A 108,911-nucleotide genomic window follows, 5' to 3' on the forward strand; every position below is an offset into this window, starting at 1 on the left:
AAACACAGATACACGGTTTAAAACTGTGAGTGTGGTTCCAAGGGTTCGCAGTGCAGAACGGATGAATGTGTGATTAATCAGTTGCCAATTAACTGGATGTCAGCAGACAGATGGGTTGATCGTTTCAGCCCCATGAATGTTTGGTGCATAATAATATTTCCCCTCTCACCTGCACTTGAAGCAGCTGGATGTGTAAATATTTCTTTGTGTGCTGAAGTTGTAAAAAAAAAAAAAAAAAATCACATCAGGAGCGAAGCTGGTGCCAAATTCATCAAATGAACCTCCTGAAATATTTATTGACGTTGTTAATTTTGTCAACAGATAAATCTTCTCTCGTTTGCGAGATTAGAAATTTTGGTGCCAAATGATATTTAGATGCAGGGACTTTTCCAAATGTGAAGGTGACTGCTCGAGACAAAAGCGTCTGTTCTGTCCTTCCAGAAATCAATTCAGACGCCCCCCCCCCCCACGTCCCCACCCACCCATGCCTCAGAAAGCTATTATGGCCCCCAGAAATAAGGGGGTCCACCCCCCTGGAGATGTCAACATCTCGTTCCTCCCTTTGTTGCAGATTATCGCCGAATGACTCATTCAATTCAGCCGCACAAAGGAGGCAGCCGGGCTCCGCCTGTGGCCAATTTGTTTTCCATCACTTCTGAGGAGCGCCTGGTTAAATTAACCTGTCACACCGAGTCTGCGGGGAGAAGACAAAGTGAGGCCACGAGCAATAATCACTCATGTATGGTTGGTAAATAAAAAGCTGGGTAAACTCTGCCCCGGAGTCGCTGCTCGTTACACTGCAAACAAACGCCCAAATCAAATCTGTTTATCCAGAGAAAATCTAATTACTCTCCACGTAACCACATGATGCGCTGTAAAAAATCACACTGTGGTGATAAATACTGCCACAGACAAGATGAAAACACCGAAGAAACAAAAGAATCCACCATGAATCTTCCACCTTGCAAAGCCCCTTGAACGTCTTCGTCCTGCTGCAGCTCACATCTGTTTAAATCACATTCATCTACAGTTCTGCGGTGCTGGACATTTACTTGGTGACTGTGACAGAATATTATGTTTTCTTTATAAATGGTAAAAAATGTATCTACCAAAAAATGCCCAAAAAAAAAAGTAGCTTCCAGCCTCTGAAATGTGAGGATTTGCAGCTTTCCTCTGGGGATTTTGGATTATTTTTTGGCTCATTTCTCACTAATTTTTTTTGATGTTTTGTAGGTTAAGCAATTAATCCCAACTGTAAGACGTAGTGGCTGCGCTGCTCTGTGCACTACATTTACGTTTTGGTGGCTTTTTCTCCACCGTGTCCCGGATGATTCAGATTTTTTTTTTTTTTTATTTCTTTTCCTCTTCTTCTTCTTCTTTTTTTTTTTTTTTTTTCCTTGGTAATATGGCAATCACAAAAGCTGAAGCCAGCGTTTCTGTGGAGATTTAAAAAGAAGAAAAAAAAAAAGAAAAACTCAGCCAGGCTCCATTTGAATTTCAAAGCCTTGCCAGTGAATTCATAATAGACTTCTGAGTAAGCTCTGTGGCAGCTTATGGCATCCCAGTTATGCCAGTCTCATAAGACCCCCCCCCCCCCCCCTGAACCAACCCAAGTTCCTGCAGCTTGGTGCCGGTTTGGCGCTGAGCCGTGGCAGGAAAACATTATCACATCCAACACACAGCAGAACTCCCCGCGCGCCTTTTTTTTTTTTTTATTTCACATTTATTGCTCCGTCTCTCCACAAATTGTTTCTCTTTCCTCCGTCCTCACTTTTTTTTTTTTCCCCCTGGAGCTTCCCGGTCGGATGCTCCAGCCTGATCACGATTTCCTCTCTTCTCTCTCTCTCCCTCTTCCTCCCCCTGTCTCTCCTCTCATCGTGTCCATGCAGCCTGAGGCTCTTCCCAAGGGAGGAGAGCGCATGTGGACGAGAGAGATAGACAGAAACAAGGAGAGAGAGAGAGAGAGAGAGAGAGATAGACAGAAACAAGGAGAGAGAGAGAGAGAGAGAGAGAGAGAGATAGACAGAAACAAGGAGAGAGAGAGAGAGATAGACAGAAACAAGAGAGAGAGAGAGAGAGAGAGATAGACAGAAACAAGGAGAGAGAGAGAGAGAGAGACAGAAACAAGGAGAGAGAGAGAGAGACAGAAACAAGGAGAGAGAGAGAGAGATAGACAGAAACAAGGAGAGAGAGAGAGAGAGAGATAGACAGAAACAAGAGAGAGAGAGAGAGAGAGAGAGAGAGAGATAGACAGTAACAAGGAGAGAGAGACAGAAACAAGGAGAGAGAGAGAGAGAGAGAGATAGACAGAACAAGGAGAGAGAGAGAGAGAGAGAGAGAGAGAGATAGACAGAAACAAGGAGAGAGAGAGAGAGATAGACAGAAACAAGGAGAGAGAGAGAGAGAGAGAGAGAGAGATAGACAGAAACAAGGAGAGAGAGAGAGAGAGAGAGATAGACAGTAACAAGGAGAGAGAGAGAGAGACAGAAACAAGGAGAGAGAGAGAGAGATAGACAGAAACAAGGAGAGAGAGAGAGAGAGAGAGATAGACAGAAACAAGGAGAGAGAGAGAGAGAGAGAGAGAGAGATAGACAGTAACAAGGAGAGAGAGACAGAAACAAGGAAAGAGAGAGAGAGAGAGAGAGAGAGATAGACAGAAACAAGGAGAGAGGAGAGAGAGAGACAGAAACAAGGAGAGAGAGAGAGAGACAGAAACAAGGAGAGAGAGAGAGAGACAGAAACAAGGAGAGAGAGAGAGAGATAGACAGAAACAAGGAGAGAGAGAGAGAGAGAGATAGACAGAAACAAGGAGGAGAGAGAGAGAGAGAGAGAGAGAGATAGACAGTAACAAGGAGAGAGAGACAGAAACAAGGAGAGAGAGAGAGAGAGAGACAGAAACAAGGAAAGAGAGAGAGAGAGAGATAGACAGTAACGAGAGAGAGAGAGATAGACAGAAACAAGGAGAGAGAGAGAGAGAGAGAGAGAGAGATAGACAGAAACAAGGAGAGAGAGAGAGAGAGAGAGAGAGAGATAGACAGTAACAAGGAGAGAGAGAGAAAAAGGCTGCCGTCACTGTAGGTGCCGGCTCCGCTACTGCTGTCACTGAATAGATGTGAGTTCACTCCGGGTGCTGGTGTGTGTGTGTGTAGTTGTGTATATATATATGTGTGTGTGTGTGTGTGTGTGTGTGTGTGACAGGGTGGGGGGGGGGGGTGGCATGGGAGGAGTCTGAGTGCTGTTATTTGTAAAAGCTTTTGATGGATGATTGCTCTGTGTGTGTGTGAGATAGAGGGAGTGAGGGAGTCCCCCCCTTTCTTTTTTCTTTTTTTTCTAGTGGCTCACTGTTCAGTGCACAATGACTCAATGAAAAGTGGAGGGGAGAGGCAAGCACACTGTACGGCTGCGAGAGAGAGAGAGAGAGAGCAGAGAACACACAGGAGAGTAGAAGAAGAGAAGGCAATTGGAGGAAGCTCTAAAGCTGGGGACAAGAAGAAGAAGAAGAAGAGGAGGAGGAGGATATACTTGTCTTCCCCCCCTCTGGTTCTCTCTCTGAAAGGCCACTCTGGGATCAAGTGGCAGCCGTTCAGTCTCAGCTGAACTTCACCTGGCTGTGCCGCCGTCTGTCTCAGCCTCTTCAAGCTTTTCACTCTTTGCACTTGAGGCATTTTTGTCCACTTTTTTCTTTTTTGTTTTTTTGTTTGTTAGTTTTTTTGTTTTTTAAAGGAAGGTATCGCCGGTGGTGGTGGTCACTCACTCCAAGGTAGAGGAAGGGGGACGGGATCTGTGCTGGTTTTTCTCTGCAGCGCCGCAGGGTAAGCAGGATGCCTGCTGGGAGAAGAGGGGATGGAGCCGGGTCAGGAGGCTGTGGGATGGAGGCGGCGGCGGCGGCGGCGGCCGGGTCCCCGGGCCGGGCTCTTCTGTCTGGGCTGCGGATGATGCTGCTGTGGGGCGTCCTGCTGCTGCTGGCAGGTCGGGGAGGTGCGGAGGCGTGCCCTGCTGCCTGCAGCTGCCTGGGGAACACGGTGGACTGTCACGGCCTGGGGATCCACTCCGTACCCAGGAACATCCCCAGAGGCACCGAGAGGCTGTGAGTAGTCATGCACTCACCACGTGTGTGTTCATATTTAAAAAAAATGTTATGTACTTCTGAGGACCTGATGATGACAGACGGATAGTAAGACGAGGGGAATCCTTCAAAGTGACGGCATGTTGCTGATTCTCACTTAAAGGAGCGAGGCGCAATTCAAATCTGGGTTTCTGGTTAAAAGCAGGTTTCATGTTTAAGCTTGGTTTATAGGTCAGAGTGTGAAGGTCCTCACAAGTATAATCAAACATGCACACGTTTGTATTTGTCTGTACAAGATGGGTGTGTGTGTGTGTGTGTGTGTGTGTGTGTGTGTGTGTGAGACAAAGTAGGGAGTTTCTGTGTGTGTCTGTAGATTTGCAAATTAGTCTGTAGTGAGAATTTAATTATCAGTGTGACTCACCCCGTGTGCTGTTATTTCATAGTATCAGTGTGTGTGTGTGTGTGTGTGTGTGTGTGTGTGTGTGTGTGTGTGCGCACGCTATGTGTCATTTCCCTTCTGCCGCAGTGTCTCTTCTCTCGTGCTCATTCCAGCTCTCTTTACCAGTAGTCTGTTTAACTTCATGCCCCACACACACACATGCACAACACACACACACACACACACACACGCTTTGACTCTTCACTTGACTCCCAGGATTCAGAGTGCTGCTCTGCGGCATCATTCCTGTGGTTGTTCCCTGTTGCAATTACACATTTAATCGTTCTTTAATTTTTCTTCAAAATGTCCATAATTTTCATAATTCACCTTGTTTGAGTTCACACGGTCACACTGCACAAGATTCAGAAAAGTGTCATATCATCTCATTTTAAGTGTGTGTGTCTGTGTGTGTGTGGTTCCTCTTACCTGTGCAGCTACAGTCCCTGGTCACTTTATTAGGTACACCTAATCTCTGACACATATTCTGCCTTTATGAGGCTCATAAAGGCTCAATTCTGTTCATTCAACTCTATGATTATTACTGAGGGTATAACAAGACGACATTATACTGAAATGTGTTTCTGATCTTCTTCCCTTTCATGTTTATAATCATATACATCACACCGCTGCAAAAACTACAACCTCAGTGATACACTCATCGTCAAACGAACACTTTTCTGACACTGTCAATCAAATCTGAGCATTATTATCTTGTTTTTACTGAGATTTTACAGGTGTACCTAATAAAGTTTAACTGAGACTGTTAAATTACAAACAAAGAGACAGACAAAATTAAGCTGCTCTGTCTTCATGATGGCGTCAACTAACATCTTATATCCTGTGGTCTCCGATGCTGCAGATCATGTTCCTGTGATGAAACGTAGATGCACTTCCCTCGCTGCCCCGCTGATCTAATTTTCATGACGTGTCCGGGGGGGGGGTCACACACACACACACACACACACACACACACACACACACACACACACACATCATTCCCACCGACTCACACAAACAAACACCAACGCTAACACACACGTAGCAGCTGTTATTTCCAACCTACCTCCGTGTAAAAGCAGCCAGAGAAGCAGTGCGGGGGGAAACAGATGACGGGTTCTACCTCTTCTCTCGAGATGCTTCACGTAATGTTGCTGCGCTGCATCCTGGTCTCCTGATGACACCGCTGTTGTCTTAATTGGTTTCCCTGCCTGTTCTGCGGAGAGTTTCTGCTTGTGTCAGTGCAAATCTGTGACTCTAGAAACCGGCCCTCACAGGTCGATTCTCATGGACCGCCGTGTGTCCAACGCTGCACTGTGGCCGACGGGAACATCTAGCTGTGACGTCGAGTCTGGTGTCTTAACTATTCGCCAATTATTTACAAAAATAAGGGCCGAGTACCTTTAAATCTTGAATTGGAGATTTGTGTAAACTACTACAAACCGGTGTGTGTGTGTGTGTGTGTGTGTGTGTGTGTGTGTGTGTGTGTGTGTGTGTATAAACAAAGAGGCACTTTATCTTCCGACCCTCTCTTAAGTGTATGTTCTGTATGTTCTGTATGTGGCTCTCAGTGCAGGGCGAACATGTATGTTTTTGTACATTGTGAGCGTGTGTGTGTTTATTTCAGGTGCTAGAGTGACTGTGTGTGAATAATTGATGATTGTCAGGGGTGCTGGCAGAGACACATTATCCTTCCTCCTCTCTGGTTTACTGTAGCGTGGAGGATGTTTTCCCCTCTGAGGCTGATAGCTTTATGATCGGGGACGGTCGGGCTCGGGCTCCTGGTCAAAGAGAAATGGCCTGGAAAAAAAGCTGTGAGCCTGCAGAGCACATCGCTGAGAGGGCAACTGTTTTGTTTTTCCTGCAGTAACTGAAACTGACAGAAGTGTTGCTGGTTGATATAGGGACAGTATCATTTAATGGAAGTGACAGGTGCAACTGAAAAGTTAAAATCTAGTCCTCACCTTTGATATTTAACTCGTCCAGGGAGGAAGTGTTTTCATTCACGCCTGTTTATCTGTCCGCAGGTTTACGCAGAAAGTATTGAACCAATTTGCACCGAACTGATGTGAAAAGATGTGTGGAGGGCCGGGGAAGAACTCACACCGTACACATTTGGATCACTTACTCTCAATTTTTATTTATTTGTCTCTGAGGTCTGGTGTTAGATGTTTGACTCTGGCTCTGGTTGAGGTCTGCGCTCTCTGAGTTTCCTTCTAGTTCACGTTAGGATCCGTCTACATGACGTCAGCCCAATATGATCAGGTGAAAACGAACATCTGCCCAAGTTATGAGGCGTCTTGTCTCACATGTCTGTTGGCCAAACGATGTTAGGAATTTAAGACACCATCATCAGTAAACTGAAGCATTGACCACCTTTGGTCATGTTTGAGACAGTGTTTTACTCCATAAACTCTCTATGAAGACACAGAAAACGATCAAGAATAGGAAATTCTTTCATGGTTGCCTAAACAAAAAGGAAGAATTGCCCAAAGCACAAAGGTCAGCCACTGGTGCATGGGTTTATTTCAAGGAGTAAAGACTTTTGAGATGTGAAAGAGCAACGTAATTTGTTTTGCATTTAAATTCATACACTTTTTAAAATAAATATGACAGCGTTGGAAGTCGTATGTCCTCTTGTGGTCAAGCTAGTCCGACAGTTTCCCTCTCATGTGTTTCTGAAAATGTCCCATAGTGGTAATGGACACGTGGACATGAGATTCACATTCATCTTCTCATTTGATGCTAATTAAGATGCAAATGTTTTGATGATTCAAATACCTTCAAAATAAAAACCTTTGGTACTGAGAGATGCAAGTAGTAAATCTCTAAACACCTTTGTGTCTTTATCTTTTCTGCTCCTGTTACTTTCATTGGTACATCCAATTCAAACTGTTAGAAATGAGGTCTGTGCGTTATCTGCAGTAACCGGGACATTGTGTCTAGAATTAGTTTTTTTTTTAATGGTGTCGGCACCACAGACTGAATTGTGTTCGCATGGGTTGTGTTGGAAATGGATGCCTCAAAACCTCGACAATAAAAGTCCAGCTGCCGGCAGGGAAACCTTCCACTAGTGGGAAAAAAAAAAAATCAATTTGTGATTTGTGTGAACTGACCCTTTAAAAAGAATAAGACCTACACCAGAGATTGACCAATGACCTGCTACTCTGCCCGGGTAAATATAGCCAGTGTGACCTTTTGACCTCTGGATTGTTTCCTACCAGCCCAGCGTCCTGTAGACTCAGACAGTCGCTCCCCGCTCTGCGCCGAAGAGGAGCGACTCATTAAACAGCTATTTGTTAAAGGGCTTGTCGCCCAATTAGCATGTAAAGTGATCCGAGTGTGTGTGTGTGTGTGTGTGTGTGTGTGTGTGTGTCAGCTGGACGGCTAGCAACTGGGGGAGAGAGGGTTAGCGGTGTGTGTGTGTGTGTGAGAGAGATAGAGTGTGTGTACAGTATTCCCTGGGAGACAGCTGGCAATAAGAGGGTCATTTATCAAGGTGACTGCACCAGTCCAACTAAACACCCCCTCCTCATTGGATTGTCATGGCAACGCTGAAAAATGGATGCCCCTTTGGGCCCTGATGAGCATGGTTATTTGAGCAGAGAAAAGAGGAAAGTGTGTGAGAAAGAGAGGGAGGGGAAATCTGCGGAGACGAGTCCATGAGCGTGTGAGTGTACGCACTGGAAGAAGAGAAAGAGAGAAGACGGTTCTTGTGGTTAATGGTTTTTGTCAGCCTTAAACTAAAGAGCAGATCAGTTTAAACCGTTTTTCATCCAGATTTTATTTTCCCACTCATTGAAAAGTTGTATTATTTCCTGCTTCGAGGTGACGCTCCGCACAGAGGTTTACTGTAAACATCCCAAACATTGAGCTGTAAGTCACAACACTCGCTCAAAATCAGCTAAAACTCAGAACCACGACCTCGTCAGTGGTTGCACTGGGAAAACGTACAGTTCAAAAACAGATTATCACTTGGATTTTTGTCTTGACATTTTCATGTATCCAAAAATAGTAAGCATTGTTTTTATTCCAAGAAGACGTTCACTGAGCTTAACATTAAAGAGGGTCGTGTTGACAGATGCTGAGGGCGGCTCAGAATATATTAACAGTGATATAGACTGAAGAGAACCAGGGAGAAACAACACAAACGGTATGACAACTAGCGAAAGATTACTCCTCCTACTGTTAGTATTTATACTTTGTACTTATCAGCTTTGACAGGTGTGTGTGGTGTGTGTGTGTGTGTGTGTGTGTGTGTGTGTGTCGTCACGGCAAAATGTTGTCCCGGTGATACGGACTGTAGCAGAGGCGCTTTGGCAGATGTTTGATGTCTGATAGCGTCACAGCCGTGCAACATACAGTCACGCAGCTTTACAGGTGTGTCGCAGAAACGTCGACGTGTTGATGGGCGTCGCGGCTGCTTCGGTCCCGTCACAACGGTCTCTAGTTTTAACAAGTAATCTACGATTTTATACCGTGCCTCTGCCTCTAGAGTAGTGGTGGCAATAGGAACTGGTTAAATGCATCTTATGGAGGAAGTGCAAAAGTTCATTCGGACTCAAGGATGAACTCATTAGATTTTAGTGGTCAAAGGTCAAAGTTCAAAGTCACGGTGACCTCACGTTGTTGTGAACGCGATAAATCAGGAACGCCCAGAGGGAATTTTCATTACATCTGCTGCAAACATTCATGTTGACTCAAGGACTAACTGGCTACATTTTGGTGGTCAAAGGTCAAAGGTCAACTTCACTCTGCCATCATAATGTTCTCCAAAAAACACGTTTTTGGTCATTATTCAACGCTGTAACTCCTGGACCTTGATGTGTTGGTCGGAGGGATACAACGGTGAGGTGGTGATTCCAGTTTTGTCTCTGAACGTGTGGAAGCGTCTCTGAGTCTCTAAAGATCAACACCATCACGTTAACGCTGCGTCTGGTTAAAACAGTCAACACTCCTGCTCCCTGCTAGGAAAAGAAAAGTAAAGTTTAATTTATTTGTTTCATGTGAAAAGGTTGAGCGTGTCTCCCAGTAAACGATGCAACATTAAATAAACATCTGTCCATTTAGTCATCAGTAAACAAATATAACACGTTAAAGACAGCAGGCTTTTAAAAAACAAGTTGCTTGATTAATCGAGTCGAACAGAAACTTTGCCGCAGGTGTCTGAACCGAACTGTCTGAACTCTAAACGAACCCCAGACACAATCAGGAGCAGGAAAATCTTCAGACAAACCCAAACTCTGTCAGCGTGTGTTTGTACGCGAAGGAAAGGGTGTGAGAAAGTGCAGGTCGCGGTCTGTGTCGGACTCTGATGTTTTATCTCTGTGTGTCTGAAAGAGAGAGAGAGAGTATGTGTGTGTGTGTGTGTGTGTGTGTGTGTGTGTGTGTGTGTGTGTGTGTGAGGGAGGGTGAGTGTATGGTGTGGCATCTGTGCAGAGTTCCTGGATACCCACAGCTCAAACATAAACAACTGACTGAGACTCAGAGCTGCTCACACACTGCTGATTGAAATAACACACTCGGACCGTGTGTCTGTTTATTTCTGTCTCTGAATGCATCATTATATAAATTGGGCATGAATCACTGAGAAAAATACTAATCAATGTGTGTGTGTGAGAGAGTGTGTGTGTGTGTGTGTGTGTGTGTGTGTGTGTCATTATGTGTAGCTGCCAGTGAGACAGCTAATTGAGCGTGAGGAGGATTAGCGTTAGCGCCTGATGCGGTGGGCAGAAAGCGGGAAAACTGAGGTGCCACATGGACACATGGACCCACACACACACACACACACACACACACACACACACACAGCATCTTGGTTTTGTCACTTACCAGGACATAAAGTTCAGCCACAGTGAGAGCTAACAAACCGAACTCTGTCTTAATTATTTGGCACCGTCAGAGCTTCGTTCTCTGAAGAGCTGACGTGCAGAAGTGAAACTCCGAGCTCCAAAATCTCCATTTAATTCTGTCAATAACCGCGAACGCAGAGCACCTCTTGTGTGTGTGTGTTTTTTTTTTTCTAATACCCAAACATTAGAAAAACTCCGCAGTAACTTATTTTCCCGAAACTGTCCAGGTTACTCTGGATAATCCGCAGACCCCACTGTGAACATTTCTCATTGGGGAACTTGGAAACCATCCACAGCGTGGTCTGTGGATTATCCCGAGTAACCTGGATACTGTTTCTGGAAAGACAGGCTGTAGTCAAGTTTAAAAAAAAAAAAAAAAAGTAGTTTTTCACTGCTGTGAGCAACACAAACTAAATTCCACTCACCTCCATGTACTGAGAATCTTCAGTGGAAACTTTTCAGTGGATCTTGATACCAGTAGGTAATAATAATTATTATTAATAAGTAGAATAATCAGTCGTTAAGTGGCTGAATTCTTTTCCTCAGTTTCACTATCACTCTTTCTCTCTCTCTCTCACACACACACACACACACACACACACACCTCGTTTCATTACCAGCGGCTGCCACCTCAGCTTCTTTCACTGTCTCTCTCTCTTTCTCTGTCCATCTCTTATAATCATCTTACCATTTTACCCTGCAGCCCCTCAGTGGGAGAGACACTGCTAATGAAGTGTCATTAGTCCTGAATGTGTGTGTGTGTGTGTGTGTGTGTGTGTGTGTGGCCACTAATATTAGTCACATCCACTGTGCTGCATCTGGGGAGAAAGATGTGATGAGGAGAGTGAAGAGGAGAAGGGAGGAGAGGAGGAACAGCAGGAGGGGAGCGTTGTTTCAGGCCGTCAGGGGAGGAGGAGCTAAAGGGGAGGTGAGGATGAAGGAGGAGAATGATGCTGGGAGGTTGATAGTAGCTTTGGATGCGGTCGTCGAAGGTGTGGTCGTTCGTAGCCGTCAAGGCTGAACCGAAATGAGACGGTCTGGTCTATGGAGGATTTTCGGCGTAGCCTGTCGCCTAGCAACCTTAACAACATGAAACGCCTTTCACAAAAACTTGAGGTTTTAAGACTCTTGGTTTTAACAGTCGTACCTTTAGCTGTACTGTACCAATACTTACATTTAAAAGTAATGTAATCCTCAGGCTCTCGGTCAGCGTTGTTCGCTTTCATCACAGGCATGCAATGAATCTTGGGATACGTCGGGCCGTGAAGGATCCACCCCAGGAAAATAAGGCTGCATTTCTTGGCCGCATTTGAAGGGAGCCTTCGAAATGGGACAGTCTACTCGCAATCAGTCTTCAGATGCAGCCTCTGAAGGATGCAGCCCCTGAATTGGGACACAGCTAATACGACTGAGGTGTTAAGGGGGGGGGGCAGCGAAAACCAAGATTGCTTTTACATCTGCAGTGCAGTCTCGTGTTGACTTGGTCACATTTCACAACGTTGGTTTTTAGATAGATTGAAATTAATCATTAAAAGCTGCCTCTAGTTTTCTTTCCGTGTCAGGAAATGTCTTTGTTCTGAGCTGCAGAAAATTTGCTGCCACTCATGTACCAAGCATCTGGGTGGGATATTGGTCAGACCTCGGCTCAAAACGAAGCACCCCGGGGTTGACTGGAAATGACCCGAGAAACCTCCGGCTCAGTAACATCTTGCACTGATTGCTCTGTTCTCATATGACCAAGCAAAGAATGAAACCACCCTGGGGTTGCATGGAAGACAGACATGTTCTGATGAGGTAGTAAAAAGGGTTGTTGGGACGTGTTTGAAGCATCGGTATAGTTCTGTCCTTGAGGTTTGGACTTGGGTTTCTCTTGGTGAGAATAATGACATTTTAAGTTTAGGTTTACAACAAATATTGAAACCAGGATCCTGATAATGTGAGCGCATCACAATGTCATTGTCGCAACACAAGGCGTTTTGGTGTCTGATAAGCTTTTTAAACACCTTTTTTTTTGTTACTCCAAATGGACTTCCTGTATCGAATTCATTGCCTTAAACGCCAACACAGCCCCGCCTTGTTATCAGTCTGAATCTCCACTTAAAGCTCCATATTTTCTTCTTCTTCTGTGTTTTATTTGAAGTGTTGATCCATAAGAAGATATATTTGTGGTTTTAAGAACCAAAAACTGTCTCAGTGTAGTTTTACATCTCCTCTCTCAGGCTTCTCTCTGCAGCTCTAGTAACAACAGGTCGGTGAGCCAATCAGAACAGAGGAGGCTCTGAGCCTCTCTTCTGATTGGCTGACTGTTTTCTGAGTGATCCAATAAAAATATAGCAGATTTCAGGTAAAAACACTCAGAGAAACCAAATCCTGCAAGGTTTGGATGGTGGGTCCAGGTGGGCGGGGCTTGGTGACTGCTTTGTTGTGACATCACAAAGTTCCAGAAGTCCTGACGGCTGGTTTTAAGGCTCAGTTTCTGAATACAGGCTGTGTGCATTTCTCTGTGGACTGAGGCTTTGATACTTTCACAGTATTAATATAGAAGCTAGAGCTGATCTATAATCACACTACACATGGACACACACCTTTAGACTATATGAGACCTTTAAAGCTGCATTTTCTGTTTCTTTATAACGCCTGTTTGTGTAGTTGTGATGTAAAATTCACGACTCATGTATGTGTTAACTACAATAAAATACAAGTGGGGTTTTAGTGTGACACAGGATGCTCTAGTATACAGTAACAGTAAGAGTGTTAATATATAAAACATCAAATACATACACAGAATAAGAAAACTGCAGCTACAACTGCAGGTGTATTAGAGCTGCAGCAGGTATCGGTGTGTAGGTGGAGCAGACTAAGCTGGTGCCGCAGCTCTGTTTTTAAATGATGCTGACTGAGCTTGGTTTCAGGTGCTTTACTTCAGTGCCTCTGTGTGAGTGCGTTGACGTCTGGTGTCCAGGGGTTAAACCGGTTGAGACTGTACATCATTGCTGCGTCTCTCTCTCTCTCTCTCTCTAATGGCTGCGAGTGTGGTTTTTGTGTGGAGGCGGAGTTTGTTAATGCTTGGTCTTGATACCTCACTGATCCATACCTCCTGAACAGATGCTCAATTGATTAGTAGAATAAAAATGAGCCGGTATTGATTTGCCACTTCCTTGCTCGGATGTATCCTGCCGCGCTGTGAGTTTTTCAGAGGCTTTTTAAAAAGCAGATATGGATGGAAGCTGTTGAGTGCCAAAAATCTTCCTTATATCTGACCACTTCCAATGCTTTTATCACATCCTTCCTCTTCAGTACCATTGATGCTATAATTATATACAAGCCTAGAAAAAAGGCTGATTTCTGGGGAGAAGTTTTGACTCCCTGCTGCACTGGAGGTTCAGGATAACATTTATTCACATGCTCACTCACTGTCCGCCTCTCTCCGGGTCGGGCCACGATGTTGTTTGAAATTTTTTAGGGCTACAACTAATGATTATTTTCATTATCGATTAATCTGCTGATTATTTAAGTAAGTGTTTTTTTTTTTTTTTCTGTATTAAAGAAACAGTGTGACGTCTTCGAATGTCTTTTATTCGACCAACAAAGATATTTAGGTGATGGGGATGACGACAGAGAAAGGTGGTCTTTTGTGACACATTTCTTTTCTTAAAAAGTATTTCTTTCTCTCCATCCACACGACGTATCTAATCATCTTACTGAACCCCCCCCCCCCCCCCCCCCCCCCCCCCCCACCTCCACCTCGCCTCCCTCCATGTCAGATCTAACAGTGGAGAGCAGAGCTGAGCGGATCAACTGCCTCACTGCCCACTGAGGCTGTGATTGTATGAGTGTGTGTGTGTGTGTGTGTGTGTGTGTGTGTGTGTGTGTGTGTGTGAGACGCGTTCTGCTTTAATGAGCTATTGTTTGGCAGAGTCGCCACTCGAGGGGAGTCTGTCGCTCAGCTGACCCCTGACCCCGCCATGCTGCACAAAACTCAATTAACCACGCCTCATCAGGCCTGTGCTTGTGTTCATCTCTTCCCCTCGAGTGTCTTTTTCCTGCTCCTCGTACAACAAAGACAAATGTTTGGAGCGTTTTGCCGTTAGCGGGCGACATATTCTCAGGCTTCTCCGGCTTCCATACATTCTCTTGCAGCGTGTGAAAATGTGGTCGCCCGCTGTACGTCTCTCTTCCTCCTGACGCTTGTCCTGCCCGTGCAGTCTAACTGTCAGGGTAATTTCACACACATCCAGGGAGTGATTTTGGACCCCCCGCCATGACCCGTCTCCAATCCATCCTTCCCTCGCTCGCTCCCTCCCTCCCTCCCAGCCAATCCCCTCCCTTTTGCAGCCACCACCACCACCACCTCCTCCTCCATCTTTAGACTGTAAGACCTCCAAAAATCTTATTTTCTTCCAGCTGGATGAGATTATTTCACCTTCAAACATTTTCCACACACACAAGTGTCAGTTGGCTCGACGCTGGTGCAGCAGTCTGCCTCACCGGCTTGTGTCACGTTATTCTCAGTGTTTGTGGAGCAGGTTTTTTGGCCAACATTCGACCATACTGAACATTTTGCGATTTACTAGATTCCAGGGCTGAACAATGAATCGAAATATTATTGAAACTACATGACGGCCAAGTGCAATATCCAAATCGCAGGAGCGGTAAAATGTGTCACAACAACAGACCATAAATGAAGCGTTGTGCTGCTGCAGAGATGCTCCGGCCTACAAATCATTTTCTCCAGATGTAAAGGGACAAAAATGACAATATTATATTATATATATTATATTATATAGTCCAGCCTTGACAGTTGTGCATCCATTTAAAATCCATCCATTTAACTGTGAAGAAGAAAGGTGAACTTCTTTTTGGGCATCTGTGAAGTCCCACAGTTATACTACTCCACTCTCTGATCTTCACCTGTAGCTCTGTCCATTGTCGTCCGACACTTTAGAAATGAATAGATAATGAAAGTAAGCAGAACTAGAGAAAACAGGAAGTTGTCGAGGAGGACGCTCTGGTGTCCGCAGGGAGGACTGGGCCCCGATTTACCATCTACTGGATATACTTTTTTTTATCCCTGCAGGTACATTCAGAGACACACTTCAAGTCTTTTTAGTGCATAATTCCCTCTTGTGTTACTGTTGCTCCTCAGCAGCTACGCAAGGAAACTGTCTGGGGAAACAAAAAGAGGGAAGAGCATAAATTTGGAAGATTCATTTTCTCCAGTCGGACAGCTAAAGGCTTGAGTTCTCTGCAGCTCAACTTGCAAATGCATTTCTGCTCAGAGAGAAGACTGCGGGTTTGGTCCCTGATCATTTACATGTGAACCGGCCCCTTTCTGCAGAAAATACAAACCGGGAACATGTGAAGAACTAACTCTGGACGAGTCTGAGAGAAAAACATCTTGGAGTTTTTTTGTGCAGTGAAGGCTCATGTTCTATTATGGGCATGTGTGCTTCTGTTTTTCTACTTTACCAGGTGTTTTCTTTGCGTTTCCATGAGTGAGGTGTAGATCCAGTTCGCACACCCAAACCACAACAACCGCTCTCTCTCTCTCCCTCTCTCTCTCTCTCTCTCTCTCTGTCTCTTTCTTTTACACGGGACAGGACAAGGTCACACGCTGCTCCACCCATTACAGTAGTACAGGAACATGACACTCCAGACACACACACACACACACACACACACACACACACACACACACACACACACACACACACACACAGGTGCGTGCGCAGGGCTCAGTTTACCTCTCTCTCCACAAAGCCTCGTGGGAAGAGTGACATCATCCCCTCTCTTTCTTCGCAGCTGTCAATCAAAGTAGACAATGAGGTCATAGGGTTAAACCCCTCCCGCAAGAAGCAACCTCCACGACAGCGTTGAAAAGAGCGCCTATCACATAACACACACACACACACACACACACACACCGTCAGTTTATACCTGAAGTGTGTATACAGAATGCATGGAACATCCACCTTGAGTGCGACAACAGAGTAAAAAGCTTTAGAGGCAGGAACAAACAGCAGCTGTGTCATCTCATGCTGCACGTCTGAGGTCTGAAGGCAGAAACAGCTCACTTGGTTTTCCTGCAGCTCTGAGCTGACGTTTGCTGATTTACAGTAAAAGAAAAACGCAGATCGTCCTCAAAGTGAACCATGAAACACTGAGAGAAACTTTCTTCACTGCACACTGACAGAAAATGACTTCAAAGAGCAGAAACTATGTGCTGTTCTCTACAGATGCTCTTACAGTGTAAAACCTTCCAGGAACCATCAAACTAGAAGAAAGTGAGTTTGAGTGGAGATAATAATAATAAATATAATAATAATAATAAATCATAAATATCTGTCACTTCATCGTCACGTTTGCTTTTGCAGAATAAATTCCAGCTGCTAAAATCCCACTTTTATCTGAACGCGAACATCCTCAAAGGTTTGGCTTGAACACTTCATCGTCGGCCACTAACATGACACACACAGTGAAATACACCCAACAGGTCATAATGTAAAGACGGCAGAAACAAGGTGCAGCAGACGGGACGCTTCAAACAATATTCTTTCTATATTATATTTGAATGTATTGATACTAACTTCTTCCCTCACTTCCTCTTCTCTGACCCGCTTTTGTCTCCTTTTGTCTTTCTCAGCGATCTGAACGGAAACAACCTGACGGTCGTCACCAAGACGGACTTCTCCGGTCTCAAACACCTCAGAGTCCTGTAAGTCTCAGCCACAGTTTCTATATCTTTACAGCTGATTCTCATTCCAGGCGCCGTTTAACAGAAGAGCGCAGGCAAGAAGAAGAAAAAGTTTCTTACTTGATTTGATGCATTTTTAATCTCATTCTATGTGTTTTTCATGTGAAGCACTTGGTGCATGAAAAGATAGATAGATAGATAGATAGATAGATTTTTATTCAGTCATTAATCAGTTTTTTCTTTTCTTTTTCTTATTCGTCAAGTCAAATATATACTGATATTTACCTGGAAAACAAAGAGCTGTAAGCTTCGCTCACAGCTGTCAGGCACATTGTTAACAGGGCAGCAGCTTGTGTTTGTTCTCTCCCGACATTTCTCTGGTAGTTTCAGGTCCCGTAGGAATGTGGGAATCATCGAGAGCCAGAGGGCACCGAATGACGCTTTAGCTCAGCAGTGACACATGAACCACCCAGAGGTGCTTGTTCGGTGTCAGTGTCAGTCACATTTATAACAGGGAGGGGTTTATCTGTGACCTTTTGACCTGGAAACACTGCGCCCTGTGGGAGAGGCTGGACAAGCCGCGGTTTCCTGCGTTAACCCGACGACCCGGTCTGCGCCGAGTGTCACTGATGGACATGAGGTGTTAAAAGGATGACATGCCAGGAGCTAATGACATCTCCGGAGGCCTGCTCAAAACAGATTAGCAGCCCGCCGGGAGCCCGAGGCTCGCTGCTGTCAGGGGGGGATTGATGTGGAAGTGTTACCCCGGTGGTTTATGGCGTATAAGTCTGTGGAGTGTATTTATCAAACACACCGGTTCCAGCAGCGACTGTGGGAGAGCCAATGTGTCTGGAGGCTTTGTGTTTTAATGAGAGGGTGAAAGATGTTACAATTTGTCTTTTTGTTTTGGTTTGAGCAGAGCCTGAGTTTAATCACGTTGCGTCATAATTCATTCAAGCTTCTTATAATGTGTCCAAGAAAACGGTTCAAAAAAGTGCAGCTGCTTGTGTTTTGTTTTCTTGGCCATGAGCAGTTTAAAACGATGGTTTGTGTTATCTGATGTGGGGCTGTTTGAGCTCCATAGCCGGTGTATTACCTGCAGCACATTCAGGTTTGGAGAAGCAGCGGGAGCTCGACACAGACGCTGAGCGATGAGCAGAAAAAAAACACGATTTTAATATATGATTTATTTTATCCCCCAAACCGTATTTTCACTGCTTCATCAAAGAGCCATTTATGACTCAAACAGCTGATAATACAGGTGCGTTTATGTGTAAGAGTATGGAGCAGTTGAGGATGTGTAGTGCCAAAGGACAAGGGCGGTTTGACATGAAGATAAAGTGGTGGAACATTTTCAAAAATAAAGCTGATATTGGTTTTTATGGTCGGAGCTGCAGCAGCTGATCACTCAGCGTCTGTGCTGCTGCTGCTTCTATAAACACTGACTCAAGTCTGCTGCAGGTAATACACTGACTGTAGATACATACTGTACTATACTACTGATGTTTGTTGCTAATGCATCCTGATGTTTCACTAAACAGAATATGCTTTAATCATGTTTATTATGTGGCTTATTAAACAACATTTTAAGATTTATTTGAGGAAAATTAAACTGTAACAGTGTCACTTTTTTATTACTGATGTTGTATTGCAGTCACCTGATGGAGAATCAGATCAGTAACGTTGAGAGGGGAGCGTTTGACGAGCTGAAGGAGCTGGAAAGACTGTGAGAACACACACACACACACACACACACACACACACACACACACACATATATTGTATATAACTATATTTCCAGTGTAATATTTACTCTGCATGTTTCTGTCCCATCCAGTCGTCTGAACAAGAACCGCCTCAGCCAACTGCCGGAGCTGCTGTTCCAGAAGAACGAAGCTTTGTCTCGACTGTGAGTACGAACTCTGAAACCTCTGCGCTCTCTCACAGCCGCTCTCCTGCATCTGACATCTGAACCCTGCAGCCTTTCCTTTACTGCTCCCTCTGCCCTACATCCTGCAGGAGCACCACTCACCAGGTTCTGGTCACAGTTCGTGTTGACGACACATAAAATCACAGAGTGTTTGTGGTGATTACGGATTCTGATTCAATGAGGAGAATAAACAATAATAATTTTAAAGAGGAGAAAATGAGAGAAATATTGCCCTGTGTCACGACCTATCCACAGCTGAGCTCTTGTATCTTTCCATTCACAGTTTTCCCAACAATTTCATAAACTTTTTTTTATTTTTAAACATTTTTTTTCTTGCTTTTCTCTGTGCAAATTGCAGCCTGCAATTTAGGGGTATAGGATTTTAGGTTATATTTTATAGCCATCAAACCCTGTGATTGTTCTGCCTCTCCGACGAAGCTCACTGTTTATCTGGGGCACTTTGTGTGCAAGGGATGTGGTGCGCATGTTTGTGTTTAGTGTGAGTGTGTTGGAGAGAGGCATTTTTACTTAGGGAGGACTGGTAGTTAGGGAGAAACCAGCAGTGAGAGGAGGAGTAACAAGACGTTGGACTGGACTTTCTCTGTGGCTTTATTGTTCCTTTCATCGATTGTCTGTTGGTTTACTTTACACAGGGCTGGGCAATCTGCCCCCAAGATCCTATTACAGTCTTTCTGGGTAGAATCCACCATCTGATTCACGAGTATCTCTCCAGGTTTAGTTTTGAACGCTCGTGATCACATGACTAGTTGTGCATGTTGGTTGCCTGGACGCAATCAAGAGCTAAAGACCCAACTCACACATCTCTGTATCCTCTTTCCGCTCTGATTTTATTGTGAAAGTCCTGAGCAGAAGCCGCTACTCTTGTCCCACAATGCTGCGTTCACACTTGTGAGTATTTGTTAACTATTCATGAGGTGCTGTATGTTCTGTAAGCTCATCCCGCAGACTGTAACTCCTCCGTCTTGCTGCGGCTGGTGACGGTGGTTCTTGTTCTGCTCAGGTGGAGAACTGCTTCATGTGCTGCTACGCCGAGCTCACAGGAGGCCGCCGAGCAGAACGACGACCGCCGCCATCAGCTGCGGTTAGCGCGCTAGCTGTTTAACAGTCGACCAGTGGGCTGATGAGCGGCTTTTAAAACGCAATATCTAAATATCTTAATGTACTTTTAATCTGAATAGTAGATCACATGCAAAAATCAGATCGTCCACGATGTTGGATAAAGTTTCATTTGATTTATTCTGCAACCTCCTGCACCACGCAGTACACCCACTGTTTATGGCATTATATCATTATACATTTGAACTGCACATTAGCTCATAATAAGAAACTCTGAAATTGGTTCTGTTTTCAGTAATAAACCGTCACGTACACGCTGGAGTGACTGAGTTATTTCCTGCAGCTTCGGGCCGTGTGCTCGCTGCTTTTTATCATCAAAAATTGACCCATTTTTCTCACCTAGAAAAACTCTGCAAACAGTCTCCCCTCGGACAACAGAGGCACCGCAAATCACTCTCACAGTCCCACAGGAGCAGTGGGCACAGTCGAGCTTTAATTTGACAACTCAACACACACACACACACACACACACACACACACACAAAGAGCCTTTTTTTTTCTTGTTTAATAACTGAAAACTTGGACACAGTTGGTTACTATGCGGCTAAATGTGTCTCACACACACACACACACACACACGCGCACTGCTGTGAAGTCTTTGTTATAAATGTGTGTGTTTTGTAGTGTGGGATGGGGAAGGTATCTGCCGACTGCCTGGAGACGCCTGGAAACACACACACAAACACTGCTGCAGAGAGAGAGAGAGAAAAGAAAAGATAACAGAGCTCTTTAATTAACTTTTCTCAGTGAGTGATCCATTTATGACAGTGATGTGTTTTTATACCTGTGCCTGTACCTGAGAGTGTTTGTGTGTGTGTGTGTGTGTGTGTGTGTGTGTGTGTGTGTGTGCGTGTGCATGTGTGTGTGGCTGTGTGTGTGTGTGTGTGATGGTTTTTTCAGTGGTTGACACAGAAAACGTGCAGATACAAAGAGACTCTTACTTTTCCTCTGAGCTCAGACGAGGGGGGAGTGAAGTGGATAACAGCCATGAAAAATAACGGTAATTACAGGAGATGAACAGGTGGACGTGTGTGTGTGTGTGTGTGTGTGTGTGTGTGTGTGTGAGAGAGAGAGAGAGAAAAAGAGGGAGATGAAGAGAAAGTATGAGAGTGATACGTGGTAAAAGAAAGTGTGTGTCAAAGTGTTTGTTTGTGGATGAGTGTGTGTGTCCTGATTATTTTTGCCGTTTGCCTTTCTGGCAATTTCACACTCTGGCTCCCATCAGGGGATGCCGAGATGGACTTGGCATGTTCAATCAATCACCACACACACACAACACACACAACACACACACACACACATACACACACACACACACAGAGTGACACAATCACAGTGCAGAGCCATTAGCACTTCCTCCAGCAGGAGTGATTTCTTTTCCTCCTGCTGTGTTGATGGACTCTATAAAGCCCAATGCCCCTTGGAAACACACACACACACACACACACACACACACACACACACACACACACACATACACACACATACACACACATACACACACTTCCTCTCTAGCATAATCTGTTTCTCCTCTCACACACACACACACACACACACACACACACACGTACCTACACACAAATACGTTTGTGTGCTGCCTTTTGTCGGTGAGCTTTTTTTTTCTCTTTGTCCAAAACACCCTCCCACCTCCTCCTCCTCCTCTTCTCTCCATCTCTCCTCCTCCTCCTCCTCCTCCTCTTCTCTCCCTCTCTCCACCTCCTCCTCCTACTCCTCTTCTCTCCATCTCTCTCTCCTCCTCCACCTCTTCTCTCCACTCTCTCCTCCTCTCCTCCTCCTACTCCTCTTCTCTCCATCTCTCTCTCCTCCTCCTCCTCTTCTCTCCTCTCTCCTCCTCCTCCTCTCCTCCTCTTCTCTCCTCTCTCCTCCTCCTCCTCCTTCTCTTCTCTCCATCTCTCCTCCTCCTCCTCTTCTCTCCCTCTCTCCTCCTCCTCCTCTTCTCTCCCTCTCTCCTCCTCCTCCTCCTCCTCCACCTCTTCTCTCCCTCTCTCCTCCTCCTCCTCTTCTCTCCCTCTCTCTCCTCCTCCACCTCTTCTCTCCTCTTCTCTCCTTTCTCCTCCTCCTCCTCTCTCTCCTCTCTCCTCCTCCACCTCCTCCTCCTCCTCCTCTTCTCTCCTCTCTCACTCCTCCTCCTCCTTCTCTCCCCTCTCCCTCCTCCTCCTCCTCCTTCTCTCCTCTCTCCTCCTCCTCCTCCTCCTCCTCCTCTTCTCTCCATCTCTCCTCCTCCTCCTCCTCCTCTTCTCTCCCTCTCCTCCTCCTCCTCTTCTCTCCCTCTCTCCTCTCCCTCCTCCTCCTCTTCTCTCTCCTCTCCCTCCTCCTCCTCCTCCTCCTCCTCTTCTCTCCCTCTCTCCTCCTCCTCCTCCTCCTCCTCTCCCTCCTCCTCCTCCTCCTCCTCCTCCTCTTCTCTCCCTCTCTCCTCCTCCTCCTCCTCCTCTTCTCTCCCCTCTCCTCCTCCTCCTCTCCTCCTCCTCTTCTCTCCATCTCTCCTCCTACTCTTCCTCCTCCTCCTTCTCTTCTCTCCATCTCTCTTCCTCCTCCTCCTCCTCTTCTCTCCCTCCTCCTCCTCCAGCAAAGTCTTTATATTGTTCTTAGTTGATAATTATTTAAAGATTTAACACCGATTTAAAGTTTAATTTAATTTGACAGATCTACGTACGTCCTCGTCTGAATTAAAGCGGAAACCGTTCGTTGTTTAATCAAATCATTTGTAGCGAGACTCATGATTTAATATCTGCAGCCCAAACACTGTGATATACGATATTATTATGTTGCCGGGCGGGCTATAATATAATTATATTATGGTGTTTAATGTTTCAGTTGTTTTCCTTCTTTTAGTAACACAAACTTGTAATATTGTATTTAATGTCTGATGCTGATTAAAGCTGTAAAGTGATAAAGAAAAGTTAAACCCAGTAAACGACACGTCAGCGAAGCAGCGTCAATAAATAAATACACAAATTCCTCAGCTCGTAGTTACGAGCTAGTTCAGCATGCACACTTGATACACACTAACCAGATTTAAACATAATCAAAATAAACATAATCAGCTTTTTCTTTAATTAGAAACTGAAAACAGTCGGCCCTGTTTATACTTCATCTTTAGGACATTTGAGATTCTCCACTTACATGTGCTCGTTCTCCTCCTGCTCCGGCCCCGAGGTGAATTAGTAGAAAGTGAGAACTTCAGAGTAAACAGTTCTTTAATCATCTACATTTACGGGAACATGTCCTCGTCATGTGACACGCCTCAGACAGAGAAGCCAACGCTGCGCCGACCTCCCGACTTCCTCTTCTCTCTGACTTTCATTAATCACGAGATGTTCGTCATAATTGTTCTAGGAATAAGAAAAAACTCGCCACAAGCCTCAACTCAAATGAACCGAAGTCTGCTCCGACCCCCTGGAGGAAATGGCACCTGGATGGATTTGATTCCAGAAAAACGCACTCATGTGATTTTATATTTATTTTATTTACAGCCCATTAGGAGCCCATGCATGTGTTACCTGATCCAAACCTCTGATTAAAACAAATGGACTCCTCAACACTTCAAACTCCCAGTTCACTTGAGCTTTACAGGACTCCCGTTTTCCTCATGGTTTGATGGAAGTCACAGAGATATCACAGTTTAGTTTTCTCTTAAAGATGCAGGTAGAAATGTTTATATCATACGTTCATACTCGTCGGATTCATCGCAGTCTTTCCTTCACCTCTCTTTCCTCTTTACCGCCATCTTTTTTTTGTTTGTTGTTGCTTCAACCGCTTCCTTTTTTTCGTGGTTAAACACTCTCACGTCTCACCTCCCTCCCCAGCCTTTTGTTGGCGCCGTGTGGTTGTGTGATGGGTTCGCTCCACACCCAGTAACAGTCCTTTGTGTGTTTTGATGATACCCAGAGGCTGCCTGAATGTGTGTGTGTGTGTGTGTGTGTGTGTGTGTGTGTGTGTTCATGTACCAGGGTGCCCCCCTCCCAGCACCTCCCTTTAGCCCAGGGGAACCCAAGAATTATGGGAGTGTATCTCGATGTCTCTCACACACACACACACACACACACACACACACACACCTTGACCTGGAGGTGAACTGTGCGGTTAGCCGGTCTTTACAGACAGAGCTCCAGCGGGTCGCTATTGACTGTGGATTGATGTGAACTTGGCAGAGAGGTGCTACATCCTGTCAAACCGAAGGAGCTGGGAAAACACCGCATCACGCAAAAGCCCTGATCAAACACGCCGATGTTCACGAGTGAAGTCTGAGTAACGGACGGGACCGTCTGTGGAGTTCATGACCACCAGTAACCAGATTGATTAGTGCTCTCATGTGGTTTTTTATTTGTATATGTCACAAACGAATAAACACCTGGGTGAATGTGCGAGCGCTAGCAGGTGCGGATGTGCTGTAAACAGAAAGTAACACATGAATTTATGAAGACGGTGGAAAAAAACAGATTGGGAATCGTCGTTTTCATCCGGAAAAAGGTCACATGACAGGAGCGTGACGAATCAGGGAACGATAGGACGACCCTCTGAGTGGTCAGCAGCATCTGCAGAAGTCTCGAAACTAAAACCTACAAGTGTGGAAACCTTTACTTTTCACATTAACGTTTTTCTCCAGCTTTCTCTTGGAGTATCAGAAACTCGACGCTTGTAGACCTGAAAGATGTAAAACGTGAAATGTTTTGTTCTTTTAAAGCAGCTGCACATAAATGGGTGACTTTTTATAAAACTTCACCCCCGTACAGATGTCATGAAGGAGGAAATTGGCCGTAAACATGTTTATTTGTGCTGTAAAGTTGGACATTTTAACATGGGAGTCTGTGGGGACTGACTCACTGTTGGAGCCAGACTCTAGTGGTCGTTAGAGGAACTGCAGCTTTTTCTCAAACCGCTCTGGCAGCTCACACCGTTGTTTCTGTCCATTGAGTGCCGTGCAAAGCAACAAACAAAAACAGCTCAGTCTAACAGAGACAAACAGAAGCTGTGTATTTAACACATCGTTCATTAAACTAAAAAAGAAGTTGGAGAACTGAGAGCGAGTGAAATCAGAGTGTGAGCAAAACAGAAAAAAAAAAAACCTGTAAATTAAATGTGTGTGTTATGGCGGATAAGTTTGCCCTCAGACGCTTGGAGGGTTTCTCTCATTAGGCAGAATGGCAGATCTGTCCTCATTAGCACAGTTGATTGGCATCTGAGGGCGGCTAATTAGCGGTGTGGCGCTAACAGAGGCAGTGACAGCAGCTGCCGTGCTGCGGCGGTTTAGAGGCTAACCGGAGTGTGACCTCGCCATTTACCCGACTAATTTTCAGAGAGAGAGGAAAAAGTAATATTTCCGTGTGTGTGTGTGTGTGTGTGTGTGTGACTGTGTGTGATAATTGCTTGTATTAGCATTTGTACTGTATAATTGCCTGTTTGTGAGTCTGTGTGCCGGCATGTATACATGTGCTAATTACGCAGATTTGCATCTGTACAGAAATAGAGTGTGTTGTGTTTCTGTGTGTGATTGGGTGACATCATTATTTATAGGAGTGTCTGCAGGATGAAAAAGTGTGTCAGCACATACTTTAATTAATTTTCTTTGCGTGTGTGATCATTTTGCTCTTCTGCAGTTTTCGTACGTGTCTGCTGCCGCTGAGATAATTGGATGTATGTGAGTCTTTACGTCGCGTCGCGTGTGTGTGTTTGTGTGTGTGTTTGTGTGTGTGTTTGTGTGTTTGTGTGTGCGCCATCTGCTTGTGTCTGAAGACCAGTCATGAGGAAAATTGTACGGCTTTGCATTTTCTTATAATAAACACTTTGAATTCAGAAGAACAGGTACTTTTCAATGTTTGAAAGTTTGTGAAATTTAGGAACGAAACACTCAAGGCCTTAAAAGTTTTTGAAAAAATAGAATTGAATTAATACATTTTGTGTAAAAAGTAGAAATTGAAGTTCAAGTGATATTTTCTTTTTACTTAACATTAGTAAACAGGCTCCGTGCTGATGTGGTGTGTCGCCCGCCGTCGTAGATAAGTCAACTTACTGTTTTGCTGTGTTGTGTTAGAGAAGGAGAGAGATCACACATTCAAGCCTCTTCCTCTTTTTAATTGTTGTTTAATTGTCTTCTGTGAAGCGTGTTAGTTCTCATTATAAAAATTCTTAGTGTTGTAACAGTAAAACTCACACTCTGACGTGTTGGGTCCTTGGATTTGAGGGACTTGGGCCTGGAAAGTCCTTGAATTTGATGTTTAAGACAGTTAGAGAATCTGCCACAGTCACAGAAACCCTTGACAGCTCCTGTGTGTTCAGGCAGATTTCTACTACAGAATATGAGTTATAATGGGAGCTTTAATGCAGGTTTTGAAAAACCTAACAACATGTACTTCATGTACTAATGGACTGTTTCCACTGTGGCATTATGGGGCTGTGGATGGAAAGCAGCTATGTCAGTGTGTGTTCGGTCCATTTGCACATGTGTGCGTTTTTATATTTACATTATCAGCATGAGTCAGATCCGTCACTGCAGCGGACGCAGGAGCAGCAGGATTTTTTCCCAGAATTCTAGTTTTCTTAAAGCGGGGGGACCGTGCGGCGCTCCCTGCTGCTGGACGACGGGATCTGCGGCGAGGACGGACACCGTCACTCCCTCCCTCCCCCTTACAAAAACCTGCTCAGCTGTTATTCCACAGCCCAGACTGTGTGTCTTGAGTGTGTGTGTTTGTGGGAGGTCAGACCAGGAACGCCGATTTCCCCCGTCATGTCGGTCCAAAGTAAAGCTGACACGCTGAGAGCAGTGGAAAAGCATGATGGGAAGAGGCACCCGGGACTGTTCAAACAGCCAATCGCTAATCTTAGATTGGGGCTTAGACAAATATGAGTGAGAGACAGCGGACAATCACATTCGGCTCTCACGTCTCTCTTTCCTCTGTTTCATTTTCATTCTCCCTCTCTCTCTCTCGGGTTTGTCGTCATTCTTCCCCTCCTCCTCTTCTTTCTCCTCCTCTTCAACCTCATCACCTTTTCCTCCATCTGCCTTTGGGGTTTTTCAATTAAGCGCCGCGCTCCCCTGTGGACGGAGGGAGGGAACGGAGCGAGTGATGAAGGAAAAGGAGCAAGTACAAGTACACTGGAAGGTAGAGGAGGATGGAGGGCAAAGGAGACGGGGCTGGAGAGAGGTGAAAGAAATGGAGGGAGGAGGGCAAAGAGAGAGCGAGGCACGGGTGTAATGAAGGGAAGAACAATGGGGAGTCGAGATGGAGGTGAGAAGAAGGGGGGGCGAGAAACAGGAAGCTGAAAGTAGAGAGGCATAAAGGAAGGAGTCACACTGGGGGGAAAATATGAGAGGATAGAAAAGATGTGAGGTAAGGGTGGAGGTAACAGAGCAGGGATGATAAAGCAAACACAGGAGAGGTGAATGAAGAACAGGAAGCGAATAAATCTTATTTTCTCAGAGGGAAAAGTGAGTTATGTGCCTCAAATAGCAGCTGTTTAATTCGCTAAGTAAAGATTTTTTTTCAGCTTTATCTTTACTTCATTATGTTTGAAACAGAAACTGATGCTTTCAGAACTTTATACAGTATTTTTTTCATAGTGCAGACTGAGTGTGGAAATGTCTTTACTGAACAGAACCGGGGCTCGGAATCGAACGCCGATACTTTTATGGGCCGATCGAAATAGTTTGATAATATCGAGGATGAAAAAATAACCTGGTCATTCGATACCTGAGGAGTAAATGAGTCAATCTCGTCAGCGTCAGTGAGCCAATCAGCATGCAGCATGCCTGGTGTACTAATGTGTACTGTAAGTTTCTTTTTGGAGTCGATCAAATTGGTTTCAAAATAAAGAATCATTAAGAATCGTTACAGAAGGTGTTTGTTTTCAGCACCGATCTCCAAAATATCAATAACCAGCCCTGAAGAGAACCACACCAATTAAACTCAGAGCTTTCCTGCCACCGCCTTGAGATGTTAATTAAAAATCATCAACTAGTTAAAATTCATCTTTTCAGCCACAGTTTCAGTTGCAGCTGATGTTTCTTCAGGTTGTAAATTACATGTATAAGCAACAAAAAGCTAATTGAAGGTTGAAAAGTGATTAAAGTGAATATATGCAATAGTATGTGTCACAGTGTCACAGCGACGTGCTAATTTCTAAACCGACATGTGACTCAAATCCATATTTACTTCCTTAGGTGGCTGAGTTTGGCCTGTTGCCACGGTTACAACCTCCTTCGTGCCATCAGGTCATGAACCTTCCCGTCGTGCATGTCATGTGCATTTTCGCGCAGTGTATTAATGTTTGTGTGTACCAGTAGGAACTTGTGTGTTTGTCACGCACATGTTACGCAGTGTGTGTGTGTGTGTGTGTGTGTGTGTGTGTGTGTGTGTGTGTCGTAGCGTGTCTGTGGTGCGATGTGCTCGGGTTGTGTTGAATAAAGGCGCAGCCTCTGGATGTTGTGTGAGGCTAATATTTAGCATGTGTGTGTGGTGTGTTTGCATGTTCCTGCTGAGCGTGTGTGTCCCTTCATGCTGTGTTTTGTCTGTGTGATCCGTCTCCGCCTGCAGCTCTGCGGTCGACACAAAGACAGAAGGGAAATTAGAAAAATGAACGTTTGCGGGGCTTCACGAGCGAAACGAGAACATTCTCTCCCTGTTTTTCTCAATAACCTTTTCAACTTTTCTCTCTTGGAACAACTTTCAAGTTACAAAAATCATCAACAAGAATCATAACTTGTATTTGCTAACTCTAGAGTGGCACTGAAGTTACAGCAGATTCACATTAAGTCAAATATTCAGACCCTGATTATCTCAGAGGTTTTGAGTGTTGGTTTTTTACACATTACATTTCCTCAAAAATGTTTGTAACGATCATATATGCTTCTGTTTTTCTGCTCTGCTCAACAAAAACATGAACTGAGCTGAACTGTGAGTCACAGATTAGGAAAACGGACATTTTTAAAAAGCTATTTATCGCCTGTTGTGTATAGAAACCTCTCAAACCTCTCCTGCAGTGTGACCCATCACTCTGCAGCTCATCTGTATATGAGTTTGTTCCCAACACTCAGAGTCTCTCCAGCTTCACATCAGAGTGTGTGTGTGTGTGTGTGTGTGTGTGTGTGTGTGTGTGTGTGTGTGTATTTACCTGTCAGAGAGACGTGTTTATAAATGATCTTGTGGTTCAAGTCTAATCAGCTTCCTCTTGTCTGATATATTTTGACATTCCAGTTCATTCTCCAGTATTATTTTTGTGTGTGTGTGTGAGGGGAGATTCCCAGTGTGTGTGTGTGTGTGTGTGTGTGGTGTGTGTGTGTGTGTGTGTCTGTCCCTGGCAGGCCTTTCTGGGGTCGTCCTCTCGAAGTGTGGTTTCTTGTTGAACCACATTTGTCTGCATTCTGATGTTATTTATTCTTTCTGTGCTGCACATCTGGTTTTAACTTTCCTCCCTCTGTTGGGTCTCCCCTTCACTTTGTTTTGTCTTTGCTCTTCCTCCTCTCTCTCTCTCTCTCTCTCTCTCTCTCTCTCTCTCTCATCACCTTTCTGTCTTTCAGTTCTGTAGATGATAACTTATTTAAGGTGTTTGTACTGGGTGGTGTGTTTGTGTGTGTCGGGGTGAGGAGGGGACCAGACTATGACAGTGAATTATTAACTATGTTGTTGCTCTGACTCTGTCTGATAACCTGGCTGCATGGGGGTCAAACAAGACAGTGTGTGTGTGTGTGTGTGTGTGTGTGTGTGTGTGTGTGTGTGTTCGCGCTCAGCTGCATCAGCTCATACTGTTTTGTGCTTTTGTGATTTTCTGTGTGGAACTGTAAATAATCACATTCACAGCATTACAGAAACCCCCATAGAAACTTTATTGTCTTGTTGTTTGTGTTTGAGAGACAATAAAGGAAAGACTCTAACTGCAGCTAAATGATTAAGGTCAGGTTCCCATTTAAAAATCGAAGCAGATTTAATTAATTCTGTTCTTTTTTTGACCATCGCGAGCTTCCGTCCTAACGAGCCTCCAGGGCAAGTGATGGGGAATAAAATCTGCATTAAAAAAGTTAATATGAAGCTAATATCAGGCTTAAATAGCAGAAATGAAACAGATCCAGTACCTTCCCAAATACTTTTGTCGTGGTCTTCTGAACTGTGTCTCCATGTCGACCTGTAGCAGCACAACAAGGGAAAAAAGGCTGTAACGTTTGAAGATATCTTCTTGCTCTGGTTTACTCAGACCAAGACATGATATTTGTTTTTATTGTCTAGAGCGAACGCTGGTTACTGATCCGGTTCCAAATTTAATCTGTGCATCCCACAGTACAGGGAACTCACTGACGCGCTGAGGTAACATGAGGCCGGGCAGATACTGTATGGATCCGGCCTGATTTTATCCCCTGAGTCCGTTGACCCCGTCTAATTATAAAATCAGGCCAAATTGTTGCCAGATCGGTGATCATTTGATGAGCAGTTTCAGGGGGGGTGGGGGGGGTCACAGCGCTTCATTAACCACGTGAACGCTCATCGATCTGACTTTTGGACGACTGGATGGATTTCTTTCTCTGAAGCATGTTCCGGTTTCCAAAATGGCGGCTGTCAATAGATCCATCACAAACTGTTCTGAGCTTCTTTTAATATTAGTCGTGTTTTAGTTGCTGTGTTTAAAGCTGAAGTCTTGTGTGATGTGAACCTGAACTTCAGAATTGCACAAAGTTTGAATAAACTTTATTGGGATTGTCATTTACGTTCGGTGCAAAGCGCTGGTCAGCTGATCCACGCGACACGACGCGAGCGCGACAGTCGCAGGTTCTCGCCGTGCAGAATTAAAACGTGTCATGTGAGTTAATTGACATTATGTACAAGATCAATACAATTACGGCGTGTGATTAGCTCAATTGTGTGCGGTTGAGCAGTTCAGTTACTGCAGTAACAAGTTCACCAACAGCTATTGATCAGCCAACGTCAACACAAATGACGCAGCTGCACCTCGGGAGGAGAAGATGCAGATGACGGATTTAACATTCAGATATCTATCCAATCCGCCAAAGATGCAGGAAGACCAAAACCACGCTGTTAATAACAACAACAGGATATAACAAAGTATCAGTGACTGAGAACAACGAGCGAACAAGCCGCTGGACTGAAGCTGACCCGTGTTTGACCCGTAGCCGTGAGAGACGGATGGACAGAGAGGTGACGAGGAAAAAGATGAGTGAGGGAACGAGTGGGAAAGTTTACCTTTCTCACCCTCCTCTGTGAGCAGGGAGGGAGGGAGGGAGGAGGAGGAGGATATTGAAACGACAGGAGAGACGGCGGAACAATGAGAGGATGAAGAGGAGGGAGGAAGGACGGACACGGACACAACGGATGACAGAACGGATCAGAAAATGAATAGAGGAGATAGCAGGAGAGAGCAAACATTGTGAGACTACCTACCGTCCACACACACACACACCACACACACACACACACACACACACACACACGTCCAGCTGTGACCAGTCTGTTTCTCTCCAGTAAACATCATATCCAGCTTCCTGGTGTCCTGGCAACAGATGTCTGGGTAACCTGATGGGAAAGCATCTTTAATATTGATGTGTGTGTGTGTGTGTGTGTGTGTGTGTGTGTGTGTGTGTGTGTGTGTGTGAGAGCTGTCAATACTCCTCTCCGTGTGCAGGTGGATGTTGTTACAAATTTGAATTATTTAAGTGTGTTTGAATAAATCCTCATGTATTTATGTGTTAAACTTCCTATTTGACTGTTATTGATGATTAATTTATACTGATCAGTGTTTGTGTTATTTATGTCATGAATCAGTGCCAGCAGAGTGTGTGTGTGTGTGTGTGTGTGTGTGTGTGTGTGTGTGTGTGTGTGTGTGCCAGCCCTGTCCTCCTCTTTTCCTTTTTCAGTGTCACGTTGTTTTAACATTGTGGTGAACACTTGATTTAACAACAATCGCAAATAATCTTTTGTGCCAATAAAGCACGTCTTACTTTAACTGAGGACTACGGAGGAGACGGAAAGGACATTTACTTAACTTACATGATGTGTGTTGCAATTACCGTGTAGTGAAAGTACAGACGGAGATGAGAAACACACGGGGGGAGAGAGAAGATAATGACTTGGAACAAATGATCAAGGAGGTTGTGGTTGTATGGTGTAGACATCTTAACCACCCGGCCATCAGGATACTCGGTACTGGTGGTCTTACATTCTTTTGTCATTTCTCACATGTGAAATGTCTGTGAAACTGCAGCTTGTCACCGTGGAGTGTCCCACTGACTTCCACAAGCTCGTGACAACAAAACATTTTATGAAATAAAACTTGAGAGGGAAGGAAACGAGAGGGAAAAGATAATCAGACGCTGCTTCAAATAGCAAGGGTTAGGGTTAGTTTTGCTAATGCTACATAGCCAACGTTCACAGCTGTTTACTTACCGCTGTTGTGTTTACAAGAGGTTTATAATACGCCCACAGAGCAGCTCTACTTCTACAGGGCAGACTGGATGATACAGTGACTCGGTATCGGAAAGTGACAACACAGTCTGACATGGCTGGGGCTAGCTAGTTAGCATGCTATACATCAGTGGAAGTGATAGAAACAGAAGCCAAACAAGAGGTTTGTTTTCTCACCTCTGGAGACAGCTGGAGAAAGGAGTGAAGTTTGATGCAATATTTCTTCTGGACTGTTAGTAAACAGCTGTTGATGCTAACGTTAGCTACGTAGCGACAGCAAAACTTACAAACAGCCGTGCGTGACAAAAGGCAGCGCCCTCATACAGTTAGATAAGGCCAGTCCATCCGATGCAGGCGGCTCTGGCAAAGAAACAGTTAACAACTTCAACCCAGCTCACCTTCTTTGCTGGAACAGATCTTCATCCGGCGAGGTGCCGCAACGGCCAATTACACACACGCGAGCACACATTCCTGGTAGATTACGTCGTCACATGAGCGCTGTTTACCTAGCGATTGTCTCGACAAAAGATCAAGTAATTGACGCTGCGATAACGTTGCTGTGAGTTTTAAAAATCCTGTCTCCTGCAGCGTTGTTGTGGATGCTGGATCCGTCTCTGCCTTCTTGGATTGTATTTCATGTCTCAGTCGTACCTGATTTAACACAGCACTGTTTACTGTCTGAACGCTGAATGTGCACAATATGACGGAGATTTACTACGGATGAACATTTATTGTGCACAAACAATTTAAGGCTTTGCTTTAGTTTAGTTTAATTAATCCTGATTAATGCATTTATATTCAAAGTTCCCATGAGGGAAGTGAACGTTTGCCTCCAGTTCAGTTTTTTAAAGAAAGTGCATTTTGTTTCAAACTTCCAGCACTGTTTCTTTGAATAAGACCAGTGTTTATTTAATCTCTACAAACTTTGTGTCTTTTCTGTTTGATGCTGACACACTGTTGTGTTTGCAGGGGTGTTTGTTAGCTGAGCTGCGTCTTGTTCTGTCTTTGTATTCTAGAGAAATAACTTATTTGTGTCAAACAGAGCTGAAATCCTTTGACAATATTGGTTTTCTGCTGCTCACATCCATGAGTGGATACAGAGCTTGTGAACAGAGACTGACGGACGGACGAATATAAAGGGGTTAGTTTGGTTCACTGACCTTTAGCTCTCTCTGAAACGAAGCAGAAAAACTGCACGTACAACTGCACTTCATGTCTTTCCTCCTCTGTCTCTTTCTATCAGGCCTCCATCTCTCTGTCTGTCTGTATCATCATAACTATCCCTCTCTTCTGCTCCAGATTTCCAGCTTCCAGTTTCCTGTTCGTTGGGTCTGCTGGATGAGATGCTGAACCACCCGGCTTTTAATTTAGCTTTCCCCTGTATCCCTCTCCACCACCCCACGCTTTTTCGCTCCGTCTATCCATCATCCTGTCCTCCTCTTGACCGCTCCATCACTCTGTATTTCCCTCAGCACCTCCTTTGCAGGTCGTTTCATGTCACTGCTGAGCTTCCCCACCTCAGACAGTGTCTATTTTTTATTTATTTTTTTGGGTTAGGTTAGTTGAGCTTCATCTGGTTTTATCTCGGTGATGGATTTTATTTTGCTGCTGTTAACCACTGACCTCCCCGTGACACTTCCTCCCATTTGGCCACACAGAAGAAAAAACCTCTGGGTTACCACCGAACCTTCAGCAGATACAGAGCTGTAACAGACGGAGAGCTGAACAGTCACTGCCTGCAGCTTGACAATAGAGACGAGACTATAACCTTGGTAATGGATTTTCAAGGCTGTAATGCACAATATAAAATGAAATTGTTGGGTGGAAGGAAATGTGGAGAGAAACTTTGCTATTCTTAGCTCCTTTAACCCTTACATGACCTGGACTTGCCTTCATCATGGTGAACTGGAGAGGAGTTGTGGGTTTAACTTTGCACTGAAACTCACACTGGTCTTAGCCTGTTTCTCAGATCTGTACCACAAACGGCACAAACAAAAGTCAAGTTTGTACCGAGGGTGACGCCAGAGGGAAGACATCTCTGACTCTGCTGTGAGCATTAGCTGTAGGTTCAGCTGTGCTTTGGGCTGAATGATAACAAACCTCCTGTTAGTCTGTTTAAGGTCCCAATGTTTTACACTTTATCTGTGGTTTACTTGAAGTGTTGATCCATAAGAAGATATATTTGTGCTTTTAAAGAACCAAAAAACCATCTCAGTGTGGTTTTACATCTCCTCTCTCAGGCTTCTCTCTGCAGCTCTTCCAACAACAGGTCGGAGAGCCAATCAGAAGAGAGGAGGCTCTGAGCCTCTCTTCTGATTGGCTGACTGTTTTTTGAGTGATCCAATAAAAATACAGCAGATTTCAGGTAAAACACTCCAAACCAAATCCTGCAAATGTTGGATGATGGATCCAGGTGGGCGGGGCTTGGTGACTGCTTTGTTGTGACATCACAAAGTTCGAGAAGTTTACACTGGAGGAGCTTTAAAACTCTTGTGTCAAAAACGAGCCCATTGTTTTTAATTTTCTATTAAGATAAACTGGAAATGTCAAACAAATTCAGCATTTAATCCCCTTTGCAGCCTCAAGGGCCTGCAATAACAGTGGGTTAGAAAAAATAAATTATCTTACACAAACAATAATTATAAGGAAAACATGATACATAATATCTGCCTCTGAGGACAAGTAAGCAATTTTACTTTTCCACTGGACATTGCCAGACACTAGTTTATTGCTTTGCTACTGTTTCTGACCGTCCTGTTCTGCAGAGAGAGAAAAAAACCCACTAGATTCAGATTCATTGTTACATTCTCTTGAGTAATTTGAATCCGCTTTCGCGAAGAGCCGGTCTTTAGAGGCTGGTTGTGAAACAGTACATATATTATATCGGCAGTGTAGGTCTCAGTAAGTGGGTGTTTCCTCCGCTGTCATGCTCTCTGGTTTGACCCTGACGTTAATGGAGTGTGTCTGAGGTCCTCCAGGGCAGACAGAGATGATGCACATCCTCCTCTGTGGTTTATCTGACACACACACACACACACACACACACACACACACACACACACACACACATTTTTTTTATCCCCTTAGTTTTGCTTTTATCTGTTGGGTTCTGTTGTTGCTGTTGTCCATTTGTCCTTTCCTACACTGTCTCTCTAGCGTTGTATCTTGTCCTCCTTTCAGTCAATGCTGATCCCGGCATGTTGTAGTGTGAGTGTGTTTGTGTGTGTGTGTGTGTGTGTGAGAGACGCTCTCCGTCTCCCAGACTCCTCCAGGCCGGAGGGAAAAACTACATTAAGATAAAGAGGAACCGGTGTTTAGAGTCATATTAAACTGGCTGGTAATGGTGCGGATCAGCCTGGACGCTAGGAGACTGATAGTGGGGTAAAGGCTGCAGGATGAGCCAGCGTTTACCAGCAGGGATATTAAGATCTAAAACAAATAACGCATTTTTTAATTCACATACAGTTTAAATATTTGTCTGAAGTGTCTTTTTTCAAATAGTTTGACATGTTTGTTTTCCCTCTTATATAAAGCTTCCTTATTCCCAGTTTGTCATTCGGCTTTAACAGATGGAGAAAAGGATATGGAAGCTTTATTGTGTCAATGTGCTTTAATGACATCAGCAATACAACAACACAATCCAGCCAAACGTCACTGAATAAGAAGATTACTGAAATAAAGGGGTTGACTGTGGGTAAACATGTCTAAAAGCTTGGAGCCACTGAATGTAGATACACTTTGATAGTGTTTTAATTTGAAGTTTGATATCCAGGCTCTGAGCCTCTCTTCTGATTGGCTGACTGTTTTTCTGAGTGATCCAATAAAAATATAGCAGATTTCAGGTAAAAACACTCAGAGAAACCAAATCCTGCAAGGTTTGGATGGTGGGTCCAGGTGGGCGGGGCTTGGTGACTGCTTTGTTGTGACATCACAAAGTTCCAGAAGTCCTGACGGCTGGTTTTAAGGCTCAGTTTCTGAATACAGGCTGTGTGCATTTCTCTGTGGACTGAGGCTTTGATACTTTCACAGTATTAATATAGAAGCTAGAGCTGATCTATAATCACACTACACATGGACACAGACCTTTACACTGGATAAGACCTTTAAAATAACCCAACAATGTGTTAAATCAGTTTCTCTGAGTCGTACGTTTTTCTCTGTTTCTCTGTTTTCCAGGGACCTGAGTGAAAACACCATCCAGGCCGTCCCAAGGAGGGCGTTCAGAGGAGCCACGGACCTCAAAAACCTGTGTGTGAAAGTCTACACAAACACACACACACACACACACACACACACACACACACACACACACACATGATAAAAATAGTGGATAAAAGAAAAGACATAACTAAACCTGTGTAAAGTTGTGTTTGTGTTCTTCTTCATCACCAGGCAGCTGGATAAAAACCACATCAGCTGTATCGAGGAGGGGGCGTTCAGAGCTCTGCGCTCTCTGGAAGTGCTGTGAGTGTTACAGACACAGATCGTCTCTGGGGATTATCACAGTCAGCTCCTGCTCATGTTTTGTGGCAGGAATATGAAATATATTGCAGATAATCATCTCCTCCATCACTCTCCCCCTGCTCCTCTGTTGTTCCCGCTCCTCTCTTCCTTCTCTCTCTCTCTCTTTCTCCCAGCACACTGAACAACAACAACATCAGCAGTATCCCAGTCTCCAGTTTCAACCACATGCCGAAGCTCCGCACCTTGTAAGTTCTTCAGCTCCTTTCACTACATTACCCAGAATGCTGAGTGTTCACTCTGGTTGTAAGTACACAGCCAGACACTTAACTCTCTTTTTTCCAATCCCATCCTACGTCTATGTCCTTCATTATTTCCTCCTTACTTCCTTCTTTTTCTCTGTTTCTTCTTCTATCCTCTTTCATTTCCTTCCTCTTTCCTTTACTTCCTCCTTTCCTCTTTCCTACACTACTTCCTTACTTCTTCCTTTCTTGTTCTCACCTGTTCATCTCTCCCATTTTGTCCCATCTTGTTTCTTCTTGATCTCCCTTCTCCTCCTTTCATTACCTCCTTCCTTTCTCCCCGTCCCTCCCTGTATTCGCAGTCGCCTCCACTCTAACTCTCTGCGTTGTGACTGTCACCTGGCCTGGCTGTCTCCATGGTTGCGGCAGCGGCCGGCGTTGGGCCTCTACACCCAGTGCAGCTCTCCTCCCACGCTGAGGGGCCTCAACCTCGCCGAGCTGCGCAAGAGCGACTTCGCCTGCTCAGGTGCAGCAGCAGCAGCAGCTCAGAGCTGCTCCACACACTAACTAACATGCAGGTCTGTGTGACGGGACTGGAAGCTGGAAAAAAAGTTTGTCCTGTTGTTTGTTCTTAGGTCACGGTGGCAGCGCCTTCGTTCAGCCGTGCAGCCTGGCGTCCGGCTCCTGTCCTCCGATGTGTTCCTGCAGCAACAACATCGTGGACTGTCGAGGGAGGGGCCTCACTGCCATCCCCGCCCACCTCCCTGAGGCCATGACTGAGATGTGAGTTTTACATTTAATCTAAAACAGTTAATAAGAGTAAAGAATGAGCTGCACGTTAGACTAAGATATACAATAATCACGTTGCAGCACTGTTGCATTTATACGTTTATTATTTTATAATAATAATAATATTAACAACAACATTTTACCATCGCTGTCTGTCTACTCCGCACATATGATATCTGTTGAACCAAGAATTGATGCCAGTGGTTCCCGACCTTTTCCAACTCTCTAGAAATGTTGTCCTCCCACCGCCGAGGCCGTCACCACACGGAGGTCAAATGAAACGTTCCTGAGCATGTTTTATTTTTATGATAATGTTCGAACATTGACGATTGAACTGAAAGCAGGTGGAGCTTTTTTGTTTTGCTAATGATTAGTTGGCCCACTTGCATCATGGCCCACAGGTTGGGAACCGCTGGTTTTAGGATTGTAAAAACCTTTTGACAAAATCTAATTTGTAATTGTAGATTCATGAAGATTTACATAAATAACACTGATTTGACTATTTCGTATTCAGGTGAGTCAGTAAGAAAGAAGATGCATTGATATCTACATTACAGTAAAGTTTGTTAACATTCAGCAAAAACCTCTATATAACTGTTTTGTAGAAACAGTTTGCGAAACTCCTCATGAATTCTTCCTAAGAGGATTATTACGTAATGTCACTTTAAATGAAAAGCCCGACAAAGAGAAAGAAAACGTAGAGAACCACATGCAGAACACAACACGTCTTTAACTCTGTGTCTCAGTGATGACGAAGTGACGTGTGAGTTACGTAACTGTGCTGCAGATACTTTGGACATAAACAGCATTGAAACCTTCCCTTTGACTCAACGCTCAGTGGGTTTTCTTCAGCCACTTAAACACACTCTGTTTATCCCGCTGCACTTCAGCTTGTGGCTCACGTTCGGTAGCGTGATGTGGGCCGTTCATCACAGCGGGTGGTAACTTGGACAGATCTAATAAATAGATTTTACAGGCCATTACATGTACTTTACATTTTCAGCCAATACATCAGGTCTTTTGATGTGAGATCCAGCATTAAAAGCTCAACGTGCCCGTCCTCGCTGCGGCGCGGAGATATGAACTCATGTCTGCTGGAAACCCTTGTGAGGGCTGAGCGGCATCAGCTGGAAAATTAAACTCTTGTACTTTTTTTTTTCTTTCTTTTTTTGGTGGGAAAATTGCAGAATGAATTTATTTTAAAATGATTGATCTGTTAATGGTAATCCGGTCAACCGAAGGAACCGAAGCGATGAAGAATCTGTAGGATGAAAAATCACAAGAAGCAGCAACTACATTATTTTTAATCCAGCAATTTATATCTCTTTACTTTAGGATCGATGCATCATGTTGACAAGTGTTTAAATAGTCTGAATGGAAACTGCAGACCGGCCTGCTGATGGAAACGATAACTCTCTCTCTCTCTCTCTCTCTCCTCTCTCTCTCTCTCTCCAGTCGTCTGGAGCAGAACGGCATCAAGTCGGTTCCTCCAGGCGCCTTCACCTCCTACAAGAAGCTTCGGCGAATGTGAGTCCTCCAGAGAAACACTGGTTCTTCACGCAGAGTTAAACGTTTCTAAATATCAGCTCAGGTCGAAGAAGCACTCATGAATGTTCCTTATTAAATGTCAAATATTAAATCCAAGAGAACAAGACAACGATGATTTACTCTGAAGTCAGTTAATGAAATAAAGAACAGCGATATGCTGAGTGGGTTTTATATCCCATCTGGCCGGGAAAATCGGGAAGACGTGGCTGAGGAGGAAGAAGAACATCACCTTCATCGAGCCTGCTGTCATCTAAACATGGGAATAAATCAGTGCGATGGAAAAGGAATTATGAGAAATTAGAAATTCACTCAGGAAACAGACTCTGTGAACTTTTCCAGTTTCAGTTTAAAGTTCGTCTGACCGTGGAGTTTGTGATCCAAATCCAAATCCAGCCAACCCTGTTTCTGTAGATTTATGACTTTCTTTTGACCAGTTATCACACTTGTCAATATAAAATGGTCGCTCTTAATCCGTGTTTGAGAACGACTGATCCAAACCACAGCTGACAGTGCTGAATGTAAAGAGTGCGTCCAAAACAGCACAACGTGCTGCACATGTAGGTCAACGCTCTCAAATGAAGATTTCGCTTTGGAGATTAAAATATATTTATTTGACTCTTTTTAGACGTTAAATCAGCAGCAAAATATTTCCCCCAGCTTCAAAGATTTGTAGTATAATTACGATTATTGTGACATTAAGTGATTAAATAATCATTTGTCTTCACCATCGAACCAGGGAAGCTGCGGCTTTACAGCTCCGCCCCCTGAGGTTTAATCTCCACCAATACCGTTACAGTATTTTTGCCTCCGGAGGGGGCGATGCCTCAAGAAAAGTTTGATGTTTTAAAAGTGTGATGTGCCAGCTGGATCGCTCTCGTCTTCCTCTGTCTCCAGTGTTCACTGGCCTGTGGTTTTCCTGCTCCACATAACAAACAGCCCCTGTGGATTTTCAGCTTCGAGGAGCGCTTGATTTCTGTCAGATACAGCCCCCATCGGAGGCCTTTCATGGGTCCTGCATGATTAAGAAAGCGTATATCATTGTGATCTGGTATTTAGGTTTGAAAAAAAAAAGATTCAACCACAATAATAACGTTCATAACTTCTTGACTTTCTTCCCTGTTTTAGTTTTTTTTTTTCTGTCTTTCTTTCTCTGTGGTTTTCTTTCTGTCCACTGCTGCTGCTTTCCTCTCCTCTCTTCCTCTGCCCATTTCCATCCTCAGACGTTCTTTCTCTTCATCTTTGTCTCTCTGTGGTTTTCCTTTTCCTCTTCATCTCACCCCCCCCCCCCCCTTTACCCTCTTACATCATCACTGTGAGACTGTCCTGAGTGCTAAAAGAGGGGGAGCTGATGACATTACCAGGCTGGTTTAAGTGGTTTGTCTTGAAATGTATTATGACAGTTGAGCGACTGACGTGGCAGCAGAACAAGGATTTTCTAATCTAACATGTTGCGGTCCGGCCTGCCAGACCGAGTCAGACGTGTGAGGCTCTGCTGCGACTCTGCCTTCCACATGTCAGGCCCACTTACAGGCCGGCCGTCTCATCAAGTGGGGTTCCTCCACTTTATAAAGGCTTTTTATTTGATTCGGTTTGATAAAATCATTCATGCATCTTTGACCCCAGAGGATACCACATGGAAATGAAAGAAAGAAAATGCACCATTGAAGGCTTTCTTCATCTGAGCAGGAGCCAGACTCAGCCTTGAATTAATATACAATACACAAAATACAGTTACAAGCGTCTTTACAAGAACAAACAGAGTCAGATAATAGTGTAGTGACTACGTCCTGTACCGCTCACTGAAACTCTCATGGTTTAGATGTGTCTAAATGTTTTGTATCATGATGCGGTTGTTTTCTGTCTCGTTCCTCAGTCTTCAATGTTCATAACTTCTGATAAGATTTAGGTGCAGAGAAAAAAAACAGCCTTGAAGCTCCTGTGTTTACTGCGCTGTGGATTACGTTTTCTGTGGACGGCCTCGGCCTCACATCACACAAATCAAATACACGGCTCCTACAAATAGTAAATAAGAGCCATGAAAGCAAAGTCTGGGTCGCTTCAGTGACTTAATCTGGATCTGGGAGCGACGGGGAGGGAAGATCTGCCAGTGTGAGGGAGCGAAGAGGGACCACAGGGAGTTAGTAGCTCAGAGATACTGCACAACAGGCCTCAGCAGACGAGGACTGCTGCTTTAGTTCAAGTTAAAATCCTGACACCAGAATTTAAAAAAACAAAAACAGGAAAGAGATTCTGTCGTAGACAAGAAGGGAAATAATGAATACGTGAGGAGCAGTTTCCATGGTGATGATCTGATCGTAGGGATGTTCCTGAGCTGATAGAAACAAGAGGGAACTAGTTATTTAATTTGTTTATTTAAGCTCAAAGTGAAATCAAGGATAACGCCGTGATCCCTGCCATGACGGGACAAAACATAATGAAGGAATCTACTGTTGCTGTGACTAAAGTGTGTGTGTGTGTGTGTGTGTGTGTGTGTTAATCTGTTTATCCAGAGACCTGAGTAACAACCAGATATCTGAGATTGCTCCAGATGCTTTCCACGGCCTCCGAGCTCTCAACTCTCTGTGAGTAACGCACGTCTGAGCGAGTGTGTGAACAAACTGCTGCAGTGTTATTAGAGCGCCTCCGCCAATATGTGTTTGCATATGTCTGTATTCTGCCCGTCTCTTACCTCCATATGTCTCGCCGCATGCGTGTGTGCGTGCGTGCGTTTGTGTGACTGCTGGTATGAATAATGTAAAAGTGGCGCCTGCTCTCTGTAAACAGACATTTCTTATGAAATATCAGGACGTACAAATAGTCACAGCGGGTGGCCTGCGGGCCTGGAGCGTGTGTACCAGTATACATGCATGTACTGTGTGTGTGTGTGTGTGTGTGCGTGCGTGTGTGTGTGTGTGTGTTTTGACTTGTTTGTGGGTTGTGTGTGAATGTGTTCTGTGCAGGGTTGTTAGCGGAGTGTGACGCCAACTAAACGTTCTGCCAGTGAAATAAGAGTCTTCCTGTTAAAATGATAATAAAACATCACAGTAACTAGTTACAGACTGATGGAACATATATAATATATATGTGTGTGTGTGTGTGTGTGTGTGTGTGTGTGTGCAGGGTCCTGTATGGTAATAAGATCACCGAGCTGCCCAGCGGAGTGTTTGATGGCCTGGCCTCGCTGGAGCTGCTGTGAGTCCAAACCGCAAGATGCATATATTTGTCAGAAGTGACATTTACACTGACTGTGTTTTTACATAAATGAATTTCAGGTGTCAAGTGGCTTGAAAGTGGCACGAAGCTCATTAAACTGAGGGATGGAAAGTAAACTGTGTTTCTGTGCCAAGTCAGGCTGATATAAATCTGTCTGTTTATTTATTTACCGTGCAATGTGTCGCACATGTGGAGCTTTCAGGTGTAATGATCGTGTCAGGATGCAGGAGGAAGTTAAACTGATGCGACGCTACAGCAGAAACTGGACCTTTATTTTTTGTTTTTTTAAAGGTCACATATTTTACACTTTTCCGGATGTTTTTGAAATCCATCAGAAGATATATTTGTGGTTTTAAGACCCAAAAACCATCTCAGTGTAGTTTTACATCTCCTCTCTCAGGCTTCTCTCTGGAGCTCTAGTAACAACAGGCCTGTGAGCCAATCAGAAGAGAGGGGGCTCTGAGCCTCTCTTCTGATTGGCTGGTAGGTAAAAACACTCAGAGAAACCAAATCCTGCAAGGTTTGGATGGTGGGTCCAGGTGGGCGGGGCTTGGTGACTGCTTTGTTGTGACATCACAAAGTTCCAGAAGTCCTGACGGCTGGTTTTAAGGCTCAGTTTCTGAATACAGGCTGTGTGCATTTCTCTGTGGACTGAGGCTTTGATACTTTCACAGTATTAATATAGAAGCTAGAGCTGATCTATAATCACACTACACATGGACACAGACCTTTACACTGGAGGAGCTTTAAGCCTCATGTTGTGTCTAAAACAAGCCCATCGTTTTTAATTTTATATCTGCAACACTAGTTTCAATAGTTTGCTGATTGGTTGTTTGTTGAGGATGATTCTTCATTATATCTCTGGCCTGTGGAGCTTGTGAGATGTCACATAGTTCCCTCTGCTGTTGCCCTGCAGGCTGCTGAATGCAAATAAGATCCACTGCATCAGAGCCACAGTGTTCAAAGATCTGGAGAACTTGGCTCTGCTGTCGCTGTACGACAACAAGATCCAGAGTCTGGCCAAAGGCACCTTCAGCTCACTGCACAGCATCCAGACACTGTGAGACCACACACACACACACACACACACACACACACTCTTTAAAGTCCGGCTCTGTTCGGTTCTCTTCCACCCGCATTCAGTTCGGATCTGACTGATGTTGTGCCCCCCTTTTCCTGTGATTTCCCATCAGCCACCTGGCCCAGAACCCCTTTGTGTGCGACTGCAATGTGAAGTGGCTGGCCGACTTCCTGCGTTCGAACCCCATAGAGACCAGTGGAGCTCGCTGCGCCAGCCCTCGCCGCCTCGCCAACAAACGCATCGCGCAGATCAAGAGCAACAAGTTCCGATGCTCCGGTCAGTGCCACTGTGTGTGTGTGTGTGTGTGTGTGTGTGTGTGTGTGTGTGTGTGAGAGAGAAATGACAGGAGGAGTGTGAATTAAGATGCGAGTCTGGGTTTGTCAGCCCCAGTTGATCGTGTCAGGTGCTGAACAACAGCAAGGCCTCCCTCAAGGGAAATATACATGTACACACAGTAGAAATGTCATATTCACCCAAAAAGCCTTGTGTCATGTGCACGTCCTATTAGCATATATATTAGTTAGTGACATTCTGCTGTCAGACACCGGCGCTCCACTGGCCCACAGCTCGAAATCCAGACTGCTGCACGAAGCTTCCTGCAGCTGGAGCCGGTCTCTGCTCATCCTGTGTGTGTTTCCACTACGACTACCTGCATTTTGTTCCCGGCCAAGATAAACTTAAAATGTGTTTGAAAACTGGTTTAAACATCTGAAAACAAAGTCGTCCATGATCCTCACATGTTAAAAATCTTATTGCAAATGTGTTTTGTGTTTTCTAACAATATTAACTGTATGACTTCCATAAAACAGCGAAAACACGGACGCACATTGTTTCGTTTCTCCCTTTCATGTGTAAAGATGTTAAAGTCAGTTTCATACAACACCTCCTCCAGGAGAGTGTGAGCATGTAACCTGCTATATTTGTGAGGACCAGTGTGTGTGTGTGTGTGTGTGTGTGTGTGTGTGTGTGTGTGTGTGTGTTTGTTCCTTTAAAGTCTCCAAACCTTTTCACTGACGTGGTTTTCTTTCTTCTGTTTTTCACGACAGCCAAAGAGCAGTACCACATCCCAGGTGATCATGTGTGTTTGTTTGTGAATGTGTGTATTTGTGTGTGTGTGTGTGTGTGTGTGTTCGTGTGTGTGTCTAGATAGAGCTAGATCTTAATATCTATCTGAAGCAGTTTGACACACACGAGTTCATCTGTTTGTCCTCCGTGTGTGTGTGTGTGTGTGTGTGTGTGTGTGTGTGTGTGTGTGTGTGTGTGTGTGTGTGTGTGTGTGTGTGTGTGTGTGTGTGTGTGTGTGTGTGTGTGTGTGTGTCCAGGCACCGAGGACAGACGTCAGAGCTACGAGTGTAACAGTAAGCCGGTGTGTCCCGCTAAATGTCGCTGCGAGGCAAATGTGGTCGACTGCTCCAACCTCCGCCTCACCAAGTTCCCTGAACACCTGCCGTCCTCCACTGAAGAGCTGTGAGACACACACACACACACACACACACACACACACACACACACACACACAGGCACAACAGATATTCGATACTCAAAAAAAGGCTTTCTATTTATATTGATTGATCCATGATCAGCCAGTATCAGCTGATGATATTGGTCTTGCTGCTATGGCTCCAGTTACAATGTGCAGCAGTCACACACACACACACACACACACACGCTGTGCACAGTGACCTCGTGGATATCCATGCTGACATGTATGTACGGACTCCTGCTGCATGGCTGCACGCTCGCTTGGACAAACGCGCTCATTTCAAACTGACTCTTGTGCTAATGATGTTTTTGTCGTGCGCTCTCTGTGACCGTCGCAGGCGTCTCAACAACAACGACCTCTCCGTGCTGGAGGCCACCGGGGCGTTCAAGGGCCTGTCGCAGCTCAAGAAAATGTAGGTCGCTCTGAAAACTTCAGGCCTTTCCTCAAAAATAAACTTGCATGAAAAGAAAACTTACAATATTTCAAGGTTGACTTCCCCCCACATGACACACACTGTGTTTGTCCTCCTTCCTTCCCTCCAGCAACTTGAGCAACAACAAGATCTCGGATATCGAGGACGGAGCGTTTGAAGGCGCCTCCTCGGCGGTGGAGCTTCACCTGACGGCCAATCACCTGGAGTCCGTCAGAGGGAGCATGTTCAAAGGCATGGAGGGACTGCGCATGCTGTGAGCTCGCCTTCTTCTCGTCCTCGCATTTTTTTTGCGGTTTCAGAGGCAGAGAAAATAACGTCGACACGAGGGTTTAGTTATTAATTCATATACAGTTGAATGAAATGTCGTTCCTCTGTGGGACAGAAAGTAATAAAACAAGTAACATGAATTTCAGATGTAAAACACTTACAAAGAAATCCTGCCAACAAAGTGTAGCACTAAAAGTGAATCCTGAGAACCTGGAAACTTAAAGATCAACAAATTAAAAGCGCAATGTGTCGTTTTCTGCCACTAGAGGTCGCTCTCAATCAAAGCAATCAGATGAAGTTTGGAGATGTTCTGAAGTAGCAGGGAGTCATTGCTGTTACCTCTCCGACACAAACACACCAGGGGATTAAATCGGGTGGAAACACAGAATAAAGCAGGTTCATGTTAAAAACCAGTGTTTCAGCTTGTTTCTGTGAGAACTTCCAGATCCAGACGTTTGATGAGTAAAATCCTTCAAAAGATCTAGAAAGTGTATCATCATAAAAATGTGGCTTAAAACTGGATTAGAATTCAATTCTGACGCTTCTGGCAAACGACCACAACACTGGCACTGACGCCACTGACAGGAGACGTTACTGTGATTAAAATCACTCTATGTATTTCTGTAGGCTTGAAGGTTCATGTGAACATTTGGGTTAATGTCAGTACACAACTCAAGAAATTATATAACATAGGTCTTATTGTTTTTAGACTTTTTAATGTGAAAAAGTTCCTTATTATACCTTTAACTTTGAGCTTTCAATCCCTCAGTAACAGTAATAATCACAGTGTGAGCATGAGAATCGTAAGAAGTTATTTTCTCAAAGAAAATATCGACTAATTTAAAATTACAATTAATTATCAGTGCAACTTTTAGGAATTGTTGATTTTCAGGCAAGACGATCAGATGAATATATGTTTGGTGTTTTGATTTCTGCTTGTAATATGTGTGTGTGTGTGTGTGTGTGTGTGTGTGTGTGTGTGTGTGTGTGTGTGTGTGTGTGTGTGTGTGTGTAGGATGCTGAGGAACAACCGGATCAGCTGCATCCATAACGGCAGCTTCACAGGTCTGACCAACGTCAGGCTGCTCTCCCTGTACGACAACCAGCTGAGCACCATCCTGCCCGGAGCCTTCGACACCCTGCCCAACCTGTCCACACTGTCAGTCACACTCGCACAGATACAGACACACACACACACACACACACACACACACACACACGCGGTTTCTGTTGTTTCTTTGTCGTCTTCCTCATCTCGTACTCTTCACCTTTCGATCCACCAGGAACCTCCTGGCAAACCCGTTCAACTGCGACTGCCGTCTGTCTTGGTTTGGGGCTTGGCTTCGCAGCAGACGGATTGTGACGGGAAACCCTCGCTGCCAGGGCCCCGCCTTCCTCCGAGAGATCCCGCTGCAGGACGTCGCTGTGCCCGACTTCCGCTGCGAGGATGGTACAGTGCGCACACACTCAAATATAAACACGAGGACACCAGGTGGAGTTGTGAAGTATTTACTTTTCAGCTGTGAAACTTCTTCTTCCTGTGTGTGTGTGTGTGTGTGTGTGTGTGTGTGTGTGTGTGTGATCAGGCTCTGTGCTGGATGACAGCAGCTGTGCCCCCGGGCCTCAGTGTCCGAACCAGTGCACCTGTATGGACACGGTGGTGCGCTGCAGCAACAAACACCTGCAGGCTCTGCCCAGGGGGCTGCCCCGCAACGTCACCGAGCTGTGAGTCCCAAAACACAACCAAAGCAACATTTGCTGTTGGTGTGTGTGAGCAACATAAGCTCAGATGAAATCAGGAAATGAAACCATGCACAGGATGTATTATACAGACAATACAGCAGTAAAACAAGTGACAATTATGTTATATTATGTCATATTTTATTCTATATTTATATTTGAAATCAATCTATTAATGCTCTGGTTGCTTTGCTGCAGTAGAGACGTGATTATGTTTGAATAGGTGATGTATTATTCAGAGTTTCTTTGATGGACGATTTAGAAGTGAAGAGTTTCGTCTGTCCGTCATCCTCTCAGGTATCTGGATGGAAACCAGTTCACCAGTGTTCCCAAAGAGTTGGCCACCTTCAAATACCTGCAGCTTGTGTAAGAAAACTTGTCTTCTTGAAATCTCTATGCACACCAGCGCTCTGCTGCCTCTGCTAACACACGTGCTAAATCTTGTGTGTGTGTCTCTTAACTACACTGGGCTTTAGAGGAAGCAAAGTAGACAGTAGTCAGTCTTAGGACTTCAATCAATCCGTCTGAACATGTGAATCATGTGCAGATGATCAGACTCAGAGCGAAAGGAAAGGGCCGAGGAAACCAGAAGAAGAGTCACCAGGGAAGATGCCATCACCATCCATTACAGCGACATATGAAATATAACGACTTTGTTTCACTGTTTCACAATCAGTCACCGACATTTTTGTACCTTAAAATTCCAGGACTATAAATAAACAGAGCTGCAGTTTAATATGCAGTATATCTGGAAGGCAGCACATTAACCTCCCACTTAATGTTTTATTTTATTTCTTTCTATTATATTTTTAATGTTTAATGAGGTATTGATCATGATGGAAGGATACAGGAAGTGACTAACCCTCCCTGTGCAGACAAATATCCTTCTTCGCTGTATTTCTGAACAAATCCAGCAGGGGGAGCTGTGGACTGTGTATTTAGATCTGTGGAGCATCATACTGTACATCCACGTAATAACACACACACACACACACACACACACACGCACAAATAGAAAGACAAACTTCATCATGTGAGCCGCTGAACTCACTGATGAGCAGCATATAAGATGTTCTAATGGGAAAATGTGTGTGTGTGTTATGGAGATAGCAGCATGTTTGTGTATCTAATGGGACTCTGCAGCATATATATGTATTTTGTGTGTGTGTGTGTGTGTGTGTGTGTGTGTGTGTGTGGATTTTGATCAGCACTGACTTTTGCCTCTGCAGAGATCTGAGCAACAATAAAATCAGCTCCCTGTCCGACGACTCCTTCTCCAACATGAGCCAGCTCACCACGCTGTGAGTGCAGTCTCTGTTTCTACATTATTATATTCACACACTGGGACGTCAGAGCGAAGCTGAACTCGGGCTCCACAGTGTGTTAGTAATGGACGTTTAGTTCAATTCAGAGCGATTGATTTCTAGACAATAGAAAATGATATGACCCTGCAAACAAGAGAAACAATTAAACAGGGGTCAGAAAGGTCAGCAGTGCGGCTAGTGTTAGCTAACGCTAGTGAACTTAATGTAGATATTTCTGTGTGTCTGACATCAGTGACAGTGTGTACTTTATATTTCTTAGCTGTCCTTCATGATGATGTGAATCATGTGACGTTAAACTGCTGGAGGTTTCAGGTCAGGGTGTATCTGTAATTACGCGTCGTTATGTTGTGGTTTTCTCGTTTCAGCATCCTCAGTTACAACTCACTCCGCTGTATCCCTCCTCTGGCACTAGGCGGCCTGCGCTCTCTGAGACTGCTGTGAGCTCCCACGCACACACACACACACACACACACACACACACACACACACACACACACACACACACACACACACCATACTTGTCACTGTCCTTCCCCTTGCTTTATTACAAGTCATCATCTGTTATTTAGACTTTAAATGTTCCTCTGTTGTTGAGCTGAATGAGACCTGCTGCCTGTCAGAGTCATTGAGCTCTCTCTGAGTTTGCAGTTTGACCATTTTTGACCCCACGGCTGTGTTCGTCTTTCAGCTCTCTCCATGGCAACGACATCTCCGAGCTGCAGCAGGGCATCTTCAGCGACGTGGCCTCGCTGTCTCACCTGTAAGCTCTCAAATATAAATGTAGTTCAACATCACATACACGCAAGTACGTAACGACGGCACCAGCTGAGTGTAACAGACAGCAGGGTCTGTCCTCTCTGACAGAATGAGGTCTGTGTGTGTGTGTGTGTGTGTGTGTGTGTGTGTGTGTGTGTGTGTGTGTGTGTGTGTGTGTGTGTGTGTGTGTGTGTGATACATGTTCATTCTCCTGCCTTTATGGCTCCAGTCAGATAGAGTCCAGTTCACAGAGAATGAATGGTTTAAAGTGGCTGCCTGGTGGATTGAATTAGCTGGAAAGATCCATCGTTTCCCATGGCGTTATTGATCTGTGTGTGTGTGTGTGTGTGTGTGTGTGTCTGCATATACAGTATAATCATCTTCAGTCGAGCATGACCCATGTGAGTCAATGTGTGGATCTACAGTAAGTGTGGAGGGAGGAGAGAGAGGGAGATGGATGGTGGAGGGGAGGCTGAGGATGAAGAGGAATAAGGAAGGGGAGGAGAAGGAGAGATGATGGCAGACAGGAGGAGGGGAAAGGATGTGAACATAGAGGGAGGAAGGATTTTTATTTTTGTCCTGTGAAACATGACATCATCTCTGAAATAACATCCTGCCGACTCTCAGGCTGTCAAGAAAAACGAATCGCTTTCGCTGTCAGTTTTCACCCACCACAAGAACAATGTGAAAGAAAACGTGACCTTTTTTTTGTCCAGTGAAGCTACGTATCACCTGCTCAGGTACATAGTTTTTGATGATTGACTCCATACGTTCCTATAGGTATCAACACAACAACAGAAAAAAATAAACACTCCTTCACAACTTAAAGCAGCTATTTCAAAGTTTTGCTATAGCCACATAGCTAACGTTAGCATTAACAGCTGTTTACTTATCAGTTTAGAAGAAACGTTTCGAGTTCAGCACCAAACTTCATTCCTTTCACTCACAAACAGCTGTGTCCAGAGGTGGAAAGCAACCCTCTTGTTTTGGTTCTATTTCTTTCACTTCTTTTCCTCCACTGAAGTCAGCATGCTAACTAGCTAGCACCTGCCTGGTTGGACTGTCTTGTCACTTTCCGATACCGAGTCAGTGTAGTGTCCATTCTGCTGAAGTAGCTGCTCAAACGGCTTTTTATAAGTCCAATGATGGTTGGAGATCTCGGTAAGTAAATAGCTGTTAATGCTAACATTAGCAATAGCAAAATTTACTTATAGCTCCTTTAAGGAATATTCTAGGTTTGTTTTCTTCACCCTAAGACCTGGTAGTCCCGGTTTTTATTCCTGTTGTTTGTGATACTATTTGATCAGACGCGATTGGAAATGATTGATCAAACCTTAAAGCTTTAATTGTCCTTTAAACTGTGCTTGTGTCAAATTCCTGGAAGATTGTCGTGACGATTAGATCAAATAAAGACAATAACGACTCTTGTTTGCCAAGCGACAGACTGGATGTGGAGTTTCATGGATGTACGACTGGAACATTCTCTCATATGACTCCGAGACATCCTGACCTTGTTCTGTGTGTGTGTGTGTGTGTGTGTGTGTGTGTGTGTGTGTGTTGTGTGTGTGTGAGTGAGTGAGTGAGTGAGAGAGAGAGAGAGCATTATGTGATGAGGGATATTTGATCCCACATTTGTCTCTGATAATCTTATCAAGTGAATCAATTGACCCGGTTTAAATGAATATCATTAGTGTGTGTGTGTGTGTGTGTGTGTGTGTGTGTGTGTGTGTGTGTGTGTGTGTGTGTGTGTGTGTGTGTGGTCTGAGAGCTCCACCCTGTGGCTTTGAAAATTGTTGCATGTTAATGAAGGTCAATAAACCGTCCTTCCTTCCCGTTTCCCTCTCCTCTCGACTTCCTCTATCTCAGCTGTTTTCCACTTCCATCTTTCTCTCTCTTCTCTTTGCCGTCTCTCCCTGAATACTTTCATTCCTTCCTCACTTCCTGCCGCTCTTTCTTGTTCAAAATTTCTTCACAAATTGGTCAAATGAAGTGTCCATGTAGTCACAGTCAGAGGGGAAGATAAATCACTCTACAGCCCAGTTCATTTGCTCTCTGATATGATCAGTGAAGGAAACCCAAATCTTAATGAGTTCTAATCTCCTCTGAGGAAAGATAGGAAACCTTATCATTGAGCTACTTCTTAAAACACGAGGAGAGGTTGATTTACATTCATTCAACCTCCTTTCCTCTTTAATTTACTTCTTCCCTTCCTCCTACCTTTTCAATTTATTCACTTCTTTCCTCCCATCCTTCCTTCAAAACCTCCTTCAAATCACCACAAATCCTCTCCGTCTGTCAGCGAGCTGACTCTTTATCTTTTCATCCCTTCAGAGCGATCGGAGCCAACCCTCTGTACTGTGACTGCCGCCTGCTCTGGCTGTCAGACTGGGTGAAGAGCGGCTACAAGGAGCCCGGTATCGCCCGCTGTGCCGGCCCCCGTGGCATGGAGGGCAAGCTGCTGCTCACCACGCCCGCCGACAAGTTTCAGTGTCTGGGTAAGTCAGCAGGAAGCCTCCCTGACAAAACTTTGCATGAAACAGCAGCGCCAGTTTCATGTCTTGTGTTTAATCTGTATTTCTGCTCTTTGTTCCAGAATGAAAATATTTTTACTTTGGTTCGTAAAAGTTCTTTCTAAATCAAAGTGATGTGATATTGATTTTACAAATGCTTTGATTACTTTTGTCCTTGATTTAGAATATATCTTTGATTGATTACTCCTGACGTTGCCTTAGATCGGTGGTTGGTGCTCTGCTGGACATTCTCAGGTGAAAAAAGGGGACCAGGCCTTTGTAGTTGAAGGAATATCTGTAGTAGCTTTTCATTTTTTAAAGACCCTCCTCCGATGAAAATCAAGCCTTTACTCTTTCTAATGTTTGTTATGTAATACAAGACATATCATGAGTGAAACACTCAGTCAACACCATGACTGAGTGTTTCCTCCTTGGAGCTGCAGCGAACCAATGACATCACAAACCTAAGTAACCAATCCTGTCGACTTGTGGGGACGGAGCTAAAATCTTGTCAGTACAGAGAAAGAGAGAGTTAGTATTAGCACAGCCACGAACACTGTGTCAGCCACTGCAAGCTACAAGCTAACAAACAACATAAACAAATAAAAGATGCTAACTGCGCCAACGGTTCTGATCCGTCTGCTAGTCTCATGTTCTGGTTCTGACTGAGGCTCAAACATGTGGCTGAGTCTCTCTGATGTTTCCTCCTCTGACTGCCTTGACACTCTCTGTTCTCTCACCTGGAGCCAGCAGGTGGTGGTGGGCGGGGCACAAGACCTGATCTCTTAATGAGGAAGTAGCAGTAGATGAGCTTCCAGCCCCATGTGGGAAAACCAAGTCAAACTAAATATGAATCATATCAAAGAATCTTTACATAGTTTAAATCATGTCTGGAGAGGAACTTTAAATCACATCTTTAACACATTATTCTATAAAAAGCCTTTGTGCAGACTTGAATCTAGTCTTTTGTTTTTAGTTTTAATCTCCTGTGTTTGATGATCTCTTTGTTTGTATCTCTTTGCATTTCTTTTGCTTTCTTGTTTTCTTTTCTTTCTTCTTCAGTTAGAGAAGTGCTTTACGAACAAGGTTTACGATTATATTATTATAAGATGTCACTCATGCTTTAATCTACATTTAGCTCATTGAGTGACTTCTTAAACAACGAGCTGCACCGGAGCTGATTTAGCTGTGAGATAACACGGAGAGTGATCTTTTTATTCAGTGTTTTACTTCTGTGCTCAGGGATTTGCTTTTAGTCTGTTTTTTTTTTAACTGTCGCTTAAAAAGCTAAATGAATCATCCGCGAATTGAAGTTGTGAAATAATAAAAGACAAAAAAAAAAGAAAGTTCAAGGTGTAAAAACAACTAGGATCTCAAGTATGAGACACCAATGAAAAGCACAGGTTCAAGGATTCGATGCCACTCTCTTTATGGTGTGAATATACTGTGAACTTTCCATTAGTGACTTTTTTTTTTTTATTCATCAGGCCCTGGGTGTATCGTCGCAGGTGCTAATTGTCGTATTTTTAAACATCCAAATACTGTAGCACTGTAAAATTCGTCGTGAAATCTCCCTGCAATTAAACTTTCCCCGACATCTCACGTGAAGCCTTCTGCAGACAGGATGGAGCGTCTTCTCCTCATCACAGAGCCTCCACATGTTTTCTGTGTTAGCGGAAGAAGTTAAAACTATCGTGGAGTGATTTTATTTCCCATTTATTATTGGTTTTGACACACAGTTGGGAATGTCGCCTCTTCTTGCTAATTTACAGTAAAACAAGTGCAAAGAAGCAGCGATCGAATTTGTCGGATGTCATGCTGGTGCACGTTCATGTGAACATCCGGTTGCTGACTTGTCATGGAAGCTAATGTTCCTGGGGGTTCGAATAACAACAACACAGTGACAATATAAATTTTCATTATTTCATTTTCATCCCAAGTTTCTTCCTCCTTGCACCTTGAATTTCTGTGTATAATTTTTTGTCATTTTTTCAGAATTTAAAATGATCTTATAATTGGTTTTCCTTCTTAAATTACATTTGTGTTATGCCCCCCACCCTCCTCTACATCTGTGTTTACTGCCTGCTGTCAGTCTCCTTGTCACATGACTGACATCTTGAGATCCCTCCACAGCCTCTCTGTGAAGTGACGGACCTGCTGTCAGTCAGATTCAGGTCCCACTCAACCAGGTGCTGCCTTCAAGGCCAAACACAAGTCATGTGTCAAAAACAAAAAGTGTTTGTTTTTTTGCCACAGTGGAGCAATTAAGACACAGATGAGCTTCAAATGATGTGCTGCAAATAGTATTTTTAGAATCCAATTTTCAACCAGATTTTTGTTTGATTTATCCAATCCAATTTTTACTCATTTTAATTGTCATAACAAATACAGATAAATCCACACATTTAAAAATTTATAACGTCAATAAAATGTTCAGGTTTGTTCCTTTTTCAGGCTCCAGATCGTGCCACAATTTTCTGTGTCCGTCACTTCATGTCTTCTTAATGACTTGAAAGATGTTAAAGTCCCTAACTGGCGTCTTTGTGTGTGTGTGTGTGTGTGTGTGTGTGTGTGTGTGTGTGTGTGTGTGTGTGTGTGTGTTTTATCAGGTCCTGTAGAAGCATCTGTTCAGGCCAAATGTAGTCCATGTATGTCCTCCCCCTGCCAGAACCAGGGCGTCTGCCAAGTCCACCACACACAACCGTTCACCTGCACCTGCAAAGCTGGATTCACGGTATGCAACTGTGTGTGCGTGTGTGTGTGTGTTGTGTGTGTGTGTGTGTGTGTGTGTTATGCGTGCTGCAGAGAGGCTCGCGTGATCTAGTTAGCACGTTTGTCTGTTTTTGTCGGCACCTTTGAGTCATCCAATCAAAAGACACACACCAATCCATTTACACACACCCACAGCTGAATGTTTAAAACCGCTGATCCAATATTTCATGTGTGTTTGCGTGTTGTCAGTGATTATTTTGAGCCCACATCTGTCTCTCATAATCCCTTCAAATTACTCAGATGACCAGATCTAATGTGCGCCCGTCAAAAATATGCTCTGTATTCAGTGTGTGTGTGTGTGTGTGTGTGTGTGTGATACTTCAGGGTAAACACTGTGAGACTCCAGTTGACGCTTGTGTAAGTAATCCCTGCACCAACGGAGGAAGCTGCCTGAGCGACGAGCAGACCAGAGGATTCAGGTAACAAGTCCTAAAGCTGATGTAGATGATGATGGACACAATAAGAGAGACGCCCAGTGTCTGTACAAAATCTGATCAAACTTAATCAACAAAAGTAAAGAAATTTAAGACAGTCAGGTGGTTGTTGCTTATTTAGCTACCTTATATTTCTCCTTCCTGTTTTAGTCTTGGCTGATTTTAGCCATGCTAGCAGGCTGACTGAAATACTTCGACAACCCCACGACATTCATGGTCATGGAGATCCTCAGACTACTCTTAAGATTTCTGTTTATGACAGGATATGGTAAAAATAATGTCTGAAGTCCTGTTACCTTCGGCGATACTTTGAGATTAAAGGAGCTATTTGTGAGTTTTGCTGTTGCTACATAGCTAACGTTAGCACTAACAGCTGTTTCCTTACCAGTCTTGAAGATATGTTGTGAGTAGCAGCAGCAGAGAAAACTTACAAATAGCCCCTCTAATGTTTACATGTTCACATGTTGGCAGGTTATACGTACATGTTACATGTTACATGTTACATGTTACACTTTGCAAATTTACGCAGGTTAACATACTCTCATTAGTATATTGGCAAGCTAAATGTTTAATGCTAACTGTCATCATATTGGAAATGATGTTAACATGCTAGCTGACATGCTAACCTACTCTTACTGTTATTATGGTGGGCATGTTGTTAGCATGCAAAAATGTAACATACAGTTATAAAATACATGTAATATAGGAATGCTGTAGCATATACAGTACATATAAAATGATTTTACGCAGGTGTAGCCTTTTGTGAGTTTAGCGAGTTGAAGGCTAACAGCTAGTTTTTCATTGTTCATGTTCCTGTGAATATTTGTTTATGTCTGTTCCTCATTTAGCTGTGCGTGCGCCTTCGGTTTCCACGGCACTTTCTGCGAGGTGAATGTGGATGACTGTCAGGACCACGGATGTGAGAACGGCGCCACCTGCGTGGACGGAGTTGGCAACTACACCTGCTTGTGTCCTCCAAAGTACACAGGTGCGACAGCTGATCCGTTCTAGGCGTAACTAGAGGAGAACTTACCTCTCGTGGTTAAAGTACGTGCAAACTGTTTCACATAATCCCTCTTTGTCTCCTCTCCTTCCCAGGTCTGTTTTGTGAGGAAGAGGAAGGTGTGTGTTCTCCAGGTAGAAACCCCTGTCAGCATCAGTCTACCTGCATCAGCTCTCCTACCGGCCCCAGGTGACAACACACACACACCTCTCACTTCATCACTACCAGTCTCAGCAAAGTTTCAGATCTCAGATGAGATTAACGAATTGACAAACATAAACAAATACAAAGGTAAATTTTGCTGAGATCTGCGTTGCCTCCCCAAAATCCTACAACATGTGTGTGTGTGTGTGTGTGTGTGTGTGTGTGTTCCAGGTGTGTGTGTATCCCAGGCTGGGTGGGGCCAGAATGCAGTATAGATTATAACGAGTGTGTTGATCATCGCTGTCAGAACGGAGCTCAGTGTGTCGACCATCTGGATGGCTACAGCTGCGACTGTCCACAGGGATACAGGTACTGGGAGTACTGGGAGAACTGGGAGAACTGGGAACACTAGGAACGTAGGAGACACTGATATTTTACCTTGGAAACTGGGGATGTATCTTGTACCTTGATTCAAAACCACATTTTAACATGGGGTAACATGTTTTTATTATTATTATAAACTGGCCTTAATGCTGCAGATGTGAGGCACTTTCTGATCTCCTCTCTCTGATGTCTTGTTTTTCGCCATCAGTGGAGAGTTCTGTGATGCGGCCCTCGCTCCCCCGTCACCCTGCCAGCTGGCCGAGTGTCAGAACGGCGCCCCCTGCGTGGAGAAGACAGGGGCAGCGGTGTGTCAGTGTCTGCCAGGCTTCGAGGGTCAGAGCTGCGAGAAGCTGGTCGGCGTCAATTTCGTCAACAGAGATTCTTATGTTCAGCTTCAAGACGTCAAGAACTGGCCTCAAGCCAACATCACACTGCAGGTGAGGAAGCCTGGAGCCAGGGACACGATCTGTGTGTGACCGGCACTGAAGAGTGATGAAGATGAAATATTAGTAGATACACACACAGACTCTGATCGGTGTGTTTTTATGTGTGTGTGTGTGTGTGTGTGTGTGTTTTCAGGTGTCGACAGCAGAGGACAACGGTATCTTGCTCTATAACGGAGACGACGAGCCAATCGCTGTGGAGCTCCACCAGGGTCATGTCAGGGTTACCTACGACCCTGGCAACCAGCCTGCCACTGCTATCTACAGGTAGATACACACACACACACACACACACACACACACACACACTCTCTCACATGTCCAGTCCACTATGAAAAGTGGTCAAAATATGTGCACTGTAAAATGTATTTCAAATTAATGCTAAATGGAAGTCTATAATATGCATTCAGCTGGCATTGTAGTAGCTAAATGTAATTAAATCTAACACGGTCTAACACAACAGACCTACAGTGAGTCCTACCTGTGTGAAGGTTAAATTGTTCAGTTTTTATTGAAACTCTTTCAGTGAGCAGATGGACTGCATTTATACAGCGCTTTTTGTAGTCTATCGACCACTCAAAGCGCCTCACAATGTCTCTTTCACCCATTCACACACACATTCACACAGTGATGGCGCAGCATCAGGAGTAGTTGGAGGTTCAGTGGCTTGCTCAAGGCCACGTTGACATGCTCTCTGGTATATATATATATATATATATATATATATATATATATATATACACACACACAAACAGAGTCGTATAGAGGCAAGTAGTGAACACACACTGGATGAGAAGTTTCAGTTCCTTAATAAAAGCCCCACTGGTTTAAAATAAATTGTTAGCGCTGAGCTACAGTGGATTTGTCTGTGTGAGGGTCATGACGGCTGCATGCTGTATCTGACCATGTTTCACATTATATTTAAAAGCTCCATATTTTCTTCTTCTTCTGTGTTTTATTTTAAGTTTTGATCCATGAGAAGATATATTTGTGCAGAGAGGAGGCTCTGAGCCTCTCTTCTGATTGGCTCACTGTTCTCTGAGTGATCCAATAAAAATATAGCAGATTTCAGGTAAAAACACTCAGAGAAACCAAATCCTGCAAGGTTTGGATGGTGGGTCCAGGTGGGCGGGGCTTGGTGACTGCTTTGTTGTGACATCACAAAGTTCCAGAAGTCCTGACGGCTGGTTTTAAGGCTCAGTTTCTGAATACAGGCTGTGTGCATTTCTCTGTGGACTGAGGCTTTGATACTTTCACAGTATTAATATAGAAGCTAGACCTGATCTATAATCACACTACACATGGACACAGACCTTTACACTGGATGGGACCTTTAACAATGAGACTCCAGCCAGTAGCCGCAGATTGATTAGTGAGTTGTCCTCTTCAGCTTTTGAAAGTTGAGTGCTGATTGAGCGGAGTGATCCACTGGACTCCCAGCAGCCTCTCAGCTGACTGTAGCCCAGCAACGTGGCTCAGAGCGTGTTTGTGCATGATCCAAGCTGTTGCTCAGAGAGGATCCTGCAGCATTTGGGAATGTGGACAGACGACGTCGGCCATGTGGTTTAATCACAGACGCAGCCAGAGGACACTTTAAGCTGAGTGTCCACTTGATCGGGTGTCGAGTGCTTAAATGTTTGGATGGTTCACTGTTAAGGAGGAGGCTCAGCCAGCTGGCAGCCACTCTCACACACACACACACACACACACACACACACACACAACACACACACACACACACACACTCTCTCACATGTCCAGTCCACTATGAAAAGTGGTCAAAATATGTGCACTGTAAAATGTATTTCAAATTAATGCTAAATGGAAGTCTATAATATGCATTCAGCTGGCATTGTAGTAGCTAAATGTAATTAAATCTAACACGGTCTAACACAACAGACCTACAGTGAGTCCTACCTGTGTGAAGGTTAAATTGTTCAGTTTTTATTGAAACTCTTTCAGTGAGCAGATGGACTGCATTTATACAGCGCTTTTTGTAGTCTATCGACCACTCAAAGCGCCTCACAATGTCTCTTTCACCCATTCACACACACATTCACACAGTGATGGCGCAGCATCAGGAGCAGTTGGAGGTTCAGTGGCTCGCTCAAGGCCACGTTGACATGCTCTCTGGTATATATATATATATATATATATATATATATATATATATATATATACACACACACAAACAGAGTCGTATAGAGGCAAGTAGTGAACACACACTGGATGAGAAGTTTCAGTTCCTTAATAAAAGCCCCACTGGTTTAAAATAAATTGTTAGCGCTGAGCTACACTGGATTTGTCTGTGTGAGGGTCATGACGGCTGCATGCTGTATCTGACCATGTTTCACATTATATTTAAAAGCTCCATATTTTCTTCTTCTTCTGTGTTTTATTTTAAGTTTTGATCCATGAGAAGATATATTTGTGCAGAGAGGAGGCTCTGAGCCTCTCTTCTGATTGGCTCACTGTTCTCTGAGTGATCCAATAAAAATATAGCAGATTTCAGGTAAAAACACTCAGAGAAACCAAATCCTGCAAGGTTTGGATGGTGGGTCCAGGTGGGCGGGGCTTGGTGACTGCTTTGTTGTGACATCACAAAGTTCCAGAAGTCCTGACGGCTGGTTTTAAGGCTCAGTTTCTGAATACAGGCTGTGTGCATTTCTCTGTGGACTGAGGCTTTGATACTTTCACAGTATTAATATAGAAGCTAGACCTGATCTATAATCACACTACACATGGACACAGACCTTTACACTGGATGGGACCTTTAACAATGAGACTCCAGCCAGTAGCCGCAGATTGATTAGTGAGTTGTCCTCTTCAGCTTTTGAAAGTTGAGTGCTGATTGAGCGGAGTGATCCACTGGACTCCCAGCAGCCTCTCAGCTGACTGTAGCCCAGCAACGTGGCTCAGAGCGTGTTTGTGCATGATCCAAGCTGTTGCTCAGAGAGGATCCTGCAGCATTTGGGAATGTGGACAGACGACGTCGGCCATGTGGTTTAATCACAGACGCAGCCAGAGGACACTTTAAGCTGAGTGTCCACTTGATCGGGTGTCGAGTGCTTAAATGTTTGGATGGTTCACTGTTAAGGAGGAGGCTCAGCCAGCTGGCAGCCACTCTCACACACACACACACACACACACACACACACACACACACACACACATACACACACACACACACACACACTGAAGCTATATGTGTGATAAACAGCTGCAAAGAAGAGCAGATTGGGATTGCGAGGTAGCAAAAAAGACTGAAGAACGAGTGACGATCATTAGAAATGTAAAGAGAGTGATTGGTGTGTGTGATTGGTAGAAGAGAGGTGGATGGGAGCACTTAAGGAAAATTGAATATTGCAACAGTCGTCAACAGAAGGAAGTTGGTGGGAATGTTTATCACACTGTTTTACCAAACTAACAAGGCCATTGACATAGTTTCAACTTGTGCTTAAAAACTGAGGATTAACTCCCGATTCTGGAGCAGGTTCATTGTTTCGGCCCCAAACCTCAAGCTAGCGTAGCTACCTGCTCAGCACCAAAGGACAGAAAGCGTGGGAAACGCAGCACATACGAGCTTTATGACATACATATGTTTCTCAGGAGTTGGAGGGAACCACACCAGAGCTGAGAGGGAGGTAAATATTTGACATTAACCATGAGGATACAAACACATTTCCAAATGTAACTGGCTGAGAGAACACAGGAAACGTGGGACAAGACAGAAGGGCAAACAAATTTCTAAGATATACACGGAGCTGTGCGTTTGTCACTTTGTGTTTAGAGTTACTCTGCCCTCTAGTGGTCAAATCTTGTTTCATGCACTTAGTAATGTTTGTTTAAATCTAGAACCAAGTCCAATTTAATATAAGTTTTGGTACCGATACCTTATTCGTAGTAATATAGCAAGTTTTTTCATTTAAGAAAAGAAGCCGAGGTTCTTAAATATTCATTCATTCACCGCCACCTTTCATTCTTCGGCATTTTACCTGCTACAGATGCATTTTGGTCGATACCCAAAAAGCCGAGGAGGTGGAGCAGGTCGTCCACTGATGACAGGGTTAGAGATTCGATTCCCAGCTCCTCCTGTCAAAATGTCCCTGGTCCAGACACTGAACCCCAAATTGCTCCTGATAGTGTGACCAGCGCCTTGACGTTGGTGTGTGTGTGTGTGTGTGTGAATGGGAGAATGACGGGCAAATTGTAAAGTGCAATGGATAAAAGGGCGACACAAATGAAGCCATTTACCATCTACCATTTTACTTTAAAGTGGTGTTATTGCCCTTCACATCTTTTTTCTTCTCTTTGAGTTTACAAGGTGTCATGGGTGCGTTTTAGTGCCAAGTGCAATCCTGAAAATAAAAGAAAACCTTGCTCAGGCGTCGGGGTGTTTCACACAGCGTTGTTTTGTGTTAATGGGAGCGGTGATGGTAAAAGTAAAAATCACTACAAGGTGTTAAGAGGTTAGACTGAATATAAATTTTAATTCCAGACAAAAATCTTCTTCTTCATTCGGAAACTGAATCTAAAATGTGCGTGTTACTGCCTCAGCACGGAGACGGTGAACGACGGGCGTTTCCACACAGTAGAGCTGGTGACCTTTAACCGGATGGTGAACCTGTCTGTGGACGGAGGAGAGCCGATGACTCTGGACAGTCAGGGGCGGAGCCAGCTGGCGGCAGGGGAGGCCCCTCTGTACGTGGGAGGTAAGAGCAGAAGTGGAGAGTAAAATACACCTGGAGCGGTTCTATTCATCGACGCAGAAATGTCTCACGTGGTCGATCGTCTGTCTGTCCAGGTATGCCGGAGGAGGTGATGCCCGCCTCTCTGGGTCTCTCCTCTCAGACCCTCAACATGTCCAGTTTCCACGGCTGCATCAGGAATCTGTACATCAACCACGAGCTGCAGGACTTCACCCGCAGCCACATGAAGCCCGGGGTGGTGCCGGGCTGTCAGGCCTGCCGCAAACTCTACTGCCTCCACGGCATCTGCCAACCCAACGCCGCACAGGTAGGAGACACACGGCCGGCATCCGCTCACCGAGCACTTTATTAGGAACACCTTACCGTAGGCAGCTCCTCCCGTTTGCTCTCAAACAGCCTCAGTTCTCTGTGACACGGAGCATTATCCTGCTGGAAGTCGCCATTATTGGATGGTGAACTGTGGCCATGAAGGGAGGAACATGGTCAGCAACAACGAGACATTCAGACCATGATTCATTGGTGTTGAAGGGGCTTAAGAAAGCTGTTGAAGCGAAGCTCCCTCAAGGAGACGTACAATTTTCTGTTAACTATTTCAGACACTTCTTACACACACTTTTCATTCTGAGGGAAGTGAGTTTTTGTTTAGATTGTCCCTGAATGTCACCTCAATGTCAAAATTGTATTTATTCCCTGTTTATCTTTGCTCGAATGTTTGGATCGAAGAGATTGGTTTAAAACGTATCAGGAGCAACACTTCAATGTTTTTTTTATTTCTTATAGCAAGTCATAGCATTTCATTTTTTTGAGGAGTTCTCCATTCTCCTGATATGTTTTGCCAAAGGAGAAAAGCTTTGAGGGACAGAATAAAGGAGGAAGAAGAGGAGAAGGTTACTGATCTTTTCTATAAATATATATTTATTTTGCTCACTGTCATGTGTTGTGATTTTTCTTCTCCCTGATAATGGGTAGAGTGAAGCAGTAAGCATGTCTTTTCTCTCAGGGCCCCCAGTGTCACTGTCAGACGGGCTGGACGGGCCAACACTGTGACCAGCCAATAGCGGGAGGCCTCTCTGGAATGGATGTCGTCACCACGGCAACCGGTGTCTCTCCATGTGAAGGCAGCAAGTGAGTGGTGTTGTGGCATTTGAAGACATTTCAGATGTTGTACAAATCGTGCACTTTAGTTTGAAATCCGTCCTCTTCACAAATGTCATTCCTCATTAACAGTAAAAGGGTTAATGCCACATTTATAAATCGTTTTGTTTTTTTTTTTGTCCAGGTGTGTGAACGGCGTGTGCGTGGTGCTGGATGCGCAAACGTACCGCTGCGACTGCGAGGCGGGATACCGCGGCGCGCTGTGTAACCTGCAGGGGGAGCCGGCGGGGTCCTGTCAGGGTCTGCAGTGTCTGCACGGCCAGTGTCAGGAGACGGAGGAAGGAGAGCGCTGCGTCTGCGAGCAGGGATACACCGGAGAGAGCTGTGATATAGGTGAGGACGGACGCCGGATCATGACCATGTCATAGAAATAGAGACACATCATGGAGGAAGTTGTAGACATTGTCAAACTCGATGAGAGTTGATGTCGTCTGACAGTCAGCAGTTATGTGTATTTAAGATAACAACAATAAAACAAAAGTGTTTATTTCATTATGATATTATAATTTTTAGCACTACTTGAATCCGCAGCTTACTTTGCTGTAAAAGTACAAAATCAATTTTCCCAATGTGAAGATATTTTACTTTTCGTCTGCTGCACAGATGACACGGTACAATTTGTCAAAACAGTGGCAAATTGCAGCTTTGGTGATAAACTGAAAAACTGTCAAAATGTTTTTTTCATCAAAATCGAAAAGGCCAGTTCATCCAAATCACAAAAACAAAGAAAAAACAAAACCTAGTTTCAAAAATAAAATCCACAGACCTCAGTATCTTGTAAATGTGAAAAACAACACATTTTTTCCATCATACTTTCTGTTGACCAAATTAACACTGATGCCCTTTAACTGATGAGGCCTGGACGAATTAAAGCTCCATATTTTCTTCTTCTTCTGTGTTTTATTTGAAGTGTTGATCCATGAGAAGATATATTTGTGGTTTTAAGAACCAAAAACCATCTCAGTGTAATTTTACATCTGAGCTCTGAGCCTCTCTTCTGATTGGATGACTGTTTTCTGAGTGATCCAATAAAAATATAGCAGATTTCAGGTAAAACACTCAGAGAAACCAAATCCTGCAAGGTTTGGATGGTGGGTCCAGGTGGGCGGGGCTTGGTGACTGCTTTGTTGTGACATCACAAAGTTCCAGAAGTCCTGACGGCTGGTTTTAAGGCTCAGTTTCTGAATACAGGCTGTGTGCATTTCTCTGTGGACTGAGGCTTTGATACTTTCACAGTATTAATATAGAAGCTAGACCTGATCTATAATCACACTACACATGGACGCAGACCTTTACACTGGAGGGGACCTTTAACCTTCCCTGTGTGTCTCCGCCCACAGAGTCCCCGTGCAGAGGAGATCCAGTGAGAGATTACCACCGGCTGCAGCGCGGCACCGTCCTCTGCCAGACGTCCAAACCTTTCTCCTGGGTGGAGTGTCGGGGCCGGTGCCAGGAAGGAACCGAGCCCGGCATCACCGCCACTGCCGCCGCCCCCTGCTGCTCTCCCCTGAGGGTCCGACGCCGGCGGCTCACCTTCGAATGCGACGACGGGACCTCGTTTACGCAGGACGTGGAGAAGCCTGTGGAATGTGGCTGCAAGGAGTGTGTGTAGTACTGTGGGTGTGAGGGTGCGCACATACACACATGCAGACCCACACGCATCCAAACACAACACACACACCAAGCTAAAGAGGTACACACACTGTAGGGATTCTATCACTGATGAACAGACATTTTTCTGGTGTTTGTTTTGTGTGTTTTTGCGCACAGACGCAGTTTTGTAACATAAGACAGTTCTTCCCTCCTGAGACATGAAATCAACGAGTCAACCTCATCGTCATCTTCCTCTTCTTCACCTGCCGCAGGGCAGCCTGCCGCACTAACTACCTAACTCCAGCTCATTATTAATACTCGTGTGTTGAAAAGCCTCCGTATGCCTTCTCGTATGTGTTTCTGATGTGTGGCTGCTCCCCGTTCCCTCGCGGCCAGCGGCGACTCGTCGTAGGAAACAAAGGTACTAATCTGAGTCACTTATGAATTAAAAGGCTTCACAGTCAGACTTGACATTAAGAATCACTCGTATGTAAAGATCTCACCTGTCAGACTTCATGTGCAGGTGTTTTCTGAACAGTCTCCTGCAGACACGGCTGCTGTCTCTCTAATAGGCTTCTCATGTTTGTGCCGCACCGATGAGGGTGTAAGCACCAGTAGTTCAGGTGTCAGGTATGCACATTTAAACAAGTCTGAGGCGGAGCATGTGTTGTGGACACAGAGTAACGTGCTGATTGGAGGTTTTTCTAACGAACAGCTGTGACAGTCTGACGTCCAAACATTGTGCTTACAACAAAAAGCATTATTTTTTTCTCCTCAAAGCATCTGGGAGCTTTAGATAATATCAGTGACAACCCAAGCTACAGAAATATGAACACAGGCTGTAACTAGGAGCACAATTTTCTTTTTTTTTAAATCTCTGATCACAACATCAGGATCGTTTATGATCACAGCAGAAATCTTCAAATCGTAAAATAAACCAAGGTCAATGAGTTTAGGGCAGAATTTAAATTAAAACATACATGATTTGAACCTCGGACGTCACCAGAACCGATTGAAAGGACTCAGTAGCGTCATTTTTGTTAAATCGGTACATTTTGTATTTTGTTTGGTTGGCAAATTAAATAAAGGTTTCTGTCCTTTCTGCACCACGTGGGCAGGAAGAATCAGATTTATCATAAATAACCTGTTAAGTTAAAAAGCCCGTCAGTGGCGGTTACAAGAATGATTAACTGTAGACGAGCTTGTCTTCCGCTTGAGTCCATTAACGTCGGCGACATTAAAATAGTCAGATGTATTGATACTAACGATCAGCACCACCTACTGTTGGAGGAGCTTCGCCAATGCTTCATTTGGTTCTCATAAATAGAAACGGACGTTGGAAGGGAGCAGTCGTCTTGTTCCGCTTCCTCTGACACGACGCGAACACAGCCGAAAGGTCAAAGGTGACGGAGTTCACGGGGGACAGCAGAGGGGTCGAGGCACGTTCCCATCGCCGCTCAGCAGACGCCCTTCCTCCCAGTTTAGACTGGTGGTGGGTGGGTGGGGGGATGGGGGGCGGGAGTGTGTGTGTGTTTGTGTTTGTTCTTGTTCTTCTATCTTTGTGAGGACTGTTTTTAATAAACCTTGAGAGGTGGGGGGGGGGGTCATTTTGGGGTCATTTTGTCCAGTCCAGACTTGGTGTAGGGAGTCAGGTTCAGGTTCGGACTGAGGATTAAGACTAAATACGTTTTCAGTTTGTAGCGCAGAGTGTCAAGGATTTTAAAGCATCAAATGTCTGGACGTATTTCACAGATACTTCCTGGTTTAAATCGTATCACATCATTTCATCATGTTTCCAGTTTTACACCGTTTCATTTAGGGAAAGTTCCAGAACAGCGGCTTCTGTTTACAGGACTACACCTGATCAAATCAAACTGTTTTTCTCACCATTTCCAAATACACAATATTATTAGTAATATAATAGTATAATATAAGTTTGAGTTATGGTTGTTGAACATGTATTTTTCTCGCACCCTCAGGCATCAAGTGGTTTCTGTAGGCTGCAACTCAAACTTGTTGAGTTGTATAATCAATGAACATCACGTTTGGCTTTATTTTTGTCAGATTTTGTGTTGATACAGTTTGAGATTGATTTGAAAAGCCTAGCACCATTCGTGTGGTTGACTAATTGCCTATAAAATGTCAGAAAATAGTAGAAAACACCCGTTGTAACATCCCACAGTCCAGACGATGTCTCCAAATGTCTTTTGTTCACTCATCAGTCCAAAACCGATCAGTTTGTCATATGTCACAAAGAAAATCATCAAATTCTCTCATCAGAGAAGCTGAAATCAGCAACATGTTGACATGTATGCTAACAAAATACTGAAATGGTTATTTGATTATGAAATATCTCTAATTACTTCACAACAATTGGTTAAAAATGAATGTAAACGTGAATTTTTATGTTGCACAGAAATGAATGGAAACCAGTGGATGTCTGGACCAGTGGTTTATATAATGGTTAGTCGGGATTTAAACATTTTTAATAATTGAGCTAAAACATGAAAAACCATGTTAAGTTAAAAAAAGAACGTTTATATTGATCAATATATAACGTATGTTTTTAAAAAGCATCATCAGAATCAGCACTGAAACACAGGAATTGTATTGACAATAGTATTAAAACATACACACTGTGTATATGAGGGTCCTCACAAGTATGGAAGTACAAAAACGTGTGTGTGTGTGTCTGTTTGTCTGTTTGTTTGTTTGTTTGTTTGTTTGTCAGCATAAGACTCCTCCAACAACAAGACGCCGTCCTTAATAATGAGCTTCATTACATGATGATGCAGTGTGTTTGTCCCGATCAAACGCTTCCTCTCCCATTTGTCAGAAGAGCCAGTGAACGCATCGTACAAATGCCACACAGAAAATGTAGCTTTTATATATGATGACATGTAATTTATATGGATGTGAAACTAAAATAAAAAAGTGTGTAATATTAAGTTTTAACATGTTTTTATTTGTTTTTGTTTTGTTTTTTTAGCATTTTTTTTCATGAAGGCCGAATTTTGTCATGAATCAGAATTAATATGTAGCTTTTATTATTATTATTATTATTATTATTATAATAACTGCAATACATCTACACACAGTAACAGCCTAACAGATTGTAATATATATTATAAGCTTATAATGCGTTGGATTTTGTCATAGTATTTTTATATGTTGAAGATGATGTTGTCTCTGTATCATCTGTAGACTGTAGAGAAATCTTTGTTTTCAGTTGCCAAAAAAACAAACAAACAAAAAGAAAAGTTTCCAGAGCAGCCGTGCACCATTCATGGGACTTTTACCAAAAAAAAAAAAAAGAAAAGAAAAAAAGAAAGATATCAGATAGTGTTTCGGTTCGTGGCGTCTCACCTGAGTGGAGACGACAAGTAGTGCTTCTTTTTCCTATTTATTTAAATAAAGAGCTGTTTCTCCTTCATTGTTTTTCGTCTCTCTTTCCCTTCAACCTTGACACTGGCTGTGGTTTTCTTGTTGTTTGTTGCTCTGACCTTTGACCTCATTGTGTCACAGCTGTCTAGTGTCCAGGCTGAGTCGATGGGCGATGGCAGCTCGCGGAGAGAGAGAGGGAGAGAGACAGTGTGGATGGTGGAGGAGCGATGGATGGAGTGATGGAGGAGGATGGGAGGCCACTTTTAAGTGGGAGCAGAGAATGGTTGGAGGACAAAGTAAGGAAGGATGGAGGGAGGGAGAAGAAAGAGAGAAAGAGGGATTTTCTGCTGGGAGAGGGGGCAGCGCTCAGAGACTGAAGCCGTTTAATGAAACAGTGATTTATGCGTCCCCTCGCAACCATAAAACATAATATATACCCCCATCGGCTTCCACTGAGCCCCACCTCCCCCAACACACACACACACACACACCCCAGTCTGCTCTCCAGTGAAAGCTCCTCTACCCCACCACCTCCACCTCTTCAACCCATCCAGCCGGCCTCCCACCACCCCCTCAACCTTTCTTCACCGCCATCTTTACCCCTTCCCCCCTCTCTCCTCTCCTCTCTCTCCTCTCTCTCCTCTCTCTCCGTCTCTCTGTGTCTTTAAAGGATAAAATCACGGCACCTTCCCAACCCCCAATTCCAATAAAGCCTCCAACATCTCCTCACACTGACGATATGCTGCACACAAAGGACTGAACCCACACACACACACACACACACACACTGCTATGAAAAGATGGCAGGCTGATTGTCAGCTGTGATTGATCATATACAGAATAACGGAGGTGTTTGACTCCCAACTGGATAAATATAAACAGAGCATCTGATTTGGCAAAAAAAATAAAAGAAATTCATCATCCGCCAGCATGTGTAGAAAATATGACTGTTTCTCTGTGAGAGAAGAATTTATTTTTGGCAAACTTAGAAGCAAAGAGGAAATGTGTTGAATCTATGAGGGAAATTGGTTCATTAAATCAGGAAAAGAAGAGAATCAAACAGAGGTATATCTGACACACACCGACAACCAGCCAGTAAAACACACACACATTTATTATACCTAAACAGAGATGTGTTCACTGGTTAGACAGCAAAACAAGGTGACCAAAGTTCTTCTCAATCTATACACAGACATGCAATAAAATAAAAGAGGGTAAAACTCAAACATCAGTCTGTCTCTGTCTAAAAGTGCAAAGTCTAAAATAACAAGTCTGAAAACAAAGGAAACATCTTTAGTGCATCTTTGTCTTAATGTGATTCCTCACAAACAAACACAAGAGCAAAACTAACAAAAAATCCAACCTTGAGGAAAGTTTTTACTTTAATTTAGTTTTATTTATTGAGTAAGTCTCATATTATGTTTTCTTTTGGAGAGTAACTCCAAACCTCTGGCAGCTGCGACTCGCTTCAGCGATGGTCGAGTCCCAAACCTTTCATGACCCCATCAGCAGTTTTCATGTTTTCACATGGACACTGATGAATTTCAGCAAAACAGAAAGTCAACATCCCCAGAGCTTTCTGCTGCTGAACCAAAATCAAAAACAAGTCGGAAGAACTGAGGTTCGTTTCACAGTAAATGATAATTAACTTTGTCTTTGTTGCTCATTTGGTCATGAATGTTTGATGAATTGGCTTTAAGATTTTACTTTTTCAAACTGTGTCAACACTGAACTTCCACGCTCACTTAAAGTCTGTATTTAAACTTACTGAATTTTTTTTCTTTTTAAGTTTTGAAAGTAAAACTTTATCATTACTTTTCTTTCTTTTTCTTCTTTTTTTTTTTTTTACCCCGTGTGGTGTTCAAGTGCCAGGTCTGAGAATCCCTGAGGAGATGATTGACAGCTGACTGTTGCTAGCTGCTGTTGGCTGAGGTGATAATACACTGTACATTGATGCCGTCTGACAGCAGCAGGGGGCAGTAGGTTTAACACACCTGCAGGAGATGGACACCTGAACACAACACACACATCCACCAGTCTGACAAGGTTTTCACCACAGCTGGTTCCTCTCCTTATCTCCTCTTTTTTTCTTTCCTCTCCTTGTCTCTTCTCCTCACCTTGTCTCCCCTCTCCTTGTCTCCTCTCCTCTTGTTTCCTCAGCTCTTCTCTGATGTCTTCTCTCATTTTGTTTCCTCTCCTTCTCTCCTCTTCTCTGTCCTTCTCCTCTTCTTCCTCCTCTCTGCTGTCTTTGCCCTTTAGCTCCTATCTTCTCTTATTTCCTCTCCTCCTCTTCTTTCAAGCCGCTTTTCTTTTCTGTCTCCCATCTATTTTTCTCTCATTCACTTTCCTGTGATTGAACTTGTTGTCTTTTATTTCGACTCTTCATTTCTTTTTCGATCCTCCTCTTTTCTTTATTATTTTTCTTCAGTTACTCTCCCTCCTTCTCTCTTTTATTTTATTCCTTCATTTCCTCTCCTCTTTCTGCCCTCTCCCTTTTTCTCTCTCCTCCTCTCCTTTAATTTCCTCTCCATCACCTTTCTCTCAATTTACTCCTGCTCTCCTTTGTTCATCTTTTTCCTCCTCTGTCGTCCTCTCTCCTCTTTGTTCACTCACCTCCTCCTCTTTTTCCTCCCCCATTCACACACACTCTCCTTTTCCTCCTCTCCTTTCACGCAGGCCTTTTTTGCCGTAGAGCAGATGTCCTTTTATTGATATGATCATGGTTAGTGGTCTCCAGGTGCTCATTGGATCCACTGTATAACCTCCTGAGCGGCGGCCTGAAACACACACACACACACACACACACACACACACACACACACACACACACACACACACACACAAACACCCTGCGGCTACTCGATCTCTTGGATACAATGAGCAGCAAGACAGGAGAGAAAAGAAAGAGAGAGGTGTGGAAGAAGAGGAAGGAGGTGGAGTTTGGGATGAAGGTCCACAAAAATATGAAAAAACATGAGATGAAAAGAAGGAAAGAAGGAAGGAGCAGAGATTAAGTTTAGGAAAGGAGGTTGGGGGATGAGTGACAGAGAAAAAGAGACATGGGGGAAGGGGTTGGAGACCGCCCGAGGCAAACTGAATATTTCAGGCAATTGCCAAAAGAAGTCGAAACTATCAAGGTGACCTGGGAGGAGTTCCTGTTGGAGGAAAAGAAAAGAGAGAAAGAGAAATTAAAAAAAAAGGTTGCCATCAGTCCCCTATAGAACGGTGTTTCAATCATTTTCAATCAAGTTTGACCTTGTGGAACATTTGCTCTCCTTTAACTGTCACATTAAGTTGCAGTGAGAATGTTGTCTTGATTTTTTGTGACTCATGGTCACATTGTAGGGGAGCTGAAGTTGTGGAGGCTGGACAGAGGCAAAGATGTTCATGAACGCGGCAGAATGAAGCTGGTTTGTGATAGAAGCATGTGATGAATGTTTCATATGTTTGTTATTTTCTGTTTAAATTATTGTGACATAATGAAAGGTGACATCTAGATCTCACTATTGTGAGTATAGAAAGTCATAAAAACATCATAGTAGAGAAATGTATAGAAAATTCATAATAATGTCATAGTATAGTAAAGCATGAAACTTCTAAAAAATGTCAAATCTCAAAATACTTTCATACTATAGTGCGGCTTTAAAATGTCAAAACCATCATAGTATAATAAGGCATTGAACTTCATAGTATAATAAGTCATAAAACAAAATAGTGAGGCATGAAATGTCAAAAAACTACATAGTATAGTAAGGCATAAAAAGTCATAAAAAAATAATAATATAGTGAAGCATAAAAAGTCATATAAAAGTCATAGTATAGTAAGACATGAAAAACGACATTATATAATATGGCATAAAAAGTCATAAAAACATCAACGATAGAAAGGCATAAATAAGACATGTTAAAATAAGGCATAAAAAGTCAAAAAAGTCATAGTATAGTAAGGCATAAAAACAACACAGTATAATAAGGCATGAAAATGACATATACTGAGTAAAAAAAGTCATAAAAACTTCATAGTATAGTAAGGCATAAAAAGTCATACTGTAGTAAGGCATAAAAAGTCATAAAAACGACATAGTATAGTAAGGCATAAAAAGTCAAAAAAACGAAATAGTATAGTAAGGCGTAAAAAGTCATAAAAAGTCAAGATATAGTTAGGCATAAAAAGTCATAGTATATTAAGGATTAAAAATTCATGAAAACGTCATAGTATAGTAAGGATTAAAAAGTGATAAAAACGTCATAGTATAGTAATGCATAAAAAGTCATAAAAAAATAATAGTATAGTGAAGCATAAAAAGTCATACAAAAGTCATAGTATAGTAAGTCATGAAAAACGACATTATATAATAAGGCATGAAAATGACATATACTGAGTAAAAAAATTCATAAAAACTTCATAGTATAATAAGGCATAAAAAGTCATAATGTAGTAAGACATAAAAACGTCAACGATAGAAAGGCATAAATAGGACATGTTAAAATAAGGCATAAAAAGTCAAAAAAGTCATAGTATAGTAAGGCATAAAAACAACACAGTATAATAAGGCATGAAAATGACATATACTGAGTAAAAAAAGTCATAAAAACTTCATAGTATAGTAAGGCATAGAAAGTTATACTGTAGTAAGGCATAAAAAGTCAAAAAAACGACAGTATAGTAAGGCGTAAAAAGTGTTAAAAGTCAAGGTATAGTAAGGCATAAAAAGTCATTGTATAGTAAGGCATAAAAAGTAAAAAAAACGACATAGTATAGTAAGGCGTAAAAAGTGTTAAAAGTCAAGGTATAGTAAGGCAAAAAAAGTCATGGTGTAGTAAGGCATAAAAAGTCATAAAAACATCTTATTATAGTAAGGCATAAAAAGAAAAAAAAACGACATAGTATAGTAAGGCATAAAAAGTCATAGTATAGTAAGGCATAAAAAGTCAAAAAAACGACATAGTATGGTAAGTCATAAAAACGTCATAAAAACGTCATAGTATAGTAAGGGATAAAAAATCATACTATAGTAAGGCGTAAAAAGTTATAAAAAGTCAAGGTATAGTAAGGCATAAAAAGTCATAGTTTAGTAAGGCATAAAATGTCATGAAAACAACATAGTATAGTAAGGCATGAAAAGTCATAAAAACATCATATTATAGTAAGGCATAAAAAGTCATAGTTTAGTAAGGTATAAAAAGTCATAAAAATTACATATTATAATAAGGCATGAAACGTCATAGTATAGTAATGCATAAAAAGACATATTATAGTAAGGTATAAAAAGTCATAAAAATTACATAGTATAGTAAGGTTTAAAATTCATGAAAACATCATAGTATAGCAAGGCATAAAAAGTCATAAAAACGACATAGTATAGTAAGGTTTAAAATTCATGAAAACATCATAGTATAGCAAGGCATAAAAAGTCATAAAAACGACATAGTATAGTAAGGCGTAAAAAGTCATAAAAACATCATATTATAGTAAGGCATAAAAAGTAAAAAAAACGACATAATATATTAAGGCGTAAAAAGTCATAAAAAGTCAAGGTATAGTAAGGCATGAAAAGTCATTGTTTAGTAAGGATTAAAAAGTCATAAAAACATCATAGTATAGCAAGGCAAAAAAGTCATGGTGTAGTAAGGCATAAAAAGTCATAAAAACATCATATTATAGTAAGGCATAAAAACAAAAAAAAAACGACATAGTATAGTAAGGCGTAAAAAGTCATAAAAGGTCAAGGTATAGTAAGTCATAAAAATGTCATAGTATAGTAAGGCATAAAAAGTCATAGTATAGTAAGGCATAAAAAGTCAAAAAAACGACATAGTATGGTAAGTCATAAAAACGTCATAAAAACGTCATAGTATAGTAAGGGATAAAAAATCATAGTATAGTAAGGTGTAAAAAGTCATAAAAAGTCAAGGTATAGTAAGGTATAAAAAGTCATAAAAACGTCATAGTATAGTAATGCATGAAAAGTCATAAAAAAGAAATAGTATAGTAGGGCATAAAAAGTAATACTATGGTAAGGATTAAAAAGTCATAAAAACATCATAGTATAGCAAGGCAAAAAAGTCATGGTGTAGTAAGGCATAAAAAGTCATAAAAACATCATATTATAGTAAGGCATAAAAACAAAAAAAAAAACGACATAGTATAGTAAGGCGTAAAAAGTCATAAAAGGTCAAGGTATAGTAAGTCATAAAAATGTCATAGTATAGTAAGGCATAAAAAGTCATAGTATAGTAAGGCATAAAAAGTAAAAAAAACGACATAGTATGGTAAGTCATAAAAACGTCATAGTATAGTAAGGGATAAAAAATCATAGTATAGTAAGGTGTAAAAAGTCATAAAAAGTCAAGGTATAGTAAGGTATAAAAAGTCATAAAAACGTCATAGTATAGTAATGCATGAAAAGTCATAAAAAAGAAATAGTATAGTAGGGCATAAAAAGTAATACTATGGTAAGGCATAAAAAGTCATAAAAACATCATAGTATAGTAAGGCATATAAAGTCAAAAAAACAACATAGTATAGTAAGGCATAAAAAGTCATAGAAACATCATAATATAGTAAGGCATGAAAAGTCATAAAAATAACATATTATAGTAAGGCATAAAAAGTCATAGAAACATCATAGTATAGTAAGGCATAAAAAGTCATAAAAACGTCATAGTATAGTAAGGCTTAAAACGTCACAAAAACATCATAGTATAGTAAGGCATAAAAAGTCAAAAAAACGACACAGTATAGTAAGGCATAAAAAGTCATAGTATAGTAAGGCTTAAAAAGTCATAGTAAAGTAAGGCATGAAAAGTCATAAAAACAACATAGTATAGTAAGGCATGAAAAATTGTAAAAACTACATAGTATAGTAAGGCATAAAAAGTCATAAAAAAATAATAATATAGTGAAGCATAAAAAGTCATACAAAAGTCATAGTATAGTAAGTCATGAAAAATGACATTATATAATAAGGCATAAAAAGTCACAAAAACATTAACGATAGAAAGGCATAAATAAGACATGTTAAAATAAGGCATAAAAAGTCAAAAAAGTCATAGTATAGTAAGGCATAAAAACAACACAGTATAATAAGGCATGAAAATGACATATACTGAGTAAAAAAAGTCATAAAAACTTCATAGTATAGTAAGGCATAAAAAGTCATACTGTAGTAAGGCATAAAAAGTCATAAAAACGACATATTATAGTAAGGCATAAAAAGTAAAAAAAACGACATAATATATTAAGGCGTAAAAAGTCATAAAAAGTCAAGGTATAGTAAGGCATAAAAAGTCATAGTATAGTAAGGTGTAAAAAGTCATAAAAACATCATAGTATAGCAAGGCAAAAAAGTCATGGTGTAGTAAGGCATAAAAAGTCATAAAAACATCATATTATAGTAAGGCATAAAAACAAAAAAAAAACGACATAGTATAGTAAGGCGTTAAAAAGTCATAAAAGGTCAAGGTATAGTAAGTCATAAAAATGTCATAGTATAGTAAGGCATAAAAAGTCATAGTATAGTAAGGTGTAAAAAGTCATAAAAAGTCAAGGTATAGTAAGGTATAAAAAGTCATAAAAACGTCATAGTATAGTAATGCATGAAAAGTCATAAAAAAGAAATAGTATAGTAGGGCATAAAAAGTAATACTATGGTAAGGCATAAAAAGTCATAAAAACATCATAGTATAGTAAGGGATAAAAAATCATAGTATAGTAAGGTGTAAAAAGTCATAAAAAGTCAAGGTATAGTAAGGTATAAAAAGTCATAAAAACGTCATAGTATAGTAATGCATGAAAAGTCATAAAAAAGAAATAGTATAGTAGGGCATAAAAAGTAATACTATGGTAAGGCATAAAAAGTCATAAAAACATCATAGTATAGTAAGGCATATAAAGTCAAAAAAACAACATAGTATAGTAAGGCATAAAAAGTCATAGAAACATCATAATATAGTAAGGCATGAAAAGTCATAAAAATAACATATTATAGTAAGGCATAAAAAGTCATAGAAACATCATAGTATAGTAAGGCATAAAAAGTCATAAAAACGTCATAGTATAGTAAGGCTTAAAACGTCACAAAAACATCATAGTATAGTAAGGCATAAAAAGTCAAAAAAATGACATAATATAGTAAGGCATAAAAAGTCATAGTATAGTAAGGTATGAAAAGTCATAAAAACATCATAGTATAGTAAGGCATAAAAAATTGTAAAAACTACATAGTATAGTAAGGCATAAAAAGTAAAAAAAAAGTCATAATATAGTAAGGCATAAAAAATCATAGTATAGTAAGGTATGAAAAGTCATAAAAACATCATAGTATAGTAGGCATAAAAAGTGAAATAAACGACATAGTATAGTAAGGCATAAAAAGTCATAGTAAAGTAAGGCATGAAAAGTCATAAAAACGTCATAGTATAGTAAGGCAAAAAAGTCATAAAAACGACACAGTATAGTAAGGCATAAAAAGTCATAGTATAGTAAGGCATAAAAAGTCATAGTAAAGTAAGGCATGAAAAGTCATAAAAACAACATAGTATAGTAAGGCATAAAAAGTCATAGTATAGTAAGGCATAAAAAGGCATCAAAACGACATGGTATAGTAAGGAATAAAAACGACATAGTATAGTAAGTCATAAAAAGTCATAAAAAGTCATTGTATAGTAAGGCATAAAAAGTGAAAAAAACGACACAGTATAGTAAGGCATAAAAAGTCATAGTATAGTAAGGCATGAAAAGTCAAAAAATGACATAGTATAGTAAGGCATGAAAAGTCATAAAAAGTCATAATATAGTAAGGCATAAAAAGTCATAAAAACGACATAGTATAGTAAGTCATAAAAACGACATAGTATAGTAAGCATAAAAAGTCGTAAAAACGTCATAGTATATTAAGGCATAAAAAGTCATAAAAAAGACACAGTATAGTAAGGCATAAAAAGTAAAAAAAAAGACATAGTATAGTAAGTCATAAAAACGTCATAGTATAGTAAGGCATAAAAAGTCAGAAAAACGTCATACTATATTAAGGCATAAAAAGTCGTAAAAACGTCATAGTATAGTAAGGCATAAAAAGTGAAAAAAACGACATAGTATAGTAAGGCATAAAAAGTCACAGTATAGTAAGGCATAAGAAGTCATAAAAACGACATAGTATACTAAGGCATAAAAACTAAAAAAAAAAGACATAGTATAGTAAGGCATAAAAAGTCATAAAAACATCATAGTATAATAAGGCATAAAAAGTCATAAAAACGACACAGTATAGTAAGGCATAAAAAGTCATAGTATAGTAAGGCTTAAAAAGTCATAGTAAAGTAAGGCATGAAAAGTCATAAAAACAACATAGTATAGTAAGGCATGAAAAATTGTAAAAACTACATAGTATAGTAAGGCATAAAAAGTAAAAAAAAAAGTCATAATATAGTAAGGCATAAAAAGTCATAGTATAGTAAGGTATGAAAAGTCATAAAAACATCATAGTATAGTAAGGCATAAAAAGTGAAATAAACGACATAGTATAGTAAGGCATAAAAAGTCATAGTATAGTAAGGCATGAAAAGTCATAAAAACGTCATAGTATGGTAAGGCATAAAAAGTCATAAAAACGACACAGTATAGTAAGGCATAAAAAGTCATAGTATAGTAAGGCTTAAAAAGTCATAGTAAAGTAAGGCATGAAAAGTCATAAAAACAACATAGTATAGTAAGGCATAAAAAGTCATAGTATAGTAAGGCATAAAAAGGCATCAAAACGACATGGTATAGTAAGGAATAAAAACGACATAGTATAGTAAGACATAGAAAGTCGTAAAAACGTCATAGTATAGTAAGGCATAAAAAGTGAAAAAAACGACACAGTATAGTAAGGCATAAAAAGTCATAGTATAGTAAGGCATGAAAAGTCAAAAAATGACATAGTATAGTAAGGCATGAAAAGTCATAAAAAGGTCATAGTATAGTAAGGCATAAAAAGTCATAAAAACGACATAGTATAGTAAGTCATAAAAACGTCATAGTATAGTAAGGCATAAAAAGTCATAAAAACGTCATAGTATATTAAGGCATAAAAAGTCATAAAAAAAATCATAGTATAGTAAGGCATAAAAAGTAAAAAAAAAGACATAGTATAGTAAGTCATAAAAACGTCATAGTATAGTAAGGCATAAAAAGTCAGAAAAACGTCATACTATATTAAGGCATAAAAAGTCGTAAAAACGTCATAGTATAGTAAGGCATAAAAAGTGAAAAAAACGACATAGTATAGTAAGGCATAAAAAGTCATAGTATAGTAAGGCATGAAAAGTCATAAAAACGACATAGTATAGTAAGGCATAAATAGTCATAGTATAGTAAGGCATAAAAAGTCATAAAAAAACATCATAGTATAGTAAGGCATAAAAAGTCATCAAACCTACATAGTATAGTAAGGCATAAAAACGTCATAATATAGTAAGGCATAAAAAGTCATAAAAAAGTCATAGTATAGTAAGGCATAAAAAGTCATAAAAACGTTGTAGTATAGTAAGGCATAAAAAGACATTGTATAGTAAGGCATAAAAAGTCGTAAAAACATCATAGTATAATAAGGCATAAAAAGTGAAAAAAACGACATAGTATAGTAAGGCATAAAAACTCATAGTATAGTAAGGCATGAAAAGTCATAAAAACGTCATAGTATAGTAAGGCATAAAAAGTCATAAAAACGTCATAGTATAGTAAGGCATAAAAAGGCAAAAAAAAGACATAGTATAGTAAGGCATAAAAAGTCATAAAAACATCATAGTATAATAAGGCATAAAAAGTCATAAAAACGAAATAGTATAGGAAGGCATAAAAATTCATAGTATAGTAAGGCATAAAAAGTCATAAATACGACATAGTATAGTAAGGCATAAAAAGTCTAAAAAATGACAGTATAGTAAGGTATAAAAAGTCAAAAAAATGTCATTGTATAGTAAGACATAAAAAGTCATAAAAAAACATCATTGTATAATAAGGCATAAAAAGTCATAAAAAAGACATTGTATAGTAAGGCATAAAAAGTCATAAAAACGTTGTAGTATAGTAAGGCATAAAAAGACATTGTATAGTAAGGCATAAAAAGTCGTAAAAACATCATAGTATAATAAGGCATAAAAAGTGAAAAAAACGACATAGTATAGTAAGGCATAAAAAGTCATAAAAACGTCATAGTATAGGAAGGCATAAAAAGGCAAAAAAATGACATGGTATAGTCAGGCATAAAAAGTCATAAAAACGTCATAGTATAGTAAGGCATAAAAAGTCATAGTATAGTAAGGCATGAAAAGTCAAAAAATGACATAGTATAGTAAGGCATAAAAAGTAAAAAAAAGTCATAGTATAGTAAGGCATGAAAAGTCATAAAAATGTCATAGTATAGTAAGGCATAAAAAGTCATAGTATAATAAGGCATAAAAAGTCATAAAAACGACATAGTATAGTAAGGCATAAAAAGTCATAAAAATGACACAGGCTGTAGTATAGTAAAGCATAAAAAGTCAGAAAAACGTCATAGTATATCAAGGCATAAAAAGTCGTAAAAACGTCATAGTATAGTAAGGCATAAAAAGTCACAGTATAGTAAGGCATAAAAAGTGAAAAAAACGACATAGTATAGTAAGGCATAAAAAGTCACAGTACAGTAAGGCATAAAAAGTCATAGTGTAGTAAGGCATAAGAAGTCATAAAAACGACATAGTATACTAAGGCATAAAAACTGAAAAAAAAAGATATAGTATAGTAAGGCATAAAAAGTCGTAAAAACATCATAGTATAATAAGGCATAAAAAGTCATAAAAACGACATAGTATAGGAAGGCATAAAAATTCATAGTATAGTAAGGCATAAAAAGTCATAAATATGACATAGTATAGTAAGGCATAAAAACGTCATAGTATGGTAAGGCATAAAAAGTCTAAAAAACGACAGTATAGTAAGGTATAAAAAGTCAAAAAAATGTCATTGTATAGTAAGCCATAAAAAGTCATAAAAAAACATCATAGTATAGTAAGGCATAAAAAGTCATCAAACCTACATAGTATAGTAAGGCATAAAAACGTCATAATATAGTAAGGCATAAAAAGTCATAAAAAAGTCATAGTATAGTAAGGCATAAAAAGTCATAAAAATGTTGTAGTATAGTAAGGCATAAAAAGTCGTAAAAACATCATAGTATAATAAGGCATAAAAAGGCAAAAAAATGACATGGTACAGTCAGGCATAAAAAGTCGTAAAAACGTCATAGTATAGTAAGGCATAAAAAGTCATAAAAACGACATAGTATAGTAAGGCATAAAAAGTCATAGTATAGTAAGGCATGAAAAGTCAAAAAATGACATAGTATAGTAAGGCATAAAAAGTAAAAAAAAGTCATAGTATAGTAAGGCATGAAAAGTCATAAAAATGTCATAGTATAGTAAGGCATGAAAAGTCATAAAAATGTCATAGTATAGTAAGGCATAAAAAGGCAAAAGAAAGACATAGTATAGTAAGGTATAAAAAGTCATTAAAACGTCATAGTATAGCAAGGCATAAAAAGTAAAAAAAACGACAAAATATAGTAAGGCATAAAAAGTCAAAAGAAAGACATAGTATAGTAAGGTATAAAAAGTCATTAAAACGTCATAGTATAGCAAGGCATAAAAAGTAAAAAAAACGACAAAATATAGTAAGGCATAAAAAGTCATAAAAACGTCATAGTATAGTAAGGCAAAAAAAGTCATAGTATAGTAAGGCATAAAAAGTCAAGGTATAGTAAGGCATAAAAAGTCATAAAAACCTCATAGTATAGTAAGGCATAAAAAGTCGTAAAAACATCATAGTATAATAAGGCATAAAAAGGCAAAAAAATGACATGGTATAGTCAGGCATAAAAAGTCGTAAAGATGTCATAGTATAGTAAGGTATAAAAAGTCATAAAAACGACATAGTATAGTAAGGCATAAAAAATCATAGTATAGTAAGGCATGAAAAGTCAAAAAATGACATAGTATAGTAAGGCATAAAAAGTAAAAAAAAGTCATAGTATAGTAAGGCATGAAAAGTCATAAAAATGTCATAGTATAGTAAGGCATGAAAAGTCATAAAAACGTCATAGTATAGTAAGGCATAAAAAGGCAAAAGAAAGACATAGTATAGTAAGGTATAAAAAGTCATTAAAACGTCATAGTATAGCAAGGCATAAAAAGTAAAAAAAACGACAAAATATAGTAAGGCATAAAAAGTCATAAAAACGTCATAGTATAGTAAGGCAAAAAAAGTCATAGTATAGTAAGGCATAAAAAGTCAAGGTATAGTAAGGCATAAAAAGTCATAAAAACCTCATAGTATAGTAAGGCATAAAAGTCATAAAAACGTCATTGTATAGTAATGCTTAAAAAGTCACAAAAACATCAAAGTATATTAAGGCATAAAAAGTCATAGTATAGTAAGGCATAAAAAGTCATAAAAACGACATAGTATAGTAAGGCATAAAAAGTCATCGTATATTAAGGCATAAAATGTCATTAAAATGACATAGTATAGTAAGGCACAAAAAGTCATAGTATAGTAAGGCATAAAAAGTCAAGGTATAGTAATGCATTAAAAGTCATAAAAACCTCATAATATAGTAAGGCATAAAAAGTCATAAAAACTTCATAGTATAGTAAGTGTGACAGACCCTTGTTCCATCATCAGCTTTCAGGCTGTGTTTTTGTTTTCTCATCCTGATTGTCAATTTGTCTACAGGTTATTTGTGAGCGGAGTTGCCAACCTGCAGTTGAAGGCACCTGGGCCCGGCGCCGCCCACAACTATAAAGCCCCGGCTTCATTCAACCAGAGTCCTCTCTCTCACCCCATTCATTTCCCCAGCGTTGCTGTCTTTCGTTTTTCTGCATCCAAAACTTTCACACAGACACACACATTGCCTTTCACTCATCCACTCACGTACACTCACCACAGATTTACTGATGCTCACATCCCACCGTTTTTTGCATTGCTCATGTGTTGATTTTGTCTTTGGTTAAATAAATTTATCCTTGTTTTGATCTCGGTCTGTGTTTCCCTCCTTCTGTGTCACGGCCTTAGAGCTGGGTCATGACATAAGGCATGAAAAGTCATAAAAACGACATAGTATAGTAAGGCATAAAAAGTCATAAAAACGTCATGGTATAGTAAGCCATAAAGATTCATATTATAGTAAGGCAAAAAAAGTCATAGTATAGTAAGTCATAAAATGTCATAGAATAGTAAGGCATAAAAAGTAACAAAAACATCATAGTATAGTAAGGCATAAAACGTAATAAAAACGACATTGTATAGTAAGGCATAAAAACGTCATAGTATAGTAAGGCATAAAAAGTCAGAAAAACGTTGTAGTATAGTAAGGCATAAAAAGTAAAAAAAACTACATAGTATAGTAAGGCATTAAAAGGCATAAAAACTTCATAGTATAGTAAGGCATAAAAAGTCATTAAAACGTCATAGTATAGTAAGGCATAAAATGTCATAGTATAGTAAGGCATAAAAAGTCATAAAAACATCATAGTATAGTAAGGCATAAAAACGTCAGAAAAACGTCATACTATAGTAAGGCATAAAAAGTCAAAAAAACAACATAGTATAGTAGGTATAAAAAGTAAAAAAAAACGGCATAGTATAGTAAGGCATAAAAAGTCAAAAAAACAACATAATATAGCAAGGCATAAAAAGTCATTAAAATATCATAGTATAGTAAGGCATAAAAAGTCATAGTCTAGTAAGGCATGAAAAGTCATAAAAACGTCATAGTATGGTAAGGCATAAAAAGTCATAGTATAGTAAGGCATAAAAAGGCATCAAAACGACATGGTATAGTAAGGAATAAAAACGACATAGTATAGTAAGACATAAAAAGTCGTAAAAAAACATCATAGTATAGTAAGGCATAAAAAGTCATCAAACCTACATAGTATAGTAAGGCATAAAAACGTCATAATATAGTAAGGCATAAAAAGTCATAAAAAAGTCATAGTATAGTAAGGCATAAAAACTCGTAAAAACATCATAGTATAATAAGGCATAAAAAGAGAAAAAAATGACATAGAATAGTAAGGCATAAAAACTCATAGTATAGTAAGGCATGAAAAGTCATAAAAACGTCATAGTATAGTAAGGCATAAAAAGTCATAAAAACGTCATAGTATAGTAAGGCATAAAAAGGCAAAAAAATGACATGGTATAGTCAGGCATAAAAAGTCATAAAAACGTCATAGTATAGTAAGGCATAAAAAGTCATAGTATAGTAAGGCATGAAAAGTCAAAAAATGACATGGTATAGTAAGGCATAAAAAGTAAAAAAAAGTCATAGTATAGTAAGGCATAAAAAGGCAAAAAATGACATGGTATAGTCAGGCATAAAAAGTCATAAAAACGACATAGTATAGTAAGGCATAAAAAGTCATAGTATAGTAAGGCATGAAAAGTCAAAAAATGACATAGTATAGTAAGGCATGAAAAGTCATAAAAATGTCATAGTATAAGTCATAAAAATGTCATAGTATAGTAAGGCATAAAAAGTGAAAAAAACGACATAGTATAGTAAGGCATAAAAACTCATAGTATAGTAAGGCATGAAAAGTCATAAAAACGTCATAGTATAGTAAGGCATAAAAACGCAAAAAAATGACATGGTATAGTCAGGCATAAAAAGTCATAAAAACGACATAGTATAGTAAGGCATAAATAGTCATAGTATAGTAAGGCATAAAAAGTCATAAAAAAACATCATAGTATAGTAAGGCATAAAAAGTCATCAAACCTACATAGTATAGTAAGGCATAAAAACGTCATAATATAGTAAGGCATAAAAAGTCATAAAAAAGTCATAGTATAGTAAGGCATAAAAAGTCATAAAAACGTTGTAGTATAGTAAGGCATAAAAAGACATTGTATAGTAAGGCATAAAATGTCGTAAAAACATCATAGTATAATAAGGCATAAAAAGTGAAAAAAACGACATAGTATAGTAAGGCATAAAAACTCATAGTATAGTAAGGCATGAAAAGTCATAAAAACGTCATAGTATAGTAAGGCATAAAAAGTCATAAAAACGTCATAGTATAGTAAGGCATAAAAAGGCAAAAAAATGACATGGTATAGTCAGCATAAAAAGTCATAAAAACGACATAGTATAGTAAGGCATAAAAAGTCATAGTATAGTAAGGCATGAAAAGTCAAAAAATGACATAGTATAGTAAGGCATAAAAAGTAAAAAAAAGTCATAGTATAGTAAGGCATGAAAAGTCATAAAAATGTCATAGTATAGTAAGGCATGAAAAGTCATAAAAACGTCATAGTATAGTAAGGCATAAAAAGGCAAAAAAATGACATGGTATAGTCAGGCATAAAAAGTCATAAAAACGACATAGTATAGTAAGGCATAAAAAGTCATAGTATAGTAAGGCATGAAAAGTAAAAAAATGACATAGTATAGTAAGGCATAAAAAGTAAAAAAAAGTCATAGTATAGTAAGGCATGAAAAGTCATAAAAATGTCATGGTATAGTAAGGCATGAAAAGTCATAGTATAATAAGGCATAAAAAGTCATAAAAACATTATAGTATAGTAAGGCATAAAAAGTCATAAAAATGACACAGTATAGTAAGGCATGAAAAGTCATAAAAACGTCATAGTATAGTAAGGCATAAAAAGGCAAAAAAATGACATGGTATAGTCAGGCATAAAAAGTCATAAAAACGACATAGTATAGTAAGGCATAAAAAGTCATAGTATAGTAAGGCATGAAAAGTCAAAAAAATGTCATAGTAATAGTAAGGCATAAAAAGTAAAAAAAAGTCATAGTATAGTAAGGCATGAAAAGTCATAAAAATGTCATAGTATAGTAAGGCATGAAAAGTCATAAAAACGTCATAGTATAGTAAGGCATAAAAAGGCAAAAAAATGACATGGTATAGTCAGCATAAAAAGTCATAAAAACGACATAGTAATAGTAAGGCATAAAAAGGCAAAAAAAGTCATAGTTATAGTAAGGCATAAAAAGTAAAAAAAAGTCATAGTATATTAAGGCATGAAAAGTCATAAAAAAGTCATAGTTAGTAAGGCATGAAAAGTCATAAAAACGTCATAGTATAGTAAGGCATAAAAACGCAAAAAAATGACATGGTATAGTCAGGCATAAAAAGTCATAAAAACGACATAGTATAGTAAGGCAGAAAAAGTCATAGTATAGTAAGGCATGAAAAGTCATAAAAATGTCATAGTATAGTAAGGCATGAAAAGTCATAAAAACGTCATAGTATAGTAAGGCATAAAAACGCAAAAAAATGACATGGTATAGTCAGGCATAAAAAGTCATAAAAACGACATAGTATAGTAAGGCATAAAAAGTCATAGTATAGTAAGGCATAAAAAGTCATAGTATAGTCAGGCATGAAAAGTCAAAAAATGACATAGTATAGTAAGGCATAAAAAGTAAAAAAAAGTCATAGTATAGTAAGGCATGAAAAGTCATAAAAATGTCATAGTATAGTATAGTAAGGCATGAAAAGTCATAAAAATGTCATAGTATAGTAAGGCATGAAAAGTCATAAAAACGTCATAGTATAGTAAGGCATAAAAAGGCAAAAAAATGACATGGTATAGTCAGGCATAAAAAGTCATAAAAACGACATAGTATAGTAAGGCATGAAAAGTCATAGTATAGTAAGCATGAAAAGTCATAAAAACGTCATAGTATAGTAAGGCATAAAAAGGCAAAAAAATGACATGGTATAGTCAGGCATAAAAAGTCATAAAAACGACATAGTATAGTAAGGCATGAAAAGTCAAAAAAATACATAGTATAGTAAGGCATAAAAAGTAAAAAAAAGTCATAGTATATTAAGGCATGAAAAGTCATAAAAATGTCATAGTATAGTAAGGCATGAAAAGTCATAAAAACGTCATAGTATAGTAAGGCATAAAAACGCAAAAAAAATGACATGGTATAGTCAGGCATAAAAAGTCATAAAAACGACATAGTATAGTAAGGCAGAAAAAGTCATAGTATAGTAAGGCATGAAAAGTCATAAAAATGTCATAGTATAGTAAGGCAAAAAAATGACATAGTATAGTAAGGCATAAAAAGTCACAGTACAGTAAGGCATAAAAACGCAAAAAAAATGACATGGTATAGTCAGGCATAAAAAGTCATAAAAAAGTCATAGTGTAGTAAGGCATAAAAAGTCATAGTATAGTAAGGCATGAAAAGTAAAAAAATGACATAGTATAGTAAGGCATAAAAAGTCATAAAAAAACATCATAGTATAGTAAGGCATGAAAAGTCATAAAAATGTCATAGTATAGTAAGGCATAAAAACTTCATAGTATAGTAAGGCATAAGAAGTCATAAAAACATTATAGTATAGTAAGGCATAAAAAGTCATAAAAATGACACAGTATAGTAAGGCATAAAAACGTCATAGTATAGTAAGCATAAAAAGTCAGAAAAACGTCATAGTAAAGTAAGGCATAAAAAGTGAAAAAAACGACATAGTATAGTAAGTCATAAAAATGACACAGTATAGTAAGGCATAAAAAGTCATAGTGTAGTAAGGCATAAGAAGTCATAAAAACGACATATATACTAAGGCATAAAAACAAAAAAAAAAAGACATAGTATAGTAAGGCATAAAAAGTAAAAAAAAGATCATACTATAGTAAGGCATGAAAAGTCATAAAAATGTCATAGTATAGTAAGCATGAAAAGTCATAGTATAGTAAGGCATAAAAAGTCATAAAAACATTATAGTATAGTAAGGCATAAAAAGTCATAAAAATGACACAGTATAGTAAGGCATGAAAAGTCATAAAAACGTCATAGTATAGTAAGGCATAAAAAGGCAAAAAAATGACATGGTATAGTCAGGCATAAAAAGTCATAAAAACGACATAGTATAGTAAGGCATAAAAAGTCATAGTATAGTAAGGCATGAAAAGTCAAAAAATGACATAGTATAGTAAGGCATAAAAAGTAAAAAAAAGTCATAGTATAGTAAGGCATGAAAAGTCATAAAAATGTCATAGTATAGTAAGGCATGAAAAGTCATAAAAACGTCATAGTATAGTAAGGCATAAAAACGCAAAAAAATGACATGGTATAGTCAGGCATAAAAAGTCATAAAAACGACATAGTATAGTAAGGCATAAAAAGTCATAGTATAGTAAGGCATAAAAAGTCATAGTATAGTAAGGCATAAAAAGGCAAAAGAAAGACATAGTATAGTAAGGCATAAAAAGTAAAAAAAAGTCATAGTATAGTAAGGCATGAAAAGTCATAAAAATGTCATAGTATAGTAAGGCATGAAAAGTCATAAAAACGTCATAGTATAGTAAGGCATAAAAAGGCAAAAAAATGACATGGTATAGTCAGGCATAAAAAGTCATAAAAACGACATAGTATAGTAAGGCATGAAAAGTCAAAAAAATACATAGTATAGTAAGGCATAAAAAGTAAAAAAAAGTCATAGTATATTAAGGCATGAAAAGTCATAAAAATGTCATAGTATAGTAAGGCATGAAAAGTCATAAAAACGTCATAGTATAGTAAGGCATAAAAACGCAAAAAAATGACATGGTATAGTCAGGCATAAAAAGTCATAAAAACGACATAGTATAGTAAGGCAGAAAAAGTCATAGTATAGTAAGGCATGAAAAGTCATAAAAATGTCATAGTATAGTAAGGCATGAAAAGTCATAAAAAAGTCATAAAAACGTCATAGTACAGTAAGGCATAAAAACGCATAAAAATGACATGGTATAGTCAGGCATAAAAAGTCATAAAAACGACATAGTCTAGTAAGGCATAAAAAGTCATAGTATAGTAAGGCATGAAAAGTAAAAAAATGACATAGTAGAGTAAGGCATAAAAAGTTAAAAAAAAGTCATAGTATAGTAAGGCATGAAAAGTCATAAAAATGTCATAGTATAGTAAGGCATGAAAATTCATAGTATAATAAGGCATAAGAAGTCATAAAAACATTATAGTATAGTAAGGCATAAAAAGTCATAAAAATGACACAGTATAGTAAGGCATAAAAACGTCATAGTATAGTAAAGCATAAAAAGTCAGAAAAACGTCATAGTAAAGTAAGGCATAAAAAGTGAAAAAAACGACATAGTATAGTAAGGCATAAAAAGTCACAGTATAGTAAGGCATAAAAAGTCATAGTGTAGTAAGGCATAAGAAGTCATAAAAACGACATAGTATACTAAGGCATAAAAACTAAAAAAAAAAGACATAGTATAGTAAGGCATAAAAAGTCGTAAAAACATCATAGTATAATAAGGCATAAAAAGTCATAAAAACGACATAGTATAGGAAGGCATAAAAATTCATATTATAGTAAGGCATAAAAAGTCATAAATACGACATAGTATAGTAAGGCATAAAAACGTCATAGTATAGTAAGGCATAAAAAGTCATAAAAACGTCATAGTATAGTAAGGCATAAAAACGTCATACTATAGTAAGGCATAAATAGTCATAGTATAGTAAGGCATAAAAAGTCATAAAAAAACATCATAGTATAGTAAGGCATAAAAAGTCATCAAACCTACATAGTATAGTAAGGCATAAAAACGTCATAATATAGTATGGCATAAAAAGTCATAAAAAAGTCATAGTATAGTAAGGCATAAAAAGTCATAAAAACGTTGTAGTATAGTAAGGCATAAAAAGACATTGTATAGTAAGGCATAAAAAGTCGTAAAAACATCATAGTATAATAAGGCATAAAAAGTGAAAAAACGACATAGTATAGTAAGGCATAAAAACTCATAGTATAGTAAGGCATGAAAAGTCATAAAAACGTCATAGTATAGTAAGGCATAAAAAGTCATAAAAACGTCATAGTATAGTAAGGCATAAAAAGTCATAAAAACGACATATATAGTAAGGCATGAAAAGTCAAAAAATGACATAGTATAGTAAGGCATAAAAAGTAAAAAAAAGTCATAGTATAGTAAGGCATCAAAAGTCATAATAATGTCATAGTATAGTAAGGCATGAAAAGTCATAAAAACGTCATAGTATAGTAAGGCATAAAAAGTAATAAAAAAGTTATAGTATAGCAAGGCATGAAAAGTCATCAAAATATCATAGTATAGTAAGGCATAAAAATTCATAGTATAATGAGGCATAAAAAGTCATAAAAACATTATAGTATAGTAAGGCATAAAAAGTCATAGTATAGTAAGGCATAAAAATTCATAGTATAGTAAGGCATAAAAAGTCATAAAAACGTCATAGTATAGTAAGGCATGAAACGTCATAGTATAGTAACCATAAAAAGTCATAGTATAGTGAGACATGAAAACTAAAAAAAAAAGACAAAGTATAGTAAGGCATTAAAAGTCATAGTATAGCAAGGCATAAAAAGGCATAAAAAGTCATAGTATAGTAAGGCACAAAAAGTGCAAAAAAACGTCATAGTATGGTAAGGCATAATAAGTCACAAAAACGACATACTATAGTAAGGCATGAAAAGTCATAGTATAGTAAGGCATAAAAAGTCATAAAAAAACATCATAGTATAGCAAGGCATAAAAAGTCATCAAACCTACATAGTATAGTAAGGCATAAAAAGTCATAGTATAGTAAGGCATAAAAAGTCATAAAAACGTTGTTGTATAGTAAGGCATAAAAAGACATTGTATAGTAAGGCATTAAAAGTCATAAAAACGTCATAGTAAAGTAAGGCATAAAAAGTCATAAAAACGTCATAGTATAGTAAGGCATAAAAAGTCATAAAAACGACATATATAGTAAGGCATGAAAAGTCAAAAAATGACATAGTATAGTAAGGCATAAAAAGTAAAAAAAAGTCATAGTATAGTAAGGCATGAAAAGTCATAAAAATGTCATAGTATAAGTCATAAATATGTCATAGTATAGTAAGGCATAAAAAGTCGTAAAAACATCATAGTATACTAAGGCATAAAACGTGAAAAAAACGACATAGTATAGTAAGGCATAAAAACTCATAGTATAGTAAGGCATGAAAAGTCATAAAAACGTCATAGTATAGTAAGGCATGAAAAGTCATAAAAACGTCATAGTATAGTAAGGCATAAAAAGGCAAAAAAATGACATGGTATAGTAAGGCATAAAAAGTCATAAAAACGACATATATAGTAAGGCATGAAAAGTCAAAAAATGACATAGTATAGTAAGGCATAAAAAGTAAAAAAAAGTCATAGTATAGTAAGGCATGAAAAGTCATAAAAATGTCATAGTATAAGTCATAAATATGTCATAGTATAGTAAGGCATAAAAAGTCATAAAAACGTCATAGTAATAGTAAGGCATAAAAAGTCATAAAAAAGTCATAAAAACGACATAGTATAGTAAGGCATAAAAACTCATAGTATAGTAAGGCATGAAAAGTCATAAAAACGTCATAGTATAGTAAGGCATGAAAAGTCATAAAAACGTCATAGTATAGTAAGGCATAAAAAGGCAAAAAAATGACATGGTATAGTCAGGCATAAAAAGTCATAAAAACGACATAGTATAGTAAGGCATAAATAGTCATAGTATAGTAAGGCATAAAAAGTCATAAAAAAACATCATAGTATAGTAAGGCATAAAAAGTCATCAAACCTACATAGTATAGTAAGGCATAAAAACGTCATAATATAGTAAGGCATAAAAAGTCATAAAAAAGTCATAGTATAGTAAGGCATAAAAAGTCATAAAAACGTTGTGGTATAGTAAGGCATAAAAAGACATTGTATAGTAAGGCATAAAATGTCGTAAAAACATCATAGTATAATAAGGCATAAAAAGTGAAAAAAACGACATAGTATAGTAAGGCATAAAAACTCATAGTATAGTAAGGCATTAAAAGTCATAAAAACGTCATAGTAAAGTAAGGCATAAAAAGTCATAGTATAGTAAGGCATAAAAAGTCATAAAAACGACATATATAGTAAGGCATGAAAAGTCAAAAAATGACATAGTATAGTAAGGCATAAAAAAAAAAAAAGTCATAGTATAGTAAGGCATGAAAAGTCATAAAAATGACATTGTATAGTAAGGCATAAAAAGTCGTAAAAACATCATAGTATAATAAGGCATAAAAAGTGAAAAAAACGACATAGTATAGTAAGGCATAAAAACTCATAGTATAGTAAGGCATGAAAAGTCATAAAAACGTCATAGTATAGTAAGGCATAAAAAGTCATAAAAACGTCATAGTATAGTAAGGCATAAAAAGGCAAAAAAATGACATGGTATAGTCAGGCATAAAAAGTCATAAAAACGACATAGTATAGTAAGGCATAAAAAGTCATAGTATAGTAAGGCATGAAAAGTAAAAAAATGACATAGTAGAGTAAGGCATAAAAAGTAAAAAAAAGTGATAGTATAGTAAGGCATGAAAAGTCATAAAAATGTCATAGTATAGTAAGGCATGAAAAGTCATAGTATAATAAGGCATAAAAAGTCATAAAAACATTATAGTATAGTAAGGTATAAAAAGTCATAAAAATGACACAGTATAGTAAGGCATAAAAAGTCATAGTATAGTAAGGCATGAAAAGTCAAAAAATGACATAGTATAGTAAGGCATAAAAAGTAAAAAAAAGTCATAGTATAGTAAGGCATGAAAAGTCATAAAAATGTCATAGTATAGTAAGGCATGAAAAGTCATAAAAACGTCATAGTATAGTAAGGCATGAAAAGTCAAAAAAATACATAGTATAGTAAGGCATAAAAAGTAAAAAAAAGTCATAGTATAGTAAGGCATGAAAAGTCATAAAAACGTCATAGTATAGTAAGGCATGAAAAGTCATAAAAACGTCATAGTATAGTAAGGCATAAAAAGGCAAAAAAATGACATGGTATAGTAAGGCATAAATAGTCATAGTATAGTCAGGCATAAAAAGTCATAAAAACGACATAGTATAGTAAGGCATAAATAGTCATAGTATAGTAAGGCATAAAAAGTCATAAAAAAACATCATAGTATAGTAAGGCATAAAAAGTCATCAAACCTACATAGTATAGTAAGGCATAAAAACGTCATAATATAGTAAGGCATAAAAAGTCCTAAAAAAGTCATAGTATAGTAAGGCATAAAAAGTCCTAAAAAATGTTGTAGTATAGTAAGGCATAAAAAGACATTGTATAGTAAGGCATAAAATGTCGTAAAAACATCATAGTATAATAAGGCATAAAAAGTGAAAAAAACGACATAGTATAGTAAGGCATAAAAACTCATAGTATAGTAAGGCATTAAAAGTCATAAAAACGTCATAGTAAAGTAAGGCATAAAAAGTCATAAAAACGACATATATAGTAAGGCATAAAAAGTCATAGTATAGTAAGGCATGAAAAGTCAAAAAATGACATAGTATAGTAAGGCATAAAAAATAAAAAAAAGTCATAGTATAGTAAGGCATGAAAAGTCATAAAAATGACATTGTATAGTAAGGCATAAAAAGTCGTAAAAACATAATAGTATAATAAGGCATAACAAGTGAAAAAAACGACATAGTATAGTAAGGCATAAAAACTCATAGTATAGTAAGGCATGAAAAGTCATAAAAACGTCATAGTATAGTAAGGCATAAAAAGTCATAAAAACGTCATAGTATAGTAAGGCATAAAAAGGCAAAAAAATGACATCGTATAGTCAGGCATAAAAAGTCATAAAAACGACATAGTATAGTAAGGCATAAAAAAATCATAGTATAGTAAGGCATGAAAAGTCAAAAAAAGTCATAGTATAGTAAGGCATGAAAAGTCATAAAAATGTCATAGTATAGTAAGGCATGAAAAGTCATAAAAACGTCATAGTATAGTAAGGCATAAAAAGTAATAAAAAAGTTATAGTATAGTCAGGCATAAAAAGTCATAAAAACGACATAGTATAGTAAGGCATAAAAAGTCATAGTATAGTAAGGCATGAAAAGTCAAAAAATGACATAGTATAGTAAGGCATAAAAAGTAAAAAAAACTCATAGTATAGTAAGGCATGAAAAGTCATAAAAACGTCATAGTATAGTAAGGCATAAAAAGTCATAAAAACGTCATAGTATAGTAAGGCATAAAAAGGCAAAAAAATGACATCGTATAGTCAGGCATAAAAAGTCATAAAAACGACATAGTATAGTAAGGCATAAAAAATCATAGTATAGTAAGGCATGAAAAGTCAAAAAAAGTCATAGTATAGTAAGGCATGAAAAGTCATAAACATGTCATAGTATAGTAAGGCATGAAAAGTCATAAAAACGTCATAGTATAGTAAGGCATAAAAAGTAATAAAAAAGTTATAGTATAGCAAGGCATAAAAAGTCATCAAAATATCATAGTATAGTAAGGCATAAAAATTCATAGTATAATAAGGCATAAAATGTCATAAAAACATTATAGTATAGTAAGGCATAAAAAGTCATAAAAATTCATAGTATAGTAAGGCATAAAAATTCATAAAAACGTCATAGTATAGTAAGGCATGAAACGTCATAGTATAGTAACCATAAAAAGTCATAGTATAGTGAGGCATGAAAACTAAAAAAAAAAGACATAGTATAGTAAGGCATAAAAAGTGATAGTATAGCAAGTCCTGAAAAGTCATAAAAACGTCATAGTATAGTAAGGCATGAAAAGTCATAGTATAGCAAGGCATGAAAAGTCGTAAAAACGTCATAGTATAGTAAGGCATAAAAAGTAAAAAAAACGCCATAGTATGGTAAGGCATAATAAGTCACAAAAACGACATAATATAGTAAGGCATAAAAACGTCATAGTATAGTGAGGCATAAAAAGTCATAAAAACGACATAGTATATTAAGGCATAAAAATTCATATTATAGTAAGGTATAAAATTTCATAGTATAGTAAGGATTAAAAAGTCATTAAAACATCATAGTATAGTAAGGCATAAAAAGGCATAGTACAGTAAGGCATAAAAATGTCATAGTATAGTAAGGCATAACAAGTCATAGAATAGTAAGGCATAAAAAGTCATAAAAACATCATAGAATAGTAAGGCATAAAAAGTCATAAAAACATCATAGTATAGTAAGGCATAAAAAATCATTATAAAACAGCGATCAAGTTTTTCCAACAGAAGTCTCTCCAGGTTTGGGAGTTGGTGGAGGATGACTGTATTTCCCAGCATGTGTTCAGTTAATTTAATGTCCAGCTCTTTGTCCCATCATCCATCCATGTCACATAGTCTGTAGTGTCAGTGATGTGATGCCTTGGTATAACTTGCTTATGAGACCATTTTTGTTTCCTGAGTTGTCAATAAATACATGAACAACAATTGGCAGTTCTGTTATTACAAAAATAATCGTGAAGCTGTAAATACCTTATAAACTGGGAATGTTACTGGAAATCAAAACACAACACTGCATTTGTCATTGAACACAATCAGCTGAAGCTCTCAAATGCATCAGGGTTTAAAGTGATTACCAAAACAGAATACTATGCAATAAATGTATAATTTAAATGCATAATGTGTAATGTATAATGTATGGTTACTATGCTATGTATTCACACACACACATACATACATGTATTTATATATATGTATGTATGTATATATACATATATTTATATATATCATATATATATATATTACATATATTTCCCTAGACAGAAAGGTGTGGTTTGCAGTATTCCAGAATCAATCCATGCACTCAGCAGGAGATAAATGTGAACAGCTGGAGGTCCTGAAAAGTCTTAAAGAGTGTATTCAGTTTCTTGAAGAAAAACAAGAGAAAAAAGAAAATAATCACACATTTGAAAGTGGAATTTCTAACCTCAGTAATCTCAAATATTATGCAAAAAAAAAAGTCTATGAATATCTGCAGCTAACGCACATTTCCAATTAATGACATGATTATTTAGTCTATTAAATGTCAGAGGATGGTGACCAACACAGTTTCCTAGAGCCCAAGAAGACGTCTTCATATCTGCCTGACATCTGCAGATAATCCCCACGAACAATGATACAAAACAGAGAAGAAAGAAAAATCCCATTATATAGACGAATAAGAAAATAAAAGTTAAAACAATTAATCTGATCATCAAAATTATTGTACTCAATCAACATTTTTCATTTAATCTACTAATTGTTCCATTCTTTAACCAAACCAGACAGTCGATCTAATATATATAAGTAATATATATGATATATATAATATAAGTGTATATTATATTTTGTGTAGCACCTTTCACACACAGAGGCAATTCAAAACGCTTCAGACGAGACATTAAACAACATTTAAAAAGAGAATCAGACGCGTGTTTAAAAAAGTAGGTCCTCGTTGTGTCGCAGCTGAACGCAGCTCAGACAGGCCTGGGGAGACGACCGCATGGGGCTGGCGCTGAGTCTTAATTGAATGGAGCTGATGTGGTTCCATTAATCAGTAATGGGGAGCCTTGCTGGGCTCAGCCACCACACACCACAGCAGGAGGGGCCTCTGATGGGGCCTCTGACATTTTCACAGCAGTCAGTTTGTGTATGAGAAACAGAGGGAGAGGAGGGAGATGTGTTTGTTTCTCAGGAGTAAAGGTTGGAATGAGGAGAATATTTTATACCAAATGTTTGCACTTGTACAAGTCTTCGGCAAATATTTCTGGGCTGGAGGGCACACTGGGAGCCATTAGAGCTTTTTATTGCAAGGTTGTTACTTCCTTACTTTTGCTCCATCATCTCACAGTGGAAAGACCAGCAGCAGCAGCAGCAGCCAGTAGTCAGTAAACGGCTGGGTTTCAAACGCTATAGAAAACAAATGCCTGCTTCTTCTCTCCTCTGTCATGTCTTAGAATAGCCGAAACAATTATTCTATGAATCGATTAGTGGATCAACATAAAATTAAGACAACAATTTTGATAAATAATGAATCATCCAAACATTTGTTGTAATTGCAGCTTTTCTCTTTTATTATGTTGGTGTTTAAATTGACTGTCGTAATTTTAGAAAGAAAATAATAAATGTAAAGACAGAAAGCTGCAGGCATCACAGTGGGTTCTGTCAAACTGTGATACTGAATAATTATCTGACATTTTACAGTAATTTGATGATGATTAAATAAAAGAAAAATCAACAGAGATTGCATTTCTAAATGTGTTGCATACATTTTTTCGAAACACTAACTCACTAGGAGCATTATTGATTCAGTTGAAGAACTTCAAACTGATGATTATTATCATTTTTCGGTTGACTAGTTTTCTGATTAATCACTCAGTCTATAAAATGTCACAATTTCTCAGAACTCACAGTAACCCAGAAATTGATGAATAAAAATACAGCAGATTTCAGGTAAGACACTTAGAGAAACCAAATCCTGCAAGGTGGGATGGTGGGCGGGGCTTGGGAGTGGCTGAGAGGCGTGACTGCTTTGTTGTGACATCACAAAGTTCCAGAAGTCCTGACAGCTGGTTTTAAGGCTCAGTTTCTGAATACAGGCTGTGTGCATTTCTCTGTGGACTGAGGCTTTGATACTTTTACAGTATTAATATAGAACCTAGACCTGATCTATAATCACACTACACATGGACAGAGACCTTTAGACTATAGTTTATATGGGACCTTTAATATCATGATACCAATTTTAATATTTTCCAGCTACAACAGGAAGCTGCTCAATAACTGAATTGTCCATATTTTTTACTGTAGAAAATAGCAGCACTGAAACAGAGCTGTGCTGCTTGTATCATAATTTACAGGGAAAATGGTTCAGCCAAATGTCTGAAATGTAAAATTTAAATCCTATCATAGACTCTGCAGACAAAAGACTTAGAGTGGAATAACACTTTGCTGCACATTAGGTATTTTCTTTTCCATTTCTTTACACCAATTTTGAACACCTAATCCCCTGTACCCTGCAAAATCGACTAAAAATTGATGGATACTGTCTATGCACACACACGGTGGTGAAAAGCTGTTTCAATATCTGTTTAATAAAGAAAAGACTGGATGAAAAAAAATGAGGTCAGACCTCCTGAAGAGCACTGAACCTCCAAATATTCAACATCTCCGCACTCAAATTCAGGAAGACACAGACCATGAACAACCATATATGTGCAAATGAGCACACACACACACACACACACACACACACACACACACACACACACACACACACACACACACACACACACACACGTATATATATGTATATACATTTATATATATACATACATACACACAGTATCTAAAGAGGGAGTCCTTTTGCTGCCTTAGGCACAGTATGAGAAATAAATATTTGATAGGAGGATGACCTACTTCCTGTGGCCTGAAAAGTTATTTGTCTTTTTCTGCCTCCATCCACTGTAGAGGCCTCTTTCCTCAGGCCCTGCAGCAGAGTTAAGCAGAGTGAGAGAGAGAGAGAGAGAGAGAGAGACATTTATGTAAAAGGAAAGAGGCAGGAGAGAGAGAGAGAGAGAGAGAGAGAGAGGAGGAGGAGGAGGGGGAGGAGGAAGACATACAGGAAGACAAAAGAGGTGGAGAGCAGAGCGAGAGGTGAGCTGAAGAGAGAATAAATGTTCGACTGGAGTTTGAGCTCCTCAGAGGCAGAGATGGTCCACTGGTAGAGATGATCTCATTGTCTGAATTACACCTTAAAGCACCAGGGCTGCTGGAGAAATAACACTGATGTGAAGTGATATGAAGTGACTCAGGAAAAAAAATAAACTTGTGATCTTCATGAATTGCGCAGAGATTTTTGGTGTGACAGTAAACGGAAAATGCATTTGTTCACGGTGTGCAGCAGGGAAAGGAGGAAGCTGCTCTCCAGGATCCAGAGGATAGAGGAGGATAGCAGTGCACCACTCCTGGTGTAGCTGCTATTCATCACTCACTGTGTATTTTCTCTTTCTGAGAAGATGAAACATGATACTGAGGTTTTCTGTCCATATTAAATAAACAGGTATCTAATATCGTGCTGGCAATTTAATTTCAGCAAATCGTCATTTTAACAAAGATAGAAGACAAATTAATATGTTGGCATTCAATGGTCAACTTCCATGGGTTGATGAAAGGAAATTAAATATTTGAACAGTAATTGAATTCAGAATTGACAGTCTACAAGCATCTGCGAAGCCGTGTGTGGAAGTATTATTTTGGTTTCTACACCAAAGATGTCAAATGGTCTGCTGCTGTGGCTCAGGTGGTCGTGGGTTGTTGATAGATTTTTTTATGAAATTGATGTTTGGATTTTCCCTGGAATAACCTCTGTTGTAATAAACACTATAAAGTGGGATTTATAGGCTTTATAATATAAACTTCAATAATCTTTGGTCAAACTGCACTGTCATGTGAACAGACATTGATAGATAGTGGGCCTCATTCATCAGATCAACCTTAGGGATCAAGGTCAAAAGGTCACAGACCAAATGGAGCAGTACACAGTGTAACCTGGAACATTATTTCTTTAATCTTCTATACGAACGCATCAATAATTTAATGCTTTAAAAAGGATGTTTTTCACTATTTTGATTTTTCTTGGATAGTTCTGTACATTTTATCATTCATTTTTGTTCACATTTACTCATGTAATTATTGTGCAGGACTTTAAAGAGGCTGGTTGTAAGTTTTCTCTGCTGCCGAACGTGTGGTTTCTTCCTGGAAGTACGTGGTGGTGATCGTTGCGTTTACGAGACAACAGGTTATAATACGTCCACTGAGCAGTGCTACATTTTCAAGGCAGACTAGGGGCTGCAGTGAGTCGCTATCGGAGAGTGTCGAGACGGGCCAGGGGCTAGCTGGTTTAGCATGCTAACTTCAGTAGAAGAAAAGACGTGATAGAGAATTAACATTGATGTTGCTTCCACCTCTGGAGACAGCTGCTGGTGAGTTAAGGAATGAAGTTTGATGCTGAACTCGCAACGTTTCCTCTAGACTTGTAAGTAAACAGCTGCTAAACTGACAAATCGTGTCTTTTAAGTTGTGAAGGAGTATTTTTCTGTTGTGTGGTGGAGGTGTGACCAGTCAGTCGTACATGTGGAAACAAATCAATACAAATGAGAGTGACATTTTATTTTCACAACAAAATTTATTAGAAGAATAGTGGTTTTGAAAAGAAGGTTCTAGCATCCAGTGAATACTACCTTATACAACATTACAGCTGAAATGTGTGGCAAAAATGGCAATTTTCTTTTTTTTTTTTTTTTTTTTTTACCAAATTGAATATAACATAACCAGTAAAATATTTTACACATGCACAAAGACAGATCTAATCAGCGTTGCCTGACGTTCAATGCAAAATGAAGTTAAAAAAAAAAAACTGTAGTAAATCAAATCATCTTTCATCTTTTTAGTCAAAAAAATCACAGACATTATGAGACAATTTATTACTCATTAGCCCAATCAGAAAATCAGATTTTGCATTCAAAACAGGGAGAGAGAAAAAAGAAAATTAAAAAAGTGCAGTCAATCAAACTAAAACCAATTATTGTGATCCTTGTTAAGTGCTCATTTACACGGACATCGATAATATAAGCCTAGAAGAATAAAAGTCCAACTCACAAGGTACAAAATAAGAACAAAAACAAAAAAAAATTATTGTACATAAATAAAACTACAATATGAGAAAAATATTTTTTAAATTATACAATTTTTTGTCAAACTGTAAACAGTAGATATTGAAAAAATGAGGTCCATTGGGGTATTTGGAAAGCCTGTGTGTAAGTGTGTAGGTGTATATGTGTGTGTGTTTATATGTGATTGTTAGAGGTACAGTCCAGGTGGGACCAAACTGTGAAAGGGGGCTTGGGCGTCCTGAGCATCGGCACAGCGCCCCCTAGGGCCCGCTGGACTGAAGGAATGAGGTATATCGTCAAACCCAAAAGCAAAATCTCAGCGGAAAAGAGGAAAAAGCCCAGCAGGCCCTGCAGCGGGGCGTCCAGCCACCCGTTAAGAACCGAGGTGAGATTACGAACTGTTAGAAACCTCAGCAGGACAAAAATCGAGACTGAAGAGAAGAAGAAGAGGTTTGTTGTTTTTACCCAAACTAGAGTCCAAACCCCTGGACGACACTTCCTGTGTCTACCCAAATATCACAAGCTGTTTCCAAACCAATCAGAGCTATCTCTATCACAACAAAATCAGGTTACTACCAAAAACCACCATAAGGAATGTAGAAAGTAATCTTAAGAGTTCTTACAACATGAAATACAACTTATTTTTCAGAGTCTTTACACAGTTCTCAACAAACGTCACTGTTTTGATTGTTGTAAGAAATACAAAATTTAGGCAAAGTTCAAAATACACTCCTATCATTCAGACCAGGCCAATAAATCACTGCTTTTGCACGACTAGTTCTTGGTGAAAAAATGGACGCTAAAGTCTACAGGAGACTTCCAAACTCCATGGCGATGGCTAAGCTGTGTGCAGCAACACAAACACTTAGGAACATAACAGCCGAGGTTGAAAACCAATCAGACAACACCAGGTGCCTGCGCTGACGGAGCAGACGCCACAGCACCCGATGCAAGTCAGAGAGAGAGAAGAGTGATAACAAAGACTCAGCGGTCCTGGACTGAGAAGAAGATTGACATTCATAAGATACTAAAAATATTCAGAGATTGAAAAAATAGAGCAGAGACAGCTAACAGATAGAAAAAGAGAAGTTAACCCCATGAGTAGAACACAAAACAACAAAACTCTGAGGGCAAGAAAAACTGCTTCTGATCGTTCAAAGATTTTGGCGGCAATTTTCGTCTTCATAGGAACAGACTATTGAAAATAAACCATAGTTAAGGTTCATCACTGCTAGGCCTCAGTGTAGATTAAGTACCTGAATAAGAGTGAGAGCAGTGTTGTCGAGGGTCCCTGAGGGTGTCTGGGTGATGTAATTTGGGTCTGCAAGGTGCCCAGAGAGAGGCGTCTTTTCCTGCAGACAGCCAAGATACGTTTCGAGATGCAATTCTTCAAACTTGTGCACTGTTTCTATTGATTTACCATGAGCGCACAGGTAGATTCGTGTTCCTTAAAAACAGCTCTCTGGCTAAAATATAGTTGAAGAACAACTGAGGAAAATCAAAAAAGAGCAAGCGTTTCACATTGTTTCTTACACAGCCGCACAGATTCACACTCATACACACTTCTTTTTTTTGTTACTTTACACAAGGAAAAAAAAATGATTGCAAAAGAGCTTTAGCCAAAAAACCACTACGAAAGCTGTTGCAGTGACAAACAAACACCTTAGGTGCTCCTTCTTCTCAGGAAAGGGATTTTATTTTTCTTAGGGGCAATATTTCATATTCAAAACATCAGAATCTGTCCTGTGGACAACATCCAAAAAAAGCGCTTTTGGATTAGCCAGCCTCTTGGAACAAAAGGACTGATACAGAGGTATGTACACCAGCATGCAAAAATATCCAGAGGGTCAACGAAACCGTCCCGTCGCTCCCGGCAAAGCTCGAGGGAGATGCGTTTTTCTAACGACCTCACTGTCCGTTGGGTTCTATAGAGAACCTGAACCCCCCCCCCCCCCCCCTTCCCCCAACACACCCTCCCCCCCTGAAATTTCCTTCAGTTAAAACAGTCTTTACTTTTCTAGACATAAAAACACACAAACAGTTCCTCCTCAGTGCCTTCAATATACAGTTCTTCCTCACCTGTGAAAAAGACAGGCAAGGGCTGATGGGTAAAGTAGTTCTATATACAGTACAACCGTCCTGAAGAACCCACCTGCAACTATTCAACCCCCCTCCCCCTCGATGTGACTCGTCAAGTCATCTTCATAAATTTACTGTCTTTACAGTGTCCGCTTTAGAAAAACATAAAACAAAAAAACAAAACAAACACCCCCCCCCCCCACAAACACCCCCTTTTCACAGAATCAGGCTTGAAAAGACTACAACTATACTTGATCCTAGTTCCACTACTACTTCTGTTAAAAAAAAACAAAAAACAAAAAAAAATCAAGTCGCCATGCCCCTTTGCCCTATGCTACATTATGGGGGGAAATAACAAGCAGGAACAGAGTAAGAAAACGAACACCAAAAGCAACAGAGTGAGAGTGATTTCACCTAACATACTGCACTGGACTTCTGTATTGTTTCCCTGAATCATCAATGGAAAAGGCTCATCCTCTTCCTTTTTCAAGATAAAAGTATATGACATTAGAGATTTTTTATATACATATGCATTTGTGTTTGTGTCTGCGTGGGGCTTGTATAGGTATATCTATGTGCACATATAGAGTATTTCTTATTCTTAAATATGTATAGTTAAATTAGAGGTTAGTTGTGTTTGCCTTTTTTTTTTTTTACATTCAGTTTTTAACAACGATAAAGAGTAGATAAATAGATAAAGAGGTATGCGAACGGAACAACGTGGGGTATGTGAGGTTTCAAGTGTTCACGCGTTGGCCTTCATTCTTTCAGTAAACCCACTTATAAAATCAAAAGGCGGGAGGATTCTTTTGTTTTCGATGAAACCTCCGTCTTTCGTAGGGATTCAAAGAGAATCGTCTCTGTGAATCTTTTCCACACTGTTCAGACATTGTGATGTATTAAAATGGTCTTGAGAAAAAAAAAACCTTCTTTTCCGTCTTTAACTGAGGAATGCGAGGTGGGCCACCAAAGGTTTGAGACCAAGAATGTTCACAAAGAAAAAAAAGAAGGGACAGAAGACGCATGAGGATGTGAAACCAAAGTGGTGTAGAAAGCTATGGAACCTCCACTGGGCGCTACTGACTGCGCGGCAAAAGAAGCAAGAGGGGGGAGGGGGGACAAAGGTGGAAGGAACAGGAGATGAAAGTGCCCAGGAGATGAGTGTTGATGGACAGGATCTGACAATATGTGGAGGTTGTCAAGGTTACATGGATTTCTTTTTTCTGAGGTATTCTGTGTTGTAAAATTTTTTTTTCTTTTCATCGTCTTTACATTTTTGCACACCAAGAAACACCGAGATGGAGAACGATATCAAAGACTGAAATAAAGAACACTCAGCATTGCTTTCCCAAACGTAGATTCAGTCAAAGTGCTCGTCTTTCTGGGTTTTTTTTTGTTTTGTTTGCTTTTTTTGTTTGTTTTCTTTTACATACGAGCACCTTTCCTTAAATTGTGACATTTGGAAAGACAACAGTCCAAGTCTTACAAGTTAGATCTCCAGAGGACCAACGAGGTGGACCGTTAAGTGAGCTCCGATATGAGCCTCCCCTGCTAAGAGTTATTCATATTTACAATCCTTGCTGTTTATAAAGCACTGAAAAAGTATTTGGCTGAAAATAATGTACAGAATCAGTCAAAAATAATAATAATAATAATAAAAAAAGGCTTTTCAGAGACCCTTTTAAGTGTTCTGGTTTTCATGAGTCAACTTAAGCCAGATGAGTGTGAGGTGTTCACACACATTCTCGCCTGGCTGTGTTTCTGAATAGTTTCTGTTTGGCAGTGGGAATCGTCTGCGTGACATTTAATCTTATGTACTTGTTTGACAGAATATTCATCTCACCTGCCAAACTTCCCGGCTGAGGACCGAACTCCGATATCCGCTCACCGAGTGCTGCTCTGTCTGACCTGACTATCGATCGCGCTCATGAGCCGGCGTTGTTCCTCAGCTCAACTATAAATACACCGGCTGCTGCTGAGGTTATCTGCATGTAGTGTAGATATCACAACTGAACGGTAACAGAGGAGGTACGAGGTCATCCGGGACACCAAAGTTCAAATTCAAGAAGACGTCATAACTCGAAAAAGAGACAGCAAAAAAAAAGAAGCTACAGTAGGATCACGGCAATGCACTGGCAATTTCAACAAAACACAACCCTGCTCATTAGCTGATTTTTTTTTCTTGTTTTTCCGTTTTTAAACACAGAAACTGAAAGTCAAGCCCGAGCTCGTTACCCTGAAACATCAAAACAAGAGATCAGAGACATCCTACAACATTAACTTCCAGACCTTTAAAATATTGAGTCTCTTTTGTGGAGAGAGAGTTCATGAAATTTTCACCAAGGCTGAAATATTAACCAACTGCCAAACATACTGCTTGTATTTAGTATGTTTTTTTTTTTTCCTTCTAGAAACAGTTCTCAGTATTGTAGAGGATAATGACCTCCCCCTTGTCAGTGAAAGAACATCAAGCCTTCGTTTTAAAAAAGAAAAATCTAAATTTGCAAGTTCCTCATCGGAGGCATAGCACGGCAAAGCCTCTGTGAAAAGATTAAAGAGAAAGAAGAAGAAAGGTGGAGACCCAGCGGCCTCTGGGTCGTGGATACAACCTCAAGAAGTGGCAGTGAGGTTTGTCAAAAGGCCTGATGAGAAGCGAAGGACCCGGGGCTGCCCAGGACCACCCCATCTCTCCTGGGATAAATGAGGGCCTGTCAGCCCCGCGGTGCTCACGCTCCACCGACCAGGGATGCTGAGAGGATGACACATAGTTAAGGGGCGAAGGGGAAGGAAGGGGAAGGAAGGGGTTTATGACTTTTCATCAGAGAAAGTGACAATGAAATCAAACTGTGTTTACAGAGGTGTGGAGGGGAGGCACGGCCCTACCTGGCCACCCATGGCTGTGCACCGGCATCACGGTGCATCTCTGCAAACTTCACACCATTGAGTGACAAGACAATCAAGATCTGACACATTTCTGAGAGGAAAAACAAGAAGCCAGAGATTGCAATGGACGGCGAACAATCAGAGGACGCTGCCTTTCGAGGACAGCCAGTGGGAGGCCTGACAAATCATCCAGCTAACTCTCCGCAGCATTTAACTTTCATCAAAACCCCCCTCCGAAGCAGCCGACCTGAACTCAAACGTCTATAAGGCCTAGGAATGCTATGAAATGCTTTGTAATGGTACTTCACTTAAACTTGAAATAAAACAGAATACATATAAAAAAAAAAAAAAAAACAGAATATGCTTTAGTTTTCGAATCAACTTTTGTGCAACTGTCTGACTCCTGAAGCAGCCAGCACCTGAGAAGATCCCTCGGGGCGAGTCCTCATGACAGACTGAGGTAGCAGAGAGAACAAGAGACCGTCTCAGAGACAGGTAACGTGCTTCGGAGATGCTCTTGCGCAGACAGAGAGCAAGGTAAAGAAAGAGTCGTGTCGTGGAATTTGCAGGTAGTATAAGAAAAGGGAAAGAAGATTGTGTGGTTGACTCGTAGTTCGCCGATGTTGGACAGAATAATCATCCTGAGGAGGAGAAACTGCACACCGGGACTTTTCTTTTTTTTGCAACAAGATGTCATCAGCTCAGGTACAAACGCAGGAGAGGTGGCTCTAAAAAGGTCAGACACACCTCCACCACGGGAACAATGCTGCGAGGTTGTCATAGCAACACACAAGGTCACCTCATGAAAAAGTGTCAGGATTTTGACCATTTCCCTTTCACACAGCTCTGTTTTTTTTTTCTTTTAAATTTCCATTTCAATCTGTACATCAGGTCTGGTGTTTTTGTTCCCTAATAATAATAATAATGATCCCCTTCTCTCTGTAAGTGGAATTCAGATCAGCAGCAGCACTTTTTTTTTTTTTTAAATAATCGCAGATGCCGTGCGTTCAGGTTATGTTCGATTGTGTGAAGTGAATTTCAGCATCGCTCCATTAAAAGCCCGCTGTTTAACTGTGTGGCGTGGGGGTGGGGAACGGCGACCTTCAGTGACCTTTATTCTTCTCTACTTCACTTAGATTTCATCGTCGCGCTCTCCCATCCACCTCCTCAGACCGCCGCGTCTATCTTGGCCGTCTGTCTGGCTCGCCATCTGCAAGGGAGGCTCTGTGACGAGGCGGAGGGGTGAGACACATGCCAGCGCGGCCGGCTCGTCGGAGGCGAGAACAGCCAGTGTGAGAAAAATGTCTGCACACAGGCCTTTCACGGTGCAACATAATCACGGGGGGTTGGGGAGTGGGAATTTCAACCGACAAATTTGACCTGAATCTCACATGACATTCTGCTTCGGTGGAAGAATGTTGTTCTTGAAGCGACCACGGTGGTTAGATCACAAGTGATTAAGAAAACCAACCGGCCCTTTAAAAGATTAGATTAGAGATCAGAGTCTTCAAAAGGCACCGATTCCACCGAGGGAAGAGGAACAAACATATAATCACGTATTCTCACACCGACTGTGAGCAAAGAGGTGAAGTGTGGACCATGTGGTAACATTAATGAGACAGGACGGGGATTTGAAAATCAACAGATCTGAATAATTATGAAAGGAGGGAAAACAGGCTGCAGAGAGTGATGTGAGAGCGCGGTTTGAAAGAATTTGTTTTGTCGAATAGTCTGGAAAAACACTTCATGCGAGCACATAATATTTTTCAAAATACACGTGTTTCCATTACTTGTTTTTAAGTTTGCAATTTCAAACTGCACATGAAGCAGGAGTTTTTCTTTTTTTAAAGGCTTTTATCTCTGGACTCCAAATTTTAAACTGGCTTTAACAGAATTTAGCGTTTTCTCCAAATCGTCCGGTCGCTGCCAAACGCACTGTTTTGTAAATGATGTATGTAAAGGGAACGGAAGGTGCGTCTGGCCTTTACGATCTGAGCTTTGCTGCTGAGCGACTGATTGTCACATCTGCACAAATTCAGTGACACAGACGTGGCACTTGGCGTCACACTCGATGACAGAGGAAGATGCACATTTGAACAGATCTGTTAGCACCGCTGTGACAAAAGTCTGGGGGGGGGGGGGTGAAGCATGGTGAAGCTTATAACACAAAGAGAACTGTAACTGTCAGTGAGTGTGCTGCTTATTATTCCTTTAAAACTGCACTCAAAGTCAGATGGATCTTGTTGCAAGAAACACTCGGCCGAATCCTGAGCTGTCCACTGAAAAACAACCTTAGTCCAAGACTAGGACTGATTCTGGACTGAGAATCTATCCCATAATATAAACTATTGGTGATGTTCTTTGCATTCCTGTAGCAGCCTCGACGGACCAGCATGCAATGCAGCTACGAGACAAGACACTCACTTCTTCTAATATGGAAATATCTTCCACATCCAACCAAAAAACAAATGCAGCCTGAGCTTGATGCACTTGTGTGCATCTCCACCCACAGCTAACGCACAGCTGAGCACAACACGTCCACATCCACACTCCGGGGGCTGAATTCTGCGAATTGAAGGCAAATGACTGACAGTGGCAGAAACAGCTGAGGCGGTTTGAAGGAAACAATATTAGAAAGAGGAAAATGAAATCGCAACAAAATGACTGCAGGAATGCACCGAACATCACAGATCAGTCACATGTACAGAACAGAAGGAGGGAGGGTTTTTCTTTTTTTGCTTGGTTTTCTAACAAAAGGATTGGTTGATTTAAAAGAAGAAGAAGAAAAGGAGTCATTTTTGAGAGAAACAAAATGATTTTCACAGAGGCAGTGCCCGCAGTGTCCCAGTATGCCAGATCAAAATCAGCCAGCAGGGCTGATGTTCTGCAGGCAGTGGACAAAACACACCCACCTGCTTCTAAAAGAGACACGGCAGACTCCCAGCTTCATAATTATACATATAACTCGCCCACACAAAGTGTGGCTACCTGATGAGGAGGGAGAGTTGCTGTAGGTGCGTCGAGTCCCTATACGTTTGTATGTGTGTGCGTTCTGCTCTTCCACGGCTGTATGTGCTAGAGAGAATACAGCATTGTATTCACAGAAACCTGGCTTCTGGCTTTTGAAGAATTTGTCTTTTCTTTTTTCATATGAAAACAAAGAAAGGAAAAAGAAGACGTCATCAGAATAACAACAGTACTAATGACGACAAGAAAACGACAATTATTCAAAAACTGCTTCCGTCGCGTACATCTAAAAATCTGGAAACGAGCCGTACTAAAAATCCTGATTCTTCTTTGTGTGTGTGTGTATTTCTAATATACAATCAGCTGCTTTGAAGTGGTCGGACCTGAGGTATAAATGACAACCAGATATGCAGCGTGACACAAAAAGAAACAGAAGAAACCTCTCCGCGGAGAGGAGCATGGCAATCATATACATTATGGTTCTTTCTTTCCTGGTAGTCCGCACCATCACGCACCATCCTGAAACAAAATGGCACATCATGTGGCGTCTACTAAGTGAGGTTACAGTAGTTGCTGTTCGACATTTTTTGACAGTTTTTCACTCTGAAGAAAAGAAAAAGAAATCTGATCAAATAAAAACCAACCTGAAAAAGCAAGAGAAATCGATTGGCTTACCTGAAGATGCAAAAACAGTAAAATAAATACATATATTCATAGGTATACTGTATAGCTTTTTTCATTTTCATCATATAAAGGTACATTTCACTTTGTGTGGGGTGTTTTTTTTGGAATGAAGTGTAATAGGTTTTGAATAGAGTATTTTTCTTTTTAAAAGACAGCAGATAAAGGAAGGTTAACTTGTCCACCTGTCCCTCAATCTCCCCTCTGGGTCTCTGATTTCTTTAGGTGTGAGAATTAAAAAAAAAACAACACACACACACACACAAAAAAAAAAAAATCCCCCTGTCAAGTTTCAACCTGGAGTTAAGTTACACCTAAAAACACACAATAAACTTAAAAAGAAAC

General features: G+C 40.2%; 1 protein-coding gene across 1 annotated transcript; it reads left to right on the forward strand.

Moving 5' to 3' along the window:
• Positions 1-3,230: 3,230 nt before the first annotated feature.
• LOC130165502 (slit homolog 1 protein-like) lies at positions 3,231-66,493 on the forward strand. Its single transcript, XM_056370830.1, has 38 exons — positions 3,231-4,087; positions 16,998-17,069; positions 18,703-18,774; positions 18,886-18,957; positions 36,717-36,788; positions 36,933-37,004; positions 37,178-37,249; positions 37,606-37,769; positions 37,879-38,026; positions 39,488-39,559; positions 42,091-42,162; positions 42,701-42,772; positions 43,710-43,853; positions 43,987-44,150; positions 44,921-44,944; positions 45,197-45,341; positions 45,695-45,769; positions 45,900-46,043; positions 47,073-47,216; positions 47,341-47,507; positions 47,644-47,782; positions 48,095-48,163; positions 49,027-49,098; positions 49,488-49,559; positions 49,811-49,882; positions 52,210-52,373; positions 54,998-55,122; positions 55,485-55,579; positions 56,443-56,582; positions 56,693-56,786; positions 56,973-57,110; positions 57,334-57,562; positions 57,705-57,835; positions 62,126-62,280; positions 62,373-62,584; positions 63,278-63,402; positions 63,557-63,765; positions 64,773-66,493. Exons 1-38 carry the CDS (start codon positions 3,822-3,824, stop codon positions 65,042-65,044), a joined length of 4,746 nt encoding a protein of 1,581 aa, XP_056226805.1. The 5' UTR covers positions 3,231-3,821; the 3' UTR covers positions 65,045-66,493.
• Positions 66,494-108,911: the final 42,418 nt, after the last annotated feature.

This window comes from Seriola aureovittata, chromosome 3 (genome assembly GCF_021018895.1).
Source record: "Seriola aureovittata isolate HTS-2021-v1 ecotype China chromosome 3, ASM2101889v1, whole genome shotgun sequence".
Classification (NCBI taxonomy): domain Eukaryota; kingdom Metazoa; phylum Chordata; class Actinopteri; order Carangiformes; family Carangidae; genus Seriola; species Seriola aureovittata.

Coding starts and splice junctions, on each gene's coding strand:
- LOC130165502 (XM_056370830.1), top strand. CDS start 3,822: ATGCCTGCTGGGAGAAGAGGGGATGGAGCCGGGTCAGGAGGCTGTGGG. Junction 43,854..43,986: donor CTGCACAGCATCCAGACACT/GTGAGACCACAC, acceptor ATTTCCCATCAG/CCACCTGGCCCAGAACCCCT. Junction 49,560..49,810: donor CTGCGCTCTCTGAGACTGCT/GTGAGCTCCCAC, acceptor TTCGTCTTTCAG/CTCTCTCCATGGCAACGACA.